The sequence below is a fragment of the Primulina tabacum genome, chromosome 11 (genome assembly GCF_025594145.1).
Source record: "Primulina tabacum isolate GXHZ01 chromosome 11, ASM2559414v2, whole genome shotgun sequence".
In the NCBI taxonomy this organism is placed as follows: Eukaryota; Viridiplantae; Streptophyta; class Magnoliopsida; order Lamiales; family Gesneriaceae; genus Primulina; species Primulina tabacum.
This window is the reverse complement of record NC_134560.1, coordinates 3,831,251-3,937,143: the sequence shown is the minus strand read 5'-3', so window position 1 is coordinate 3,937,143 and position 105,893 is coordinate 3,831,251. Positions and strand designations below refer to the sequence as shown.

At 34.0% G+C, this 105,893-nt stretch overlaps 17 protein-coding genes, 1 long non-coding RNA gene and 3 pseudogenes across 32 annotated transcripts; 11 read left to right on the top strand and 10 right to left on the bottom strand.

The window, feature by feature from the left end:
• Positions 1–716: 716 nt before the first annotated feature.
• On the bottom strand, positions 717–5,294 carry LOC142518725 (uncharacterized). Of its 3 annotated transcripts, none has more exons than XM_075621535.1 (7): positions 5,080–5,294; positions 3,437–3,569; positions 1,912–2,557; positions 1,733–1,837; positions 1,527–1,631; positions 1,169–1,332; positions 717–1,095 (listed from the first exon to the last, which is right to left on the bottom strand). In XM_075621535.1, exons 2-7 carry the CDS (start codon positions 3,521–3,523, stop codon positions 919–921), a joined length of 1,284 nt encoding a protein of 427 aa, XP_075477650.1. In that variant the 5' UTR covers positions 3,524–3,569; positions 5,080–5,294; the 3' UTR covers positions 717–918. The 3 variants fall into 3 exon arrangements, with proteins under 3 accessions (XP_075477650.1, XP_075477651.1, XP_075477652.1); XM_075621536.1 differs by lacking the exon at positions 5,080–5,294 and adding an exon at positions 4,888–5,008; XM_075621537.1 differs by lacking the exon at positions 5,080–5,294 and adding an exon at positions 4,598–4,872.
• A 1,451-nt stretch (positions 5,295–6,745) lies between these two features.
• LOC142518759 (F-box/kelch-repeat protein At3g06240-like) lies at positions 6,746–7,938 on the top strand. Its single transcript, XM_075621575.1, has one exon. The coding sequence runs from the start codon at positions 6,775–6,777 to the stop codon at positions 7,936–7,938; it is 1,164 nt and encodes a 387-aa protein (XP_075477690.1). The 5' UTR covers positions 6,746–6,774.
• Positions 7,939–10,302: 2,364 nt separating this feature from the next.
• Positions 10,303–13,568, top strand: LOC142519434 (ABC transporter G family member 10-like; annotated as a pseudogene).
• LOC142518519 (transcription factor AIG1-like) lies at positions 12,730–14,026 on the bottom strand. Its single transcript, XM_075621303.1, has 3 exons — positions 13,766–14,026; positions 12,810–13,148; positions 12,730–12,747 (listed from the first exon to the last, which is right to left on the bottom strand). The coding sequence occupies exons 1-3, from the start codon at positions 14,024–14,026 to the stop codon at positions 12,730–12,732; spliced, it is 618 nt and encodes a 205-aa protein (XP_075477418.1).
• A 7,230-nt stretch (positions 14,027–21,256) lies between these two features.
• LOC142517729 (ketol-acid reductoisomerase, chloroplastic-like) lies at positions 21,257–24,970 on the top strand. 2 transcript variants are annotated; one of them, XM_075620131.1, is made up of 11 exons: positions 21,257–21,630; positions 22,095–22,187; positions 22,360–22,425; positions 22,521–22,661; positions 22,934–23,161; positions 23,267–23,384; positions 23,481–23,620; positions 23,774–23,941; positions 24,022–24,177; positions 24,302–24,708; positions 24,766–24,970. In XM_075620131.1, the coding sequence occupies exons 1-10, from the start codon at positions 21,337–21,339 to the stop codon at positions 24,668–24,670; spliced, it is 1,773 nt and encodes a 590-aa protein (XP_075476246.1). In that variant the 5' UTR covers positions 21,257–21,336; the 3' UTR covers positions 24,671–24,708; positions 24,766–24,970. The 2 variants fall into 2 exon arrangements, with proteins under 2 accessions (XP_075476246.1, XP_075476245.1); XM_075620130.1 differs by having other exon boundaries at positions 24,302–24,970.
• A 348-nt stretch (positions 24,971–25,318) lies between these two features.
• On the bottom strand, positions 25,319–28,737 carry LOC142518515 (phosphoenolpyruvate carboxylase 1-like; annotated as a pseudogene).
• Positions 28,738–37,842: 9,105 nt separating this feature from the next.
• On the top strand, positions 37,843–41,718 carry LOC142519446 (protein LIGHT-DEPENDENT SHORT HYPOCOTYLS 10-like). Of its 3 annotated transcripts, none has more exons than XM_075622471.1 (2): positions 37,843–38,646; positions 41,434–41,718. In XM_075622471.1, exon 1 carries the CDS (start codon positions 38,058–38,060, stop codon positions 38,604–38,606), a length of 549 nt encoding a protein of 182 aa, XP_075478586.1. In that variant the 5' UTR covers positions 37,843–38,057; the 3' UTR covers positions 38,607–38,646; positions 41,434–41,718. The 3 variants fall into 3 exon arrangements, with proteins under 3 accessions (XP_075478586.1, XP_075478587.1, XP_075478585.1); XM_075622472.1 differs by having other exon boundaries at positions 41,406–41,718; XM_075622470.1 differs by having other exon boundaries at positions 37,845–38,646; positions 41,437–41,718.
• A 315-nt stretch (positions 41,719–42,033) lies between these two features.
• On the bottom strand, positions 42,034–45,393 carry LOC142519399 (uncharacterized). Of its 2 annotated transcripts, none has more exons than XM_075622401.1 (2): positions 44,230–45,393; positions 42,034–42,328 (listed from the first exon to the last, which is right to left on the bottom strand). In XM_075622401.1, the coding sequence occupies exons 1-2, from the start codon at positions 45,254–45,256 to the stop codon at positions 42,315–42,317; spliced, it is 1,041 nt and encodes a 346-aa protein (XP_075478516.1). In that variant the 5' UTR covers positions 45,257–45,393; the 3' UTR covers positions 42,034–42,314. The 2 variants fall into 2 exon arrangements, with proteins under 2 accessions (XP_075478516.1, XP_075478517.1); XM_075622402.1 differs by lacking the exon at positions 42,034–42,328 and adding an exon at positions 42,349–43,370.
• A 2,192-nt stretch (positions 45,394–47,585) lies between these two features.
• On the top strand, positions 47,586–50,000 carry LOC142518674 (F-box protein MAX2 homolog A-like). The gene has a single exon (XM_075621472.1). The coding sequence runs from the start codon at positions 47,638–47,640 to the stop codon at positions 49,822–49,824; it is 2,187 nt and encodes a 728-aa protein (XP_075477587.1). The 5' UTR covers positions 47,586–47,637; the 3' UTR covers positions 49,825–50,000.
• Positions 50,001–56,194: 6,194 nt separating this feature from the next.
• Positions 56,195–59,509, top strand: LOC142519921 (uncharacterized). 7 transcript variants are annotated; one of them, XM_075622940.1, is made up of 5 exons: positions 56,195–56,418; positions 56,901–56,974; positions 57,124–58,294; positions 58,397–59,176; positions 59,279–59,509. In XM_075622940.1, the coding sequence occupies exons 3-5, from the start codon at positions 57,665–57,667 to the stop codon at positions 59,306–59,308; spliced, it is 1,440 nt and encodes a 479-aa protein (XP_075479055.1). In that variant the 5' UTR covers positions 56,195–56,418; positions 56,901–56,974; positions 57,124–57,664; the 3' UTR covers positions 59,309–59,509. The 7 variants fall into 7 exon arrangements, with proteins under 7 accessions (XP_075479055.1, XP_075479057.1, XP_075479058.1 ...); XM_075622943.1 differs by lacking the exon at positions 56,195–56,418 and adding an exon at positions 56,425–56,628; XM_075622941.1 differs by lacking the exon at positions 56,195–56,418 and adding an exon at positions 56,425–56,731.
• A 5,878-nt stretch (positions 59,510–65,387) lies between these two features.
• Positions 65,388–69,986, top strand: LOC142519922 (shaggy-related protein kinase eta-like; annotated as a pseudogene).
• Positions 69,987–70,797: 811 nt separating this feature from the next.
• Positions 70,798–72,958, top strand: LOC142517856 (large ribosomal subunit protein uL5-like). The gene is made up of 5 exons (XM_075620343.1): positions 70,798–70,931; positions 71,025–71,132; positions 71,229–71,271; positions 71,917–72,112; positions 72,624–72,958. Exons 1-5 carry the CDS (start codon positions 70,929–70,931, stop codon positions 72,820–72,822), a joined length of 549 nt encoding a protein of 182 aa, XP_075476458.1. The 5' UTR covers positions 70,798–70,928; the 3' UTR covers positions 72,823–72,958.
• Positions 72,959–73,842: 884 nt separating this feature from the next.
• On the top strand, positions 73,843–76,973 carry LOC142517855 (chaperone protein dnaJ C76, chloroplastic-like). The gene is made up of 9 exons (XM_075620342.1): positions 73,843–74,257; positions 74,777–74,905; positions 74,986–75,115; positions 75,270–75,390; positions 75,510–75,591; positions 75,747–75,800; positions 75,995–76,033; positions 76,247–76,349; positions 76,619–76,973. Exons 1-9 carry the CDS (start codon positions 74,036–74,038, stop codon positions 76,750–76,752), a joined length of 1,014 nt encoding a protein of 337 aa, XP_075476457.1. The 5' UTR covers positions 73,843–74,035; the 3' UTR covers positions 76,753–76,973.
• Positions 76,974–78,952: 1,979 nt separating this feature from the next.
• On the bottom strand, positions 78,953–79,906 carry LOC142519211 (uncharacterized). Its single transcript, XM_075622152.1, has one exon. It carries the CDS (start codon positions 79,812–79,814, stop codon positions 78,999–79,001), a length of 816 nt encoding a protein of 271 aa, XP_075478267.1. The 5' UTR covers positions 79,815–79,906; the 3' UTR covers positions 78,953–78,998.
• Positions 79,907–83,371: 3,465 nt separating this feature from the next.
• Positions 83,372–85,411, top strand: LOC142517692 (putative WRKY transcription factor 69). Its single transcript, XM_075620079.1, has 3 exons — positions 83,372–83,725; positions 83,836–83,985; positions 84,748–85,411. The coding sequence occupies exons 1-3, from the start codon at positions 83,619–83,621 to the stop codon at positions 85,259–85,261; spliced, it is 771 nt and encodes a 256-aa protein (XP_075476194.1). The 5' UTR covers positions 83,372–83,618; the 3' UTR covers positions 85,262–85,411.
• Positions 85,412–85,808: 397 nt separating this feature from the next.
• LOC142517693 (uncharacterized) lies at positions 85,809–87,703 on the bottom strand. Its single transcript, XM_075620080.1, has 4 exons — positions 87,560–87,703; positions 87,382–87,464; positions 86,290–86,706; positions 85,809–86,090 (listed from the first exon to the last, which is right to left on the bottom strand). The coding sequence occupies exons 1-4, from the start codon at positions 87,701–87,703 to the stop codon at positions 86,030–86,032; spliced, it is 705 nt and encodes a 234-aa protein (XP_075476195.1). The 3' UTR covers positions 85,809–86,029.
• LOC142517694 (uncharacterized) lies at positions 86,320–87,436 on the top strand. Its single transcript, XR_012813358.1, has 3 exons — positions 86,320–86,454; positions 86,556–86,666; positions 87,288–87,436. It is a non-coding gene; the product is annotated as an uncharacterized LOC142517694 (long non-coding RNA).
• LOC142517691 (pentatricopeptide repeat-containing protein At3g16610-like) lies at positions 87,242–91,848 on the bottom strand. 3 transcript variants are annotated; one of them, XM_075620076.1, is made up of 3 exons: positions 89,208–91,848; positions 88,544–88,710; positions 87,242–87,725 (listed from the first exon to the last, which is right to left on the bottom strand). In XM_075620076.1, the coding sequence occupies exon 1, from the start codon at positions 91,691–91,693 to the stop codon at positions 89,309–89,311; it is 2,385 nt and encodes a 794-aa protein (XP_075476191.1). In that variant the 5' UTR covers positions 91,694–91,848; the 3' UTR covers positions 87,242–87,725; positions 88,544–88,710; positions 89,208–89,308. The 3 variants fall into 3 exon arrangements, with proteins under 3 accessions (XP_075476191.1, XP_075476192.1, XP_075476193.1); XM_075620077.1 differs by lacking the exon at positions 87,242–87,725 and having other exon boundaries at positions 88,568–88,710; positions 89,208–91,508; positions 91,609–91,832; XM_075620078.1 differs by lacking the exon at positions 87,242–87,725 and having other exon boundaries at positions 88,568–88,710; positions 89,208–91,505; positions 91,609–91,832.
• Positions 91,849–92,582: 734 nt separating this feature from the next.
• LOC142518303 (cytochrome P450 72A225-like) lies at positions 92,583–94,836 on the bottom strand. The gene is made up of 5 exons (XM_075621068.1): positions 94,479–94,836; positions 94,033–94,247; positions 93,710–93,952; positions 93,191–93,610; positions 92,583–93,085 (listed from the first exon to the last, which is right to left on the bottom strand). The coding sequence occupies exons 1-5, from the start codon at positions 94,747–94,749 to the stop codon at positions 92,660–92,662; spliced, it is 1,575 nt and encodes a 524-aa protein (XP_075477183.1). The 5' UTR covers positions 94,750–94,836; the 3' UTR covers positions 92,583–92,659.
• A 1,819-nt stretch (positions 94,837–96,655) lies between these two features.
• LOC142518738 (cytochrome P450 CYP72A219-like) lies at positions 96,656–98,887 on the bottom strand. The gene is made up of 5 exons (XM_075621546.1): positions 98,457–98,887; positions 98,096–98,313; positions 97,765–98,009; positions 97,271–97,652; positions 96,656–97,168 (listed from the first exon to the last, which is right to left on the bottom strand). The coding sequence occupies exons 1-5, from the start codon at positions 98,743–98,745 to the stop codon at positions 96,743–96,745; spliced, it is 1,560 nt and encodes a 519-aa protein (XP_075477661.1). The 5' UTR covers positions 98,746–98,887; the 3' UTR covers positions 96,656–96,742.
• A 1,167-nt stretch (positions 98,888–100,054) lies between these two features.
• LOC142518119 (heat stress transcription factor A-4b-like) lies at positions 100,055–102,804 on the bottom strand. The gene is made up of 2 exons (XM_075620800.1): positions 102,070–102,804; positions 100,055–101,369 (listed from the first exon to the last, which is right to left on the bottom strand). The coding sequence occupies exons 1-2, from the start codon at positions 102,283–102,285 to the stop codon at positions 100,308–100,310; spliced, it is 1,278 nt and encodes a 425-aa protein (XP_075476915.1). The 5' UTR covers positions 102,286–102,804; the 3' UTR covers positions 100,055–100,307.
• Between the last annotated feature and the right edge of the window lie 3,089 nt (positions 102,805–105,893).

Here is a 105,893-nt window from a genome sequence, read left to right as displayed (position 1 = left end):
AAATTGATGCGATTGGGAAGAACAATACAACAAGTGGGCGGAGTGTAAGTTACGTGTAGCTTTCTTGTTATACTAAAAATAAAATTGGAGCTAAGTTATGAGATTGCACTCAATTAATGCTTCTTTAAATTCTGAAAGCAATTGAAAATCATTCAATTTTTTTTAAAAAAACAAACAAACAAACTGACAATACTAGTTTTTCATTTGAATTTTTTTAATACAAACGAGCCTAATATTCAAGAAAACCACCAGCTATTAGCATTTGGTTTCCTTTTTTTTCTAACAAAAATTTTATAATAGGTATATTATAAAACTGATCGATCTTATTTATATATCGAAGAAAAAAATAATATTTACTCATGAGTCCAGTAGAATAGGATAATCGTGTCACAAAATTGATCCGTTAAGACGGTATCATTGGTGAAAATCCTATCTGACACATTAAGCAAAAAGAAAAAAATTAGGAGAGCATTTTAACAAGGGGTGATTCTCCCAAGCGGTGCTCAGATTGTGTATTCTTGTCGACTCATGCACATTCAATTCAATCGCAGAGATTGCAAATTCAGTCACAAAATCTATAAATAAAAACTAGAAGCAAACATTCAGGTTAGTTAAAGTTGATTGGGGGCGGAGCAACTACGTCCATCCCTGCAAAATATTTCAACAGAATATTGGGACGAACTGTCAGAGACTCAGGAAGGAAACATACACGCGAATCATCAAATATAAACAGCCTTTACATATTATGTTTGTTGGTAAATTTCGAACACTAGGGAGAGAAGCTTACTCGTCTCATGATAATATGTTTATGTTCGATTGCAATACATTTTACTTACAACGCGGGCCGTTATTGACATAATATGCATCTTCAGTAATAGTAGACAGAAAGCTTAATTAACTTACAGATACTATATGTTTCTACAAAAGCTCCCACTCAGACTCCAAAGAATCGTGATCCGTTATTTTTTGTTTCAGGCCAGATTCCGTAGAAAGAGCAGGAATGCTCTCCTCTGGATTGTTCTTTCCACCAAAATCCTTGTGCAGTTCTTTCCTAGTCGGCCTCAGTTTTGATGAAAGAGCATCACGGATCTTTTTCTGCAAGAGATCAAGATTGTCAAACATGCATTCATTGAAAAGAAACAAATAGTGAAGGCAGAGAGCAAGAAACCTTGTACGACTTATGTTTTCTGTTTCCTAGTGAAACAAAATCGAGATTGCCACCTTCAACGAAGACACATGTTTCTTCCAAGTTTGACACTTCAAAAGCCTCGAAGGTTTCAATGCTTGGTTCAGCAACTTCTTCATTCTGGATCACCTCCATGTCAAAGTTATCTAAACATGTGGTAAAAAGTACTCGGTAAAAGAATTTACCTTCTATGAAATTCTACCTACCTAACTTTACTCGCTACCAAGAATTTGCACTGTGTTATAAATTAGCCAGTTGATTCTAAATGCTTTATCTACCAGTAGAGAACTTCAAAGACAGAGATAATAATACCCATCTCTGAATGATTAGAGTCACGTACCTTTGTTAGACAGCACAACTTCCTCGACAGGAAACCCAACATTGCAGGTACTACTCCGTATATCTGAAAATGACTCAAAAAACGAGTCATTCTTTTTGGATGTGTCTGAAACAAGAAAATGAAAAGGTGACTTAACATGCGTTTTTCCCCCTAATACCAGAATAATAGAAGATAGCCACTCTCTGACATATGTAAGTGTCATATACCTTCATCAGATGTCGTAATCTTTTCAACCGCTGATTCAGTGTTGCAGGCATTAGTTGTATTACTCAAGCCCGTCTGAGAAATTAAAGTGCCGTTCACGGGTGTACCTGCCAAGGAACAAAACACCGTATATAAAAGAAGGATTTAATATTGAAATCATATGTAAATGAGGAAAAAGTACCAAGAGATGAGGTACACTCGGACTCGTCTTTCTTCTGCCTTGCAGATCCAGCTGAAATAAGTTTGTCCGTAACAGAGGACTTGATTTTAGCTTCAGAAACAGGCGAACTTTCTTTTACTCGTTCAGTATCACGGCTTTCAACAGAGTCTGAGGATGATTTTAAATTCATGTCACTGGAGGCCTTCATATGACTTCCACTGCTACCACATGATGCACTCTCGCTGCTACCAAGCCCCAACGAAGAAGCTGCTGGACTAGCTACTTTTGAAGGCCGATCAAGCTGTGAAATCCTTTTGATTCCAATGGGACGTCGGTATACTCCCAATTTCTTACTTTTTGAAGAACACAAATCAGAGGAAGTATTTTGAACCAAAACTCCAGAACTGAGAGGAGGTAAAATTGTATCAGAGATTGTTTCATCTTCAGTTTTTATCTTCTTCAGTTCTCTTGGGCTGTCTAATAAGAACGATTTTGGCTTCTTACTAAGATCAGTGTGAGCATAAGGGTTCAGTGATAAGTCTCCAGTAGCAACTTTCACGGGATCTACACAAGATGATGGCAGTAAATCTAGCATTACTTCAGAGTAGAATTTCTTTACACTCGCACCGACTTTCTGTGCCTGATTTTCCACGTATTTGACAGTATCCTGTAAAAAATGAAAAAAAAAAACGAAAGATCCGGTCCAATCAAATATCGTAATAGCATTATTTATTGAGAATTTGAAGCAGAAGAACAAGAAGTAACTAAAACCTAGACACAATTGCAGCTGTGCATCAAAAAGATGCAGCTATATTACCCAAAACAAACAAAATGAAATAGGTTTGGTGTGTCTTTGCATATTGATCAAATACTTGAGTAAAAAAAAAGAGCCACGTGCAGACCATTATGCAGGATGGGATGTAGTTCTGCTTATGTATTGAAAACTACTTTTCTGATATAAATATATCAAAAGGGGTGCAAGGAAAAGTATAACATCATAAATTTAATGAAATAATTTTTACAATCCATGATGAATTTGTACAAAAATTAATACAGTTGGATAATCAAAAGATCTTTCAGATCAAGGATAAAAGTACATTAAAGAACCAACAATGCATCCACAGAAAAATGCTCTTTCCTGTCAATTTATATTTAGGGGAAGGACAATGCCTCTAGAGTCTAGACATTAGCAACTTAATGCGTAAGATCATGAAGGTAAAACTTCACAGCAAAAGATTTAATGAATACAGACAAACACGGACTGAACTTTCCCGACTTGGATCGACTCAAAAGGCCACACCTTATGCTTTCCTGCAACTGACTAAAAGGCCAGGAAGTATCAAGGTTTATTTGTATTAAAGGAATATACATATTTGAAACCCAAACCCATAGCATAAACTCGTCTTTCGATATCAAGTATGTATGACATTTAAAAACAAACAAACAAAAGAAACAACATCTAGGAACTAAACAGAAGCACTGACAAGCATCTAGAACATGCAACTCAATTTACAGGATAAAAGATAAAACAGGAGTAGTTAGTTACCTGGTACATAACCTCTTCTACCTCCAAACACATAGCCTCAAATTTTTGGTATACATCACCAGCCCAGGCTACACCTTTAAAATCCATAGCAAAACAGTTTCCAAAGTCAAAGTCCAGGTTATTCAGCACTCACCTGCAAGAATTGGACTAAATATCAGCTAATATGGTTAGTTGATTTTTCCACTACAACAGATAGTTTGAAGTTTCATTCCAGTAAAAATATGAAGCCATAACACCAATGCAGATACATATCACTATCTTAACAAAATTTCAACAATGTGATACAGATATTAGGAGGAAAAGAAAGAAGGATGGACAATTTGTAATTCGTAGGACAGCAAAGCATGAAAAGAATAAAACAGCGAAATGTTCTCTTCAGAAGTCAAAACTCAAACGAGATATATCCAATAAGTTAGACTCTGTTCTGTTAGTTAATCGTCTCTTTCCTTAATGCAAAACAAGATATATCCCATAAGTAGATTAACTCTTGGACTAGGTGCCAGTTCTGTTCAACTTTGTTCGTTAATCATGGGTTTTCTTTAATTCAACTGTAAGACTTGAAAACTACTTTCTAAATACTATCATTGAACAGAGATTGGGCATCTTGAAATTATAGTAAGCTCAACAAATACAGAGCTTTGACATTAAGGAAGAGTGCGAAAGTTTTGTCGTGATGGGATCGCAAAATCAAATGTAATTGGTTCGACCCAAACGGTCTTAACATTTAATTAATCGGACAAAAGAGTATAAATTGTGGCAAGAAGCCATTCGTGTGTAAACAAAAAGAATGACGTGATAGTAACTCCGCAAGCACCCGATCAAGAAATATTTTCAGCAAAAAATCGATCAAACATAAATTCATTATTGCATGGGCCCAAGGAATCAAGAAGAAAGCAACCAAAAAAAAAAAGGAATCACCTAGGAGCAGATTAAGAAAGAAGAAATACTAAATTCCCGGCAAGTCGATATCACAATTGCCAATAAACAGTGAGAACTCTGGAAGAAAATATTCCGGACGCATAACAAACAAGAAGACATCCCTAAAGAAGGATTTTCTTTTTTGAAAATGCAAACTACTAACATGAGAAACATAACAAGAACACTTCGGGAGAAGGATCCTCAGCACATAGCTCGAGTATAAAATCAGAAATCCCTACATACCAGTGAAACACAATCACTTGCAGACGAAAATTCCGATTCAAAAAGGGAACTTTTTAAGAACCCTTTTCCTGTCATCGTAATATGTTCTTTCACAAATCAACTTCGACTGACAGAGAATAAAACTTCACACACAAGGCCATTAAACAGTTCCTCTATTTCCAAATTAAGGTTTTTAACCTAGCCTAAACCGTAATCAAACCAAATTTCAAGCAGAAGTAATCCGAACCCATGAGTAAACCATCAATCTCAAAACAAGACCAAACTCCAAGCCTGCACCCCAATTTTCATACCTTTTATGAAAACCAGATTTTTACTCCACCGAAAAAAAAACCCAACACAAAATATTAATAAGCAAGACAAAAAACTCAAAAAAAACACGCGAAGAGCTGCTTTTATATAATTAAAAGGACGATCAAAAGCATACAAGTCAACAAGAAAATTTATAATATATAATCAGTAAAAGGTAAAGCAGCAGAACTTACGAACTGATGAATGAGCTGACCCCAAAGGAAGAAAGCAGGATGAATTATACTAAAGAACATGAATAAACAATTAAGAACAAAATTGAAAAATAAAAAATAAAAATACAATGGATATAGAGAGAGATTGAGAAGGGTTGAGTAGAAGGAAGAGAGAAACGTAGAGGTGGAGTGCATCCTGTTAGATTCGGGCATGCGATCTTGACACGTGTACAAGAATTAGCTTTGACTCGTTACTTCGTCTTATATTTTCCTCGACTCTTTCTTATTTTACGTAAATTGACCGTAAACAATGTCTTTAGCAATAAAAAAATAAAAACTAAAAAGTATGAATAAATACATTTTATTAGGCATTATTAATAAAGAATAAGTCTTTTATAATACGCTCTCACGTATCTTTATTCGTGAGACGGATCGATTCTATCCATATTTATAATAAAAATTAATATATTTGACATAAAAAGTAATACTTTTTCATGAATGACTCATATAGAATATATGTTTCACAAAATTGACACGTAAGACCGTCTCACATGAGTTTTTGTGATTAATAAAATATTAGGTAGCATTCATGTGATTGTTTATCGAAGATTCGTCTAAATTTTCAAAGATTTTATAAATGAATTAAAAGTAAACAGGATAATATTGTTCTTAAATATATAAATACCCACATTCTATATTATTATCCTATTTTTTCTCTTATATAATCTCTCTCTCTTTTTCCTCTAACTTCCTTATCAAATCTAGTCGGATATAAAATCTTATTAAAAGACTTAAAATTAGGTGTTTAATAAAATTCTAAAAAATTATATAAATTATGTAAGCATGTGGAAACCAGATGTGATAGTTAGTGTATCTATAAAAAAAAAACCCAAAATAATCATATTATAACAATTATTCTAATTTATGGTAATTTATAAAATAATTCCATAAAATAACTTCAATAACGCTACTTATAAGTTATTATGACTAATTATAAATAATCTTGTAAAAATCAACACTAAAATTTCTTAATATCAATATAAATTCACATATTTTATATATTAATATTAATTATTTACTTAACTTCAAAATTATATTATATATTAATAATTGTATTAAAAAGCTATTTTACAAGCACAGCCCGATAGTATACTTAAGAATATGAGTAAATATTTTAGAGTCATGAATGATATAGTCCTGATAAAATCTTATCTGAATTTATCATATGATTTTTTTAAAAAAAAATTAAAATATCTACATTTTCTATGTCGTGTGCATAGTATTCTCGGTAAAAAAGTAAACTTCTACGCATTTTAAAAATTAGAATTAGAAATAAACATAATAAATTTATCTTTGGAGCAAAAAGGATAAATTAATTAAGATGTTTTGACTTATGTTTCAATTATAATCATAATAATGATCGAAATCAAGAATATTATTATTAATAATTAATAATCATTACTCTTAAAATTGCTATTTGTTTATATTATTATAAGTAGATCTCGTATAAGACGGTGATGAGTTAACTTTATATATCTTTAGATTAAAAAGTAATAATTTTGAGATAAAAATTAATATTTTTTATAGATGAGATCGTATAAGATATTCGTCTCACGGTACGATAGAAGTTGTTTGAATTATTATTGTTGCTTGCATGTTTCCTAATTATTCAATTAGCGCGTGCGAATTCAAGATTTTCATTATAAATAGCTTCCTATGATAAATCCTGCGGATGTATCTCCTCAAACTTTGGTCTCCACACGTTCAAATTACCCTGCTGCTCTAAATTACTTCTCTGAAGAAACAATGGCGGATTTGCCAGAAGATTTGCTGATCCAGATTCTTCTGAAATTGCCAGTCGAATCTCTGGTACGATTCAGATGCGTCTCCAAACATTGGTGCAATTTGATAAGAAGTCCGGAATTTATCAACATGCATCTCGATCACGAGAAAAGAGACGAAACCATACTCATCAAACGCTTCCACAAGGGAGCCGCAGAAACCTCGTTACCCCTTCACGCCAACGAACTTCTTGATCCCTTCTTACAGAATCTTGAGATTCCCGGCTTAGATTTCGTAGTTGTCGACAATATCATGCAGTCTTCTTGCAATGGTTTGATCTGTATCTCACCGGATCACAAAAATTACTATGTTTTTAACCCGGCTCTACATGAACTGAAACAAATCCCCGCTCGTCCTTTCGATCCCTCCGTTGCATCAAAACCCTTTATCGGGAAAGTGGGATTCGGGTTCGATCCAACGACAAATCACTACAAAGTCGTAAGCCTCGCGAAATTTGAAGATGACAAGATAAATATTCCTCTCCGGTGCTTCCAACCTCGAATATATAATCTGAGCACCGACTCTTGGAGAGAAATCGACGACGAAATCCCGAGCTTAATCGACGGTCCTTATTCTCAAGTGTTATTCAATGGATGCTGCCATTGGGTGGCAAATCTGCAATCTCATATGTCTATCCTTTCTTTCGATTTCAGCACCGAGGTCTTCGGGGTTATGGAGTTACCAGATCCTATCTTGCTAGAAAACATCGAAGAATCTACGAGTCTGTCTGTGTTAAACCAACGTTTTTCCCTGATTCAACAAGCGGAGGATAATCGACATGATCAGTGCACCGACATTTGGGTGATGGAGGAATATGGGGTCAAGGAATCTTGGGCCAAGTATTATTCAATAGAAGTTGCAATCGAGCGGCCATTGACGTTTTGGAAAGATATTTTGTTGATTCAAGGCCGCTACGGACGACTGGTATCGTTGTCGCTGTCTGGCACAGAAGCTGAGGCCTCGGCTTTTCCTATCTTTGCGGAGGATTACACGATGGAGATTGTTAATTATAGGGAGAGTTTAGTTTCGTTCAAGTGATTATGGGTCCTATATATGCATGCCAAAATTTGGCCAATAATGCTCATATGGGTAGACGATAAACCTTTACTTTAAGTTGTTTAATTTTCAAGTGTGGTGCCTTAGATTTTACCATGTATTTTTGGTATTTTAAGATTTGAAACTTAGGCAGAGTCGTACCTATTGCGAGGCGAGAGAGGACATCGCTTCAGGGCCTGACCATCACAGGGGCCCAAAAAAAAATCTCATGTTGTTGAGGTCTCCACCTAAATAGTATGTGAATTGGACATTTAAAAAAAATTGGACATTGACCCATTGAAAACATGATTAAATATGATGATTGTGTTCGTTGATGATTTAATCAAATTATGTAGAGCCCAAACAATAAAACTACACGGCTCATTAATTAAATTTTTAAAAATTTTGTATGCATAAAACTGGTAATGTTTGTCCAATATATTTATTATTTTATCTTGTGTCAACTCGTGTGTTAAACTTTTATATTTTACTTGTCGATTATTTGACCTCTTTTCTTAAATTTATGTAGTTGGACACATTTCAAAAAATAAAACACAAAAAATTATGATATTTACCTATTTTACATATCTTTATTTTTATTTTCTTGAATAAAATTTTATATTTATTATTTAAATTAAATCATATATTTTTACAATATTTGTTCATTATATTTATCATTTTGTATTTGGATATTTTATATTAATAAATTTCAATTTTAGCAACATATCTTACAATTTTTGCCAATTTCAATCTTTTTCCAATATAATTATTCATAGTGACACTGCATTACGTTAGAGTCATGTTGATGTTGTGGCGCACGAAGAAAAAAATCGCAAAAATATAAATATATAACTCGTAAATTATATTTTCCTTATATCTATTATTTGGTTATTTTTAATTTGCAAACTGAGCTTTACGGTTATTTATCACAACAAGATTTTTTTTAACATATCGCCTCAGGCCCTGTGAACCACAGGTACGGCTCTGAACTTAGGGATTGGAATTTGGACGGAAGGATTTGAAATTATTGTTTTCCAAAGATATAACTTCGTCTTTTTTACATCTTTTTTTTACATCTTCCAGTAAATTCATTATTCTTGACTTAATACTTTACTAATCCCCAAAATATTCAAATAGTATATCAAATTTTAATTCAGTATGTTTAATTTTAAATTTTAAATATATATCATATTATCGTTAAGAAGATATTTTTTATTGTTGATGTTATGTTATACAATGATTTATTGTGTAAGTGATGAAACCACACGAAATCACTACCAAAATCACTCACTTTTTAAAACAAATCTTCCAAAACATAACCAAATTAGGCCTCACTTTTTGCCCTAATATATTATCTATTCATGAAAAGATATGTTTACGAAAAATATTACAATATCGAGACTCGGGGGTTTGTAGCTCACTTGGTCTCATTCATTATTTTTAGATTAGGGTTCGAATCTCTCTCCTTAAAAAAAGATTTATCCAATATTAAACCAAATTTAATTATTTGTGCAGACCAAAAATATATGTTCATTAATTAACTTGTGTGAGATGGTCTCACGAATCATATTTTGTAAGACATATCTCTTATTTGGGTCATTCATGAAAAAGTATTATTTTTAATGTTAAGAGTATTACTTTTTATTGTGAATATCGATAGGATTGACCCGTCTCACAGATAAAGATTTGTGAGACCGTCTCACAAGAGACCTACTCTTAATTATTAACGAAATTGGGAAATTGCTCCCATGCATGGAAGATTTAAAAAACAAAAACAAAAACAAAAAAACTTCGAATTTTATTAATAATTTGATAAATAGTACTCCAACTTCTGGTCATTTTGTTGTATTTTAATTTTCTGAAATAAGTACCCTTAATAATATTGTGAATTGTGATTTAACATTTTCCGTTTATTAGTAAGATAAGTTTTCAAGTTATAGTTTTAATTAGTAATGTAAGTTGATTTTTATTATCACTTTTAATCATTTTGATCCGATTGTCGACGTGATATTAGACACATCAACAACGTTTAACATACATTACCAATTTCAAATGTCATCTCAACAAATCCAATGTCACGCCAACTACTCCGATAAAAAAAATCTAAATAAGAGAATAAATATCCACCTACAAGACTAAAATAGAAACTTCGAAAACTTATAACGCAAAAAATGAAAAATAAATTGCAAATTTTCCTATCTTTATCTTAACACATTGGCATGCATTTTTTAAATTTCCTCTTATGTTATTTCGTTTAGCTATTTGAAAAATCAGTAAATGATATATACTTATTTTGCGTGTGCAGCATCAATAATTTCAGTTTGTTTTGTTTAGTACACATGAAAAACACTAAACTATTACAACTAGTTTTGAAACCGTCGATTATCACAACAATAATGCAATTCTACTCGACAATGGTGACACTTCTCAGGTGTCCCTCGCAAACCTTGCAAGAATGACATTTCCTTCTGTAAAAGTGGGCCTACAGTTCAAGCTGAGTATACATGAACTTCACTGGCTGAGTACACATGAACTTCACTGGCTTCGATGACGTACAAACGAGGGAAGATATCCCAAACTCCCAAAAAACATTGATCTTCCTTCTCCGTTCATTCAAATCATCGTAGATATCAAATGACAGTACCTCACCCTTTTTTTCCTTCAATGTGGGAGCACACGAGAATCGATAAGATTGGCTGCCACAACGTGAAATCAACTCTTACACTTCTTTCAATACGAAATTCATGCGTGATGCGTGTAAATATAGCATCACCTTTGTGACTTGTTACTGATATAAATATAGCCCAGTTTCGATATTTAGCCCATATTTCCCTCCGTTAATCCATTTTCTTCAAAATTTTCGGCTATGGAGTTGCTTGTGAAGAAACCATATTCTGATCACCAAGAAATTACTCTCTATAAAATAAAGACTCAAATTTTATCATACACTTTGTTTCCAAGATATGGTTGGCTTGGGTGGAAAGAGGGCTCGAGCTGCAATGCTAAGCGCGTTTTGAAGAGCGTAAATTGTGAAGCCAAATTAAACCGGGAGAACTTACAGCGACTACCGGTCCAAGTGGAGCTGGAAAAACCACATTACTAGAAATCCTATCCGGGATGATAGTCCCCGTTTGGGGTTTCTTGTCAGGTTCTTGTCAACGACCTGCCTATGGATATAGAACATTTTCGCAGAGTGTCAGGTTATGTGACGCAAAATGAAGCTCTTTTCCACTCCTAACGGTTGAAGAGACGCTGACTTACAGTGCACGTCTGAGGCTAAAAGCGGCTCCTGATAAGGTCAGAAAACGGATCCAAAAGCTGCTGAAGGAACTGGGACTGGAGCACATTGCTGGTGTATATGTCGGGAGTGAATCGTGGCGTGGAATTTCAGGGGGCGAGAAACGTAGAGTGTCGATTGGAGTGGATTTAGTGCATAACCCTGCGGTTCTTCTGCTTGATGAACCTACATGCGGGCTTGACTCGGCCTCTGCACTGCACGTTATGATGCTTCTCAAATCCATGGCCAAGAACCAAGGTAAGACCATAATACTAACAATCCATCAACCCGGATTTCGAATTCTTGAATTATTCGAGAAAGTTATAATGTTATCCAATGGCGTGGTTCTTCATGACGGTTCATTACATCTCCTCGAGAAACGGTTTAACTCTGCGAGCGATTTCATCCCTCAGCATGTCAATGTGCTTGAGTTTGATATGATTGAAAGCCTGCAGAAAGAAGAAAATGATGTCAAACCATATGAAATGCAGGAAGAAAGTGAATGTATCTCCAAAAACATGGAAGGAAATCGAATATCATACTGCAATTCTGCATTCCGAGAGGTGCTGATTCTCAGCCAGAGATTCTCCAATAACATTTTAAGAACCACACAGCTTTTTGCAGCAAGGACGATTCAAGCATCACTGGCGGGAATCGTGTTAGGGACGATTTTCATCGATGCCTTCGGTGACTCCATTAAAAAGAAGTTGCAAAACCAATTGGGATTTTTTGCCTTTAGTCTTACATTCTTAATGTCATCAACAACAGAAGCTCTTCCAATTTTCTTGCAAGAAAAAAGAATTCTAATGAGAGAGACTTCAAGAGGAGCATATAGAGTATCTTCTTACATCATAGCAAACACCATGGTCTATTTCCAATTCCTGTTAGTAGTTTCTATTCTCTACGCAACTCCCGTCTATTGGCTTGTTGGGTTGAGGCGAGAACTTGATGGATTTTTCTACTTCTTTCTAGCAGTATGGATGGTTGTCTTGATGTCGAACTCTTTTGTAGCGTGCTTCAGTGCACTGGGGCCAAATTCCATCATGGGAATGTCTCTGGTCTCAGGTATTATTGGTTCGTTTTTCCTGTTCTCGGGATACTTTCTGTCAAAGGATGCAATTCCAACGTATTGGAAATTCATGAAATACCTGAGCCTGTTCAAGTATCCATTTGAATGCTTTATGAACAATGAGTATGGAGGAGAACAGGGGAAGGTGAGGTGCTTAGATATTATAGAAGGTGAGTGTTTAATTTATGGGGATCAATTCTTGATGAGGCAAGGTTTGAAGGAGTCACAGAAATGGAACAATATGGGCATTATGTTGTGTTTCATTTTTGGTTACAGATTCGTAGGTTTTCTTAGTCTCTGGTACAGGTCTTACAAATCCCTAACTTATTCACTAATGCCCTTGATGATAGAAAAACGAACAGAAGAACCTGTATTAAAACCATCATATCACCATATATCTCCGTAAGAATATGAGTTCGAAGAACTGAATAAGGAAACTCTCCTCCTTTTACCAGACATAGTATTTCTTGATGAGAATTCTTCTGACGCATAAAATTTATCAAGCACGGACCTCAAAGTCTCACGAACCGAATCAACAAGAAATTTGGATCCTTCCTCATCCGGGTTGCATCCAGCAATCACAAAGACATTCACCATTCTACTTCCCAAGGTAGCAATCTCTGCTCTTATTGTTTTTAAAGGAAGAGCTTCAATGGCTTCTCTTATATTGGAGAGAAGCTCAGTTTTGAAATCACAACACAGGGATGCTCGGATAGAAAAGGAATTTTCATCGTTTTTGCTTTCTTGTTCTACTTTCAATTCATCAATGTCTGTTGGCACGAGCGTACCTCTGGTAACTTCAGTTACATGGTCTCTTAATTTCTTTACTTGATTGATTACTTCAGCAAGCAGTGCTGCTTTGTCCATCTGCCGAAGAAAGTGCAAATGATCAACCAATTCAACAATAATATTCAATTGGGCTGACATTAATGAAATAATCATTTCAAAGATTAAGAAGGCTGTTTTTGAAAGTTGAAAATGGTGAATGATTTAGATCACCATGCCTTTTAATCCCTCCCTCCGTTTCTTCGCCTCAGAAAAACAAAAGAACATACCATTTTCCTCCTTTTTGATGTTTGATATTAATAGTTCATGAATATCCAACATTCTAACTCAATATGATAACAAGCAGATACCTGCTCTGTCAATCCTATCAGCGTATCTTGATATCAACAAGTGCAAAACACTCTCTTAATATACGGGTAGTTTTTAAAATGTTCTTAGGCAATAATTTTGTGAGATAATACTGATATCAACCACAAAAACTCCAGCTCATTGAAGCCATAAATTCCTTACAAAGAGGTCTGCTGATAATTTCGAATGAGAGAACAACTATAGAAATGAAAACTTTACAAATAAATTCAAGAAAACTTGTTTATAGCAATAATACAACACATTTGGCAGATAAAAATACTTGCGTACGAATAGCACGAATGATATGCTCTGAAGTAACAAAACAATGGAAGAAAATAATATTGCGTTACCTTAGCTGTGCCAGGAATTAAACCCCTAAGAGTGGTCAAATGACCATTTATTCTTTCTCTTCTCCTCCTTTCAGCCGCACTATGGTTCCTCAAAGCTAACAATGCGTTCTCTGCACCATTCACCTTTCGTCCAGGCTTAACCAGAGCTTTCACAAGCTCTCCTCTCTTACCATGCAAAGCCAACGATGACCCTTCTTTTAAAACCTCTTGAAACCCAAAACAGTTGTCAGATAACCCATCAAAGTTGTCGCAAAAATCCATCTTTTTTATTAATCAGAAACCACAGCCGTTGAAAGGCAAAGGTAAAAAGAATCTTGGGGCAGATGAAAAGATGTCAGAATTCTTGAAATGGGATTGCTGAGCTTGTCTTCTTCTACAAATTCAATTGCCTGATAGGATAAACCAATGATAGATATGAGAACTGTGTCGGCGAGTGAAGCGCAACTATCAGTCGTGGTAATTGTGCTGGATCTTTTGTTCATAAAATCAGATACTGGCGAAATCTTTTGTAAACCAAATCCAAGATTTGGTTATAAAAGCAAAATAATACAGATGATGGATGCAAATTATCCACTCGAATGTCAACTAGAATCCCTTACTTGGGCCCTGACTGCTACCTTTTGAACGCTGCATTAACTCTATCCCTTTGAAGTCCTTGTAGGCCGTGTTTTTGCTAGAAAAGCTTGCGCAAACAACTATTTAAAGGATTTCTCTTCGAAATTACGCCGCGATTTAAAATCAACATCACAACAAATTTATCAATTCAATTTCTTAATTTGTGACACTTAAATTAATACTAGTTACTCTGCACATGCTATGCGTGGATGTACAATTTTTTTTTATCATTATCGGTGGACTAAAGTGAAATTTGATAAATTATGAAGGGATTAAATTGATATTTGAATTGTTGAAATAAAAAAAATAAAAATAAAAGTGTATGTTGAAATTGAAAAAACAAACAAAAAACAAAAGTGTAATATTAGTATCATACAAAGGTAAAATTGAAAGATTTTGTGTTGAAATTGAAAAAAAAAAAACAAAAAACAAAAGTGTAATATTAGTATCATATAAGGGTAAAATTGGAAAAAAAGATGGTGTCATCTTTAGGTAGTTATTATCATATCCTCACACTTAATAATATAGTATAGATTTATAAATAATAACTATAAAATTAAAATGCCAAGTTTATTGATCAATAATAACTTAATTTTTTTTCAAAAAAAAAAAACTTTATTCACTCATATATTTGCAAATTCTTAACAATTTAAACTGATACTAGATTACCTTGTTAATTATGAGTATGTCTCTTATGAGACGGTCTTACGAATCTTTATCTGTGAGACAGGTCAACCCTACCGATATTCACAATAAAAAGTAATACTCTTAGCATAAAAAGTAATATTTTTTCATAGATGACCCAAAATTCGTCTCACAAAATACGACTCATGAGACCAGTTTCACACAAAGTTTTTGTCGTTAATCACATACTTATATAAGAACATTTTGAATGGTGTGATGAACTTGGTGAGATGAAAGTTAGTAACATGATATCGTGCCGATATCGTTGATAACTCCATTGTATGTTCTTAGATAATGTTGAAGATATGATATCAAAATATAATTTTTTATTCAATTTAATAATTTGATATTTAAAAAAAACAAATAAATTTTAACATAATTAAAAAGTACATATAATTTTTAAAAAAATGCACATAATTTTAAAACTTACACAAAATAATTTTTTTAAAGTATTTTTTTTTTTCGCTTTTTGTAGGATTTCTTAATTTTTGTATATTGATTTTTATTTTTAAAAAAAGATGGGATGCGTTTTCTTTTAAAGATCTCATTTCATTTTGTCAACAGAGTTTAAAAAATCCATCACAAAAATTAAGCACATATTCTCGTAATTTTGTCATTTTTAAGTTGCGGCGGATTTGACAAAATGCTTTGAATTTTTGAATATTCATATGAACATGGTTTAATTTGTTCAGGTGATATTTTAATTATTCTACTTTTATGTTCAAATTGTCGAATTCGTTTAATTTGGAATCCCCCGATGAATTAAAATGAATTGATATAGAGACAGACAAATCAATGGTCAACTATACTCATTTAACAAATGATTAATCTGCTGACTCCACTGGTCACCTCCATCGATCGGACGTATTTCCGAAATAATTTACCCAATTTATTAATTAATAGTAATGAATGTGACCTCATCTCACATAGGATTCCAACTTATCATTTAAAATAAAATGAATTTTCAGTTTGTTAATTGGTTTAATTTTGGATTTTGATTTTATTAAAATTTGATTTTGGTTCATTGATTTTTAATTTTCGATTATTTTGATATGATTACTAATGTGACATCTGACAATTTAATAATTTTTCTATGTCACATCAGTATTTTCTGGTGTCATGTCAGCAATTTGTTTAAAATAATCGAAAATAAAAAATTTGTATACCAAAACAAAATTTTAGAAACTTAGTAAACCAAAACAAAAAAATTGAACAATTTAGTGGACTAAAAAACCTATTTTTTCTTGACCAATATATGATATGTTATTCATAAATAGCTGGTAAGAAACCCAACCCCGTGAGTTGGTTAATTCATATATTTTCAAATGGAGATTAGCTATTATATCGAGGACAAGAAAACCTATAATTTACCTAACCATATACTATATGGTACACAAGACTCAACCAAGAAGTTGACAATTTACATATTTTAAAATATATTGAAATGTGAGATGTCGGGTTCATGTTCACAAATTAGGTTCAATAAATAGTGTCGTTATCCACTCAACACGTGGTATGTGTTCTGAGTGATTAATAATGATAACTCATTCATACATCATAGTTGAATCAGTGGTCATGATTTATCTACTCAACATGCATGTCATATGTTGAGTGAATAAAAACACTGCTCACATAAATAATATGAACAAAACTCATATCTTTTAACTCATGTGACTATTTCTACTATATGTGAGTATACTCACAAATCTTATAAATATAACTCAAGTATCAATATTTAAAACTTATCATTATATAAATTTGTCATTTGGTCAATACGATGAACGAGTAAATTATTAGGTTATGTTAGGTTCGAAGAATGTGATTATTGGATGATTATTAAATATTTTATATTTTATAAATATTTGTTCAAACGAAAACTAAACCATCTCGTAATCTCATTTTGTCCTCACATACAAAACTTAGCCTTATTGTATATGTTCTTATATTCTAAGTTCCAGCAAATATAATATTTTTTTTAGCATAAATGCAAAGTTTATCTGGGATTTTAAAAATATTTAAATATTCCATAAATACGTAGTAGCATTTTGCATCAGCAACTTTAATAAATCGCATTTTATTCTGTAGTTAGCAAATGAGCATTTTAGGGAAAGCCCGTTATAGATATGGAATGGCACGTTACGCTTTCGAGCTGCTGGATTAGAAAACCAACTTGTAATCACCATATCTTTGTTTTGTTCCCCAAGCCCAATTATGCACACCAGATGATCAATTTTATTTTACTTAACAAAAGATTAAATAAAATGAACCACATTTTCATGATCACAAAAACTTGTGTGAGACAATTTTACGTGTCAATTTTTTGAGACGTGTATTTTATTTGGTTCACCAACGAAAAAATATTAATTTTTATTCCAAAAATTTTACTTTTTATTAGAAATATGAGGACATAGTTGACATATCTCACAAATAAATACATGTGACACTGTCTCACAAGAGACATATTATTTGACGAGCTGTAATAATTATCAAAACCAAGTTCATTTAGGTTGTCGCTTAGCATCGAGTCTTCAATCGTGTGTGTATTGTTTTTTTTTTTTTTAATGTCATCTCTTCTATATCACAATAAATAGGATTAAATTCTAATAACTGAATATTTATGTTTTACATGTTCAATTCATGTCAGATTCAACAATGAAATAAATTTGTTCTAATTTTTTTTTACTAACAAATAATGCGTCAAACTATATAATAAATCTAACATATCATGATGGATAATATCTCAAACAAATATACAAACATAAAATTAAACTCTAAAAAACCTTTAACCACTCAACTACATATTCAACATTTATTTTTCATCGCGTATTCTCATATCATTTAAATTTCATTAATTTTTTTTTCTCAGTTTAATATCACTCACAAGTTTTCCTAATTTCAATATGCATATAATATGTGTATGTATTTCGTATATTACATGATAACATATCCAGAATTTGTTTTACTTTTTAATATAAAATAGTGTCGAGCCATTTTCATTGTTAATGTTTCGACCTGATAAAATTAGATCCACTTGTCTAGAATTTGATATTGGAACTAGTTGTTCATAACGATCAAAGTCGAATTACGATCCTATTAGTGAAGCAAATTCAATAAAACAATAACCTCGATCTTGAGGACGTAGTTATGGGAGTGCAAACAATACTCTCAGGCTATGTTTGATGTGTAGGATAGGATAACTAATTGGATCGATTACAAAACTTAAGATAAGGATATATAATGTGTAGTGATGAATAATGTTTTGTTTGATAAGATTTTAATGAGAATGATAAATTTTACTTTTTTTGTTGTTGAGACAAAAATACCCTAAACTAACATTGATGATAATTTGGTATATAAAATGATATTTGTAACAATGTTTTCAAAATCATGTGGGTAAAATGATAATTAATGTTATATTTTAGGAATTGGATTCTCAATCCTCCCAAAACAATGAGATGTCTTTTCACCCAAATAAGTTTTTTTTTTTTATCATGAGCTTCATGATTAATTGGACCCATAAAAAATGAAACAAACATGGGTTTAACAATCTATCATTTGCTTATCACTCGTACCAAACATACCCTCATTGGATAAATTATGATTGTTTATAGATACACGTTTAATAAATATTTATTTCTTGAATAATATTACTTTCACAAGTTTTACTCATAATATTTAAAAGTTTTTGAACTCGAACATGATTTTTACTATTTAAATTGTTGAAATCTAGTATTACGAAATTGCATTTAATGAATCAGCAAAGTCAATCAAATAAACATAGTTAGTAGTATATTTTACAATCATTTTAACAATGAAAAACTATTTTAGATATCTTGTTCTAAAAACCACGTGATAATAAATTAAAGCAAATAAAATTTTCGGTGCACTGATTAGAAATTTTAGGTACAAAAATATAAAATCAAAATATTGATTTATATACTTATTGTGTCAATTGAATCAAATTGCGTAAAAAATCATAATTTTATATTTTTAGTTTTAGATAGATGAAAAGTAAAACACATATAGGTCATGTCAAAGATTTATATACACAGAATACCTATTTTTATACACGATGTGAAATAGTTGATATTGAAAACTCATATATTTATAATTATATTTATTTATACCTATTTTTATATACGATATGAAATAGTTGATATTGAAAACTCATATATTTATAATTATATTTATTTATACTAACGAGTCGTGTGGTCTATAAAAAATGAGAAGGAAGTAGGTTTTTTTTAAAAAAAAAAAATTATATCAAACAATTAATTAGAGTGGAAAAAGGTATTATGGACAATTTGAAATTTATATTTATAATTCTCTATACTACATTATAATTATAAAGCATAAAAAGTAGTTTCGATTTCTTTGGTATTACATATTTGTTTGGGCTAAATTAATTACGAAGTTCAATTTAATTATACAAGCTCATTAAATGTGGCAGACAAATTTTCATCGATTCAAATTAATTAAGATAAGTCAAAAGATCGTGGAAAGAGGAAAATATCGTGGATCGTGTATGAGGAGATCATGGGAGAGTGGAGAATGATCGCACAGTTGCTAGATAGAAAAAGGGTATCGGCTACATAGAAAAAACACACAACTCTGTACAAAAAATCTGCAAATACTCTCTACTAAATTACTATATTCAAACACTAGTTTTCAAGCATTCAGTAAATTTTCTAGCATTACTGGCCTTATTTTTTCAGATTTCAGCAACTTTATATGTTAAATTTTTATGTTTTGTAAATTTCTAACGTTTATTAAAAATATAGACAACGTCAGCTGTTTATTCTTCAAATTCCAATAATTTTTTTCATTTTGGTGTTACATTTGTTTTAAGATATTAGAACCGAAATTCAAAGTTAAGATTTCATTTCGCTTGATTTTTAGAAGTTAGATTTTTATCATTTTTATACAAATTGGTACATCTTTGTACCTGACATGCACACACATCGAAATATTGTCCAAACAACATCTTATCTTTTCTCAAAAATATATTAAATTAATATAAATTTTTTTACTGTTATCATTAAATTTTAGATATCAATTCTAACAAAAAAATATGTAAAAATAAATGATAATCATTTCAACCGTGTAAACACATACCACGCGCCGGGACATTAAAAAAAAAAGATGTAACGTGAAATAATCAAACTGAAATAAAAGAGAAATTTTGCTAAAATTCTTATTACTTTTCAAGAAATTTTCAAGAAACAAGTGTTTGGAGATAAGTCTGTGTTTCCTTTTTTGTGCGTTTATAAAAAATAGCCTCCCCAATCCAAAACCATTAAAACTTCACCAACCTCCCTCAAAAATCAAAATCATCCATAGCTGTATTATTTTATTTTTTAAAATTTCATTTCTATTATTTTGTCTTAAATCATGAATTCGTTTATTATTATGGAATATAAATAATTTAATATGATTAAAAGATTCAAGTAATTAATCTTAAGATTATATACATAAACACAAAAACTCCTGTGAGACGGTCTAACAGATCAATTTCGTGGGTCGAATATTTTATTTGGTTCATACATGAAAAAATATTAATTTTTATGCTAAGATTATTACGTTTTATTGTAAATATCGGTAGGATTGACTCGTCTTACATATAAAGATTTCGCGAAAGCGTCTCACAAGAGACCTACTCATATATAAATTTTTTATATACTATTTTAAATACTTTTTATTCAGTGTATAAATATATAAGTTGTTTTGCATAAATATTAAGTTTTTTTTAAGGCTTTGACAACTTAAAAACTAAAAATTTAATTATTTAATAGCGAACGATTGCTTACACGTGTGTGTAAAATAATTATTATTATTTATGAATTATGATCATAATCATTAATAGATCGAATTCAATCATAAAATTTTGTTACAATTTTAAATTATGATTTGGATAAAAATAATATAATATAATTAAATATGTGATTTGTAAAGATAATATATGAATTTTTAAAATAAAATAAATATTATAATTATAAATAAATTGTACGAAAAACATAACCTATCAAAATAAATATGATATTTTTCGTAAAAATTAATTGATTATGGATGAATTAAAAAATATATAACATGAGATTATTAATTAAGTAATTAATTAGTCATAAAAATAAATTATTAATACTCAGAAGGGGAAAACGGAAATCGATTCCAAAGATAGGTTAAATACTCAGCAACCTGCAACTCTCAGCACATTTCAGTGGCCGTTTTTTCTTCTCTCTCACAGTAAGCTCTAAAGCCACAGAGCCCGGTTACTCATGGCGGCGGCGGCGTCTACCTGCTTCTCCACCACCACCGCGTCCTCCTCCAGATGTCCGAATGCGCCATCCAAGCTATCGTCTACATCCTTGAGCTTCCTTTCATCGTCATCCCCGTCCCTCAGGCCACTCCGAGCCGCCGCCGCCGTCTCTTACCTAGGTGAGGCTTCAGACGTCGGATCGGCTATGTCGGCTCGCATGGTCTCGGTTCCCGCCATCAAATCCCCAGCTTCTCTTGATTTCGACTCATCCGTTTTCACAAAGGAGAAAATCAACCTCGCTGGTCACGATGAGGTTTGTGTCTCAACAAATATAAAGTACCTTAACAATGTGTTTTAGATTTTTCTTTGATGTAATTTGTTGGCGTCTTTGCTCTTTCTGCTTTCAAAAGATTGTGAGACGTGGTGAAAGGTTTTCGAGGTGTGATAAGATTTTACTGTTCTTTTAGATGAATTAAATTGTATTTTTGGTATAACGTATACTTATTTACATTTACTTAGTCAGCTACTATGGTGTTAGTTTTATTCTCCTTTTTTCTTTATCTTTATTCTCATGGTGTGCCTGCAAAGTTTTTTTTTCCTCATTTTTTTAGAATATTTGGTGTGCCTTCAAAGTTTTTTTTTTCTCATTTTTTAGAATATTTGACTGTGTACTATGATGTAGCAAGGTTCAAGATTTTAGAGTTATATACAGCATAACTTGATTATGTGTTTGCTGAAAGGTGGAGCTAGTTTGACATTCTCCATCTCAATATGTAGTTCATTGTCAGAGGAGGGAGAAATTTGTTCAAGTTGCTGCCGGATGCATTCAAGGGTGTAAAACAGATTGGAGTGATTGGTTGGGGTTCACAGGTACATTCCTTTGGTACTGTTGTAATAAGGATTTATTGATTGTAAATCTGTAACATTTGTTAGTTTGATATTTCGTAAGTATTTTGGTTCAAATCATCTTCTGCCAACTCAATTATATAGTTTTTTTGGTTTCTTCTTTATTTTACGATGGTAATTCTTTCAATTTATCTAGGGACCAGCTCAAGCTCAGAATCTAAGAGATTCCCTTACTGATGTGAAGTCTGATATAGTGGTCAAGGTAGTCTTTCTTCTGTTATGTTTTCATAATTATTGCCAATAAACAAAGACCGGAGCTTTTAACTTGTACAAGATAATAACTGGCTTTGTTTGTAGATTGGATTAAGGAAGGGTTCTCGTTCATTTGAAGAGGCCCGTGCTGCTGGGTTCACTGAAGAAAATGGAACCTTAGGAGACATATGGGAGACTGTGTCTGGAAGTGATTTGGTGCTGCTATTGATATCAGATGCCGCCCAGGTATTGAATGGCCTTTCTTTCTTACATCAGGGTTTGGTTTTGTGCTCGCTAGTTCTTTACATATTCATCAAAACAACTTTAGGCACATGAATGATGTATGTGGTGCAAAATTCTCACGCATACAAAATAGATGAAAATTGAAATTATTATCCAACTGGCATAGTTATGATAACTTAGAGATTACTTTGTTTCAACACGGAAAATTAGTCGGATGTTTTCTGCTACTTATCCTTTGATCTGAGATAATGCATTCTTTTTCATTCACATGGCAGGCTGATAATTATGAGAAAGTGTTCTCCCACATGAAACCAAAAAGCATACTTGGACTTTCCCATGGATTCCTTTTGGGTCATTTGCAGTCAATGGGTCTTGATTTTCCTAAAAACATTAGTGTGATAGCTGTGTGCCCCAAGGGAATGGGACCCTCTGTCAGGAGGTTGTATGTGCAAGGGAAGGAAATTAATGGTGCTGGTATAAATTCAAGTTTTGCTGTCCACCAGGTGGGTACATCTCTCTGCTTTCTGCGGGTGGACTGGTGGGTTTCTTGCATGTTTTGGTTCTCACCTTTCTTGTTTTGTCGATATTGATTACCTTTGCTTCCGAAGGATGTGGATGGAAGAGCTACAGATGTTGCCCTTGGATGGTCTATTGCACTTGGTTCGCCTTTTACTTTCGCAACGACTCTGGAGCAGGAATACAAGAGTGACATTTTTGGGGAGCGAGGTTAGAGGATTTAACCTTTAACTGTGCCAATGGATGATTGTCTTGATTAATTCCTGTGAGACTCGATGATTCCTGAATTGATCGTTTGATTGATAGGCATTTTACTTGGTGCTGTGCATGGTGTTGTGGAAACCTTGTTCAGACGTTACACTGAGAATGGGATGAGCGAGGATCTTGCTTACAAGAATACAGTGGAATGCATTACTGGAACTGTGTCTAGGACCATATCAACAAAGGTCAGTGTAATGACATATAGTTACTACACACTTCCAATTTTTTCCAGTTTTGTTTTACTTTTAGGATTATAGCCTCCATGTACTGTTCTATTTTCTTGGATATCTTTGCTCATTTTTCTGCCATTTGAATTTGGATGATGTATCTTATTACAGGGCATGCTAGCTGTCTACAATTCGTTGAGTGAAGATGGCAAAAAAGACTTTGAGTGTGCGTACAGTGCCTCATATTATCCCTGCATGGACATCTTGTATGAGTGCTACGAAGACGTAGCCAGTGGCAGTGAGATAAGGAGTGTTGTCTTAGCTGGGCGGCGATTTTATGTATGTTGCTCTAGCATCTGCTATGACAAATTGCAAGTATCATTCCCATTCTTTTCCTAAAGTTTTCATATATCTTGCAGGAGAAGGATGGTTTACCCTCTTTCCCAATGGGCAAGATTGACCAGACACGCATGTGGAAAGTCGGTGAGCGCGTACGCGCTGTTCGTCCACCAGGAGACTTGGGACCCCTGTATCCTTTCACTGCAGGTGTCTTTGTTGCATTGATGATGGCACAGGTGTGTTTTTTTTTCCTTTTTTTTGTTTGGAACTTCACTCCCAGTGAAAATTGGCTGCTACTTTCAATATGTTTTTGCAAGAACGACATATTTCTCGATTGACTTTGCTTTGTGGTAATTCCAGATCGAGATTCTTAGGAAGAAGGGGCACTCCTACTCAGAGATCATAAACGAGAGTGTGATCGAGGCTGTGGATTCATTGAACCCATTCATGCATGCTCGAGGGGTTTCATTCATGGTTGACAACTGCTCAACCACAGCACGACTGGGATCAAGGAAGTGGGCACCCAGATTTGATTACATTCTTACTCAGCAGGCAATGGTTGCAGTTGACAACAGGGCAGCCATCAATCAGGATCTCATTAGCAACTTCCTATCAGATCCGGTGCATGGAGCCATTGAAGTATGTGCCCAGTTGCGACCTACAGTGGACATTTCAGTACCCCCAGATGCTGATTTTGTTCGTCCAGAGCTTCGTCAGTCGAGCAACTGAAGGTTTCAAAGTGTTCTCCTTGTTTGTGGTGCAGTTAGGTCTTAAGAAATGTAATGTTCCGGGCAGCTACTTCTCCTTGTTTGTGGTGCAGTTAGGTCTTAAGAAATGCAGTGTTCCGGGCGACTACTTGTCTTGAAGCTGCTAACTTTTAAGTCATTAAGCTGTGTACTAGCAGTATGCTATGATTTCACGTTTTCCGCGAACCGTGTTCTGATGTTTTGTTGAGGTTATGTGTTGTTGACATTAGTAAGTATGGTATTTATGTATGAAATAAGTGAGCTATCAACGTTTGGAAGTTTATTCTGCGAGGGGGTTTGCGTATGTTCACAATTACGTCTTAATTTGGGTCAGATCGCGCGTGTGGGCAGTGGCACATCATGTGATATTTTACTATTTAATATCATTATTTAAATAGTTTTATAAAATGCTCATTTTCGCGTACTTTTTCTCATTTTTTCACATGAATATTTTGATTTTTAAGATAAGATTCTTAAGAGTGTTTTCTTAAAATAATGATTATATATGAAAGAAAAGGTTTAAACATATAATTACATTGTAAAATTGACGTCAATATAAATATTTATTCGAGGAAAAGAATAAGCTTATTATATCTAAACCTTTTGGTATATAAAAGAAAGACAAATTCCAACAACATCGATTATTTTACAGCAAGTGTTAGAAACCATTTAAAAAAAAAAATTAAATTCGTCGACAGATCATTACCTTCACAGTTTTATGTTATTATGTTGATCTATATTGAAAAGTCACAATTTCAAGCTTATGTAAGTCTCAACTTCCATCAACTCTTAGAATCAGTTGCATAGTTTGCTATGATAAACTAGCCTGCTGCGATACCTTTCATCGTCAAGATGAGAGTGTCTTCCAAACCCGGAGCATATTCGCTCTTCGGGTTAAGCTTAACTAATTCTGAAGCTGGCTTGCTTGTCTCCGCCTCCGTGATATCTTTCGACAGGTGCCGACCAACTTCTACGTTGTAACTTGGATCACGAACTCGCTTCAAAGTGTAAACCTGGCAGACATTGAGGACAGTGATGTATGGATCCCGAAGCCTCAGTCGTTGCCTCAAGTAAGGGTCTCCTTGAAGAAGTTCGGTATGCCCAGCAACCTGAGGAGAACATGAACGAGTTGGTATATTAGAAATCCATCTTAAATGACCTATACTATTAGATAATGCTTAAAACAAGAAGGTTTTAAAACTATGTTTCATGTTCTTTGAATTGAAGGGACTTACTTGAAGAATTAAGAGTTTAGTAGCTTCATAGTTGGCGCGCAACTGCTTCTCGAATGGCCACAGATCTTCTGAAACCAAGAGTTTGTCATACAGAGCGGTGATTCTTGGGTCTCCCTTGGCCAGGACCATTTCGACCAAGTCAATAGTCACTCTAAAGAAAGGTCATTCTTTGTACATATGCTTGAGCACTTGAAGATTTCTCGTGTCCTTGTCAATTACGTGTTTCAACGCAGACCCGAACCCAAGCCATACAGGGAGATGAAATCTTGTCTGTGTCCATGCAAATATCCATGGGATTGCTCGAAGCGACTCTATTCCCCCACTCGGCTTTCTTTTTGCTGGACGACTCCCAATGTTCATCCTGCCATACTCCAATTCAGGCGTTGCCTGTAACATTGAGAAATTGAAATAAGAAAACGTCATTAGGAAAACGAGAATCCGAGAGAACAAGAAAAAGGGGCCCATTACATAGCATGTTCTCACATTTGTTTCACCTTGATTATGTTTATATGATAATTATGCGTGAGTTTTTTAGAGGCGACTCACAGAAGATAAACACAATATATGACAAAGCAACGAGATACTCACAAGGCGAAAGTATTCAACAAATCGAGGTTCTTGGAAAACCACAGACCGATGCTCTTTTGTGGCAACGATAGACATCTCCTCCATGAGTGATCGCCATTCTGGCTTTGGCGCAATAGGGGGATGCATTCCATGCTCAAGTGTAGCTGCAGTAAAACGTTGCAGAGTCCGGAAACATAAATGCTCCTCTGCAAATGATCGCTCAATTACTTCCCCTTGAACAGTGACGCGCAGCGACCCATTAATAGTTTCTGGTGGCTGCGACAAAATGGCAAGATGTGTCGGACCTCCTCCTCTTCCAACTGTCCCACCTCTTCCATGGAACATCGTGAGCTTCACTCCATATTGTCTAGCGACGCTTACAAGTTCTTCTTGGGCCTTGTACAGTTGCCATGCTGCAGAAAGGCGTCCTGCATCCTTTCCTGAGTCCGAGTATCCAAGACTTCTTGTTTCCCCTTGATCCAATTATGGTACCAATCTATCGAGAAAAGTCGAGCCATCACAGCAGGAGCAGCTTCACGATCGGAAAGCTTTTCAAACAACGGAACAACCCTTAATGGGTCTTTGACATGGCATGCATGTTGCAAAAGCTCCACAGCTAGCACATCAGAAGGGGCAGTCGCCATCGAAATTATATACGCACCAAAATTATCAGAGGGGGGCTCAGCAATGACTTTAAATGTTTCCAAAACATCAGCGATTTCCTCAGTTTTGTGAAGATCATGCCCGAACAATGGCCGCTTGCTACTAAGTTCAGATAATAGCCATTCTGGTCTTTTCTCCTCCGACCATTCCTTTTAGGATCCAATTTGTAGGTGCATGGTAGTTGCATCTAAAACATCGGTGTGCCTATCTGGCTCTTGCCCGATATCAAGTCTTACCAGTGAAAGCCCAAATGTGAACACTTGTCTCAGAAAATCAAGAAGACTCCCATCAGCAATCGGTCGATCACCACTATCACAAAGAGATCTATAGCAAAGCTCCAGAGGCTCCAGAAACTAGGAATAAAAGCTTTTGTTATTCATTCATGTACCAAGATCAAATACCAAAAGGAAAAATAACAAAGTACAAGAATGAAGTTCCATGTTAAAAAAAAATGTATCATGTTTCACTCCAGGGAATTTAATGGAATTCCAAGGACTACTCTGAATCAAAGGATCTCTACTCTTGTAAGTTTTAGCTACAAAACTCATGCGAAACTGGCATGTGATCAAATCGGACGAGCTTAGAAATGGACATCACGGAATGATACTCAACCAATTCATAAATAATCATCAGTTTTGCATATGTAGCAAGACCAGGAAAGTAACATATTTTTGTATGCTGGAAACGGTAAATTTTTTAGTGAAATACTCAAAACTGAACACGAGTCAAGAAGAAGAAAGTGACAACAAGAGAGAAAAAGTGCTTGGGATTGGCAGACCTCTTCAACATTGGTGAAGGTTGCTTCAACAGGAATATCAGAGGTCCCATCTGATAGTAATTGACGAGCACGTTCACGCGTATGATAGAGCTTGTCCCTCACATCACCAAGGATAACACGATAAGGCTCACTAGGTGGAATTTTTTCCCAAAACTCTCTCAACGAATCGGGGAATGAAACAAAATGAGTAAAACAACATAAAACGTTCGACACTTACGGAACATATAAAGACAAATGATCACCCTGATTGTATGACAACACAACCAACAATATTGAGTACTACAGCAGATAAAACTGAAACTGATTCACGGGAATTATGGATACTTGAAATAAAATCAAATGTATTTGTACATAACAATATAATGTTTTGCATCTCTCTTTGATGACTTGCACTTCATGTGCACGTGCACCGAGTTCTTCGTTGCAGCGCCACATTGAAAGCTGCCAGAGAATATATATATTACTAAACAAGGCTATATTGCAAGAAAACCCAGAATGCCAGAAAACATATATATCTTGTAACTTCAGGAGTCACCCTTGGATTTCCTACCGTCGGACACAACACATCTCAGCCACAATCGCGTTATATTAGCTCAATGATAAGAATCCACCACGAAAATATGAAATTCTTTTTACCAGTTGTGATAATGAAACAGAAATGATAAAAAAATAGAAAAATTAATGTCTATGGTGTGTGATTCAACGATATCAACAAACCAAAAGAGAATGAATAATCCAGAAAGCACACCTCTCTTTGTCAGGCCTCACCAAGCTCCTGCTTATCGTCGGGAGTAATATCCTTGGCATTTAGCCGAGTTCAACAATTACGAATCCTGGAAAATATACAAGTAAATTAAATGTATAAGCTAAATTGATTCATCTCACGTACACGGTGTGGAGGGTCAAATACGTGCCATCCTATGGATTATTCTACAAGTCAAATGCATACGCGTTGGGGCACAAGTTGGTTCAAGTTTTAGCAGGATATATATATTGCTTCATGAAACACAAATCATTGTTTATATCTAATTTATCTAACAAAAAGTATAAATCTTTTCGTTCTAATATCAATTATAGAATCGAATGTCCGTGACGTAATTATTATAAAATATATTATTACACGGATTTTTTGGTTTTTAATGAATGCCATATACCATCCAAAAATCTAGTAGTGACCAACAATGATTCAGACTTCTAATGTTTTAACTTAAAGTTAAATGATTATATAAATTTGGAGTTATCATATTTATATTTTTTTTATGGTATCCATACGGTTTTAATTATTTAATGTTTGTTTTACATATTGTTTCAAATTACATCTTTAAAATATTTGTAGACACATATACTTTAATGCAGGGACGTAGCCAGAAAAAGTTTCGATCCTGGCTAAAAATTTGTGGGCTAAAATGTGGGCTAAAATGGGCTAATTTTTTTTTTAAAAAAAACTCCATCCACGTTTTTAAATAAACCCAAAAATCAAACCTGGGCTGGAAGCCACCCCAGCCTGCTTTAATGCAATCGAAATAATAGCGAGGTAATGGCACTTTGACTAGATCCATGCTTGTATGTGTTTTTGCATATATTAAGAAATTTTTACATAAAAAATCATTTTATCTTTATTTCATGAGTGTTTTAATAGGATAAAAAAAATTATTGGATAAGTGGAAGCAGTCCAAAAAGATTCATCCACCACCTAAAATAAATGAGTTCATAGGGTTTTTAAAAAATTCAATGATAAGTGCGACGATTTTTTCTCGCAAATCTGCTTCTGAATTTTTAGTAGACATCATAAATAAGAACAATGAGGTTTCATTATAAACACGGATAGGATCGACTCGTTTTACAGACATATATATGTGAAGTTTAATCACAAGATACTTGCTCGAACCATACAACCGTAGAACTATATTATTAATGCAAAAATATTAATTAGTCGTTATTTTCCAAATGTTGATTAGTCATTTTTAAAGTCTTTTTTTTTTAAAACAGTTTTGTAACGAAACACAATATTTTTTAAGAAAATAGTTATTTTCTTTTTAAATAAATGTTTTTAACACATTAGCTTCTTGAACCAAACGGAATTTAAGTATATAGTTTTCACCTAATTAATATAATTTTAATGCATATAACTTCTAAAAAATTATTCTTCACTTTTCGATTAAAAAAACAATGTTTTGACTGCTCTGAATTTGCAAAATATTGAAGTAAATGGGCAAGTAAAAAAACCAAAAAAAAATTAGAAAAGAAATATAATTATTATATGATGAATTAATTAATATTATTTAAACTAAATAATACACAATAGGTTTGGTATTTGCAGGGAAAATCAAGCTTAGGGTCAATTTTAATTTTAAAAAATGGCGGAATTATATTTAGATAATCTTGGGCCCAGAGGAAAGATGAGGCTTTTATGGGCTTTTAAAAACTTAGAAACTCCATTAGGAGTCAAACATATATACTTTTCAATCCACGGCCCGGATTGACTTTTTTGGGTTTGTTACGAGTATTTGGGCCTTACCCGTCCAATTGTAAAATTTGTGATGTCTCACTGATAGTAATAGGTCAATATAAAATCATATATTAACATCAGCCTACATCTTCAATTCTATCAAACAAAAAAGAGTTGGAATTGGTAGAATGAGGAGCTTTTGACGTAATCACGAGTTCGGTTTTCTTATCAACATTTTTTTGGATGAGTCTATCTTACATAGTTTGTTTACTTGAATAACGTGATTTGGACGCTACTGCATTAATGATATATCAAAATATTAGCTTTTGGATCATCAACACATTATACCAACTTCAATTAAAATGTGATACACATAACCAATGATCAGAAGTTCGATTTCTCCTATCAGCATCTTTCCGGAGAAGCTTGACACATAGGCCACACTCAGTATGGTTTACTTGACTAACTTTATTTGCAAGCTATTGCTCTAACTCGAGAGTTTATCCAATACACATCGAAAAACAACAGTTACACATTCTCAACTAAAAAAAAGACAGTAAGTGTTACGCATTATACATTTGATTCTACTTCGAAGGAGTCGAATTTTATATCGGAAAACACTAAATTAAGGACTTTTTTGTCCTCGTTCAGTCTAAAAATCATTAGATAATAAGTGTTCCCTCTTATTTTATGAGAAAATATCCTCGGGTTTTTGAGGATTCAATAAGCATACTACACAACGTTGAATTTATAATTTATAACATAAGAAAAAGCCGCTTACAATTCATGATACAAATAATTAACATCATGCGATCAGCTACCATATTAATTTTACCACAACAAATATTAATTATAAATTCAATTGCCAATTAAAGCGACAATAAATTAAATAGAGTCAAATCACACGTTAAATCTTAAAGCGAGGCAGAATTGCCGACCTAATTGACGTATTACAGCTGGAGTATTTTCATTGGCAAGTAGGATAAATATTACCATGAAAATAAATGAGAAATATACTAAAAAATTAACATAAATGGGAAATATGTAGTCTTTTAAATTCATCCATTGTGTTTGGTTCGGTAAGTTAACTTTTTTTTTTTGTTTTCGGACAATTTTTTTGCAGTTCTGATATGGTGCTTTGAAATTGCTTATGTGGCTCGGGGCCATGTTAATATTTACAGTGTAACGTCGGCACTACACAAAAAAAAAAAGCAAAATAAAATACACGACATAATTTACGAGACTGAAATCCAAATTCAATTACGTAGATAACCAAAATCACAAAAAGATTAAATTTATTTGAAAAAAATGTATTTTTTTTTTACAAAAAATATGGGGACTGTTGTGCCTTTGTGTTCACTGCACTAATCATTGCTTACTTTTATCCCGGCCAAGTCTCCTTTTTTTTTTTGAATCTGACCCTTTATATCCTTTCTTCTTTTAATTTTCAGGTCGACATGTTGAAAGTGAAAAAGGTTTGCACAATCATTTGGTTTTTTATTTCTGTTTTAATTAAATAAAATAGAAAGAATTACGATTTTAGTAAGATAAGTTAACATGTTTTTTTTTTTCTAATCTCGATTTCTATTCGGTAAGTTGATTTATTTTTTGTTTTGATATCCTTTTTTGTCTGAAACAAATAAATACAGCGAAATGATTTATTTGATACCGATGTTATCTTACGTGACATATGTGATGAGAATAAAACTTATATTATACATTAAAATTCATTTAAGCAAAAACAATAAGTGAAATTAAAGCAAACGACATTCAATGCTTCAAAATATGCGGAAAAAAGTTTGTTGTTTCTCTTTGTTTTTGTTTTAAGTAGATTTTAATATGTGTAATATATGATTTATTCTTGTCACGTGATTTACATAGGAGAGTATCGATGTCAAATAAATAATATTAATTGTTTTACTGGTTTGAGACAAAAAACGACCAAAACAATAACAAAAATTTCAAGTTACCAAATGAGAACCAAAATTTAACATGTTAACTAACTAAAACACAAAACATGTTAACTCATGTGACTAAAATTATAATTTTTACAATAAATATTAAATCCGAAAACATATAAAGAATTTTTTTTTAAAAAAAAATCAATAATATGCACAACCACACATTTTTTTTGCAGAATATATATGTAAATTTTTTTTTGCTTTATTACACACATCGTGGAATAAATGAAGTAGCTAGGATAAAAAGGGTGAAATATCAATAAAGTAAAATTTTATTTTTGGTAAGAATGACATACAAAAACAGCTCAAAATCGAAGTTTTTTTTTGGTTTAAGAAAAGGTAATATATACAATGCTTCTCATAACTTGGGCCTTTGCACAGCTTAGACTTGTCGTTGCTCATTTAGGCCCACTACTCTTTTTTTCTTCTACTTGAAGTGAGTTTGTTGATGCCATTTTTCAGTGATTTGATTTGGCGTCGATACTATTTTTATATATATATATAAAATTAGTAACTTATAAATACATCTTTTAATAAAAAAATGTTTCAATTAAAGTTATTAGTTTATTTTGTTTGATATGTTTAATTGTCTTGATTACCACCCGAATTGATGTTGTTTGATATATTTGAATGTCTTGATTACCACCCGACTTGATGACCCTCGTCGAGCAATTCAATCAACTATCTCCTTTTCAGAACCAACTGACTGTTGTTTTCGTAACCATTATGTTTATTTAGATTGATGAAGTTTCAAATCCATAATACTCTATTTGTTTTATATATTTAGGTTGAATTTTTTTTTTCATTCATCCCAAATATACAGTCTGATTTTCACATTTAGTATTGTTTTCTCTACTCTTTTACTAATATAATCATATTTCATTTGTTTTCAATTACAAATTTGTTCATTTAGTTACTAAAATATTTATTAAATAAGGGGTCGGATGAGGAATTTCTTTATAAAATTTACTTTTTCAATAACTTTATTAATTTTTATGAAAACACACACAAGTCTAAATAAATGAGATCGATGGAGTGATAAATTCATTTGTTCGTTTTGGTAAATCCATCTAACAATGTATTTCAAATCTCAAACTAGTAGTTCTTTTAAGTTATTGTGATGAATTTCAAATATATTTCAGTTGTGAAGTTATTTTAAATGCTTCTTTTAAATTCCCCACTCAAATTCAAATTAGTCGATCCAAAAATAACCTTGAATCATTTTTCACTATAGGTATGAAAAAAGTGATTACTATAGTGAAAAAAGTGATTACGTCTAGAGATGTAAACGAACCAAATCGTTCGTGAGCTATTTAGGAACTATGCTAGGTAAAAAGCTCGTTCGAAATCGTTCGTTAATTTTATCGAGCTGAGTTCGAGCCTAAAAATACTCGATTTGTAAGCTTGCGAGCCGGTTCGCAAGCTTGACTAGTGTTTTGGACTAGTTTGTTGGGTCATGAATTTTTATCTCACATTGCTATTTTATTGAAATGTAAGTTGTTGAAATCCTTCGAAATGATAACCATATCCCTTAAATTCTTATATATTAGTTGATTTTTTAGTTAAAAATATTAGACGAGCTTTAAAACGAACTTGTATAATTAAATAGAAATGACGAGCTTGAAACCAAACCCACTTAATGAGCCATGATCATTAAACATGATAAACAAGCTATTAACAAACTGAGCTCGAGCTATTTGCGAACTTAGTATTTTTCAAACGAGCCAAACTCTAGGTTAATAGAGCCAAACTCAAGCCTATATACCATAAACGAGCCGAGCTCAAGCTCAAACAAATATTGTTACTCGGATCGATTCGTTTATATCCGCATTTATATCAGACGAGGTAGAGGGTCATAAAATGTTAGCCAAATTGATCAACTTAAATCGATAAGAATATAGTTGAGAAAGGGATATCATCTCTTTACAGTAGGCAGTGTTAGGTATTATAAATATTTAATTTTTCTTTTTTAAAAAATTGGAGAATTTTTTTTAATGGTTCATAAAAATAACGAGTGATGTTATTCACTGGATATGGATTTCTTATTCAACTTTTCTTTAATAATGGTTTATAAATCGATTTTTTCAATGGTCTACCTTTAATTCTATTATTTCCATTAATCAATGGATCTAAAATACAATTAATGTTTTTCCTAAAATTGTAAAATAAAAAGTTTTTTTTAAAAAAAATAATAGTGAAACGAAACGGAAATCTGGAGTAGGGCCTTCAGGCTGGTCAGCAGTCACTTCCGTCATTTTTTTATAATAACTAATACGAATAAGAAATAAATGTTAATCAAAGTCATTAATCAATAATATAATAAAATTTGGCTTAAACTTGGCAATAAGAGAGAAAAAATCACATCTGGAAACCACTGATCTGCATTTTGTTTTGTCTTATTAATGAATTGATTATACAGGCTGGAAAACCAGCACCGTATCATAAATAACTCACTACAAAAATAAATGTTTATGGTGACATTCATAAATGTCATCTTATTCAATATTTAATGACATTTAAGTTTTAGTGATACCTCCAACAAATGTCATCTATTCCAATGTCGTCTTAAACTTACTGACATTTTTTAATGTCATTATAAGATGTTAATGACAACTTCATACGTGTTACTAATTATTCATATAATGACAATTTTAAATGTCAGGAAAACTCATGTTTAAATACATTTATAGATGCCTTGTTATTACAGTAATAATGACAAATTTATATGTCAGTTAAAATCATTTATAATGACAACTAAAAGTGTCGCGTATGTTATTTATAGTGACAATAACAAATGTGGGAATATTTGGGTTGAATAAATATAGGAGGAGGGAAAATTAGATAAAATAAATGTGAGAATAAAAAAACATATTAGATTAGTTATCCTGGCATTTTTAATTGATGTCATTTTTTATATGGAGGGAGACAATTATTTTCCCTTCTCCAATATTTATCTAACCCAAATATTCTCACACTTATTTATAGTGAAAATTTTTAGTTTTTTAACGATGTGGGAAAAGTAATTGTTTCCCTCCATATAAAAGATGACATCAATTAAAAATGTCATGATAACTAATCTAATATGTTTTTTTTATTTTACACATTATTAATTTTTTACAAGTGTCATTATTAAGTATTTGTAACAATATTTAATTAAAAATGTCTACAAAAAAGTGTCACAATAGCCATTTATTGTTGTAGTGACTAGTTAATATTTATTTTCTTTGGCTAATTCGGCAACAAAAAGATTTTTGTAAGACGGGTCTCACAAGTCAATTTTGTGAGACAGATCTCTTATTTGGGTCCGTCAGAGAAAAATATTATTTTTATGCTAAAAAGATTACTTATTATTATAAATATGAGCATGGTTGACATGTTTCACGGATAAAAATCATGAAACTATCTCACAAGAGACCTACTAATTCCGCAAAACCTTAATGTTTAGTTATGTTAGTTGATCTTGATAACGATTATTATAGCCATAATACAATTATTTAATAGTTCTTCTTCGTTAGTAATTCAATCTTATGCTGTCACAACTTTAATAAGTAACACTAAAATCACATTGGATTCAAGGTAATAAGCATCGATTGAGATTCCGAGCATGCAGCTATTCGGCATTGGCATTCTCTGTCGCGGTATCTACTAGTTCTTTTGACTAACAGCGTGTCGTGTGCTGATTTCCCAAGTCCGAATTATTGTCAATCTGGAACTCCTAGAGTAACAAATTTTTTATATGTTATAATTCCGAAAATATTTTTTAACCATCCAACTTCATATTCTACATTCCAATTTTTTTTAAAAAAAAAAAACCGATAATTTTAATTATTATTTTTTCAAAAAACATATTTCTTCTTCGTTTTGTCTGTAGACTACACGCGCCATGACCGCTAGTACATACAAAAGATGTTTCCGGGCTGCGAGGATGTATTGTAATTTGTTTGGTAGGGTAAAATGCACTGTTCTATATTCCAATACATGCATGCCTTTTGATTCAATTAAATCCTGTTTCCGTAAAACTTGACAGGACTGCTCCCAATTCGAATTTGTATCCATAACTCCTCAAATACATACGTGTCAAATATTCCAATTCCATTTGAAAACGACACCCATAAATTTATATATATCATAAAATTATTGTATTACGATATAGTTTTATATATTTTTATTCGTGAGACGGACGTGTGTAGTAGAGTTTTTGAAAGAAAAAAAAAAATCATACTTACTTAAACCTAAATTTAGAATCCGTAATTAGGGCAGCCCAAGGGATCCACTCACGACTGGATTATATTTTGTCCAGTAGCAAGAACAATATTTTCAATGGGGTATTTAGTGGTACGCATTAATGAAGTGATAATGTTCACAAAATTACAAAAAATCATTTAAACTTATTGAAGAAATTTGAAACACGCATTCAATACGATATCTTTAACTCATAATTTCTATTTTTTTGTCATCTAATTTTCAAAATAGAGAACAATAATCTATATTTTCAAAAGCAAAAATTTATGTGAGACGATCTCAGGGATCGTATTTTGTGAGGCGAGCCTCTTATTTGAGTTATCAATGAAAACTTATCACTTTTTATTGTGAATATCGATAATATTGGTCCGTCTCACAGATAAAGATTCGTGGGACCGTCTCACAAGATATCTAGTCATTTTCAAAAACATTCTCCAACTCATATTCTTTAAATGTTATCAAATAATCATCATATTTTTTTATTTTTTCATTTTAAACACACACAAAGATATAATTAAATATTTACATAATGTATACTTAGTTAATTCCATAAGCATGAAATAATGCATTTATTTTGTTATCAAATCGCATCAGAAAATAATAGTGTAGAGTAACGGCTCAGACGAGATTTCTACATCGTTTGGACAGTTAACCAGAGGAACTTCACCATCCGGTTCCGACCTTCAAGAGTTCTAGTGTATTGTCATGATTGCAATGAACTAAAGATATGTTTATTTTATTGTTGTGTGATTTTTTTTTTAATTTGTTGGGGATGCGTCATTTAGTATTATCAATTTTTTATGTCCAAAAAAGCACATGTTTGTTTATCAAGATAAATTAAATCGATAATAAGTGTTTGCAATAAATTATGTTATGTATTTTTCAATCATGACCTTATTCATTATTTTCATTTGGTGTCTAATATAAATAGTAAAATTATAATCAATTAATGAAAATAATAAAACAATTCAAATAAATAAAAAAGAGATAAAAAAATTTAACGCTGAAATTAATTATATGAAATGGACCCAAAAAAATAAAAAAATTACAAAAAATACTCTTTTGATGATGTCATTTTTATAATTTATATTATTTTATATTTTGTACTTTGAATGTACAGTAATCTTTCATATTTGGAGGATCATTGTAGCACATAATGTTAAAAATGAGACCGGATTTTAGCTTCAAAGTTTTTCTCTTCTATTTGCTCGGATTCAAGTTCTGCTCTCTATAATAGGATATAAGAAAATATAATGTTAAAAGTTACGAACAAAATGGCCAGAAAATACTCAGAAAAAGAAGCAGAAAGCAACTGCATGTGGCCCATTGCATGTCAGCTCAACCCAAATACCACTGTCCTTTGATGTGATTTCTTCATCTCCCGATTGCTCCAAATAATTATTCCTTTAACCTTCAGAAACTTTCCCTTATTTAGCAGCAATCAGAAGGGATACAGCAAAAAGATCGACAAAAAAATGGATGGTATGGAGAGAGGAAAAGATTTGTCCGAAGGGTCATCATCAAGATCCCCCACTGGCGGGGAGGCATCGTCGGCTGGGATTACTCCCAGCCGGTACGAATCTCAGAAGAGGAGGGACTGGAACACTTTCGGGCAGTTCTTGAAAAATCAGAGGCCGCCGGTGGCGCTGTCTCAGTGCAACAGCAACCATGTGCTGGATTTCTTGAGGTACCTGGATCAGTTCGGGAAGACTAAGGTTCACTTGCAAGGCTGCATCTTTTTTGGGCAGCCAGAGCCGCCGGCGCCTTGCGCCTGCCCGCTGAGGCAGGCTTGGGGTAGCCTTGATGCACTCATCGGAAGGCTGCGTGCCGCCTATGAGGAGAACGGCGGATCGCCGGAAAATAACCCATTTGCTAGTGGTGCAATCAGGATTTATCTGAGGGAAGTCAAGGAATGCCAAGCTAAGGCAAGAGGGATCCCTTACAAGAAGAAGAAAAAGAAGACTGGAAGTAGTAGTGGAAGGCCTGATGATGAATCCAATTCTGCATCTATGCCATTTTCTTGATTCCGAGTTTCCAAACCAGTGACAATGGATCCAATTAAAAGTGGGTAAACTTTCTTCTCAAAAATATTCTTTCCTTTTTTCATGAAAATGGTTTATGTTCAATATTTATTATAACTTGCTCTAATTTAACGTAGTTTACATGCCATTTTTCATTTGGATGATTTCATATATATGTTTCTGTACTCTGTGTACACAAAACATGTCTGAGTAAATATATTCGAACAATGCAATCTAATCCGGATCTAAAGAAGTAAATTATTCGAGGATTATTCACAAGAAGAATCATGAATATTCTCGAAGGAATAGCCAGAAGAAAAGGTCAAATTACTCAGATATCACAAGACCACGTTACAAGTAATGGGATCGAGTAGGTATAGGTATATTCATAAACCCTAGATAGAACCAATGCAAGAAAATTAACAGAAAAATCAATTCTAACCCTTACCATCCAAAATTTCCTCTCTCTTCTTGAAACAAATGCAGTGTTTGTAAGCATGTGTTTTCATGTCTGTAATACCACCTCGAGAATGGTGGCATTTTTTATTTCTTGGAATTATTTCAACATACAAATTGATGGACCCTTTTTCACCGACACCAGATAGAATCCATCGGTTCCTTCTCAAGTTTTTTGTTCACAAATATCTCACCAATTTGTGGTTAGTCTGCATCTTAGTACTCTCAATTGCATGCCAGCCTTCCAATTTCCTTTTTATAGCATCTTTTAGGATTGTGGCAGATTTTTTGCTCCCCACAGATATAGTCACTATCTACGCTAGAGCTGATCAGGTGGGTCTCATTTTCGTGTTTTTATCTTGATTTGACAGATATTAAAGAACACAGTGCTGCAGTTTTTATAACGTATACATGTATATATATATGTGTTTGTGTGTGTGTGTATAATGGTAATTCAATATTAGAGTTATACAATTAGTGTAGTCAGCTCCATCATTCACCCCATGCATATGTATATGTATAGGCACCTCCGTTTTGAAGGATTTCATGTCCATTATTTAATATGAAAATCTCATCATTAATGTGATATCAGTCAGGTGTACGAGAAATCAAGAATTGCTTATTTAATTATATATATGAGATATTCTATTAATTAAAAACTCCATTATCATAAACTCCCCCACTAATTCTATTTCTTTGATATATTATAATAAGATAATGGCGAGTGCATTTCATAATTTTCGTTTAAACTTGATTGTCCTTTGCCTCTTTACTAGATTTTGCCTTCTGCCTGTACAGATTTTGTGGGGCTTCACAATTATTCGTTTTTTTGTCCCAACGCTTTATTTTTTCCCCAGCGCAAGAATAAATATAATGTTAATATCTTGGGCTAATGACCAATCAATAATTTATCAAAGAACCAAACTAGTAAGTTAATAGAATGCATCGTAAATATATTAGATGCCCAAAAGTTGCCCTACACTGTACTGAAATGCATACTCATCAACTAAAGATCCAATAACTTTGCGTGGTATAAAATATATAGATCGTCTGTGAGATTCACTCGACGTCGAACAAAATTGAGACATGAGTTATCTATCAATCATAACCAATGAACTTCTAGCTAGTGGTTGGGAGCTAGCTAGGGTACTGATTTGAAGATGATTCTCTCATTAGAAAAATTCCAAGACCATTGACTCGGGATTAATTAAACCTTATTACTATGTAAAATAACAGTACTGATATTAGCATATAGTCAAGATATGTAATCTTCAAATAACAAACAGATTATCGATAATCCATTTCTAAACATAGTGAGATTCTGATTTTTTTTTTGTGTGTGTTAACATATATATAGGATTGAAAACCAATGACCATGATTCTATCGTGCTTTATTTTTAAATAAATGTGGTGTGTTTTGTCAGGGTTCCTAGGGTTTATAATGGGCAGTATGTGTTCAGACAAAGGATTCCATAGTTACATTTTGATGGTATATATTTAGCTGTAATTGTCATTCAAGCTCCTGAACTGCATTGCCTACATTTTTACTACTTTCTGTCAAATATCAATGGATTAATCACACTCATCTGGATAGTAAATTGATGAAGATTAATATAGATGTCCAGGAATTTTGTCTTAATTCAATTTAAATTACATACAAATCTACAGTTTAAGACGTCTTAAATGACATATATAGCGATGGATCGTATGTAAGATTTGATATGCTTTATGAGAGAAATAAGTACAAGGAATTGTACATGTTATTCATGAGGAAGAAGACTTCAGATTTCTGAAATCAATCTGGGTTAGGGTTTTAGAAATTAATGAAGCTTTCATAGGCAAGACATGATTATTTTACATTTGGCTGATTTGTATTTGATTAATATGTTCGTCTTTATCTCAGGAAAAAAAATGAATTTGTGATACTGCTTTCATTGCATGTTGACAAATACATTATCGTCGGCTTATGTTTTTTTTTTTTTGAGTTCATTCGAATAGATGATCTTAAATTAATGATCTTTTGTATTAGATTTTACCTTAACGTACGAGATGCCACCCTACCCTACCCTACCCTACCCTACTTGTATGTCAAATGGTCTATATCTCAACATATTAGTAATATTAATGTCGATGGATCATTAGATTTAAGGTTGGGGTAGCACTCTTAGGTAGCTTGAACTCAACCTAGATTTTATTCATGTCAAGACAAGGACAGAAAAAAGGGTTGAAAGATCAGTTGTCCTTTAATAAAAAAAATCAAATCAAATGTTACATTTAATTTCTGGAAAAACAAGGTTTTATTCTCTTTTGATTATTTAATTGTTAAATTCTTTTACATTTTCCCAGTTCAGGTGAATGATATAATTTTTTTTAGCAGGAACATCATGTGATGGAAAAACTGATTCGAGGCATGCAAAATTTTCTATTCAAGTCGTGGTCTTCTTTCAATACAAATTCTATATCGATTCTCTATTTTATATATATATATATATATATATATATATATATATATATAATATGATAATAACTCATATTTTATTATAATATCGCATATGATTTTTCAGTTGTTTTGAAATATTATAAGGTCTTGTATTATCAAATACTTTCATGCATGTTGTTAATTCGGTTAATTTCATATATCAGTATTGTAATTTTTTTTGCCCCAACTCGACTCTATGATTCTTTTACAAATGTTGCATTCACGTAACAGCAAACGTTCGATTTTACAAATCTATAACCAGTTATAAGTTTAATTGGTGTCGGATAGATAATATTTCCGTTTCAGATGGAAGACCATGAAATATATGGGCGTAAGGGCAATCAATTGGAACACGGCCTGCAAGTATAAATCAATGAATGGAATTTAATTTTTATTTGTTTGAAGAATTTTATAATAAGATAACACAACGTGCATGACCTGTATGTTCGAATTTATAAAAGTGCACATTTTTCAGTGATTTAAGCATCAAAAGAGACATTTGAGAAAAAAAACAAGAAGCAAGAATTCGATGGGTTACAAATTAGAGTGTTACACACCTTCCATTTGACAAGATTGTTTTGTCCCCAAGAAAAGAAAAAAGTAGCAATTCACAGTATACTCTTCATGGAACTAACCTGATAACTGAAGTCTAAATCAAAATAGCTATCATAATAACAATAATATCTAAATTAGCCAGATCTGTATGTATATGCAGAGCTTAAGCGAAATCAACCGAATCATCTGCTGAAAATTAGCCAGTTGATGCTGTTGAGTCTCTATGAGTAACCATCTGTTAAAGAGGAGATGAAACACATTAAGTTAAAAATGTTCATTTCAAGAATATATCAAATTAATGTTGCAAGTACAAGGCATGGAGTTGCAAGCTGTATCGGTGTCTCCCAATCAGTGACGCATATAAAAAAATTACACCAAGTCGTGTTTGTTCACTAATTGGAAGATTAAACTCGAAACAAATGACAATTCAGATTCCAGGATAGAATGGCTTCCGATGGATGGTATTACCACCATGAAACTGGTGCGGGATTCTGGTATGCGAAAGCCACAATCATTAGTTGAACTAGAAATTATTTAAGTAGAGGTTCAGTCTGTGCAATATAGACACGGTGAGTATTATCGGAACTTTTTTGAGGGGGTCAGCAGGCATTGGATGGGGTGGATAATGAACAAATAGAAGATCAAGAAATAAATATGATGTATAAACCTGTTTTTCGGGGTGTTACTTGGGGATTGTATAACTTATGAATGTTTGGTCTTATGCAGCAGCAATTTCAGAACCCACCGATCCATTTACTCAGTAAAAACCATCTTTAGAGTTCAGAATTAATTCCACGCATTGATTAATCAAAATGTACTTGTGTTTCAATGTAACTTGATCGATATAGGCAATAGAGAGCGACATAATGCTAAAATCAGTGGAACTGTCATTACCAAACTATCAAGTGAATCTATGACCTACAAATGTCAAAATTCTGATGATGTTGGGACCCATCATAATAAATCCTCCAAAGAACCAAAAAGTCGAATTGGAAGTGTGATACATAGGCCAACAAATACAACATGTGCAACTATCTTTAGTCTTACAAACAAACATAAACTCTCTTCTCACTATCCGATTAGGAACAGGAAGTATTAGGATTTGATTATATTAAAACTATGAAATGCTATCTGCCAACTGTATTGCCTGACACGTCACAAAACTGACTAAAGGGATGCTTTGGTTTAAGGATCGGTAGGGGCAAAGGGAATTTCCGGTGGAGCGGTGAACTGCGTAGAGATCGGAAAGAACACCAACCGCGAAAGCACTCATCAGTCTGTGAAGAAACATGAGATGATATTATCAGGTATCATTTTCGAGTAGTTTAAGAAAAAGAGTGAAAAACCCCATATCTAGTTCCGTTAAATGAAGCAACACGATCAACAAGACAACAGAGTCACCTAAAAGACTTTCAAAAAGGAATATTCAGAAGTCATCACCAGCCGCAAATCTGATATTTGTTCAAAAAATACACAATGAGCAATGTCCGGATTCTTAGAACATTCAAAAACAAACTCACCTGATTATCTCATGAAAAAAGAGGAACTGCAATGGTAAAATTGCTAGTATCTTGCAAGTAGACACGGTTTAATGCAAACCTATACAAACTTGTACCCTTATAGCATATCACAAGAAAAGGCATAAAAAATTCAAGATTGTAGAGTACAGAATTGATTTACGGCGATCAACTGAAGCACAAAAACAAACATAATCTTCATAGAGTGTGCGACCAAACTTGCAAAACATATTGAATCAAATAAGCAAGGTGCATTAAAACAATCCGATCTTGTAAGAAGAAATGATTCCCTGGTATAACACCAATTTTTGAGTTCTATAGAGTTACATCTCAATGGGTACCAAACCAAACTCTATAAATCCATATACAAATGGTGAACACAAAATACCAACACTTTCCATCTCTAACGTTATACATTTGTACTATACTGGTGAGACTGTAAGATACCTATGTGATTAGGTGGCAAACACAAAACGGAAAAAAAGATACCAATTTTTTCTTCTTTTTTTCCGATCAACATTGAACCTAGGCAGAAGCCCGAGCAATGCAGCATAATCCATAATGTTGCGAAGTAAACAAAAGCTTAAAAACATAAGTCAATTGGGTTTTCGACACTTACTGCTTTTCGAATTGTGTTTTACTCGATTAAGCCTCTCGAAGTGGACCTGTGATTCCACGAATACCTTCATTCTCTGGATCTCCAAATCCTTCGCAAACTGCATCCTTTGTTTCTCCAACTCCACCATCTGCCTCTGTTTCGCCACCTCCACTTTCTGGTATATCTTCCCTAAACTTGCTATGGCCTCTGCTAACCTCCTACACCCCTCCACCTCCACTTTCTGGTATATCCTGTTCCGTTTCATTGCCATTGTCGATAGCCCCCGACCCCAAGCTCCAGAATCTTCTTCTTCATACTCTTTAGCTTTCGTCACCGTCGCCGCCGCTGCCATGACAGAAAAATTCGTCATGCTCCGCTTAGACCTGGGCCCAACAGGTACAGACCATGGTAGTCTCAGTAGATGACTGAAAGCTTGATCTTTTTCCTGGTGGTGAATAATGGCCGGTGGATTCATCCGGTAATGGTTGAGTGCCTTAGGTGGAGGCGGGGGAGATGACGAGGCCTCCGGCGAAAGAGAAACTCTTCGGCGAAGGCTCCTGCTGTGACCATTGGAGTTACAGTGGTTAGCCTTGTAGAAAGTGTCACCAATGAGGGCGTCAACGCTGCGGAAGTGCGGCCACGTGGAAGAGTAGCGGCCGTTTGATTGAACGACCTTAGACTTCTCGATCTTGTACTTCTTTTTGACGGTGTCGATGCGGTTCTTACACTGGACGTCGGTGCGGAGAATCTTAAGGGAAGTGGCGTGGATGGCATTGACGGCATCGGCAACTTCCTGCCAGTCCTTACGGTGGAGGTTTTTGCGGTTAAGCTCCACGTAGCGTGCCCCCCAGGAATCAATGAGCGTCTTAGTTGCATCCTCTGACCAACAGTCCTCACGGGTCGGAAATCCCGGGGTTCGTATCGCCGGAGGTGGAAGTTCGGGTTTCGTTGGTGGGGGAGGGGAAGAACGGAGATGTTTATCGTCGTGGGAGATGGGGGAGGCTGTGGCGGAGTAAGGAGGGAAAGGAGTGGTGGGTGAAGGCGACATTTCAGTGGCGTGCGGCGGCGGGATTCTGAGAGGTATAATTGGAGCTTGCGAACATAGTAGTAGTCCGAGGCAAGCACCGGTGGGGTGTGTGACCGAACATATAAACTCCACGGTGGGCAGGTGGGGGCTTTCAAAATTCTCTCTTATTTATTTATTTTATTTAATAATGTAATAAAGCGTGATAAATAATATTTAAATTAATATAAAAAATTTAAAAGTAATATTTACTTAAAACAATAGGATTTAATAATATCATATTATCGTCTAGATAAATTAAATAAAATTAAATAATCATTTTATAATAAATCTATGACCTAAGCTTTGGGATTATAAAAAAATAAAAAACTGTTCACAAAATTAGAAGGCTTTGATTAAAGAGTAGGTCTCTTGTGAGTCGGTCTTACGAATTTTTATCTGTGAGACGGATCAACACTACCGATATTCACAATAAAAAGTAATACTCTCAACATAAAAAGTAATACTTTTTCACAGATTACCCAAATAAGATATTTGTATCACAAAATACAATCCGTAAGACCGTGTAACACAAATTTTAGTATTGATTAAAAACATTAGGTTACTAGGTTCATAAAGGAACAAGGATTCTTGACCGTACATTGTAAAACTGTTGGATTACAAAGATCTCATATGAAAGGTCTACTTAATCTAACAAGAGTGATATGCACAGCTCTATATCCAAAATCTCACAAAAGGCTCGCTTGCTTCAAGCTCATCAATAGATTTATTTCTTTCCATTTCAAAAGGAAGGTTGTCAGTTTCTACTATTCAAACTCCTATTTTGGCATATTTTGCTCTCTTATCTCTATCGAGATAGTGCAGAATTGAGCGGCGAAGATTTTCATGGGCTACTCATTCAACGTCGTCAATGTTTTTATAATTGTTATTTACAAAAAGTCTTATGAGACTATCTCACGAATCAATTCATGACAAACCTATGAGGTTATTTAACCTATGAAAAACATTTTTTTTTATGTCTCATCGATTATGTCGTATGATCCATTATCCCCCTATTCCTTGATGGCAAGAGTTCTTAAAGCCCGATAATTTAAACATTCCGATATCATGGGCGCTAATCTAGGCTCAAATCCTACATATGTTTGGCGTTATTTGATGTGGGGGTGTGATATTATTGAAAAAAATCTATGTCGGAGAGTAGGGATGAGAATAATATTACAGTGCATTCAGACACCTGGACACCCATTTTGCCTTCTTATTTGGTCTAAATACGTGTGTGGATCCTACCATGAAGGTGGCTAGTCTCATTACGAATTCGGGTCATTGGAAGGAAGAAGTTGTGCGGCAGATTTTCCCTCTGCACCAAGATGAAGCAATTCTTGATGTTTCCTTGAACATCAAGGGATGCGCAGATATCAGGGTCTGGAAGGGAAGCCCGAATGGTATGTAGTCTGTCAAACTTGGTTATCTCTTGGAGATCAATAGTCTGACTCCCCCTCCATTCCAATCTTCACATCCTCTGCTGAGTTGGCGGAAGTTAATTCCTCCCAAAGTTCGTATATTTATGTGACGAGCGACCAGAAATATTATTCCTACTGCAGCAAATTTGAGGTTGCACCATGTGCCATCAACAAGTATCTGTTCTTTGTGCAAACTAAATTATGCTATAACTAGTCATTGCCTTTTGTTTTGCCCTTTTCTGAATTTGTGGAAAGAAACGGTGTTTTGGATTCATTTACGTAAGCTTCGGTTGGTAACTTCTTTGGATTGTGGCTTAATCATATCGATGGTTTTGAGTGAGGATTACTTTGAATTGTTTACTATAATGACATGGGCTGTTTGGTGTGAAATTTGCAAGGCAATACATTTAAGTTCTCGGAAGCCATCAGACTTAAATATAGATTGGTCTCTCTTTTTGTTAGATGCATTTCGCAAAGCCAGTGGACTATGTGATACAGAGACACCAATGAGAGTGAGTAATTCGGAACTGGTATGGAAGCCGCCGATATCTGGTTTCAGCGAAAGGTTCAGAATTGGCTGCTAGCCGTTATGGTATGGACTTTTGTTTACAACATGGGTTTATCAACATTTGCATTTTTTCGGCTTTTCTTCGAGCGGTTCAAGCAGCAACCAAGCCTTAGGAGGATTGTGGACCTGATGAACGATTGCTTTGGAAGTGCAAGCATTACTCAAATCACTAGTGTTTGTATCTTTGCACCATATGAAAAGATGGATTTTACTTTTAAAAAATAAATAAATAAATAATAATAATAATAATCCATGGGATGATAAATAAAACAGTTACACTGTGTCTAATAAATTAATTAATGAAAAATATCAAAAGCAACTGTGTATAAAGAACTCTCGTACTCATCCATCAATCCATCTAAGATATACACGCAGATATGGATTCAGCACGAATGGCGGCGGCTTTCATCACGACAATAAATGACCTACCAGACGTCATTCTGTTTAACATAATCGCCGCCGTGTCTGATGTTCGCTGCCGCAACTCTGCCTCAATCGTCTGCCACAAGTGGTACCTTTTAGAGCGCGCCACACGTGCTTCCCTCACCCTCCGCGGCAACCTCCGTGACCTCTTCATGGTTCCCAACTGCTTCACATCCATATCCCACCTCGACATCTCTCTTCTCTCCCCATGGGGTCACTCCCTCGCCGCTGCCTCTGACCCTAAGCTCATCGCCCGCCTCCTCCGGCGGGCCTTTCCTTCTCTGTCTTCCATCAAGCTCTACGCTCGAAACCCCTCAACTATTCAACTCATCGCTCACCAGTGGCCCAATCTCAAACACGTGAAGCTGGTCAGATGGCACCAGAGACCTCAAATATCCGCTGCCGGTGATGAGCTCAAGATCTTGTTCCAGCAATGTGGACAATTGAATTCTCTTGATCTTTCGGCGTTTTATTGCTGGACGGATGACGTGCCTCCGGCTCTTGAATCATATCCGTTACTTGCCTCGAATCTCACCTGCCTCAATCTTCTGAACCCATCGTTTTCTGAAGGTTTCAAATCCGATGAGATTAAGATTATCACCATATCTTGTCCAAATTTGAGGGAATTTCGCGCTGCGTGTACGTTCGATCCAAGGTATATCGGATTTGTTGGCAACGAAGGTTTGGTTTCTGTATCAGTGAATTGCCCAAAATTGTCAATTCTTCACTTGGCTGATCCTTCAGCTTTATCGACTGCGAGAGGTGACCCTGAGCACGATGGATTCACTCGAGAGGACGCGAAGATTGATGCGGCCACTTTGATCGAGGTATTTTCAAGGCTTCCATTGTTAGTAGAACTAGCTTTAGATGTTTGTAATAATGTCCGAGACAGTGGTCCAGCTCTGGAGGTTCTCGACTCGAAATGCCCAAACTTGAGGTCCCTTAAATTGGGGCTATTTCACGGTATTTCGATGCCAATTGAGTCCAAGCTCGATGGCGTAGCCCTCTGCCAAAAGCTTGAGTCACTATCCATTAGGAATGTGGGTGATTTGACTGACATGGGATTGATTGCAATTGCCAGAGGATGTTGTAGGTTGGCAAAGTTTGAGGTTCAAGGTTGCAAGAAAATAACCACACGGGGGATGAGGACTTTTGTTTCTTTGCTCCGTCAAACCTTAGTCAATGTCAGAATCTCCTGTTGCAAGAATCTTGGTGCAGCATCGTCTTTGAAAGCGTTGGAGCCAATTCAGGATCGAATCATGAGGCTTCACATCGATTGCATCTGGGATTGTGCCGAAGAGCTCGAGGATCTTGATGGGGTCAATGGTGGTTTGAATCTCAATGTTTTTGAGCAAGGGGAAGCATCAAATTCCCCTGGTGGACATTCAAGCAATGCCTTTATGAGTTCCAGTTGTGAATACTTGGGCATGGGTAATGCCCCCAAGAAATGCAAATACTCGTCTGATCCCAATTATGGTCATGTAGGATTTGATCTAAACGATAATGGCTTCACACATGGGAATGGGTTCGTGGAGAAAACATGGGACAGACTTCAATATCTATCTCTGTGGATCGAAGTAGGCCAGCTTTTGACTCCTCTATCGTCTGCAGGACTTGAAAACTGTCCAAAGTTGGAGGAGATTCGAATCAAGGTTGAAGGAGATTGCAGGGAGTTATCAAGGCCATCTGAACGTGAATTTGGGTTGAGCATTCTAATGAACTATCCCAGCCTGAAAAGGATGCATTTAGACTGCGGCGACATCATCGGCTATGCCCACACCGCACCTTCTGGGCAAATGGATTTGAGCCTATGGGAACGGTTTTATTTGTTCTGTATAGGCGATTTGGGTCTAACTGAGCTGGATTACTGGCCTCCACAGGACAGGGATGTTAACCAGAGGAGCTTATCTCTTCCGGCAGCCGGATTGCTGCAAGAATGTGTCGGGCTCAGGAAACTTTTCATACATGGGACGGCTCACGAGCACTTCTTGATGTTTTTGCTAAGGATACCGGATCTAAGAGATGTCCAATTGAGAGAGGACTACTATCCTGCACCAGAGTGTGATATGAGCACGGAGATGAGGCCAGACTCGTGCTGCCGTTTCGAGGCTGCACTTAATAGGCGCCGGATTTCTGATTGATGCAAAATCAACCCATGCATTCGTTGATGATGTTTTTTGTCTGTTCACAGTTTTGACAATAAACTCTCCGAGCGGTCTGTGCTTGAGCTTGGGTTTATAGATATGAATAAGCTGGATTTTCCGGTTGTGCTTTACCATTTTTAATACTTTTGAAGTGGTGAGCAATTTAATTTATTTTTATGGTCATTAAATAATTAGCTACTTTTAACAATGTTTGTATTTATACATCTACACACTCGTAAATAAGAATAAAATAGGACATTTGTTTATATAATTGCCTTTTGTAATGAATTTATTATTAGATAAGTACGATTGAATGAACGTTGGGAAATGTGTCGAGTCTTGTTTTACATTGGAAAACGTGCCAAGAAAAGATTTCTTTATTAACTCTACGTTTGAGCTATGTGTTTGGGCCCCGAGGGACACCAGAAGTTTTTGGAAAAGGAGAGGATGTTGACATGCTGGATCTCGAAAAAACACATGCGCGCTCGGAAATACGGAGAAGTTCGTCTTGCGAAAAAAGGATTTTCTTTGTTTCAATTCGTAATGTTTTCTGTTCCAAAGATCATCGGGAAACATATATAGTACATTTGTTAATATGTGTGCTTATATAATTGGGACGCTTAGATTATTATTGTTATTTTTAGATAACAAGTTTTCCTTTTAGTAATTACTATTAAATAATATCAGAATTTATATTTGTGACCACGTTGATCATAAGTGAGATTCTTGAATATAATATATGAACTAGTATTTCACAATATTATTAAAAATTATTGAAAATGAATAAATATTTAAATTGAAAAAATAATATAATTATAAAAAATAAAAATAAAACTATTTTTCGGAAATTTTAAAAAAATTTATTAAATAATATGCATGTCGATTAATTTTTTTTGCTAATAATCACTATCATATCTCAAAATTTTAGATTATGTTAGCATAAGACAATGACATGATGCTTATCGTGTTTAGTGTATTGATGTCGACCACCAACCTTAATACATATTTAATTCTTTAATTTTCGAGAAGCTATATATTATTATTTTTTAACATGTGATAAAAAATATTTTTAAATCATAATCAATAAAATTAATGAGAAATATTTTTTTTAAAATTCAGTAATTTCGTCTAAATCCACATTCACGAAGAATTTTGTGACATGACACGTGTTTAACACATTTGAATGATAAGAATAATTGTTTCATCAATATCTTTATCCAAATGGGTTGTGATTTTATTTACAAAATCTCTTCATAATTTTATATACAACAGCCTATTATTCCGAAAGAAAAATGAAACATGTGATCATAAATAAATTATGTATAAATCAGAAAAGTTATTTAATTAACATTTATTAAGTGGATTACAAAATAATGTTAATAAATTTTATAAAGTGTCTTCTAATAAGATGCTTACTTTCTTTAGAATTGGTTTAATCATTTCCATTACGGGAAATTTTATACTATCATGTATCCGTGAACTTTGTAACATAGAAGAAAATTATCACATTAGTAATACGTAATAATTAAAATTTTGTACAAATAGATGAATAATATTTTTTATTTCTCGATTATGAAAGACAGATTTCAAAGTATCTTGTTGTTCTCGTTGTTTCCATATGTAGGTAGTTCATAACAACGAACAAATCTAAATTTAAACGAACATTACATCTTGAAATATTTCAACTCATATAAGGTGCTGAAAGGAGGAGTCATTTCAAAATTCAATTTTGGAGTATATAAATTTAGTAAGATAAATAGAATGAAATTGGTTTCTAATATAATATGCAATATTGCATTATTTATAATTTAAATTCAAATAAGACATCCCAAGGGACGATAATTATATATTTGATGTTTTTGACAGAATTATATCATACATTAACTCTTTCAAATTATGGAAATCTCGAATTGCATGCATTGAGTGTCAAAAATTTCTAATTATTGAGGGTAATTTACATGTTTATTGAGAGTAATTTTGTGGGACCCGGGCGCTAATCATCTTCTTAATCATTTTTGGGATTTAATTATCAATTAAGATAAACAGGGTCTAAAATTTTTCTTTTACAATGCAAGGGCGGAACGTAATGGAATTTAATTAATATACATATCAGTATAAAAATACAGTTCTGTACAATACACATTCAGACTAGACTAAGGTTCAACTACTAGATTTCAAGTGTTAGAACCATATCTACAACAAGTTCGGAATCACCACGCTAAACTTGTCCTCTCTCATCATCTTCTTGACCCCGATCATGTCCCACATGTTGTCATGCACACATACAAACAAGACAACAGCCGGATAACACCGGTGAGAATAAATCTCAGTATAAACAATGTGTACATACCATGGTATAATAAAGCATGAAACAGATATCACTACATGTATCATAATCTGACATTGCAAATCGAAATCAAATTGTAAATAAAACATGAATTGTAATCTACGAAACATAGTTTATACAATCTGTAATTCAACTCATGACTCGGCATCTCAGACTCGACTCATCTCTCATCTAATCTAGGGATCCCGGTGAATAAGAACGTAACAGGTCTCCCACCTACTACTACCGGTCGCGGTCGCGGTACGTTCTTATTTCTGGACTTTGGTCTAGTCTATATCGAATAATCTGTAATAAGGATGCTATCTGTATCTTAAGCATCTCGATATACCAAACGTCCAGTGTCTTGGCATGTCTGTCCAATACTAACCCTATTCTGACAATGTGCAATGGGCCAGTGACTCCTCTATCATAGTCTAGCCCCTCTGTCAGTGACTCTCACTCAATAGCTTTCTGCTTTCTACTTTCTAATTCAATAGAATAAACATAATCATTAAAACACAAAGGTATAAAAACAATACCATACAAGTATGTGTTTTGGGAAACTCGAGTTAAATCTAACTCAAGTCGATCTCCCAGTTAACATCGATTTATACCTTTCTCTTCTCGGTCTGACGAAGTGGAAGTCTCGGGTTCAAATCTGTCCATTCCCAATCTAGCAATGACAATCGAATATGTATAATATCAGTGAACAACTCAATTCAATATCTGTTCTGATCAATACTCAAAGCAAAATACAATCTGATCAATGTCAATCAACATACAGTACAACAATAGAATCTCCATCAATCGTAAATCTGATCAATATCAATCTACTGATGTTTCGACGGCATAACACTACAGTCTCGATAATCCCGTCAATCCCAACATCACGATATAATACCAGAACTCATAATCAATATCAGTACAACTCATAATCTCAATAACAATACAAATCTGATATCGAATCTCAATCAAATCAACTCCGAAAATCATAACAATTATATAAACAGTCTGTTATTAAATCCGGTTTCGATTATACAATGTCTATTGTCTCGAGAACAACATATCTGAACCATATTCGATTCTGGCAATACCATAATTCCAAATCATATCAAAACTTAAAAAAACTTACGTCCAGTTGTAGCTCGTGTCGAGAGGATCTCAGAACTATGTCCGGATTGAAAATCGGATAGACGGATTTGCCAAAAATTAAATTTCTCAAGTACAAAGAAGCTTGAGGATTCTCTCTAAACTTTGGATCGATTTCTACTGTAATGGCCGAAGGAATGAAGTAATATATATATCACATGCATGCTAGGACAAGTGGCCCATTTCTTTCTCGCGCACGTTGCACCGCGGGTGCGCTGCACGTATTGGATCACCTTCAAAAATTCAGAAAGAACGACCGCGGGTGCGTTGACTCTTGCACCGCCGGTGCGGTCCTGTCTCGGTACATCCACCGCAAGTGCGGTCCTGTTCTTACCGCGGGTGCGCTGCCTCTACTGTACCAACACCAAAATTTCAGAAGTGACAACCGCGGGTGCGGTAAGGTTCCTGGCGCGGGTGCAGTGTCTATTGAAATCAAAAATCCAACTTTCTGCCCTTACACCGCGGGTGCGGTCTACTTCTTGGCGCGGGTGCGGCCTCTCTCTTTGTCAACAAACTCAATTTGCATATCGCTTCTCCACGTCTGTTCTTCCATCGCCTTGTTCATAATATATAACAATTCAAAAGTATCAAACTAAAATCTCGGGCATTACAAATTTAATGTCCATTTGAAACTCTTTTGAATCTATCTTTTTATTTTTTTTGTGCTCTCTTATTGAATTTTTAAGAAGAAAATTCAAGATATACAATATACATGTGGTTTTGGAAGAAAATTACAACGCATTAATTCTTTCAAATTAAGGTAATTTCGAAATAATATATATTTGAAATAAAAAATTTATGATTATTAAATAGTAAATTAATATTCATTAGAAAACCTTGTTGTAGTGATAACTTTTAACACTCAACCAATTTTATTTTTAGAAAAATTAACTAAACTAATTAAATATTGTATTTTTTTAGTAAGTAATTTGAGCAAAATTACTTAAAATAAAAAATTTATTTTTGAATGATTTACCTAATTAGTGATATTGAACATTGCAATCATTTGTATTTTAAATTTATTTATACAGTTTTTAATTAAACTGATTGATATAATCAATGTAAATTTTTTAATATAATTTATGTTTTCAATAGAGTTTAGTTTTAATTTGAGTAAAAAAATAAAAAAACATATAATACATAAATTACATTTGAATTAATATAAAAATTAATTAAATTCAAAATTGAATTAAATGAATTGATATAATCAATGCAAACAATAATTGAAGTGATTATTTATTGCAGTACACATATATCAATATTCATAGTAAATTTTTCTTTTTTTAAAAATGACATTTTGGCGGGAAATTACTATTTTTGACAAAAACTCTGCTTTTATATATATATGTAAATATGATTAATATTTCAAATTTGGAGACTCCTTCCGATCTAAACCTACTCAAGATTTCTTTGCATGAACTTTCAGTAACCCAATCAAACTAAAATGATATTTGTAAATTCTTAAAAAAAATTATGCATTTTTCAAATTTATATTAAAAAAAATTAAAAAACTACTTAAATAACTCAATTGAAAATTAAAATGAACCCACCTTCGTAAAGATGAAAGATTGTCCCACAAATTTTAATAGGACATAGCCTTTAAGACAGAGAGCATAAAGTTTAAAACTTAAGTGGGTTGCTTGAGATTTGGGGTACAACATTGCAAAAACAACTCATAGTGGTCCTCTAAGATAAAGTCGCAAGATTTTTTCTTTCTTTTGCTTGGATAATATATGAATTTGTAATTTGTATTGAGTTTAATACACTTCTACGGAACAAGTAGATACCTTACTACAATATCAATATATATAATTTGAAACACAAAAATTTATGTGAGACGATCATAGTTAATTTTGCGAGATAAATATTATGTTTAGGTCACTCATGAAAAAATATGATTTTTTATGTTAAATTATTACGTTTTATTGTAAATATAAATATAGTTGACATGTCTCACAAGTAAAAATCTATGAAACCGTCTTACAAAATACATACTCATTTTGAATTTGTAGCAAGAGGACACATACTTGTAGCGAAGAATAGAGCCAAAAAAAATAGAGTTGAGAGGACAAAAAAAAATATCAAAAATTTTAGAGGAGCAATTGCAAATTTTAAAAGGAGAAAAGTGAAGTAAAATATTACATCTAAAACCTTAGTCAATAAAAATAAAAAATCGAGAGACACGACCATACCTACCAAAGCTCCGTCTCTGCTTGTAGCTCAAGTAACGCTCACTTAAAATCCTTCACCAATGATCTTAAAAAATAACAAGATAGTGTCGACTACATCTCATCGCATAAGCATGTTGTACATGATTTTTTGAATACAATTTATTTGATTAACGTAGTTTGCAAGATATTGTATTTGTTCGAAAGTCTATCCAATATGCAACCGAGATATGATAAAAGACGAGTTACATAAAAAAAACGAAAAACAAAAAACAAAAGAGCTCTTTTCATTTGTTTTTTTTTGTGAAAAAAAACATGGATTTCTAAAAAATAATTTTTTTGAAAAATAAGTTGATGTCTCTATTTATCTTATCGAGTTATTAATGCACCGTTACCAAAATATACTAAAATCCCAAATCCGCAACTAATGATGAATCCACAATGGTCCATAAATTAATTTTCAGTTTCCAAGAATTCTGAAGTTTCCTGAAAGTTCAATGACGCTGCATGTGTAAAGATGACTTTTTTGGTCATTTCCTTAACAATCATATTATATTGTTGATTAATTAAAATGTGATCACAAGATCCCAATATGGATGGATGGCCAGAGATAAAGTCAAAATAACATTATACTAAACTAAGTAATGCAATAAATTTCATAACCAAAACAAGAATTTAAATTTCGTACGCTAGCTAAGATTGTATGTATAACCCACTACCATGTGTTCTTGCTTTGCACATGGTGAGCCTCTCTGTCCAGCTTAATAAACAATTCCAGTAAAAATCACTATTATAAGGATGGTAATCAGATCTTTTTCTTTTATTGCTGTTTTACAGCTTTCATCAGCAATAAATGTGATCCCATCAGCATCTGTCATGTGATGTTCTTCTCAATAAATTGAACAGAGAACCAAAAATTGCTTTTCAAGATTCTCACTTTTTCCAATGGTACCATCTCTCTCCCAAACTTTTCTGCAGAAATCTTAATGGTTTTTTTTTTTTGTTGATGATGTATGATCATTAATTGTTGACTTATATTTCGATGAATTACTTTTTGGGGTGTTGGTTGTTGCCGCAATAAATTTGAACCCAGAAATATATTAGCCTCGAAGTGGGAAAAACTGGGAGGAGTTGCAAGTGTTAAAATGTATTGATAAGGTTAAGTTTAGCTTCATTTAATATGAAGATTTTCTAGAAGTTATGATTTCTGTGTTCTTGGAGTGCCTCTGATGCTCATTGTGAATTCTTTATCTCATGTCAAGTGAGCTTAACTTTCAGCTTTTCTTAGCTTGTCTGCTTCAAATTCTTATAGCGTTAATCAGATATGTATAAAAATCAGGGCATATGGTTTTTTCTTGTTTTCGGCTACATCAAAGTTCATTTTCGTCTATAAGAGTCATCAGTCAATATCTATGCCTCGTTTGTAGAAGAATTATGTCACCATCTTGAGGATGAAATGTGGGTTATTTCTCTAAGCATGCTCAACTATCAAGAATTTTTTCAGGTAATGGGGATTATAACCATGTGTGTTGAATTCTGTAGATGAGTTTGGGAATGCATATATATAAGGACATGTATATAAACTTTACAGAGGAAATTATATAGAGCAATATGCTATGACAGCTCTGACTCTTCTCCTGTGTTCTTCCACAGCCGTAGCAGAACATTGAGCGGGCTAGAGATGGTGGAAATTCTATAAGGAGTTGTTTTTCGAGCCAATCAGTTGCTCCCTGGTCTTGAATAAAGGAGCCAATCACAAACTGGCGGTGATATTGACACAGATAGAGCAAGTTGGTGTTGCTGGTTTAGCGGATGGAGGACAATAAACTTAATTTCAACCGACCATTTCTATCAGTGAGACGAAATTCGCCAGCAGTGACCTCTCAAAAGGATGACAAAGGTAAAACAGGCAATTCTGTGCCTGTTAGACCTCATCTTCCTTCTTACCGATCAGAACTGAAATCCGGCCCAATTAGAAATCCTGGAGCAGTGCCTTTTCAATGGGAACAGACCCCTGGACAACCGAAGGAAGTTTCCAAGCAAGAAACTCGAAACCACCATAGACCTCCAATTGCCCCTAAGCTTCCTCCGGGAAGATGTCCACAAGATATACAGCAGCATTCACGTCAAATTATTCCAGAGGAAAATTCAAGTCTAATAGTAACCGTTGCAGGTGATTCCCAGAGTGGGCTGCATGGCGATGAAAATTTCCGGAATTTTGAGAGATATGACGAGATTACAGAGAAGGGGATGCATTCTGAGTCAGGGGATAGTGATTGAAGGTTATGTGGATGCGCCTGATACACTTTCAAGAACCGAATCCTTTTTCATCAATTGTAGTGTGAGTGGTTTAAGTGGATTTGATGATTTAGATACCGAACAACCTGAGAGTTTTTATACCGACCCAAAATCTCTGGAGTTCATGATGGATAGGTTTCTCCCCGCTGCAAAGGCAATGGCTTCTGAGACACCACAGTGTGCATCCCAAAAGGAATCTATCACCAGAGAACAACTCCAACAATCTAAGAAAATAGTTGGCAGTGGTAAGCTTTTGCTTCGCTATGGGCCTAGTTTTGCAAAGCGGTATTCATACTGCCATGAAACAGAACAAGAACAAGAAGAGGACAGCGATGACGACTATAATCAGCATAAAAAATTTCCAGGAGTTTGTGGTCTGCTACCCCGGTTTTGCTCAAGAAGTTCACTGGGCGTTTTAAATGCATTACCTGCAATGAGTATGAGAACCCGAGTTCCAATACATGCGGCTAACACGACTCAAAATCGAGCTTCTTCAGCGGGATCTTATGGCGAGACTGAGAACGAGGTATTAACTTTAGTTTCATATCATCGACCTTAATGCGTTCTATGGCTTATGCCAAGATTTTGATGCAAATTTGACCCATTTACTATTATTTTTGTTGAGCAGTCCAAGCCTGATTATTCTGAGCTTAAATCAATGGACACAATCCAAACATCTGAACTTGAGGTGAATGAGACTAATTTGGGAAATGAACATTTTCAAGTAGAGAACCATAATGCATCAACAAGTCGTCATGCACCTTTTTCGTTTATTGAAGAACAAGAAGTTACTGGGGTTCCTGAAGAAACAAACCATACAAGGATTAATGCCAAGACCTTTCAGGAACTATTGGCTGATCAAGGCAGTTCAGAGGAATCAGCTGCAGGAGAACCTGCTGTGGAAAAATCTCTCTATGTAGATACCATGAAGATGCTGGAAACTGAAAGCACAGCTTCCTGTTCTCCACGGACTGAAGAAGATGCTGAAGGAGTTCCTGTTTCAGGAGAAGTCCTAAAAATTATTGCTAATAAAGTAGTGATGGAAGTACCAGAGGCGTACAGAGAAAATGAAGATGCTAACCTCAGTTCAACTATGACAAAAAATCTAAAAGTTCTGGACAAAGATCCTTCTAAAAGTCAGCCACCAAAAGCATTAGCTCTGGAAAACGAAACTCATCCAAATCACTCTCGCTTTCCTGTTCCCCCATCTTTACCTAAATCTCCATCAGATTCTTGGCTCGGGCGTACATTGCCTTCAATTTCCATGAAGAAATCATATCTTCATTCATCTTTTGGTGTGTCAACAAATCCCAAAAATCATGATCCTAATGCACCTAGAGGCAACATCACCTGGGAAACTTTTGTTAAATCTACAAAGGTGCGACAACACCATTCATGTCATTCTAAGGCGAGTTCTTTTGCTGCTTCCACTAATTATCAAATGTTTCTATTAGTGTATTTCATGTGTATGAAACCAGTGATTGGCTCACATTGTTGCTTGCTTTATCAGGAACTCTTGACGCCCATACCAGAAGGTTAATGATGAGCCATACTTGAAGCTATGGCTCTTGTACAGCCGTTTTTCCAGCAACTTTGGCGGATTCAATATTCATATGTGTACGATTCAATAAATGTTGGATCTGGTTTTCTACGCGCCCAAACGCAGCGGAAGATTTAAAAATTTTATTTTATTTTGAAAAACAAAATAATTTTGCTTTAGGCGCTCGTATGATTTAACAAATATAAACATTCATAGGATGTTAGAAATTGTTATACCTTTGGTGAATAAATCACTGGGCTCCAACTATTCCGGGATCAGCGGAGATAGCTCTTCGTGAATTCGCTACGAACGTTCTTCGATCTACTAATCCGGTCCACGATTGGGAAACTTGTTCCTCTTATAATTTGCACTAGAAAATTATAAAATGTTTTTGCGTATTTGAGATCAAGAAAAATTGTTTCAAAATTTTGAGAGCAACAAGAATAGTTGCCGATGGAATTTTAAGAACAATAAAATCATCACCATCGATGGAGACTTTCTCTTATTTTATTCTTCAAAAGCTGCGGTTAAATCCCTCGGAAGGAAAATTGCATCCCATGCAATAAGAATAAAATATTCTTATTATTTCTTTAATCCATCATTTACTTAATTAATGTATTTAATTAAGTCAACTATAGATTAATTTCCCAAAAAAAAAACCGAATGAATGCTTTCCTTTTCTTTTATTCAATCATTTCCATCGAATCATGCTTGCATAATAATAATAAATTATTATTATTATTTTTCTAATTTTTTCTTTACTTAATTAATCTAATTAATTAAGTTAATAAAAGATTCTAAAATGCATGCGAACTATAGCCAATCTCGATCTCTTTAAATACATATATTTACGAGAACATCATTGTCTAAATGAGGCATATGCATTCCCTTTGACTGTCTTCAATAGTCATGCTCTCAAAATTTCTATAAGCTTTTATAAACTTCACTTATAAGCTTATCGATTGATCATATCAAACTTATTTATTATAAATTCAACTCATTGAATTTATTATCTCAACGGGAACAAAAAATAATCCAGTACTTGTGTGACCCTCAATGGTTCAGGGATACAGCTAGCCGTGGGTTCACAACTCTTTGTGATTCAAGACATAATCCTTAATTCGGGCTTACCCTAGTTAGCCCCATTCTTTTCATCAACACCTTGATCAAGAATGTCAGAACTCATTTCTGATTGCACCCATCGGATCATGGTAAGAGCGTCTAGTAGCATCGCCCCATGATCCCCTAGGTATCACTGATAGTGCCTGCAAGAACCAGTCGATTATGATCAACGTACAGTACGGTCCCTTCATCTCATGTATCCCGATCGAATCTGCAACCATTGGTTCATCGAGGGTTGCATATTGATTCGATAACTATGTGATAACTATAAATAGTGGCACCGCATGTACTGTTGGAGAACTCCTTCTCTAACATACATTTCATACTCTGGCCAGAGATTCCATGCACTATTATTTCATCAGATCACATAGGATATCCACACATGTAGGTGAGCGGTGAATCCCCGACTACAATGCACTGGCTCCTACATGTGTCGCAACTGTACCCAATCTCGTCATCTGATGACTCTCCTGGAGCCGGTAAACGAGTCAAAGTCCAGACCTAGCATATAGAGCCTCAGTGTTGTCCCGGGTCGTAAGGACTAATGGTGTACAATCATAACCATGGACTTATCCTCTCGATGAATGATAACCACTTGGAAAGTCCGAGAGATGGTTGTTCGGTATAATCATCATATGACTACCCATCTGCATGTTTGGACATCTCTATGCCCTTACCAAGAAACGCAGTACACAACATCACAGATGCTAGTCTCGAGCTCAAGCGACCTTTATCCATGTTTTAGGCGGCTGAATCGACTAGGAACGAATTTAGATCATACAGTATTTACAAACGAGTTTCAACATCGAATTACGATTCATTTGTATTAAAGTATAATCAAGGTCTTTATCTATGTTTGATAACATGGGTATACAGATAAAGAAATAACAAACCATGAAATAATGAATTATATATTAAAATAAAGATTGTTTATTACACTTGAGTCAATAAAATCCCTAGCCAACAGTTGACTTGCAGGACATCTACTCTAACAATAAATAGTTATACTCTCCACAACTCACTCTCTTTGGCTTGCAAGATGGTTGATGCCTCGCTTTTTAGTCACGCTTGTAATAACACTGTATAGAAATATTGTTCGAATCAGTGTTTGATAAGACTGAATTGATATAATATAATGTTTTGATTAACCAAATGATAAGACTGATTTGATTATGTAATGTTTTGATTTAAGTTCTGCAAAATAGATTATAGTTATAAATAATTGTATATTTCACATATATGAATTTATCATCTAGACAAAAACTTGTGTGAGACGATTTTACGTGTCATATTTCGTGAGACCGATCTCTTATTTGGGTCATTCATGAAAAAAATTACTTTTTATGCTAAGGCTATGTTTGGTAGACATGATAAGGGATGATTATTAAATAATCATCCCTTATCTCATGTTTGGTTCATTTTTAATTTAGCATGGGGGCTCTTGATTATGATTGAAAGCCCTCACTATTTATGTTATTTGTGTGATTAAATATCCCTCTTCAAAGGTGTGATAATGTATAATTCTTGAATAGTGATAATGATAAATTAATATAATATTTAAATTTTTATTATATTTTTTTATAAATTAATTTCATATATTTTTATTATTTTTAATTATTTTAAAGAAAATAAATTGTAATGCAAATCTATCTTAACTTAAATTTTTATAAATTTCTAATCTTGTTAATTAATTTTTTTATGAAAATAAATATTTACTAAATTCTAATTTATTTTGTTTAATCATTACCGTAATATTTTCAAATATATTTCTAATAAATATATTTAAATTAATTTTAATAAATATAAATTATAATTATAAATATTTAATTATCTATCAAATTATTTTAAGAATATTTATAATTCTTTTAAAAAACAATAATATTGTAATTATTACTAAACTTTATTTAACATTAAGATTCAAAATATTATTGTTATTTTAATTATTAAAGTAAATGCATATTTACAAATTTATTTTAATAAATATATTTAAATTAATTTTAATAAATATAAATTATAATTATAAATATTTAATTATCTATCCAATTATTTTAATAATATATATTTAATTACACTTGAGGTATTTTGGTCATTGTAATAAAATTTACAACATTAATCCATCACTTTAAAATCATACCAAACACATGTTATTTATCCCAGCATACTATTAATCCATATATCTCATTTTTAATCACTCTAATTACTAATCATTTACTTATCCCATCACACGTACTAAACGGAGCCTAAGAGTATTACTTTTTATTGTTAATAGGGTTGATCCGTCTCACAGATAAAGATTCGTGAGACCGTCTCACAAGAAACCTACTCTATCATCTAAATATAGACATGAATTTGTATACTAAATATCTCTAATATAATTTTACTATATGTACGTAAAAGATATTTCTAGATAATTCAAAATTTTGACATTAATCTATGTTGACTTTTTGACTGAATTATTTTATATAAGTTTATTTATCGATAAAAAATAATAAATGTAAAAGATAAGTAGATGAGCAATCTAATACATATATATTAAATAAACATTAAAAAAATCAAGTTTAAATTCAATCAATTAATTCGTTTAGAAAATTTTGAAGGGGTTATCTAGTATTTAAAGTATAAAATATTATTAATACTTTATTTACGTGAGTTGGCAATTTGGTGAAAATTTTCAAATTTCGACAAATTGAATTTTTTTTTTTTTGCAGCATGAAAATTTCAACATTGGGGTTTTCAGATAATAAAATAATTGACAGGGGTTTTTTCATATTTGGAAAAACTTTATTCAAACCAGGAATGCTTAATGGTTCCCGTTTCCGCCAGAATCGGTAAGAAATGGTCCAAAATCCATTTAGGTTCCAAGATATGTACCTTGTAATCAATCTGATCCGCTACTCGAACCGTGAGTGGATGGACGTCCATGTCAAATTATTTGGCTAGTAAGAAATATGACCGGTAGAAAATTGATTTGTACATGATACATATTTAATTTTCACAAAAAAGGTACATTTTCGATATATTACGAGGATTTGGTACAAATAACTCTGTATTTATCTTTCAAACTTTTTTAAAAATCATTTATCCGCTATGTGTCATTAAATATTTATATATTAAATTTAATTAAAAAAAATTTTCCTCGTCGGCTCGTAGCCGCCTTGTTTTTCAATCGAATTCACACGAACCGTTGTGCCGATTCGCCAGGCTTTTGAAATCAACAGAAAAGCGTGATGCTAATTCTTGCAAAACCTTACTTCTCATCACTCGTCATTTGTCAACAATGTTTCTGCGCGATGAATTAATGGCTTTTGTTACCGCGCCGATTCTAGTAAGCTAGGAACTAAAACATTGTAAATTTTGTTAATGCTTTCACCTCTCTTTTGCTGGTTACTGATATTGCCTTATAATGTGGTGATAGCAATTTTATGTAGTTTCAATCATTGCCTTTCCCATAGTTTCTTTGTGATGATTTGTTCACATATTCTGCAGCTGTCACACTCAGCATATCCCGATTCACCTCTGGGTCCATTAAGTACTGGGAAGCCTTCTGATACTGAGGATATTAGTCATGGGGTAACTTTAAACAGCTCAATTTCTGAGAATCTTGGTGAAGAGAAAACCTTATATGTGAACCTATTAGTGCATATGTACTCTCAAAGGACATCGCCATCGCTCAGAGGCATACTAATATATTCATTACCTTTTGAATAACCTAAATATATAGAAACACCCACCCAGCCATTTATTGGCCGAGCACAAATGTCCTCATAAATTTTGTGATTATTTGTCGGTTTTTTAAATATTGTCATTTTTTTCACTGCAAATGCTTCCGCTCTATGTTATTTTTTATGTCAAAAACTCGAAGTCCGTGTGTTAGATTTGTAAGTTTGCCTGAGGCTATTTTTTTTGTATTGCAGATGGATCTGAAAATCGTGCTACTTGTTCACACTTGTTTGATATTCTATTGGCTTTGATTTTTGGGCATTTTCATTTAAATTTTTCCTTATTGTATCCAGTCTTATTAAATTCGGGTTTAAAATTAAGTGAAAATGTTAGAGATTTCTTAGCAATCTTATCTCTTCATTTTATTTTGGAATCTGGTGTCATCTTAAATAATGATAAATATTCCAGCCACTAGAGCTGCATATTTATCTGAATATCTTTATAGACAGAAAGATCTCTACATAATAATAATAATAAATAATAAAAAAATAAGAGTAAATATATATATGGATAAATTTGCAATGATTGTTCAATGCTTTAGCTTTTTGGTCATGTCATGATAACAATTATTGTTATTATTAAAAAATTGTGTGCATTATTTGTGACAAAACGAGGAATTGCTGAGGCACAGTTGTGGGTCCCACAAACGCGCGTGCCTCTACGCTACTCTTGCTCGCGTGGATAATCCCCTTTTTTTGGTCTTCGTAGCCCTTTTTCTTTATACTCTACTCCCTATATACGAGTATTTCTTCTTTTTTTTCCCCCTTTTTCATTATTTTATTTTATTTATAAAATAAAATAAAAAATTTCTTATGAATTGAATTCAAATTTACTCTAAATTAGATTTACATTTTTTTAATTAAATTCATTCTCAAACATCCAACCAAATTAGATTGACTATTTTCAAAATTTAAACTTAATCTTCTGCACCTTATTTAATTTATGATATCTTATTTCACATATATTTTAGTTAATCATATTGTTAATTTATTAAATATTCTATTCGTATATTATTACTACATCTAAAGAATACGATGTTTATATTTATATTATATATATATATAGTTTTAATATGTCATATAATATTATTAAAATATAATTTATATGTAATAAAAAATATTAAAATTATATATTAAATAATTAATATTATCTCAATAATGTTATATGGAAGAAATATAAAATATATATAGATATATACGATTTAAAAATTGATATTATCAATTATAAAATATAAAGATATAAATAATAAGAGAGAGAGGTGAAAGTCACATGGATTCGTTGCCGGAAGAGCATCATCACCATAATCCGCCACCCGAGCAGCATCATCATAAATATCATCATCTTGACCAAGCTCAACCACCGCTTGCCACTGGCGTCAACCACGCCATGGAAACTGACAAGGTGCTCCATCCCTTCGTAATGCCTTCTTTTCCTTCTCACTAGGACTTCTCTCTGCTTTAACAATGTGTCTTTAGCCAAATTCTGCTTGGGCTACCTCGATCTAGCTCAGAAGCTTCACCAATCTGTGGATCTTTACTTGTACAAGGATATAGGGTTGTTCCCGGTAGCATATTGGGGAGTATGCTGGAGATCCGAAAGTTAGATATTTTTCGTGGGTGTTTTGGATTCTAACTTTGAGAGTTTCTGCTGGATTTTGGCCAGGAAAGAGTGTTGGGTAATTTTTAAGTATTTTTGTGCGTGTGTGAAAGTATCAGGTTTTTTCCGTTGGATGCGACTGTTTTGAATCTTTTGATGAAAATCTGTGGCAATTTAGTTTTACGTAGCCTTCTTCGTACTTTATCGATGGGTAGACTTAGGTTTGTTTTTTTTCTTTTTTTTTTTTTCTCGTTTCTTCAATTTTATCTGCCGGATAATGCATCTACTTTTTTCATTCTTCATGCTCTCATGTTAATAAATGTAATATTATTTTAAATTTTATTTCATTTTACTTAGATTTAGCTCATTACTTTCTGCGGATGAAATCTGGCTGCTTTTCTTGAACTTTAGGTGAAGTTTACTTGAATTGAATGAGGGTTTGCTTGCGCAGTTGGCTTATGGTAGATTCTCCTTGAAAATATAGTAGATCCCTCCCTTCTCAAGTTTTCTGGCATATATGGATGCTTTCTTGAGAGCCGTCTCCTGTTGCAAATATTGCCTTTTCAGTTCTAAACGTGTCATCTCTTTAGATCCTTGTCCCTTTTACATTTGCTAATTCTGCAAGTAGATGGGAATTTAAGAATTTTCAGTTAACTATTAGCTGTCTTTGTTATGGTGCTACTCGAAATTGTGCTAGTTTGATTGTCTTAGCTCGAAATTGTTTTTCTAATGATTTGCCCTGGGTCTGTGCTGCAGGATATGTCTTCCTCTTTAGTTGATGGAAATGATCCGCTGACTGGTCACATAATTTCAACTACGATAGGAGGCAAAAATGGAGAGCCCAAAAGGGTTGGTATCGGACTTCTTTATGGAGTTTCTATTGCTGCTATTTTATGTTTATGAGAATACAGAGATATTGAGATTGTCCTATTTAATTTCAAGATTTTCATTTCCTTTTTTAATCCTTTGATGAAGGGGTCTTTGTGATGTTTATAAATGATTAATTGGTTGTTGATGATCTTCTTAGCTATAGCTAATGGTTTATTTGTGGTGCTTTTCTGCAGACAATTAGTTACATGGCAGAGCGTGTTGTGGGTACTGGATCATTCGGTATTGTTTTTCAGGTTTGTTTTTCTTATTCGTTCTCAATTTCTTGATGAGAATAGTTTTAGATCTAAAAGGTTGTGATAATTTTCTGTAGGCGAAGTGCTTGGAGACCGGTGAGACAGTGGCCATAAAGAAGGTTTTGCAAGATAAGCGATATAAAAATCGGGAGCTGCAGTTAATGCGGTTGATGGATCATCCAAACGCTGATTTCACTGAAGCACTGCTTCTTTTCCACAACAACCAGGGATGAACTTTTCCTGAATTTGGTAATGGATTACGTCCCCGAGACTATGTACAAGGTTTTAAAGCATTATAGCAATTCAAATCAAAGGATGCCGCTCATCTATGTGAAACTCTACACCTATCAGGTCTGATTGATGTCATTAATCATTTTCTCAATGACTTCTCATCTCTGACAGGCATAAATCTGCCAATACTTCTCAGTTATTTAGGGGGCTTGCGTATATGCATAGTGTTGCCGGGGTTTCCCATCGCGATATAAAACCTCAAAATATTTTGGTTAGTGATGTAATTCTCCTCTCTCTTACCAATGTCTTTCTGAATCATTTTTTTCCTGATAAAATACCATCTGCTGCAGGTTGATCCCCTTACCCACCAGGTCAAGATTTGTGACTTTGGAAGTGCTAAAGCTCTTGTAAGTTCATTGCTCTGTCTGGTTCTGTGTATTGATGTGAAGATTGTTTACTCTCATTTGGTCCGCATTTATGTATGTTCATTATGTCTCGGTTATGTCAAACATTTGTAGTCAGAAAATCTGCCCAATAAACAATGTGGTTGATGGTTATTTAATCGTGGCAAGGTTGTTTAGCAATTTCAGGGGAAATAAATCTTAGCAATTGTAATTATCAATTAACTTAACTATGTGAACCTTGAAAATTGGATCGTTTAAGTAGAGGGATGGATCTCACCAAATTCCGTTTTGTTCACTGGGTTGCATGGGAAAACAAGCTCAGGTTAAGCACATGCTTTGCGAAAGGAAGCATGTTTTGGTAAACCACATGGTCCCATTTATAGTTTCTCGATTTAGTGCAGTAGCTGCATACGAATTTCCTTGGGGGTCCTGCCCTTTCTTTTTAGCTCCTTTTACCCTGAAGCAATGGGGTTGTAGTAGTTTCTTTCCATTTGGGTCTCCTAGAAGGTGGTCACACAAAGCTTTCTGTAGTCCGACGAAAGGAAATGTTTCTGTAATGTCTCTGGAGATTATTCTTTTCCTGGGTTTACGGTTTCAAAATCTCATATTGCTTATTAAACTAATATTTTCCGTGAACTTAAATGGTTTGACCTTATCAATTATGCTTTTCCTCACCTTATAAAATACATAATTATTAGGTGAAGGGTGAAGCTAACATAGCTTACATTTGCTCTCGTTACTATCGAGCTCCAGAACTCATATTTGGTGCAACAGAATATTCAACATCAATTGATATTTGGTCAGCTGGATGTGTTCTTGCTGAGCTGCTTCTGGGCCAGGTTTGTGTTTTTCCAAGTCTGGCTTACCATGATTACCAGTCTACACTTGCACATGTTCTCCTTGTGCATTATCATTTTTCTTGTACTCCAGCCTCTTTTTCCTGGAGAAAATGCTGTTGATCAGCTCGTAGAGATTATCAAGGTATGCATCAACAGTATATATCTTACAGAGTTATGGAGTAGAAATTTGAGTATATGGCAGCCTATACCTTATGTATGACTTTGTCGCACAGGTTCTTGGTACTCCAACTCGAGAAGAAATACGGTGTATGAATCCAAATTACACTGACTTCCGGTTTCCCCAGATTAAAGCCCATCCATGGCACAAAGTATGGCTGTACTTGCTGTTTATCATCTCTCAGTGGTCTATCATTAAAATTCCAGTGTTTTTATCAAGAGTAATCACTTTTCAGGTTTTCCATAAGCGGATGCCTCCTGAGGCCATTGATCTTACTTCTAGACTACTTCAATACTCACCAAGCCTTCGATGCACAGCTGTATGTTTTATTTAAATCGGTATATTTGAATTTTATCGTCGTATATGATACTTGAATAGCAATGCTGAGCAACAAAATAATCTTTACTTTTATTTTAGTTTTTGCTTTTTTTACTACTTTTTCTACTATATTTGTCATTGATGAAATGGAATTAATGTTTATTTGATTGCAGATAGAAGCATGTGCCCACCCTTTCTTTAATGAGCTTCGAGAACTCAATGCTCGTCTGCCAAATGGTCGCCCTTTCCCCACTCTTTTTAACTTTAAACAGGAAGTACGATTTCTAACTTCTCTTTTTTCTTTCCTTCATTTTGGACACCAAAAGTAGAGAGTTACTGTTTGGATGTCAGTGATTTTGTTCTCGCGCGCAGTTATGTTTTACTAGCATTTGCTTCAAATTCACGATATGCGACTATTGAAGTGAAGTCAGCAGAATTATTTTTCTCCTTGACGTTTTTTAAATTATTATTTTTTTGTAACAAATTTATGTCCTCGTTAAAATCTTATTGATTAATTGTTCTACAATGGTGCTGAAGCAGAATTGACTTGGTAAAAGCAAAAATTAACGTTTAGTTCTTATTGGAACATCATGTGTTTCCATTTCAAAAGCTTGTCTTGCCCGCAGATCTCTTATTATCATTGCATCTACAAAAGCTTATGCAACTTGTAATTCCCTCATTGGTAGTTATCTGGAGCATCTCCTGAGTTGCTCAGCAAGTTGATACCTGAGCATATTTGGCGTCAAGCCAGTCTGAGTCTTCCTTTCCCCCATCCTGCTGCAACGTGATCGTTGGCACAAAAGCAATAATAGCTTTCTGTTTAATATTTGAGGGGCATTTCAACCCAAGCAAGTGGGTCTTGACATCCCTTTATGATGGTGTATCATATATAGTGGCTACTTGATTTAAGAGCTACGTCGATTGTATTGGTCTAGTATTCCTTGTAGTTAGACAAGTTTCTTCCGTGTTTGTAAACATTTGTTTTGGTGGAACTCAGGATTTCTAATTGTAGGAGCAGATATCATCGTTGTGTTAGTGTCTCAATTTGAGCAGGTTTTTTTCTTCAACTACATTGTGCAAGAATTCCTATGTGTTTCCATTTGTTTCCAAATTTGGATATGTTCATGTTTCTTCTTCCACATGCAAGCTATGCCATGTTCCGTATTCTGCCTTAGTTGGATTTTATCCTTTATGTTTGGTCTATGCTGATGTCGATGTTTGCCGTGGTTAGAAAAATTGAACATTTTATTGTGATAATAATCCTTTTTTATTCCTTCCCAATCAAATTTAGTTATAATTATAATTTATTTATACACTAATTATTTATTATACGCAATCAAATCATTAAATAAAAAGTATGATATTTTTTTAGTATATAATTTTTATTTACATTCAGAAATCGTTAAAATGCAATTTATCACTTTATCCTCGAAACTAAAATTTTACTTTTATTTCTATAATGTTAATATAACATATAGTTTTACCACATTTTTTTATTTAAAAAATTAATATATCTTTTTTCTTTACAATTTAATGTATTAGTTCACTTGACTTTTATTCTGAACTTTCAAAATATCTTCTAACAATATATACAGTACTTTACGTGCATGTATAACTAATTAAAGTAGGTTTCTTCTTAGATGTTCTCACGAATTTTTATCTTTGAGACGGGTCAATCCTACCGATATTAACAATAAAAAATAATACTGTTAGCATAAAAAATAATATTTTTCATAGATGACCCAACTAAAGATCCGGCTCACAAAATACGATCCGTGAGATCATGTCGCACAATTTTTTGCCAACTGATTATACTCCGATAATTAATTAATTAAATAAAGAAATCTTTATATTTTGTAAATAAATAAATAATACTATATAAATTATATTACTTGGCAAAACGATTGTTTTTATTTAATTATTATTATTAGTAAATAAATTTAATTTTGCTAAAAACGCCAAAAGAAAGTGATTTTACGAAACACTCCTCTTCACGGCAATGATATTAGGGTTGGTTTCTTTTAATCTCCACATATTCTTCAGAACCCTAGCAACTCCTGCCGCTTCCAACCGCGCCGTTCCACCGCCATGGTAACCCCTTCTGCCCGTTTTGCATCTGTTCATACTAATATATACATCATCAGTGACTTGTTTTTGTATGTTTGCGATAATGTTTGAAAACAGGCTTCGGAGAAGAAACTATCGAATCCGATGAGAGAGATCAAGGTTCAAAAGCTGGTCCTCAACATATCGGTCGGTGAGAGTGGAGATCGTCTCACTAGAGCAGCTAAGGTAGGTCTCATCCCCCAATGATTCTGTATATTCATCCAATTATTAGTCAGTGCGGTCGTTTTATCAGGAGTTCATTACCTAGCGTTTTGTCCATAGGTGTTGGAGCAGCTCAGTAGTCAAACCCCTGTTTTCTCCAAGGGTAATTCACTTTCAACTAATTTTTCAGCATTTTCGGTTCCTGTTGTGGATCATGGATTTTTAAAACGAGATAGATTGTTCAGGTGTTAATACGAATTGTTTTAGGGTGCTTTAGAGTTGAAGCATGTGAAATAAATAATTTTGAATCCACGCTTTAAATCAATTGTCCCTGTTTTGATATTTTGAATTCGGGGGATGTTATATTCCTCCCACCATTTTATGCATTTGTATCACTGGATTTCAAAACCTTTCGGATGAGTCATTTGAAATGCATCTTTGAAAACTCGGATCCCTCAAATCCAATGGAACCTAAGACATTTTAGATAGTATTTCAGCTTCTGAAAGATTGTTTAGGTTTGCTTGTTTGTGGGTACATGTGGTTGTTGCCAAGTTTGTCACTGTGATACGGATTGTAGGTTCATGAGTAAAACTTGAAAGATTGGAAAATGTTCCAGATCAACCCCCTTCTCTTGCCATATGTCTCGGATAAGTTGATCAAGAAACAAATATAATGATTGACAGTAAAGCATCGAATGCTCTGAATGCAAGAAATTTTATGCTATATTTAAGAGCAAATCAATCGTCTGAATTCTGTAATTTTTTTTAATCATGTTTTACTAATATAGTTAATTTTTTTGTTTGACAGCAAGATACACTGTGCGGTCATTTGGGATCAGGCGTAACGAAAAAATTGCATGCTATGTCACAGTCAGGGGTGACAAGGCAATGCAGCTGCTTGAGAGCGGACTGAAAGTCAAGGAGTATGAACTGTTGAGGAGGAACTTTAGTGACACTGGTTGTTTTGGCTTTGGTATTCAGGAGCACATTGATCTTGGAATTAAGTAATTGCATCTGCCTTGTCTTATATTTTTAAATTCTCGATGCTGCATCTTTAATTTACATAATATAGAAGTAAATGATGTTTTAGAGCATTTTATCAAAAATTATTTATTGTGGTATATGTTTTGATATAGGAACATGGCCCTATATATTATGGAATAGACTGTTTTATGAAATGCTCTCTACCTCTCCCTGGAAAGATGAATGCCTTTTTTATTAATGGGAAAACTAAATAACGGCAACTTCCTAAACTGCATGCTATTGTTTACTTTTCAGAAATTGTATGCCTGAACTGTGAAGAAGATTTACCATCATCTGTGATAAATTGAGGCACGACAATGTTTTGAATTAGTTTATTCTTTGTATATCACAGAATTGTCAAACAATTTGCTTTGAAAATTTGCTTTAAACAATTTTCACCAGGACGACTAATTTAATGGTCCATTAAAGAATTTATTTACCATTTCAACCATTGTTACCCTAATATTTGTGTATTTACTCATCTTTCTCCAGGTATGACCCCTCAACTGGTATTTATGGTATGGACTTCTATGTTGTATTGGAGCGTCCTGGTTATCGAGTGGGGCGACGTCGTAGGTGCAAGTCTCGTGTTGGGATCCAACACAGGGTCACGAAGGAGGACGCAATGAAGTGGTTCCAAGTGAAATATGAAGGTGTTATCCTCAACAAAGCGTCCAACATAGCAACCTAATTTGAGAATGTATGTTGGGTTGCCAAATGCGTATTAGTTGTGCAATTTTTCATCTTCATATGCTTCTTTTTTGCTGTTAGAAATCTTTTTATTTCTTCAACTATTTCACCATATATCTTATGTACTCTTTCGATCAGATCAATTTGGTTGAATTTCTGGTTGGCATCCCTAATTTTGCTCTGTTAAGGAACCCGACATCATAATTTGGTGTAATGGCATTGCGTCAATTGACAAAAAGTCCTCTATGATTTCAATTCGTTGGTGTTGGTTTTACTTGGTGATCCCTTCTTCCATCTATAAATCATTAAGCTCAAAGCCAAAAAGGTGCGTAGGTTTAACAGTAGTTCCAAAAAAACCTCTGGTTTAGTCTTTCAATGGAAGGTGGAATTGGTTCACAATTTGTGTAAGGTTTGGATGATGATTATGGTTGTGATTTTTACGAAACAATTTTGAATTTTGTTAATGATTTGATTCTATCTTGGTCAAATCCATGTGATCTAGTGGTAACATGAGCATAATTAATGGGGTGTATTTGTAATCTATCCTCTCTGGTTAAAAGAAAGAAAACAGATGTTACATTTCCTCAAAACGAATTTTCTTTCGAATATACTATCACTGTAAATTTATTTCTCTACCCGAGGAATCTGCTATTATGTTATATTTAGTGGAGTAATAATATGTATTAAAATTTTATAGTTATACATTTTAAATAGTCAATGTAATATCGCATATTTAATAACTAATATTTAAAGTATTGTCATTATCGTTATATTTTCTTCGCATTTTTTGGCAAAAACTTCAAATCAGATCGTATTTGGTCAACAAGTTTCACGGAATACCACAACAATCCATCCCCCTGCACAAAGCTAAGCTACCAAACAAAGCTTATATGATTATCGGGTGACGCGAAATTTCAACGGACTGAAGCGTGAATCGGACTCCAAAAAGCGTGCTAGGCAGAAATACTCCACTTGCCTAAATTTTGTCAAGATTCATATTCATTCCAGAATCTTGCGGAAACAAATGGCCTTCATCTTGCCATCTCATCATTTCCCCAATTTTATATTTCTTATTCTGATTTTTTGTCTCCGCATAAATTTTGAGGAAAACATTTTTTCTTTGATAACCCAAGAAAGTACGTCAGATTGTTTTCATTCCCTGTCTCTGGAAAGAAAATCCAGATTTTTTGAGTTCTTACGTGCATGCTGTGTTGATGGCTCAATTACTATCACCAGTGTGCACAGATATACTCAAATTCCAAAACCCAGTTCAGATTTTTTGTTCGACAAACAGATACCCTTTGCTGGGTAAGCAGAGCGTGAAGTGGAACAGACATGGAGGGAGGAGAGGAAGTCATGGCAGGACGAGGGTTACATATCAGGAATCTGCGTCTTTTGAAGATATTGCAGATGATTATTATGCTTTACTCGGGCTGGTAATAGAATAAATTGATTTAATTCATTTAGTGTATTTGAAGCTTTGGTGGTGTTCTGTTGCTGTATCTTTAGTCACGAATGCACAAGCGTGCCAGGAATTAGTCTTTTATCTGCAGAATTTTTCCTCAATTATTGGAGGCAAAATCAAGAAATAACTACTGTGATTTGGAGGAAAAGTAACTGTCTTGAAGTAACTGTCATTTTGAATTTTAAGAAAATCACCTGACTTGATTTGTAGTTTTTTGGACCGGTGAACGATGAATTACTTTCGACACTACATTTTTAAAAGATTACTATCCTGGAAATAACTCTGTTCTTTAATTATCCTAATTGAAGAATGGTGACTTCATCCGTATCAATATTAATCCGGAACTTTAATTTAAGTTTTTGGTTCACTAATTTTTTGTATTTACTCGAGCGTACTTGGTGTCCATTATTTAAAATTGTATCTGCTCAATATTTTCGTGTGTTGAATATCATGCTTGATAATTTATTTCTTTGGCGGCGTATTTTACCAGCTTCCAGATGCGACCCCAGAGCAGATAAAGAAGGCATATTATAATTGCATGAAATCTTGCCATCCAGACTTGAGTGGTGATGATCCGGAAACCACAAATTTCTGTATGTTTATAAATGATGTTTACGAGGTTAATTCTTTTCCTGCGAACTCTTTCAAAATTTTGAGCTAGTTCTTGGACCTCATTCATGCTTCGAAGTGCCTGTTCAGGTTTTGAGCGATCCTGTGCAGCGAATGGTTTATGATGAAATTCATGGATATACTTTGACAGCAATTAATCCTTTTTTCGATGATTTGAGCACAAAGGATCATGTCTTTGTCGATGAGTTCAGCTGCATAGGTATGTTTAGAGTCTGCAACTTTAGCTATCATCGATTTATTTCATTTAGATCGGTTAGGTTTCTATAATTGATTTTAAAGTCAAATAGGAAAACAAAATTGGAGGGAGGGGAATAAACCAACTTTTCATACCTTTGTTTAAAACCATTTCTCAGGTTGCAAGAATTGTGCCAATGTGTGCTCGAGTGTATTTGGCATAGAGGAAGATTTTGGAAGGGCCAGAGTTCACAACCAGTGCGGGAAAGGGGACTCTGTTCAACAGGCAGTCGAAAGCTGGTAGGTTCAAGGTCTATCATAACTCTTCCCATTTGTTTCAGTTGTTTTCCTGCTTTAGTAGAGTGTATCTAGAAAGAGAGGAGGTTTTAAAATAACTGGTACTTCTATCTTCATTTCAGCCCAGTTGATTGTATACATTGGACTTCGGCTGCTCAGCTATCATTGCTTGAAGATGAAATGAGAAGAGTTGAAAGAGTAAATGTAAGAATCAAGCAATTAACACCTCCCAAGAAATTTTGAGCTTGGACCTGTTGATATAATTATCTTCTTTCTCGGATGGTATCTGGTTTCGACAAATGTGATGAACATCGATTTACATAAATTGCCAATTTTATAAATTGGAAATCGTGTATCAGGTTGCCTTGATGCTCTCCGGAATGGGCTCCGCTTCTGTTGACGTATTTCGCATGGTAAGACCATTTGTCCATCTAACCTGTAAAATTTGCTTTGAGATGAGTGGTAATGTCAAACAAGTCATTTGAATGCAGTCCGGTTGCTTAATAGTTGAAATTACCTTATCGAGATAACCATTGAAACTTTTTGCTGTGAAAATGGTATCTTGCTCAATATATTAAACCTAATTAGTCTGTGATTAATGGTGCAGGCAAGCTCTAGATGGGAAAAGAGACAAATCAAAATCCTGGTGAGAATACTACAGCAAAGTTCAGAATGTTTTATTCTAAAAATTGAACGAGGGATATGACACTATTTATGAATGAAAAAAATTGTTCCGCATCCTATTCTTGGATAGGAAATGCTTATTTTCTCGGTATTCATGAATTTAAAAACAAATGAATCACATGTATTGAGAGTGGTTTATTGAGCAAACAATCAACCATGCAATTTTTTTCTGTAGGGACAAGCTAAAACAAAGATGATGAAGCAGAAAGATTCTGATAAAACTCAATCATTTTGGGACAACCTTTGGGGAAACCCCGAGAGGAAGTATAAGAATCAAGGTAAGTGTAAAAAGATATAATGGCTATTGTATCTCTTGCGTCGATTAAACATGCCATGCATTTCCGATGAAACATTCAAATCTCTACCATTTCTTTAGCAACCGGTAGCCAAATGCCAAGGTCTTTCTAAAAGTACATATTTTCTTGGAAACTTATTTCGTTCCTTTCTTTACCTTCCAACAAAAATTATAGTTGAGTCTATGTATATGATCTATGTATATGGTCTTGAATCGATTGTTCAACAAAATAAGGTTTTTGTGGTGGTTTAGCTTCAGAAGTGGAAATGAAAGAGAGGGCATCGCGAGCAGCTGCAGCAGCTCGCCGATGGAGGGAATATTCAAGAAAGGGCGTGGATAAAGCTCCCATCCGCAAACTTCCTGAAGCTGTCTCCAACGTGGAGTAGTGAACAGATTAAATTGACAGTGATCTTTTATGTGTATATTTTACTTTTATATAAATATGAATGTCATGCATGCTGCTCGATTCGAATTCGTAATGTTCATTGTGTCCCAAAATTTATGAAATCTTGTAAACTCTACTGAAAGATTATCAGAATTGTATACAGATCCGATAATGTTGAAACAAGAAATGAAAATTTCCATGGCTTGCAAGCTACTGGTGCTACTACATCTACTTCTATTTCTAATTCTACAACATCAATGGAAGCCCGCCAATGGGTGGGCTTGCTATTTTATGTATGTTAATATGTTATATTATTATTTTAATGTGTGTCTTCCTTCACTTGCATATAAAAAAAAAACAATTTTTCTTGTTTTTCCTATCATTATCATCAATTGGGGTAGTGGCAACTCATGCCATGATTATGGAATACTAATGATGGAGAATAAACCTACCATTTCAATTGTCATGCCATTTGCTTTACGGGTGAAATATCTTTTAATTTCAATTCCCTATCATTTAATTGAATTCGATATACCCCAAAAAAAAAAAATTAGTTGTCTATGGAAGATGAAAATTTTCTCTGCAATTCTTGATTTTTCTGCATTTTTCAGGATTCACAATTATTTTTTTTTTTGGATGAAATTTGATATAAAATTTTGAAATTTTGGAACATATATATGATATTGCTGATACAATTAGTTTAGATCTAGTACAAAAAATAAAATTTTAAGTATACAATCGGAACAATTATAATAATATCATTATTTTCTACACTTGTTTGTGTTATCAAATATCATATATTAATATTTGATCTGAAATAGTTTACACTGAAATATCATATATTAGTGCCACATTTTTTAGTTTTGTGCTAATTTTCATCCGAAAAAACATGTCGTTAATATTAAAATTTGTTATACATGTCTTGATACTCAAAAATCATATATTAGTGTCGGATCTGAAATATTTAACACTTAAATATCTTATATCAATACCAAATTTTCAATGTTTACCGAATTTTCATTCGAAAAAAGACGCGTCGTTAATATCAAAATTTGATATATATGTCTAAATTCTCTGAAATAATATATTAGTGTCTGATTTGAAACATTAAGTATTCAAATATAATATTAATAGAATTTTCTTAAGGTTTTATACAAAATTTTCATTCGAAAAATATATGTCATTAATAATAAAATTTGTTATACATATTTGAGTTCTAAAAAATCATATATCAGTGTTAAATTATAAAACATTCCGTTCTAAAATATCATATATTAACATACGTTGGCACATGGAACGTAAAAACATTCTTTGTGTGTTAGTCAGACATAGCAGGGAAGAAAATGATAAAAAATTAAAGGCACATTTATCCATTGAAATAAAAAAAAAATGTATTGATCATTTGATCTTCGTGATCCTGTACGATAATCTTAACCCAAAAATCATTGTGGCAGTACGTCGTAACAGAATCTATTTTATTTATTTTAATTCCTTTAAAATACTTAAATTTAATGTGGTGTATTACTTATTTTTTGTACCACTTTTAATTTGTAGACAAGGCAGCTGCTGCAGTATATGCTCAATCTTTGCACCTTTCAAGAAAATGCTTTCCCCCATGAGTGTGTGTATCCTTCACCTATATAATTCTACATATTTATCCAACAAAAAAAAGTATCCATTTGAGTGGAATTCGAACGTTGTTAGGAGTGTCTTTTCTTTGCTGGAAACCATTAAAATTCTTTTAACTTTGCCCATTTTCTACGACCTCATTATTCCGTTATTTTTATATTCATGTGTTGAGTGGATAAAAATTATTCACGTAATATAGACAAAACTTTTGCGGGTACCAATTAAAATTCTTATACATTTGGCCATTTTCCACTAGTTCATTATTCCGAAGGCCAGAGTCCACACTATCCAGTCGTTGTCTTTCTCTCTTACTCTTTTTTTCTCAGATGAAAATTCAAGACAATAACTTGTAAATCAGATTAGTTAAAAAAATCAAATCGAACGCTATTAAAAAATATCAAACTCATGATTATTGAACTGTGCTAACTACCCATGTTATTGAATGCCACACCAGTCATAATTAAATAATGGATAATTATTGGTATGATTTTATTACCCTTCTTTACCAATTACTACATTTTCTTAATCTTTTTAACCGCGAGTTTACCTGTAAATGCGGAAAGAAGTGTCGAGAAATGAAACATGATACATACAAAATTGTTTCGATTACAGTACTCGTCATCTGACAGTGGAAGCAACAGTGTGAGCCCAATATCTGAGATGATCTTTCAACTCCATTTCATCACCAAAAGCTGGAATCCTCCAGTCCATCAATGGGCTCTTTTCATCTTCCAGAAAGTCCCATGCTTCCGAAAGATAAGGTCTCGGAACTGATACGTTACCAAGACCCTTACCAGATTCCTCCGCTCTGTTGATTCCAAGTCTTTGAAGCCCTGGGATAATCGAAACAAGTCTGGAATCCTTATCTTCATCAGAAAAGACAAATCCCAGATCCATAAATCCCTTTAATTCCTCGAATTCCAGCTCTGACAAGCTTTTACAACTCCCTTTTCTCCCCAACCTCCTCCTCCTCCTCTTCCCTTCATCGCCGGACGGTTCTGTGTGAGAGAGGTAGACACGAGATCCTTTCCTGTTAGTCTCGAATCCCTTTCGATAATTATAGATGTTTGAGTATTCTTCAGTTTCCTGGGTTGATTCCAGGAATTCTTCAATTTCATTGCCTGAAAGTATAGTCTGCAGCTGAGGAACAAGAACTGAATCCGGAGAGGGGGAACCCGACGAATCTGATATATCTTTCGAACTCAAAAACTGGTCACTCAAAGATTTTCTCATCAGGGTCTTGATGGGCATAAGCTTTGGTTTCTCAAGAAACTCTTCTTCTCCTCCTCCTCCTACTTGAACTTGAAGAACTGGACTTGTTTCAATCGTAGAGCAAGCGAGCTTCTTCTTCGAAAAAACTCCATGGTGATACCAGTAAAAATCAAATAGATTCAGCAGTATCGTCTCTTCGTCGGACATTCTTTGTCCGAACATGGAAGCGTGTTCCGAGTGTGAGAGAGAAGAATTTGAACTATATCGGTAGATCTGTGATGAGCCCCCAGCACGTACCGAAAGCCGGCTAATATATGCAATCGGCAGAGGCTTTTACATTTTTGACACTCGATTTCATTTTCAATAATATTAATTTTTATAATAATCTTGAAATATTAAATGGGATCATCAATAATTATTTTTGTTGATTAGTTCACACATCTTTTTTATGCTACGTTTGTTTTTAATAAAATATAAATTCTCGAGTGAATTTCCTTTTTCCCAAAATGTATCAATGGTCATATTTCGCTCGATTTTAATCTTTATTTTATCAAATTTAAATCTTAACGATTTTAGTAATTTTTCGATGTAACGACTCTCCATTTTTGTACATAATTTGTCGGCAAAATGTGGATTCAAGAGCGGATTTGTCCAAGTCCACCCTTGATTCAAACGCAAATTCATTAACATTTGTTTTATTTTATTATTATTATTATTATTAATTCCATATTAGTATTATTTTTTAAAGTAAAAGCCAAAAATTGAGATGTTATGCCCAATAATTGAAGATTGGAAAGTGTGGCCCAATTTTATGCTTAAAGTTGACGAATCATTTAGCTCACATTTTCCGTCAGATCCACGCGTTTCATTATTGCGCCACTCATTCTCACCAAAAGTTGGCCCACATTTGTCCTATTCTCAACGAAAACCCAAAATTATTTATTTGAAATCATAGCAACTGAAATTTTAATTTCCTCCGTTCAAAACCTGAAAATCCGGTTTAGTATGATATCTTCATGTTTCAAACCACCGGTTGAATCAGAACCGAACCGTTCGGATGATCTGTTTTTTTTTTAAAAAAAGAATTAGTTTAGTTCAAGTTTTCGATAAAAATAAATTTTAATTGACTGGTCCAAACCAGATCAAATCAAAATTAATCTCTTGGTTTGGTTATAAAAAAAAATCATGATTTAGTTTGAAATTTTATGAAACCGATATAATATAGTTTGGTTATGAAATTTTGGCAAAAATTTGTGTGAGACGGTCTCACGGGTCGAATTTTGTGAGACGGATATCTTATTTGCGTCATCCATGAAAAATATTACTTTTTATGCTAAGAGTATTACTTTTTATTGTGAATATCGGTAGGATTGACTCGTCTCACAGATAAAGATTCGTGAGACTGTCTCACAAGACCTACTCCTGAATTTTATATAACCTGAACTTTATTATCTTTTAGATCTTAAATTCTTCTCCAGTACCACGGTCCAATTATCTGGGCCTTGGCCTAATGTGTTGGGCCACTATATCATAGATCCAATATAACATCCAGGAACTCGAGAAATGGAATTCAGCTTCACAAGAATTGATTTAAATTATTATTAATGTGCTGAGTTAGTTTTTATTTTTTAAATAAATTTGTTTCGAATTCGATTTTTAAAAAATTCCAAAATATATTATTTTCTCTCTCGAATTTGTTAGTGTACTAATCCATATCTATTTGACTGAGTTAAATAAAACACAAATGGTTTCTAAGTTGTATAATTGTATATTTATTGAATCATAGATTCACTCTATAAAATAAAAATAATTAAATTTAATTAATAAAAATTTTCAATATTGTTACCCACTTGAATTTTTTATTTATATTTTTGAAAGTCATCCACTTGAAAATTAATCAAATATATGCTATGCATTTAATATAAAAGTCCAAATTGATATATGTCAACTTTAAGAGCACTCAGGAGCGAGACGCGGTTTCTTGTAAATATTGTTGAATAAGAAACCAATGAATATGTATAATTATTTGATTTTTTTAAAAATATTTATCTCTAAATGATTATGACTACTAATCGCAAATTTCATTAGTTAATGTTGGCGTATACGTATATACATTATGTGTGAGCATTGTTATTCATGTACAAGCGTGTTTTGTCGTATCAATACGTGTATGTTTTGATTCAGTGAGATTAGATGATAGATTGAAATATAAAGATACTATATTCGCACCAAACGACATTATCTCAAGTCTACCAATATATATTTTTCTCAGTAAGTATATTGTGAGACGATCTCAATGATTTATTTTCATGAGACGAATCAACCTGATTCACACTTAAAGTAAAAAATAATACATTTAGCATAAAAAAATTAATATTTTTTATAAATCGAATCGAGTTAGATATCTATCTCACAACACAACTCATGTGTTTTTTCATTAGTGCATTATTCAATCAATTAGTCATAACGTTGTTTGATGCTAGAAGAAAACAAATTTGTATATTATTTGTAAAGTAATAAACAAATTTGTATATTATTTAAAAATAATATTTCTGATATCATGATTTTAGTAGAATTTATGACAATGGAACTCGCAAGAGCTATATTACAATGTGTATTGAGTATATCTCCGGACTGACGCGGTAACATGGAAACTACACTAATTATGTAAATCATATTAGACAAACTATGTGTCTGTGTGATATGATCACCTACAAAAGTGTTAATAATATGAATCAAACTCATAAATATTGATCGAACAACAGAAACATTTAATAAATTTATTGTTATTAAGTCCACGTAAACACACACTGGCTATATTAACACAAAAAGACCGGAAACCCGGTCTCCTCAAATTGGATAAGGTTTCACAACGAATCACTCGGAAATTGGGGTTTTTTTTAATAATGTTGGCCATAGCAATTAATTGAGGTGCCTGTATTTATATTTGTAATACTGGGTTACGTCTGATTATTATATATTCAATTTAATATTTTTAAATTTATTACTAGATGACATCATGCGGTTAACACTTGACATCATAATTTTTTTCTATCTAATTTTTTTCATCATATGTCAACAAATAAATTTATGTGCACTTTATAACCCTTTTTTATTTTCTCATGATTCATTTAATAAAAACCACACCATAGTAGGAGGCCTATTTCTTTCTTTCTTTCTTTATTTTCTCTTTTTTTAATGATGATCAAATGAGAACTCGTAATCGCTGCTTTTATGTGTTTATTATTGGGTAAATTTTCGAGTTAATACGGTAACATACAAATCACACTATCTAGGTAAACCGCACTAAGAAAACTATGTGCACCAGGTTCAGGCTCGCTCGAAAATGTGTGAGTGGAATAAATCAAACACAAACCAATTATTTATCTATTTCATCAACTCGAACACCTCGAAAGAGACATACAACCTTTTTCTACAAACTAAGCACATAATATGCACTAAGTAGCCGTCAAAGTACATGTGTTGCATGAGTAAGAAAAATTAAAGTGGTTAAATTTGAAGTTACAGGACTACTGAGTTTTAAATTTAATATATTATATATTAATATAGATTAATTTACAATTATCTATACGTATTGGTACGTATACACCTCAGATAAAAGTATAAAACGTATATAATAAACTCTAATAATTGCGTTAGTGATGGGCCCTAAAAAATATCTAGAAAAATAAAATTATAATCCAATGAGAATTATTCAATTTTTTTTATAAAAAAAAATGAATTGGGTTTCACGTCCATAATAAATTACTCTCATCGCCAATCTGTCAATGTGACAACACCATAATAATATATAAAACCCAACACTGATCACCACCACCACCACCTCCAGTTCCTCCGCCACCAACTCCCGGCAGCCCTCCCACGACCCCACCCTATCTCAGGAAAGATATATTATAAACAGATGCATACAGAAGCAGTGATATTCATGGATAGGTGTCTTTTCACGAGCTAAAAGGTTGTCTGTCTTTCTACATAGGATAATTTTTTTGATCTTACTGGGAATTAATGGAAGAATGCTACGATCATGAGTCTGAAGAGGATTTTAGTACTAAAACTCCAGAAAACATACTATCTGGCGATGAAGATGCTTACATCCCTCCTCCCAGAAGAAGGTTTGATAGCATAAAATAGTCCCGCAGTTTTCTTATAATTCGAGTAGCTCGCAGGTATACTAAAGTGCATTTTTGGGGTTAATTTTTTGCTCCGAATTTTGAATGCGCAGTGGGAGGGGTGCACGAAAGAGGGTGGTGACAGTGCCGATTTCCGGCGGCGGCGATGGATACCGGAGTAGAGGAGAGGTGTATCCGCCGCCGGATTCTTGGTCGTGGAGAAAATACGGGCAAAAGCCTATCAAAGGCTCACCTTACCCCAGGTTATTAATTACCCATTTTTCTGGATTTTTAATTTTTATCGAATTCAAGATGTTGTGGTTGCCGGCGGGAAGTAGGTGGTTGCTTTTGTTTATTATTATTATTAGAGGCTGCTGTGTTCTAATATCTCATTCAATGAATTATGGATATAGTGGTTGAACACATAATTAACTTTGTTTAAAATTCATGTTGTTTAATAAATATTTTGAAATTTAAATAAAATAAATTTATATTTTAACAGGTGATATATAATATATGAAATTTAAATTTATTTGTCTTAAAAATTTAAATGGGCTTCTTTTACCCATGCATGTTCGACTAGACTAATTGGTGCATGTGCTTCACATATATGGATAAAGGAAATTTAGTTGTATAGGTGAATTTTAACCTATACTTGTTTACAATGAAAGGGTCTTTGTGAAATTTTGTGGTTCTTTTTAGAAATTTTCATATACATATGCTATTATATATTTCACATAAATTTTTGTGAGACGGTCTCACAAATCAATTTTGTGGGTCGAATATTTTATTTGGATCATTAATGAAAATTTTTTATTTTTTATGCTAAAAATTATTATTTTTTATTGTGAATATCGGTATGATTAATCTGTCTCATAAATAAAAATTTGTAAAACTATCTCACAAAAAACTTACTCGCATAAAATTTGACAGGCACAACGTAAAAAGAAGTATTTTTTAATGATTAACTAAGAATCCTATCAAATAGATAAGACAATATATAAAAATTTATTATTGCATGGCAGGGGATATTATAGATGTAGCAGCTCGAAAGGCTGCCCAGCCAGAAAACAAGTAGAGCGGAGCCGCCATGACTCCACCACTATACTCATCACCTACTCTTCGGACCACAACCACACTCTCCCCGCCTCCAAAAACCAACACCCCGCTTCTGGTGCCACTTCGCCCTCTTCCTACACCGCCACCACCAGTACTCCGCCCAACATTCCTCCAGATCAAGAAAGTACTGCTGCTAATTCCTCCACCCACACAGATATCGAGCTGTCTGACTACGGCTACTACTCCGAGCTTGCGGGTGAGCTCGGGTGGCTTTGTGAAATGGGGTCCACCATGATGGACGGTAACACACTGGTGGGGCCTGTCTGTGCAGGCCACCCTGAAATGGAGGCGTTCATGCCCATCAGAGAAGAGGATGAGCTTCTGTTTGGTGATCTTGGAGACCTACCGGAATATTCCTTGGTTTTCGGGCGTGTAGATACAGCAGGCCATGTTGCGGTTGCACAGGATAACTTCTTATAACGTGGGATGAGTATATAACTAGATAATGCTGGAGAATATTGAGAGCTGCATGTTTCCCATCATTTGTTTCTTTTTTTCCCCATTTACTGTAAAGATCTCAAGAAACGACGACTAGTTCCCTGATTTTATACCAAACTAAATTTTAGTAAATTTACCGCTGCGTTTTCGGCTCTGGCAGCTGTGAATCTCTCCTAAAAACCTTCGAGCATGTATAAAACTATTCCGAGGAGAATAACTATGATGACAGTAAATAGGGTAACAATGGAGTAAATATATAACACCAAATTTGCCTCTCTCTTTTTATTTTTTCTTTTTTTTTTCTCTAAAATTCTCTTTTATTATTTGATAATAAAGTATTAAACTTTCGTTTATATTTCTACTTGTTTCCCCGTGAATTATTTTGATTTTAATAGATAAATCTATTTTTAAGTGTTTGAAGTAAAATTAGTCGATGAACTCAAAACTTCTAATTTAATCCTTCATTCAATATATGCGCGCGTGTATGTTTGCATGTAGAATGAAATTTATTTATCTTGTGATTAGGTAAATAATATTTTACAAGGTGGGTTTTTCTAAATCTCACATATTTACACAGAAGATTATGCAAACTAAAAACATAAAGAGGGAAATATAAAGCGTGGAAAGTAGACAATACAAAATTTTTATATATAGTATTTCGAAATTAAAGTTTACTCCACTGCTCAATTCGACTTCAGAAGATTCCACTAAGATATATCTATATCTGTTTCTGATATTGAATTGATCCAATCAGCTTATTTTTTCTGATATGTCGAGTGTTTGGCTCTTCCTCTTTGGACGACTTTTCCAACTGTTGATAAATTTTTGAATCAAGTACTTAATTACAGCCACACAAATAAAAACTAATTACTAGAAGTATAGTTGTTAAATAATATAAAGAATATTCGAGTTAGTGTTTGATGTGATCAATTTATCTTACCAGACAATAATTACCAACATCGAATGTTTTGTATGAGAGTGAAATTTAAGCATTTCAATAAAGCACTAACCTACAGATAGGGCATTTCCCCTGGCTCTTCACCCACGGCACGATGCAGTCCTCGTGAAACATATGGTTGCAAGGAGTCGACGTGACAAATTGTCTAGTCCCGAAATCTTCCAAGCAAAACCTTTTACCTATATTGTCTTGCAGGATGTTTTTGGTGTCACTGCTGGTAGATTTGTTGCCTAGTCTCCTGATTATATTGCTCATGTGTGGGTTGTAGAGTTGTTTCCTTAGCTTATTGATGGCTTTGTTTTGATCTTCTTGACTCAGTCTCGATTCTTCCTCTGCTGGGGTTTGATCATATGGGTTGTAATACGTGCCACTGGTTCCAGGAGAAGTGTTTCGGAATCTGGGATGCGGATCATAAGCTTCGATGAGAAGGTACTGCACTGGTGCACGAGGGAATGCTGTTGATGGCAAACTGCATTAAGTAAAATAATAAAAATGGGTTAGATACAACTTGTTTTTTTATTATTCTGTTAAGAATGGAACTTGGACATAACTCAACCCCAAAAGCTAGACAACTAACACCCCCCTCACGTCCAGGAATGAACATCTGGAACGTGAAGTTAATAACCCAATATGGGCAGAACGGGTGACCCAACTATGGGCAGTCCAACACACAAAAGCTAGCTCAAGGGGGAGGATTGTCCAAGACCATATATACAACTCTCAGGTATTTTATCCAACCGATGTAGGACAACTAACACACCCCCTCATGCCCAGGAATGAACATCTGGAGCGTGAAGTTTACAAATGACCCAATTATGGGCAGAACGGGTGACTCAATTATGGGCAGTCCAACACATAACGGTGAAACCTGAATTCTGATACCATGTTAAGATTGGAACTTGGACCTAACTCAACTCCAAAAGCTAGCTCAAGGGGGGAGGATTATTCAAGACCATATATACAACTCCCAGATATTTTATCCAACCGATGTGAGACAACTAACATATTCCAATAGTGTTTCTGCAACTTGAACCTTTTTTTTTATTTAAGAAGCACAGCACCAGACTACCGGCCAACCGACCTCCTGCAGAGTCATCCCTGAGGAGATGGTCGATTCGCAACGCGTGAAGCATTGATATTTTACCTGACAATTTCATAATTAGATCCTCCTCCTGTAAATATCTCGTTAGCAAACCAAGAAGGATCTCTCGTGCTCCATCTTGAATTCTTGCAGACAAAAAGGGCCAGAAAGTACCAAATACAAGTTAGATAAACAGCCTAAGAAATAAGAATAAGTCAAGGTAAGGGTGTGAAGATAAAACCATAGTTCGCCGAGCCGTAACATAGTCCAGTAAATGAGGCGTCGATTGATTCAGGCTACGATTTCTAGGGACACATTCCCCATAATCTTGTCCAGGTTGTTGATTTTCCGGCGGCCAGAGATTGCTGGAGCTTCTTCTACTCATGGTGATGATGTAAAATGAATTCCTAAAATGAGGAATCTGTTTCCATCAACTTTACCATTTTTTATGCAAAACTTTATTTCTATTGAAAGATGCTCTTTTATGCGTGGATAAAAAAGATTCATCACTCGTCAGTTGGATTATGATGCAAAGAATTTGATTCTTTAAAAAGAGTCAAAATGGTTTTTCTGCCACCCTAGAGCTAATCAAGCTCTTGCCATCCACCTTCTCTACCCAGGCAGGAAATAATGCAAAAAATAATGATCACAGAAATATACGAACAGCCCCCAACAGTTTGAAAGATCACTTCTCACCTGGCAGAACCTTATATCACACCTTTGGGTGTAAATTCACACGAAGGATTAGGGTAGTTTTCAATAGCAACAAGTGTATCCAAGCTCAGTTACCCTTGAATATAATTTTGGATCCTAATAAACTCAACAGGGTCTTTTTCCAAAACCGTCATTACGAAAATAAATTTAATTGTATTTGGATCGAAAAAGTTTGTATAGATTGATAGCACCTTTCCACACTTAAAAAAATTACAACGGCAAAAATAAAGTCAATGAGGTATATCAAAATTGCAGCATGATCACATGCAGCTAGTAAACCATAGACTCTTCATTTCAACTTCTAACTTTTCAACATCTCCAAGGTTGATTTGAATCAAATGATTTAATAGATATCAAATCTAAAATTTAAATCCATCGCATTTATTTCGATATTCTTGAAATTATTGGGCTTGAACTTCGAATCCTGCATGTCAAAAGCAGCTATAGCATGATAAAAATGTTAAAATCACGCTTCCAACAGAGAAATTGAAGTATTCCTGTTAACACATACCTCAAGTCATAGCTTCCGTCTCCCGAGCATGATGAAAACATGAAGGTCGTTTGATACATAATATGCAATCATTCTGTGTCTAGATCCTTGTAGAAACATATTGATACTACATAGTACACCGTAAACTCTTATGATTCTTGATGCTTTCTTGATGAGAGTCGGCTGACCTATACAGAAGAAGAAAAAAAATTGTATTTAAAACATGAAAGCTTTTCAAGTTTCAACCCTTGATTTCACAAGTTCTCACTGCAGGATGCTCTGCATCAACTTATCCACTGTAAAGTTAACTGAATCAGAAGTAACTTAGCAATAAAAGTATGCATAGCAATTCAAGAAAGATCTGACAACAACTCCAAAGAGGAAAACCAAGGGAACTTTCTAACAGCAAAGTCATGTATGTAAATCTACTTGAAGGGATCTCAAGATTCCAGAAATGCTTCAATATAAATTCTCAAAAACGAATGGAAAAGCAAAAACCGTAAACATGTAGCCACTTGCGATAAAAACTTGATAAATTGATAATATAAGAGACAAAAATCACTTAAATGGAATCAGGCAAACAAATCAATCTTTCTTAGAAAATGAACGGAAACGAGATCCATGAACCCTTGAAAATTCACACAAATCCAAATGAAGAAGTCTTTTTTAATTGTTTAAAACTTACCAGGCACAATGCTACATCATCTCTTATACCCTAGGGGAGGACTCGCTGAAAATGTACCACCAAAAGGGCCAGATATCCGAAAAGATTTTTCATTCTTGACTTTACCAGAACTCACCACAGCTGCATATTCCTTCCCTGAAGTGATGGAATCGGCTAGTATCTCTAACAGTTATTTCTCTCTTAGCAATGATTGTCATGTATTTTAGAGCCGTGTGACAATCGCCACAAACCCTCAAGTTCTTAGTTACAATTATAGGTTTGTTAGATTTAAGGCTAATAATGGCAAATGCTACAGCAAGCTTCTCACTATGATAGAGAAGAATCCTTTCCTTCTCCTCCTCTTCTACGTCTTGGTAAACAAAATCGGACTCTGAACTATAGCCCATTAATTTCATCTCTGCATCAAGTTCATCCAGTTTCTTATTTATCATAGCAGACTGTGGATGAGACCTATCCCCACCAACAAAGGCGTGGATAGTTCCATTTACTTCTGTCCAACTGCATCCCGGTCTCTTCCTAAAGCCCAAATTCTTCTGCTTAATTCTAACAACAGCAGCATCGTCCCATCTATGTGCGGTGGTATACAAATTGAATAGAAGAACAAAATTTCCAGTACTAGAAGGTCCCAAACTTTGAATTCTCTTATTGACTTCTTCTCCAAGTTCAATGTTTTTATGAATCCTACATGCTGCTAGTAACGCGTTCCATAGGTGAGCATCAGGCTCAAATGGCATAGTACTGACAAAATTGTGAGCCTCATCCAAAAGACCAGCACGGCCCAACAGATCAACCATGCAGAAGTAATGATCCATCTGTGGTGTGATATCGAATTCTTGACTCATCACACGAAACAAATGCTTCCCTTCAGAAACAAGTCCAGAATGGCTGCATGCAGACAGGAGAGCAACAAAAGTTACATCATCTGGTTTTTCACCTTCATTCTGCATATCTTGAAACAGCAAAATTGCTTCCTTCCCACATCCATGAATTCCATAACCAACAAGCATTGCATTCCATGAGACCACATCCCTACCATGCATCTTGTCAAAGACAAGCCTAGCCTCTTCTATCTTACCACACTTATTATACATGTCTATTAAAGCATTAGACAGCGACACATCTGACGCAAATCCACGCACCACTGAGTAACCATGACCACAGGTCCCATGTTGCAGAGCAGATAAATGAGAGCAGGCAGGTAAAAAGCCCATCATAGTTGCCAATTCAGGCTCAAACCCTGATAATTGCATCTTATGGAACATTTGCAAAGCTTCCCGCGCATTGCCGTTTTGAACACAGCCAGAGATTATGGCACTATAAGAGACAGAATCTTTCGTCTGCATTTCTTCAAAGAACTGTATAGTGTAGTTCATCGACCCACACTTTGCATACAATGAAAGCAGCGTATTACACACTATTACATACGAGACATGACCTGACTTAACCGCGTAACAGTGTATCTGTTCACCAGCATTCGAATCATTTAGCTTAGCACAACCACGAACAACAGTTGCAAGCATAACAGGCGAGGAAGTTTCGCTAGCTTCCATTCTCATCTTTTTAAACAATTCTAAACCTTCTTCCACATGGTCACATGTAACAAAAGCTCCAATCATAGCACTCCAAGTGATCTCATTTTTTGACGCCATTGTTTTGAATAGATGCTTTGCATGTACCAACAGCCCACACTTCCCATACACATCCAGAAGCCCAGTGCCTACCACTACATCAACATGAAAATCCCTTCTCACGCAAAAACCATGAGCAGCTTTTCCTTCTCTCAACCTACATGTCTCTGCAATAGAGGGCAGAATGGCCACAATAGTAGAAGAGTTTGGTTCTACACCCTTGTTCTGCATCTCCGAAACCAGCCCAATCGCATCCAAACATAGCCCGTGTAATGAAAAGCCCGCTGCCATAGCATTCCAGGCCACTACATCCCTCTGAGGCATTCCATCAAACACCTCCCTCGCCTGCACCAGGCAGCCACACTTAACGTAAAAGTCAACCAATGCGGTACACACGTAAACATCATTTTCAAGATTATATCTTTTCGCATGCCCATGAATCTTTACACCCATGTCTATATCCTGCAAAGTAGAACATGCCTTCAGCACAAAAGGATAGGTGTAATTTGTAGGTGTGACCCCAGAATCCACCATTTCATTATACAAATCAACGGCCTTTACAAAAGGTCCATCCCATGCATAAGCTCTAATAATCTGATTCCATAATATAGTCATGTTTTTTCTCGAAGGATTTGGAATCGAATTGAAGACTCGATGTGCAAGTTGAGGCCTGCTGCATGAAAGGTAGAAACGCACGAGCTTGTCACGATATGGTGATTGAGAACCAAAATCTTCACCGTTCAGTTTGAGGATACGCTGGTGAATTATTTTACCTTGTTTGAGTGATTTTGATCCAATGCAAGCCTCAAGAAGTTGCAACCAACAATTGATGTTGGAGACCAAGCTCGTGCTTGGCATAATGCAAATAGTAATTGGCAGACTCGAGGTTCGTCTCCACCACTTATGTACCGACCATATTGCAAATTATCTACTTATGAACCCCAACCGGTTTATTTTCTTATTCCATTAATCTCATAATCATCTCCCCCCACGAACTATCCATCAATCCTAAACCGCCAGTCATACTAAAGTCACAAAATGACCCCATCAAAATTTGATTCCACTCCTATAGATATATAGAAATTATTGATTTTACGTGATAATATACATTAGTCTTTAAATTAATCAAATTAAGAAAACAAAGGAGTTTGTCTTTTGCTTCAAGGGTAGTCAGTTCTCTTGCTCTGCTTAATTAAAACACCTCCTCGCCAACTGTTCCATCATCTTTTTATTAATGATGATGAAATGTATAATCGTTATTTTTCGAAACCAACCATCTGTCCGACTGTCGTCATTTTATTTTGAGCAAGATGTTTCGGTTTCTTAGTTTTGTTTTGTTATTTTCAATGAAGGAGTCGGTTCCTTTTCATGATATTTGTTCCAAACACATGCAGATTTGTAGGTTTATTTCATGCCACTCATGTGGACATTGCATAGATGGATGGTGTGACAACATCTTATCCGTTGAAATGAAATGAGGGTAATGTTCATATTTATATTAATGGGAGACAATAATTAGGACAAACATAAACACACTCTCTCCATGGATCAGGACAAAAACATCAGTTGGATCCAAACTAGGCCCAATCTGCCCAAATTTATGTGGCTACATATTTTGAGAGCCAAGAGGCAAAATTCAGTTAGCCCTTTTGTTTTGAATAAGCTCATGCACCGGAATAGCCTTTGAATATGGATTTTAAATCGTTACTTTTTATATTTGAGATGAGATCAACAACAGTCATGATAGTGTTCAGCACACCACATATTTCCAAGCACAAGCATATTATTGAAGAAAAGTAATCCCACATGCACTTAGATTTTGGCTCACAGCTTGTGCAGAATTAGGTGAGCACCATATTGAGGTTGAAGTGTGAGCAGCATATCAGGCGCATGTGCATAAGATGGAGAAAGCTCGAAACTATAATGTTTCAAAATCATGGCCAATGCCATTTTGGCCTCCAACATGGCAAAGTTCTGTCCGATGCATATCCGTGGCCCCCCGCCGAATGGAAAATACGAGTATTTCCCATTCATCGCCTTCGACACACCTTCACCAAACCTCTCCGGCTTGAATTCCTTCACGTCGTCTCCCCATAGAGTGCTGTCATGGTGCAGCAAAATCGTGGGCAAGACGAGCTGAGTTCCGGCCGGTAAAGTTAGCTTTCCCAGAGTAGTATCGTGGTGTATGACTCGACCCGTCCCGATTGCTGGTGGATACAACCTCAGTACCTCATGAATAATCATCGTAATCTGAATAAATAAACGTGAACACAAGTTAGTTGTATCAGATGTAGTTTGGGATCGAATAGTAACTTTCATGTAATTATCATCATTATTTTTTCAAAAGGTGCTTACTATTTTCAGGTGGTTTAAATCTTGGAAATCTGGTGTTGAACTCCCAAGAACTTGTATAACCTCTTCTCTAGCTCGAGTCTGCCAATCCAAGTGTTTACTCAGCAAAATCATCGTCCACACAAGCAAGGACGAGGTTGTTTCCAGCCCAGCGATGTAGAAAAGCCTACATTCTTCAATCACCTCCTGCAAACTCATCCCAGAATCTTTCCCATTTATTTGAATCTCCTGAAAATTAGAATCTTTCCCATTTATTTGAATCTCCTGAAACTTAGAATCCAACAACATACTCAACAGATCATCTACATTTCCTTCCCCATATTCTATCACTTTCATTCTCTTATCAATGATTCGTAGTATCGACGATTCTACTTCCCTCCCAATTTCTTTCATCCTTCTGTTTACCTTTGTTGGCAAATATCTGCATACATCATTCGAACATGTGATGAAACAATAACCTAGTATCGAGATACTCGATGCTACACTCAACGATGAAGAAAATCTAGTAATATAATCTTATCTCCATCCGGGAATGCAAAGGAGCTGAGCCGCATTCAAGAAATGTTCGGCTTGTTCTTTTTGAAGCTCAAATATCTTTCTTCCTTCTTCATAGTTACTGCCGAATGCAGTACGCGAAATTGCATCGCTTGTCAATGTTTGAAGATAAGGCCACACATCCAATTCACAGGGTCCTTTGCTCGAGACAATGTCATCCCATTTTCTCAGCATGTCACAACTACTCGAGTAAAACGAGGGAAGCATATTCTACACCAAGAAAAGAGTAAAGTTATACGAAAATATGAAGTTTGATTAAAGCAGTGATGAGTAGAATCCTTAAGTTTTACCTTTAATTTTTCGAGGTGAAAGGCGGGATTGATCAGTTTTCTGTGCTTGGCCCATTTCTCTTTTTCATAGGCAGCTACTCCTTGTGGCAGAAGATCATACAGAGGAGAAGAAACTTTCTGGAAAACATAACTTCTTGACAAGACCTCTTTTATCAGTTCCGGGTCTGAGATAATGGCCGTAGGTTTTGGACCAAACCACATAAAGTAATTTTTGCCTGCAAGTTCAAGTTGATTAATAGTCAATGGTTTTCTATGAGTGAAAACGAGTTTCTATACTTTAGATTACGGTGAAACGAGTTGAGTGAAAGAATCTATGTTTATCGAAGTTTCATTTTGATTAAATTAGCTTGAATTCTGTTAAATTAATCTTGCTGCAGGAAATTCGAGCTTGAAAAATGGTACAAGAATCGAACGAAGCCAGGGTGTACTTCAGAATACCAACATACCATAGTTTTTGACAGGTTCATGGAAAATAAACACCCTGGGGATTATATCATTCGAGAAGTTCATAGGCTTGGACCGTGCTTCTTGAGTCATCGCGTTAATTTCTTTGAAATCTCCAATCAAGAATCTGTAAGATTTTCCATTAAATCCTTGCTGCCTCAGCTGTTTCTCCATTTTCTTGGGCCTCAGCCACGCCCAGCTCAAGAATTTCCAGCCATATACTGATACTAAAATTGCACAAGAAAGTGCCAATGCTGCGTTAAATACATCCATAATTTAAAATATAAATTTTCCTCGGTGTGTTTCAAGCATGACCCGTTTATATAAGCAACAAGGAGACGAGTTCTTTCGTTTGCTTCCTTTCTTGGTCAAAGCAAGATATAAATTTATTTCAGGTAATCAAATTAATTTTGATGAGTATGTCAATTTTAAAATTTAGTTTTAATTCGAGTTACATAAATATATATATTTAAAATTATAATAATAATAGTAATAATGATGACGATGATAAATCGTTCGAGATATACGTAGAGTTGTTTGAATATTTCAAGATTATAATACAAATCTAAACATATATGTAAATATATGACTTCCAATTGTGAATTTTCTAACATACCCTTATTCATTTAAGCTAGCAAATTAAATCAATGGTTTTTTTAATGTGCTCTTTTGGTAATTCATTGTACATCTTAAATGGCTTTGGACATTAATGCATATTGAATTCATCAATTTATTAATGATTTTTCTTTGTTACTACTAAAATTGGTTGCTAAAATGAGTTGATTTTTTCATGGTTGCTAATGAATATTTAATGTTTTATCATATATTTTCTTTTATTTTACATATAAATACATCACTTTTATAAAAATTTGATTTTTAAATATGAACTAAGAAGCATAATATATTTTTATTTAAATATATCATTTTTGTTTTTTTGATACTATTTTTTATATATATATTTTTTAATTTTTGCGGATGTTTTTGTGCTTATTATTTTTATTTAACATTATTGGAAATATTATATGCATAGAAAATTTAAATCATAATATGTCTACATTATTGTGTCTACACGCATTTGCAAATATAGGATCAATGTTCATATGTGTTTTCGTGAAATGAGTCAACTTTACCCGTATTTACAATAATAATTAATTTTTTTGTCATAAAAAATAATACTTTTTCATTAGTGAATCAAATAGGAGATTCGTCTTACAAAATGACTCGTGAGGCCGTCTCACAAAATTTTGTATTTTATCTTATTTATATATCTATTTTATTTAGCAAAATCACAATTGATATTTAATTTAATAAATGTTTAGTGGTTTTATTTTAACATTAATATGATAATTTAGTTAATTAAGAGAATTTTATTTGACAATATTTTGTCTATGTTTACTCCATTTAAGTATATCGTGATTTTGGTTTTGATAAAATTCACTATTATGTTATTTTTTCGTTGTGAATTATATTTGGATGAAAAATATATTTTCTAATTTGATAGAACTGTCATTGTATTATAATCACGCGAATTGAAAGTGTCATATGAATAAGTGAATATATATGATTTATTGTCATAATATATTTTTATTTTTTGTGTTTTATATATATTTAGATTGATAAATACTCATAAACAATATGTTATTCGATTTTAAACATTATCTAAATTTTATTATTATTTATTTCATTATTAGTTTTCTACGTGCTATATGCACGTATACATTCCTAGTGAAATTAATAAAAATAAACATTAATGCATCCTGTGGTTTTCAGAAACAAGATACAAGTACTATTTAAAAGAAGTTAATTAAGAAGAAAACTAATTCGGGCATGACTGCATTTCAAAATAAATTATTTTTCTTTTCTTTTCTTTTCTTTTCTTTTTTTTTTAAAGAAAGAAATAAGTGACTTTTCAAGCACTACAAAGAATGGAAGTTTCTATATTTCGGCACACCACGCGAGAAAACCAAGAGGACACGAGAATTCGTCTATGTTACGTCGGATGTGTTATTATTCTTATGATTTTATTCGTCTATGTTACGTCGGAAGTTTCATGATTTTTTTTTTTAAAAATGCTAACAATAACTCTTTAATTATAAAAAATACGATAACGTTACGCTAAATTTTTTTCCCTCATGTTCATGCTTTACTTATCTTCGATATATTAATTTGTGATAAAATATATCAAACCGTAGTATAACATTATATATGTAAACAATAAAATTAAGTATATGGTCACCTTCTGATGCACAGACACTTAGATTTTGGCTCACAGCTTGTGTAGAATTAGGTGAGCTCCATACTGTGGTTGAAGGGTCACCACCATATCAGGTGCATGTGCATAAGATGGAGAAAGCTCAAAACTATAATGTTTCAAAATCATGGCTATTGCCATTTTTGCCTCCAACATGGCAAAGTTCTGCCCAATGCATATCCGTGGCCCCCCGCCGAATGGAAAATATGCGTATTTCCCATTCATTGCCTTCAACACTCCTTCACTAAACCTCTTTGGATTGAACTCCTTCGCATCATCCCCCCATATAGCGCTGTCATGTTGCAGCAAAATCGTGGGCAAGAAGATCTGAGTTCCGGCTGGTAAAGTTAGCTTCCCCAATGTAGTTTGTTTATGTATGAATCGACTCATCATGACTGCTGGTGGATACAACCTCAGTACTTCATGAAAGATCATTGTGATCTGGATGAAAAGACGTGAAAAAATGTTACTTGTATAGTTGTATGTGATTTGGTATAAGGATCGAACTCTAACTTCAAGTGTCATCTTTGAACAAGTACTTACGATTTTCAGGTGGTTCAAATCTTGGAAATCTGGAGGTGAACTTCCAAGAACTTGTAGAACCTCTTTTCTAGCTTGATTTTGCCAATCCATGTGTTTACTCAGTAAAATCATCGTCCACACAAGCAACGATGAGGTTGTCTCCTGCCCAGCGATGTAAAAAAGCCTACACTCTTCGATCACCTCCTGCAAAGTCATCCCAGAATCGTTCCCATGCTGTTGAATCTCCTGAAAATTAGATTCCAACAATATACCTAACAGATCATCTGAATTAACCTCCTCAGATTCTATCACTTTCATTCTCTTTTCAATAATTCCTAATATCGACGACTTAACTTCCCTCACAATTTCCTTCATCCTTCTGTTTGTCTTTGTTGGCAAATATCTGCACACATCATTTGAACAAATGATGAAACAATAACCTAGTATCCAGATACTCGATGCTACAGTACACGCACACAACGATCAAGAAAATCGAGTAATATAATCCTATATACCTCCATCCAGGAATGTAAAGGAGCTGAGCAGCGTCAAAGAAATGCCCAAATTGTTCTTTTTGAAGTTCAAATATCTTTCTTCCTTCTTCATAGTTACTGCCGAATGCAGTGCGCGAAATCGCATCACTTGTCAAGGTTTGAAGATAAGGCCACACATCCACTTCACAAGATCCTTTGCTCGACAAAATCTCATCCCATTTGCTCAGCATATCACAACTACTCGAGTAAAATGAAGGAAGCATATTCTACTCCAAGAATAAGAGTATGAAGTTATACTACAACATGAAGTTAGATCACAAATAAAATGATTAGTAGAATCTCGAAATTTAACCTTTAATTTTTCGAGGTGAAAGGCAGGATTGATCAATTTTCTATGCTTGGCCCATTTCTCAGTTTCATAGGCAGCTACTCCTTGTGCTAGAAGTTTACCAAGTGGAGAAGAAGGCTTCTGAAAGACAAAATTTTTAGACAAAACCTCTTTTACCAGTTCCGGGTCTGAGATAAGGGCTGTAGGTGTTGGACCAAACCACACAAAGCAATCTCTACCTCCTATTTCAAGTTGATAGAAAGGATCATGCGAACATACAAAAGCAGACAATCAATCATGTCGAGTTTCTTATCATAACATAATTTAATCTGCTCATTTACATAACGAAAATGGAAGGAAGATATATTTTAGAATAACAGCACACCATAGTTTTCGAGAGATTCGTGGATGAAAGGCAACACTCTGGGGACTATATCATTAGAGAAAGTGATGGGTTTGGACTTTGCTTCTTTCATCATGGTGAGCATTTCTTTGAAGTCCCCAAACAAAAATCTGTAAGAATTGCCATTAAATCCCTGTTGCCTCAGCTGTTTCTCCTTTCTCTTGGGCCTCAACCACACCCAATTCAACATTTTCCAGCCATAAACTGATAATAAAATAGCACCAGAAAGTGCCAATACTGTGTACAACATATTCATCAAATAATTTTCCATCTGTTAGTTAAAAGAAAATGATTTTGTTCACCAAGTTTTCAATGTACGACCAGAGGAGAATGGAGATGAGTATGGGAACTTGTGAAGCACTCGTGGAAGTCTAGTTGACTTTTGATGTGACGCTGCTAGAATATTTCGAAACTAAAATCTAAATAAATTTCATGAACAGGATTAACGATTTAATCAAATCCAGTCGAAATCTTGAATATTTGAGTTTAACTTGTTTACTTAATGAATATATTCATAACTCACGAATTTATTCAAATTTTTATCGAACCTAAGCAAGTTTAATAAATATAAATTATACATTTAAATATTAATTAAATTCATTAAAAATAAATTATATATTTAGAAAAAGATATAACATTTTTACTCAAATTTGTGAATTTATTGTAATAAATAAATTTAATAGATTTTCTATATATTTCATAAGTAATGTACAAAATCAATAAATCAAATATCAAAACTATTAATTTTTGCCTAAGAGATGATTCGTGAACTTATCAACGAACATGTTTACGAACTAACGAGCCGAATATTGTAAAATTTGAGTTTGGTTCGTTTATCTTAACGACTCTCATTAAACGAACATACCTAAACAGGATCCTCGAATGATTAAAGATTTATTAATTAAACAAAAAAGAAGAAATCACATTGGATAATATTTAAAAAATTATAAAGGAGTTTCTGCGAAAATTGGTTGTTGACCAAAACCAAGAGAAATAACTTTTTAGTTAGCCTCGTGGCTCCACAAAGTCGAATTTTCAAAGTCCAGAGGCGAGACCGGATCCCAAAAATCGTATCCAATCAATGGTTGCTCAAGTTTTCCACACGATGGAGCCTTCCATTTTATTTTATATTATTACTGTTTTTTATTATTATCTTTTGAATTAGTCCAGTCCATTCTCGAATAAAAATCTATCATCTTGGCAAAGGGTTTTTGTTTAGTGTTAGGGATCCGCAGTTTGGAACCTAGAAACTAAAATTCTTCATAATTGGCTTCACTCAATCATTTGCCATTGTTCTGCAAATATGATTGGAATACTTTGATAAAATCCTTTCCATATTTTTAAGCTGGAACCCTCCTACGCTATGATCACCAGCAACAAAGTTTCAAGCCAAAGAAGAAACCATAAAAGTGCAACTCCATGCCACTTACAACAAGCATGCCAGAACTATTCTCGGGCAAGATTTTACGAATGAAGACGCTTCTATAACAAACTCACATGAAGCTGCCACCTAGACACAATCATTTGGCACATCCCAAGCACAATATATTCATGTAAAACATAAAATTGGAGCAAGGTGGTTGATTGATATCTATGTTAGAGATGAGACTCTTATTATATATTTCACAAAAGGCCATACCTCGCTGTGTCATAGAGAGGCAACAAAAACAAGCAAAATAAAGACTGAAAAAATACAGATATGGATCTAACTACCTACATATATACGATCACAAGATTCTAGAGTTGAATCAAATTAGCATTGCCCATGGACCCTTTTTTTCCTCCGGCTAGGAAACAAAATTTGGTGGCCATAAAGGGCGCTTTGGATCCAGATCAGTTTTGCAAGCTAATCATTCCACCAAGGCTCGAATTCATCTGTAAATCAACCAAGACTGTTCTGTTATACAGGTCTCGTCTTTCTGATTGTACCTCCTGTGAATCAGATGGACCAGGCATCTCCGTAAGAAACTGCTGCCAGAAGATGTCATTACCCCCAACCGGAAGGGAAGGAATGGTGCTGCCTTGGTCTTGATCTTTCGACAATTCTGTATCTAGGCTTTTAGTTGGGCTCATGTTCACATCAATTCCAGATGGTTTGTAGCTGGAATCTGGATCGATATGAATGGATGATATAGCCGGGATACCAACAAAACTCGAAGATGTAGTCAGTTCTGGGGAGAAATGGCGATCTTGTGAAGGTGACACCACCATTTGGCACTCGAGAGAGGAAGGTGGAATACTCAAATCTGAATCGCCAGATGATGCTGGAATTTCTGTGATAACTATTGGTGAAGGCAAAGAGGGCACATTAAACTCGTGCGAATTTTGAGATGGAGTTTGGCCGATTTCTTGCAGAAACTTTTCCAAAAAAGTTAAGGAAGAATCCAACTTTTCAACCACTTCATAGTTCAATGATGCAAGAGATGAATTCTCTTGCAATGTTGTGCTCTGGTCCTCCGCCAGATTGGCTTCATCATGCAAATAATTCAAAGCCAACAACCTTCTTTTCTTGTTATGGGGCTCCACCTCGTCCATGAGACTCGAGGCATATCCTGGTTTCTGCAACATTTGAGCCAAGATGGTCATCAACTGCTGCTGCCGTTGATTGATAGTTTGCAACGTCTGCCCTAATGACCTGAGTTGATACTTGTATTCTAGATTTTCATTTTCGCACTGGTCCAATTCCGACTGAAGTAAAAACTTTTCCTGTTGCAGTTTCTCAATCTCCTTTTCAAATTGTTCTCGCTCTGAGTCACTCAATGGAACCATGTTTCCATGACCTGAATGACTGTGGATGGGCTTTCGCCTATGTATGTTCTTTAAAAGATGCCTCTGCCCTCGAATAAACTCCTCATTTGCAAACTCCCACTGATCAGGATCAATTTTCCTGAAACCCTACAGATTGCAGGGAAATGATGAGTAAAAGCATCTTACAGCTACTATCTTAACAACTAAAAATAAAACCAGAAAAATACAGAAATTTAACTGGGAGGATGTAGAATGTATTTTGCAAAGATTTTTAGAAAGGTGAACAAAAAAATATTGAGAAATGGCAGCAATGGCACGATTCGCCTTCCTCTTTTGCTTCATTCCAAAGCTATAAACTTTAAAAAGAACTATTTAACGAAGTCGAGATATATCCACACTAAAAACATTCATAATTTAGTAAGACTGCTTAAAAGCTATGGCCAATGAAGACAATGCAACCTAATTTCTTTCGAATCATAATACCACCTAAGGAGCACGTTCACATTAACATCCAAATATTCAGGACACAAGTTTGCAGCTAATCTTTTCCAATAATCGCACAAGTTTACTTAAGCCATGGGGGCTTTGGGCATTAAATTGGCGATCAATATTAGCTCGAATCCCAATTGTAGATCGACTGCCAACTCTTGCATCAAAAGCTATAGGCGATCGAAAGTTACCATACGCAGCACAGCGTGCTCATTGTTTGCAACCCATCGCAGAAGCACATAAACAAATAAATGAATTTACACAAATACAGACACTTGGTAAGGGGAAAAAAAGGCTTAGCTCCGTGAAATGGAAATTGAGACGACGATCAATAAATTTCAGAGAACAGAGGGCTTACATATGTATTCAGTTGCCTGATGAAGCTGGAGAAGTTATTGTGCTTGAAATATTTAGGTAGCAAATCTCTAGCAAACTCCGGCGGATTCCAAACAACGAAACTATGACCGCTGTGATTCCAAGAAACTACAGAATTAGTCAATGGATCATCCACCATTTCATATGTTTTCACCAGAAATGGAGCCGGTGAATTAGAACCACCATTCGATCCATCCATCACAAATGAGCAAAACTATTAATTAAATAACTGACTTCAAAAACCAAAATTCTTCGATAGATCTCCCCCGCACTTAAAATCAAATAGCCCAAGTTTTCCTCAGAAATCCATCAAACCCCTCAAAATTTCAGTAAAGATTCAATATTTCTTCGGGTAATAAACAAATTCAACTCACAAAAAATACTACCTCGAATCAGAGAAAAAAATCCGCGCACATAATCACCAAATTCGAATCGATTGTAAATAAATACAAAACCCCCCAATAAATATTTTCAATTAAATTAAAAAATCAAAACAAAGGACTTTAATTATTATCACTGCAGAAAACAGGTAACTCTTAAAATAAAGATTGTCTTGGAGAAAAAGAAACAAGACCCACATGAAAGAATTATATATGGAGAAAAACCCAATTGGCACAATCGTCAAAATTTGACCTTTGACTGAGGGCTGCATCAAAAATGAGTGAACCATAAAGAAGAGTAGACTTGACTTTCAACAATTCTGGTTTTGGGGATTACTTGAGCCCAACTATTGGCTATTGCACATATATGTGTGTGTGTTATTTTTGTGTTGATTTTTTATTTAAAATTTATTTTTTTATAATAATTTTTTATATTAGAAAATATTATCATTTGAAAATTCTAAAATTTGGATAAAGATCACAAAAATATTTTATTAGTTTTAAAATTTTTGAAAAGTGGACATATGACAGTGATAAGATAATACACAAATTTATTAAAATATATTTTTATAATATTTTTTGTTAAATGAAAATAGAGTATTTTTATAATTTTAGAAGGATATTGTTTGTATTTAAAAAAAAAAATCTATCATCAAACCAAATTTAGTTAATTTAAGTGTCACAAACTTAATAATATATTAATACACTGACGCACGTGTTGAGTGCTTATATAATATATTTTATAATTCATTTGATTTATATTTAAATGAGAATCAAAATATAATTATAAAAATTGTCAAGGATTATATTTAATTTTGTGTATGAATTTAAAAAATATATAGAAAAAAGAAAGAAAGAAAAATCAAAGTAAAAATTGAACATACAAGATTATTTGAAAACAAAGACTGTATCCACTAAATTATACGTGAATTGCATTAAAATTTTAATATTTTATTAATATATATAATTATTAAAATATCATGACACTAAAAATTAATTAATTTAAGAGAAACAAACTTAATAATATAATATATACAAACTTTATATTATATATTATATATATATAAGTGTAGATAGATACCATCTATGTGTGAGACCTTTTGACTTTTCAAAGATGCCTTTTATTTTTTATTTAAATATATTCATAAATATTTAGAATGTTGAATTCAACTTTGACGAGAAGAGAGCAAGTATTCCGGTGAACAAGACACAGTCAGATCCGTTCAAATTCTGTGAACTTGGGCTCGATTTTGATAGTTCGTGAATTATTATTCATGGAAGAGAAACCATCAATTTACGGAAAGATTTTATGATTGAATTTGAAACTCATCGACCAATGTCATTTATATATTTTAATCAATTTCATATTAATTGATCTACATAATGTTCATTATAGAACTTATGTTAATATCGTTGAAATAGCGCTCAACTATTGCATTTGTTTAAATTGTAATCACATCAACTATGCTTGGATGCCTAAATGCTTAAGAGATCAAGTCAAAAACTTGTGTTAGACGATCTCGTGGGTTGTATTTTGTGAGACATATATCTTATTTGGGTCATCCATGAAAAAATATTATTTTTTATGCTAAGGCTACGTTTGGTTCGAATGATAGGATAAACTAATGATTAGTATGTAAATAGTAAAGAAAATGATTGTGGTAGGAGGGATTAATATGGGGTAAAATAATATTATGTTTGGTAAGATTTTTAAGTGTAGGATAATTTTGAATTTTTTGATGAAAAGACGAAATTGCCCTTCTCCTTCGCGGCGGCGGCGACGGCGTCAATGGCGGCGGCGGCGGCGGCCGGCTGGAAATGGTCCGCCGGAAAAGGTCGGCGGGGGCTGTGGCCGGAAAAGGTCGGCGCCGACGGTCGGCCGGTGCTCGGCCGGCGGCGGTCGTTGAGGCGGCGGGCGGCGGCGGGAATTGGTGGTGAGTTTGAATTTAGGCGGGAAGTGGTGGTGAGTTTGAATTTAGGAGAAGGGTAAAATTGGAAAAATATGATGAATTAAGAGTAGGATAAATAATCCTAGGGGGTGAGGAAATATTATTTTAACCTACCTAATATAACCTAATCATTCATAGGAGGGATAAAGTGGGTTAAATAATCACGCGTACCAAACGAGGGATAAAGTAGGTTAAATAATATAAACCTACTTTATCCCTCAAATCAAATGGAGCCTAAGAGTATTACTTTTTATTGTGAATATCGGTAAGGTTAACTTGACTCATCTCACATATAAAAATTCATGAGACCGCCTTGCATAGACCTACTCAGAGGTCAAATATCTTTGATTCATCTTACTATCTTACCATAATAGATATCTTTTAATTATTGTTTTGTAAATAACTGGTGAAGATTCGGATGAAATTATGATGATATTATAATTTAATTTCTAAAAAAATCAAAATTATTAAACAAATTAGTCATTTTATATGGCCTCATATCTTTTCAGTCATTAGATGTTTTATTATTTACCAAAACATTCATTTGTGTCCTTTGATTTTGTATTTACAAAAATGTCATTTATCTTTGTAAAATATGTATTATATTTTGGTGACTATTTATCTATGATCGCTAATTTTTTAGTTTTTTTTTTTAAATTTTACCTTCTTTTTTTTCGCTAAAAAACGAAATGTACAAACATACAATGCTTGCGCAACTATTTTGAATCTTCTTCATGTTGCTTTTTTAAACCACGTTCCACCACTCTATGTCTATTGTCATATAATAAAAGTCACATATTTCTAATATAGTATGATATTGTCTACTTTGAACCTAAGTTTTCATGTATTTGCTTTTAGATTCTGAATAAAATATTTCGTACCAGCAAAGATATCTTCCAAACATATATCAACCCATGATATTTTTTAGTATTTTAACATGAGATTTTAGTTGAATTTCCAACATCTACGCATCTGTTTCCTTAAACTTTATCATCTGATTTTTAAAAATCACAAAATCATGATTGCTCAATCTATTATATCTCATCTCGGTAATATCTTTTTCTTTGATTTTCCAATTTCCAAAAAGGTAGTCTAATTGAATACAATCGTGTTGTTCACTAAGTATTTGACATAATGTGTATGTTTGCTCTCAAAAAATATTAATACTTACGTTACGCATGTATCGTGTGTGTATCGATCGTTAGTATATATAATTAAACATGGTCCATACATCTTGTAGACGACGATTTTTCCTGTTTTATGATGTTTTTGGAATCTAATATATTTATCTTTGTGTGATATCACAGAGAGAGAGCAGGTGCACATGATATTTGGCTCCAGCCGCCTCGTTTGTGGATTTTGCTATTTAGTTCTGATTGAAATTATATTAAATACTAGTTGACCATGTAATTAGTTAAAAGTAAATTCGATGTTTTTAGTTCGTTGAGGTTTTAATAATATGCCTGAATGGTTACTCG

What these genes read in the sequence shown, in the direction of transcription:
- LOC142517692 (XM_075620079.1), top strand. Translation starts at nt 83,619, where the DNA reads ATGGAAGAATGCTACGATCATGAGTCTGAAGAGGATTTTAGTACTAAA. An exon ending in ATCCCTCCTCCCAGAAGAAG is followed by an intron (nt 83,726 to 83,835) that starts GTTTGATAGCAT and finishes TTGAATGCGCAG; the next exon opens with TGGGAGGGGTGCACGAAAGA. An exon ending in AAAGGCTCACCTTACCCCAG is followed by an intron (nt 83,986 to 84,747) that starts GTTATTAATTAC and finishes ATTGCATGGCAG; the next exon opens with GGGATATTATAGATGTAGCA.
- LOC142519211 (XM_075622152.1), bottom strand. Translation starts at nt 79,814, where the DNA reads ATGTTCGGACAAAGAATGTCCGACGAAGAGACGATACTGCTGAATCTA.
- LOC142518519 (XM_075621303.1), bottom strand. Translation starts at nt 14,026, where the DNA reads ATGGATTTTTGCGACAACTTTGATGGGTTATCTGACAACTGTTTTGGG. An exon ending in TAATTCCTGGCACAGCTAAG is followed by an intron (nt 13,149 to 13,765) that starts GTAACGCAATAT and finishes TTTCTTCGGCAG; the next exon opens with ATGGACAAAGCAGCACTGCT.
- LOC142517855 (XM_075620342.1), top strand. Translation starts at nt 74,036, where the DNA reads ATGGCTCAATTACTATCACCAGTGTGCACAGATATACTCAAATTCCAA. An exon ending in GAAGAGTTGAAAGAGTAAAT is followed by an intron (nt 75,592 to 75,746) that starts GTAAGAATCAAG and finishes ATCGTGTATCAG; the next exon opens with GTTGCCTTGATGCTCTCCGG. An exon ending in GAGGAAGTATAAGAATCAAG is followed by an intron (nt 76,350 to 76,618) that starts GTAAGTGTAAAA and finishes GTGGTGGTTTAG; the next exon opens with CTTCAGAAGTGGAAATGAAA.
- LOC142518303 (XM_075621068.1), bottom strand. Translation starts at nt 94,749, where the DNA reads ATGGATGTATTTAACGCAGCATTGGCACTTTCTTGTGCAATTTTAGTA. An exon ending in TTCACCTCGAAAAATTAAAG is followed by an intron (nt 93,953 to 94,032) that starts GTAAAACTTAAG and finishes TTCTTGGTGTAG; the next exon opens with AATATGCTTCCCTCGTTTTA. An exon ending in TCCTTTGCATTCCCGGATGG is followed by an intron (nt 93,611 to 93,709) that starts AGATAAGATTAT and finishes AATGATGTATGC; the next exon opens with AGATATTTGCCAACAAAGGT.
- LOC142519921 (XM_075622942.1), top strand. Translation starts at nt 57,665, where the DNA reads ATGGCGATGAAAATTTCCGGAATTTTGAGAGATATGACGAGATTACAG. An exon ending in ATGGCGAGACTGAGAACGAG is followed by an intron (nt 58,295 to 58,396) that starts GTATTAACTTTA and finishes TTTGTTGAGCAG; the next exon opens with TCCAAGCCTGATTATTCTGA. An exon ending in ACCATTCATGTCATTCTAAG is followed by an intron (nt 59,177 to 59,278) that starts GCGAGTTCTTTT and finishes TTGCTTTATCAG; the next exon opens with GAACTCTTGACGCCCATACC.
- LOC142518119 (XM_075620800.1), bottom strand. Translation starts at nt 102,285, where the DNA reads ATGGATGGATCGAATGGTGGTTCTAATTCACCGGCTCCATTTCTGGTG. An exon ending in TCAGGCAACTGAATACATAT is followed by an intron (nt 101,370 to 102,069) that starts GTAAGCCCTCTG and finishes TGCAATCTGTAG; the next exon opens with GGTTTCAGGAAAATTGATCC.
- LOC142517856 (XM_075620343.1), top strand. An exon ending in GTCTCACTAGAGCAGCTAAG is followed by an intron (nt 71,133 to 71,228) that starts GTAGGTCTCATC and finishes TTTTGTCCATAG; the next exon opens with GTGTTGGAGCAGCTCAGTAG. An exon ending in AACCCCTGTTTTCTCCAAGG is followed by an intron (nt 71,272 to 71,916) that starts GTAATTCACTTT and finishes TTTGTTTGACAG; the next exon opens with CAAGATACACTGTGCGGTCA.
- LOC142518674 (XM_075621472.1), top strand. Translation starts at nt 47,638, where the DNA reads ATGGATTCAGCACGAATGGCGGCGGCTTTCATCACGACAATAAATGAC.
- LOC142517691 (XM_075620076.1), bottom strand. Translation starts at nt 91,693, where the DNA reads ATGCCAAGCACGAGCTTGGTCTCCAACATCAATTGTTGGTTGCAACTT.
- LOC142519446 (XM_075622471.1), top strand. Translation starts at nt 38,058, where the DNA reads ATGGATGGTATGGAGAGAGGAAAAGATTTGTCCGAAGGGTCATCATCA.
- LOC142517693 (XM_075620080.1), bottom strand. Translation starts at nt 87,703, where the DNA reads ATGAGTAGAAGAAGCTCCAGCAATCTCTGGCCGCCGGAAAATCAACAA. An exon ending in TTACGGCTCGGCGAACTATG is followed by an intron (nt 87,465 to 87,559) that starts GTTTTATCTTCA and finishes TTTGTCTGCAAG; the next exon opens with AATTCAAGATGGAGCACGAG. An exon ending in GGGAAATGCCCTATCTGTAG is followed by an intron (nt 86,091 to 86,289) that starts GTTAGTGCTTTA and finishes ATTTATCAACAG; the next exon opens with TTGGAAAAGTCGTCCAAAGA.
- LOC142518725 (XM_075621535.1), bottom strand. Translation starts at nt 3,523, where the DNA reads ATGGATTTTAAAGGTGTAGCCTGGGCTGGTGATGTATACCAAAAATTT. An exon ending in AGTTGTGCTGTCTAACAAAG is followed by an intron (nt 1,333 to 1,526) that starts GTACGTGACTCT and finishes CCACATGTTTAG; the next exon opens with ATAACTTTGACATGGAGGTG. An exon ending in GAAAACATAAGTCGTACAAG is followed by an intron (nt 1,096 to 1,168) that starts GTTTCTTGCTCT and finishes GATCTCTTGCAG; the next exon opens with AAAAAGATCCGTGATGCTCT.
- LOC142517729 (XM_075620131.1), top strand. Translation starts at nt 21,337, where the DNA reads ATGGCGGCGGCGGCGTCTACCTGCTTCTCCACCACCACCGCGTCCTCC. An exon ending in CTAGGACCATATCAACAAAG is followed by an intron (nt 23,621 to 23,773) that starts GTCAGTGTAATG and finishes ATCTTATTACAG; the next exon opens with GGCATGCTAGCTGTCTACAA. An exon ending in TAGCTGGGCGGCGATTTTAT is followed by an intron (nt 23,942 to 24,021) that starts GTATGTTGCTCT and finishes TATATCTTGCAG; the next exon opens with GAGAAGGATGGTTTACCCTC.
- LOC142518759 (XM_075621575.1), top strand. Translation starts at nt 6,775, where the DNA reads ATGATAAATCCTGCGGATGTATCTCCTCAAACTTTGGTCTCCACACGT.
- LOC142518738 (XM_075621546.1), bottom strand. Translation starts at nt 98,745, where the DNA reads ATGGAAAATTATTTGATGAATATGTTGTACACAGTATTGGCACTTTCT. An exon ending in TTCACCTCGAAAAATTAAAG is followed by an intron (nt 98,010 to 98,095) that starts GTTAAATTTCGA and finishes TTCTTGGAGTAG; the next exon opens with AATATGCTTCCTTCATTTTA. An exon ending in ATTTGAACCACCTGAAAATC is followed by an intron (nt 97,169 to 97,270) that starts GTAAGTACTTGT and finishes CTTTTCATCCAG; the next exon opens with ATCACAATGATCTTTCATGA.
- LOC142519399 (XM_075622401.1), bottom strand. Translation starts at nt 45,256, where the DNA reads ATGTCGCCTTCACCCACCACTCCTTTCCCTCCTTACTCCGCCACAGCC.